Source organism: Chelmon rostratus, chromosome 3, assembly GCF_017976325.1.
Source record: "Chelmon rostratus isolate fCheRos1 chromosome 3, fCheRos1.pri, whole genome shotgun sequence".
NCBI classification, from domain to species: Eukaryota; Metazoa; Chordata; class Actinopteri; order Chaetodontiformes; family Chaetodontidae; genus Chelmon; species Chelmon rostratus.
Genome location: NC_055660.1, coordinates 27788720 through 27908004, shown reverse-complemented (window position 1 = coordinate 27908004; position 119285 = coordinate 27788720). Strand labels below are relative to the sequence as shown.

Here is a 119285-nt window from a genome sequence, read left to right as displayed (position 1 = left end):
ATCTGCTTGTTGGGCATCCAAAATCCTCAGAGGAGCCTTCAGGCATTTGGTGTGTTTCACATACACATGTCAATTAATAAGATACCTAAGGGTTTGGTTTTTGCACATATTAACATTTGTAGTCTCAGGAATAAAATTCATGAACTCTCTGTTTTTCTGCAACTAAACAAAGTTGACATTCTTGCTGTGTCAGAAACACACCTAGACAGTGATTTTCAAGACGCAGAGCTGATCATTAATGGTTATTCCATATACAGAAAGGATAGAAATAAATTTGGAGGTGGAGTAGCAATTTATACTCGATGTCACTTTCCTTGTAAAGTCAGGTATGATCTTATTAAGGATAACATTGAAGCTATATGGATTCAAATCCATCTGCCACATTAAAAACCTCTTCTAGTTGGCTGTTGTTACAGAGCTCCTAACTCTAATGTGGAATACCTCAATACTTTGTGTGAAATGATGGACCATGTTACAGAAGAAAACAGAGAAATATACTTGCTCGGAGATTTTAACATTGACTGGCATTCTGAGAATTGTTACTTGAAAAGTGAACTTAAGTCAATGGCTGACACCTGTGGATTAACACAGTTCATATCCCAAGCTACTAGAGTATCTGTGAATCTAAATGGTGTAATTTCCTCAACTTGCATAGATCACATTTACAGTAACAACTCTGAGCTGTGCTCCAGACCTGTCTCAGTGCCAGTGGGTTTCAGTGATCACAACTTTGTTGCATTCTCCAGGAAAACTAAATTGCCTAAGGAAGGTGCAAAAGTTGTTCTTACTAGAAATTTTAAACATTTTAATAAAAACGGCTTTCTTGCTGACCTTGAAAACACATCGTTGACTAATGTATGCACTATTGATGGTGCAGAGCTTTCTCTGAATACATTCATGAATTATTTTATGGCAATTGCAGACAAACACGCTCCAATGGTGAAATTTACAACAAAAGCAATTAATGCCCCTTGGATTAACAAATCATTAAAAGAATTAATGGTACAAAGAGATAAAGCTAAGAAGATCGCTAAACTATCTGGTTCCATTCATGACTGGAGGCACTACACTACTACAAGTTGAGAAACAATATCACTAAGGTAAATAGAGTTAGCTTATTATCAGAAGAGACTTGCTGATAGTGGTCAAGATAGTAAGAAATGATGGAATGTTCTGAATGAAATCATGGGTAGGAAAAAGTCTGTCAGTTCTTTTATTGAATCTGAAGGTGTTTATTTAACAAAGAATATTTTAATGATTATTTCATTAACAAGGTGTCTAGAATCAGAGTTAAAACGGGTTCTACAGGAGTCTCTGTTTCTGAGGAGCTCATCAGAAAACACATCATGAATGGTAAAAACTGCACCTTTGAATTCCAGCAGGTTGATGTTGTTACTGTTGAAAAAATGTTAAAGTCCTTATCGGAAAATAAATCAGCCGGCACTGACTTTTTGGATAGTAAATTGCTGAAGATCTCTGCTTCACACATTTCTTCAGCAATTTGTCATATCTTCAATAGATGCTTAATAAGTGGTACATGTCCCAAATTGTGGAAAATGGGCAAAATAATTCCCATGATCAAAGACACTAATTGTACATTTAGCGGTCCTAATAGTAGGCCTATTACCATCTTGCCTGTTCTAAGTAAACTTTTGGAAAAGATAGTTTATGAGCAGATCCAGAGTTACTTTTTGAACAATAATTTAATTTCAAATCACCAACATGCATACAGGGTCGGTTATTCTACCTGCACGGCACTGACACAAATGAATGATAATTGGCTAACAGCCATGGATAATTCAAAGCTTGTTGGCGCAGTATTAATTGATTTTAGTGCTGCTTTTGATCTGGTGGATTATGATCTGTTAATGAAGAAGCTTGACTACTATGGCTTTAAAGCATCCGCTCTTATGTGGGTTAGTAGTTACTTGATAAACAGATCACAAAAAGTATTTTTTAATGGCACTTTTTCAGACAGTAGACAGCTTGAATGTGGACTTCCACAAGGGAGTTGCCTTGGGCCACTCCTCTTCTCAATATTCACCAATGATCTCCCACTTGCTTTAAATAAGTGCAATTTGACGATGTATGCAGATGATTGCACCATGTATTATGCTTCACCTTCTTGTGATGAATTGAATAATACCCTATCATCAGAACTTAATGGCATCTTCAATTGGATAGAAACGAACAAACTCAAATTAAATATATCAAAGACGGTCTCTATAATATTTGGATCTAATTATTATATGGCAAAGAATCCAATTCTGAATTTACAAATAGATGGTCAACTGATTCAATATGTAAGGAAAGTAAAGCTACTGGGTCTCTGGCTTGATAACACTTTGTCTTGGTCTGAACATATAAATAAGATTGTTCTGAAGATGGGTAGAGCAGTTGCTATTGTCAGGAAATGTGCACCTTTTATTCCTTCATCACTGCTCTGTCAAACAGTTCATTCCCTGGTTTTGTGTCATCTGGATTATTGTTCAGTTATTTGGTCATCCGCGTCTAAACAGTTAATAAGAAAATTACAAGTGGCACAAAACAAGGCTGCCAGACTTATTCTCAACTGTCCTTCTTACTGTCCAACTGTCCTACAAATGATATGCATTGTAATTTGGGCTGGCTCTGTGTTGAGAAAAGAATTCTAATGAATTTATTGGTCAATTATTATAGTGTTGTGAAAAAACGATCTTGCTCAAAATATAATTTACACCAATGAAATTCATTCACATTCCACAAGAGCTGCCAGCAATGAGCATATAATTCTGCCATGCCCTAAAACCATTTTTTTTTAAAGAAATCAGTCTTGTATAGAGCCACAAGTTTATGGAATCTACTCCCAAGATATATTCACGAAGCCAGGGACAGGAATTGTTTCAAGAGAAAACTGAGAGCACACTTGACGATGATTTGAGTTAAATCATTTGTTGTAACGTTGTCATTTATTTTCTCGGTTTTTATCTTTTCTTGTTTTAATGTATTTTACTTTCAATTATGTATTCTTGTTTGTATACTTTTAGTATTATGCTGTGAGTGTGGACCCCAGGAAGACTAGCTGCTCGTTCAGGCGTCAGCTAATGTGGATCCACTAACAAATAAACAAAACAAAAACAAGCACATCTGTCCGAGGTCATCCAGTTTAGCATGTTTGTAGCTGCAATGACTCTTGATATTTGCCTTTTTCTTCACTGGAGGTCGTCCCCACAAACTAATATAGACACAGTGATTTGCCTTTTAGGTCAAAAAAAGAAATAATCGTTTATCCAATGCTCTTGGAGAGTGTGACATTCTGCATCTACTTTTGTTTTGTTGTCACCATGACACATTGACTGGATATCAACTGCTAGGTGTGTGTTGCATTCAGGGACTACTTTTTATATTATTTTCTTTATCGCTGAAAAAATTGAATGGCTTTTTTAAAAAAATTTTAAGTCACCTCACACATCAAATCAAATGGTTCAGTGGAGGACAGAGGTTCCCCACCCCTGTTCTGGGGACAGCTGTCTCTGTGCACTGTTTCCACTCACCAATCTCCCTGCAGCCAAACATTTCTGAAACAATTTCATATTAAAAGTAAGTTCAAGATTACACAACAGGAAAACAGGGATATCTTCACAATAATAAGAAGCGTCAGTGATGTTTATGGCTTCCTTCAGGAGGCAAGTGGTCCAACAGTAGCTCTGGCTGTATTAATATTTTAAGGACAAATAAAGAAAGTAAAATGTACCAAACCCTTGACTAAGAGTGTGGAATTCAGTGAAAACAGAGGGTAATTTTGCCATTTAGACTTACTCTCACACATACATGCAGTGTGAAGGTTGACTGAAAAGAAAATTCTGTTTTCTATATTCAAATCAAAGCATTAAAGGAAGTCAAAGGTGCAGCCACAGTGGTGAGTAGGACTCTCCCCACAATGCATAAAAATGCAATTTTCAGTAGCATGAATAAACCCATTACCATATTGGCTTTGATAAATCTTACAACTACATCTGCAGTCAAATCAAAGAGATCAGATAAAAAGCTTATACAAGTCCGTGAAGTATGACAGATTATAATGCAGCAAACAGAATTAGTGGAATTAAGCTCCTGTATGTTTCAGCAATTCCTATAATACTGATATTCTCTGCAAATACAAGCACCCGCCATGCAGCTTAATGTTATATCATGCAAAGTTGCTTTGAGTAAGTGTATGCAAGTAAGCACAACATTACAAAGTTGTAGAGTAACATCACATGCACAACCTCTTTTGATACACTTCCTTAAGGTAAGTTTAAGAGATGGCTCTGTGTGCTCATCTGATTTCATTGCTGAAAAAAATAATACCACCCCTCCAGCCATAAACTTGACACTGTTGGGATGACATCATCACTTGGAGCCATAGGGATTAGTGATCCTCACTGCTGATAGGCTCACAGGGAAAGGGGTTGGGATTTCATTAATAAAAGCATGAAACGCACCAAATGCCAAAGTAAAACAGTGAACAGTCTGAGAGTACAACAGCATTGCAACAGTGGAATCCTGACCAGAAGAAAATCAGGTAAGATGAACATTCTTTACCTTATCTTTAGAAATACAATAGATTATTCATTGATCAGTCAATGTATCATCAGCTTTGAACAAATATATCAACAGAACTTAATTTTTATTGGATTGCTCCTTGTTCATTTTTAACGTTCACTTAAATTGTGTTTTTTCATTATTGCAGTCTTAGTGGGGACATAAAAAGTGATGCTACAGCAGATTATGACGCTCCACATGTATGTTCTTATTCCCTAAAATGACAAATGCTGAATAACTCAAAAGTTGCATTAAAGCTCATATGCAAATCAGATTTCATGGCACACGTGGACCAAGCTGAAGCTTTGTGAAACTTGTTTTCTCAAATGAAAACAATGTTCTGAAAGAAAAATTCCAAAGCAAGAAGCTGAGATTTTTGCCTGTAGACTACTTTCCAAAATATCACGTTCAAGCTAAAAGTTTTGGCTGTTGTAGAAAAACACTAGTGTAGTCATGGTAACCACGAGTCACCTGGGTGACTCACTGAGCTCCACGCCTCGTCTAAAACACAGAGGGAGACGCAGTGTGAGCTGATCATCCCCCTTATGGCACACCCTTTGTGAACAGCTATTCATGCTGATATCAGCACTGAAGTAAGCCATTTACTCAGCCTGTGTCATTATTCAGTGAGTGGGTTTATGCAGGGATTGAGAAACATATGGGAAGGTTTGGGGTAACGTATACTGACGCACTCTAGGATGCATACTCTCTGTTGTCTTTATCAGCCACAACAACTTATAAGTTATTTATTGATGAGTGTCAGTATCCTCAAACCAACTTTTACAATGATGAACTAACCAAACGTCACTGTACACTGTACATTTGCAATATAAAATCTCTAAAAGAACATTCTTATTAGAATCTGACAGCTGCAAATTCACTGCAACTGTTGGCAAGTTATTGCTTTATTCATAGAAAACAACCTTTGAAAACTTGAGATGTAAGGTGTTTATGTATCGTGTATATCAGTGACCAAAAGGCTATGTTCTTTTCTATTAATATCAGTGTCTGGGAAAAACAGCTCATGATCTCTTTTGCAGGTGACAAAGCGAGTCTGTCATTCGACTGAAGACTGATCTCTCTCCATTGTATCTCTTTCTTTGATAGTCCCAGAACACTGTGAGCTCTCCTAACATGATGCCTACAGCTAAAGGCATGTCCCACATGTTACCCAGTCATGTTCTAAGAGTGGGTCAAACTATCCGCCTGGACTCAGCGCAGGAGACAGTCAGTCAACATCCCAGTCTCACGGGGCCCAGCAGTAACCATGGTGAACCCGATCTCGACATTTCACTGGATAAGCTGAACCAGCTCATCCTGGAACTGGATCCGACATTTGAACCCATTGAGGTCAACAAAAGTCCCTCGTGCATCAGCCCTCCTACAGGTACAGTGACACTGTGAAGCCCCTTTGTATTAAAGCTTTCTTTAGTTTCTACACAATTCAAACTGCTCTGCTACGGCTCTTTCTTACTTAAACACATCAACTAAGTGCAGCAAAGAGGTGTGTCACACTGTAAAACCATGCTCACTCTTATGAAACAAATAGTACACATAGCCTGCGGCTTTGGAAATTTACCCTCCCTGTTTGAGATGTTTGAGTTTTATTTTTTTTAATCATGGGGTAATTGCACCAGTTCAGCTGTTCTGGATTACTGCCCAGATAAGTACCACACCCTGCACATGTTAGGCTACAGACGCAGCAAAGCTCTGGGTAGTCACATGTGAGGGTGGTGCGGCAGCGTTTTTACTGACTGCTTTGATCAGAAAGTGTGCACAAGAGTCAACAAAGCATATAAATGCTTTTCCTGCTCATCTCTTCTTGAAAGGTGTTTGGTCGGATGTTTCTGAAACCAGCAATGCGTTGTGGGGACAAAGTTTAAAGGAAAGAGATCAACAGTGATGAGAAATCAGATGATACAAAGGTTAACTTCATCGCAGCGGACCAGTAAAAGAGAAAATTAATGTGCTGTGTCGATGTGTACTTCTTTTCCTATTTGTAACAACACTCATCACAGCGTCTACCTACAGCCACAGACAAATCTTCTATTTCTGTATGAACATTAGTCATTATTATGTAACTTTGGCTGCAGAAGCCACTGTCTGGCTCACGCATTGACCACAGGCTACAGTGTTCTCCTGAGGGAATAAACTCATTCAGTGCCAATCAACACGGTGAGGCAAGCACATCTTTAAGTGTACAAGAACAAGTTGGGACTCCTTTAGGGGATTCTTAATCATCGCAACAGCAGAGGGGCATAATTCAAAGAATTTAGTTTGGAAGGAACAAACTGAGCTGTGCAAGCAGGTACCTGCCTGAAATATGAATGTCTTTATCAGGTAAGTTTTCACAACTGAGTGTTTACATAACGAGGCCAAGCCCATTCTGCTGAAGAGAAAACCAAAGCATGTAGTCAGGGAAAACATGGAACACACTGCGTTTTCCACATCCTGCGTTATATCTCCAATCCTTTTTCAGGGTTTGTGCTAACACTTTTTTCTCAATCCTCAGACGACGGCTGCTCAGATGAAGATGTCTCCCGCTGCATGATTGTCCCTAGAGGTTGTTCTCCCTGCTCCTCGCCCACCGTGGTTCGATCCTTGTCGCCCAGTATACCCATCCCTACACAGAGCAGCCTCAGCTGCAGTCCCCATGGCACACTGGTGTTCTCCAGTTCCCCTACATCCTCCCTGCCTCCGCTGCCGTGTGGAAGTGCACCTAGACGAAATCCCTCACCAAAGCATGACATGGCCTTTTCCCAAGGATCCCTGCGCTTGTCACACTCCAACAGGAACAGTGCTGCCTCGCTCCTCTCCATGTCAACATGTTCAGACACCAGCTACATTCTTGGCAGGTAAAACTCGAAATTAAAGCAACACCTGCCATTAAATGCGTCTAAAATATGCATCTTGTACAGCAAGCAGCAGCTTATAAATATGCTGAAGACCCATAACCTCACTGTATGAAGGCTGACTTAGTAGACTGATACATGTTTTTCATTCTGCAATGGAACAAAGGTTTTACAGCAGTAAAAACAGTCCCAAACTAGAAAATGTAACCACATTTCCAAAAACGACTTGTTGCCATCTTTTCATGAGACAAATTAAACAATGGAAGAAAAGTCTGCTTTTCTGTGAAGTTAATGTTTACTGATACAAACTCAAGAATACAGGGTATTGATCTGCACATTTGCAATATATCCACTTTGTCCCTGCATAGCAACCTGTCCCTGACAAGTGAAGATGCTGACTCTCCAGAGTCCATCCTCACTCGCACGTCTGGCTGCTTCAGCGATGGGACCAGAACGAGGCCATCTGACAACAGGCACAGCCCAGACAAGCCCTCGCTCACAAGGCAAGGACATCTACAGGAGCTTTACAGTAAAGGAGCACAGAGCAGTCCTGCTTCACTCTCTGGGTCTTTGACTGATATTCCTGTACTGCTAGTCAACGGTGCACCACAGCTGGATCTGCACATGCAATCTCCCGGACCAGAAAATGACCTAATACAGACCATCCCTGTGTCCAACTCAAAGCCATTTTCTCCTCACAGTGAGTCCCACATGCCGTAGTAGTATATTGTGCTGCCAGCTATCACATTTAAAATTTGCGATCTCAACAATATATTTTTCTGGTTGTTTAGGTTTCCAAGCCCGTTTTAATGGCAGCCAGCCCTCAATGAAATTTGTCATGGACACTTCAAAGTATTGGTTCCGTCCACATATGAGCAGAGCAGAAGGTGAGAATCCCAAAGCACCACTTCAAAGATTACTCATTGAAGCATAATAGCTTTGCTGAAGTTACTTCATCTTGCAGGATCTTGTGGGGTTGGGTGGAGAGTGGGGTCTTATGGGATGTGGGATTCTTCTGCAGTACAGACAAAATAATAAACACCCATTTGCAACTGCCTCTAAGCATTTCCTGTGACGTTTAATTTGCTCTAGCGGAGGCCCTGGTAAAGGACAAGGAAGCTGGAACATTTGTAGTGAGAGACAGCACCTCCTACAGAGGCAGTTTTGGTCTGGCCATGAAGGTGGACCAAACTTCCACCAACTTCACTGCTACCGCCTACCCAGGTAAACACCATCACAATCACAGACTGACAATGTGACCATAGTGCAGTGCCGCTGTCATTGTGTGTCTATAGCAGCGTCCTGAAAGGCACAAGGGATCACTTACCCAACTCTGCTGATGTGAATGGGCACGTCTGACGTCATCCAGCTATCTGTGGCGAGGCAGGAGACAGTGCTGTTATGTTTTCCACCCACAGTATACACTGTATAAACACAAAAGAAAACCAGCTGTTTATGGCGCTGTAAGCAATCAAGGAGAAAAAAATGGATCTCACTCACAAAACAATTTTGAGGCTTACTTCATTTGCAGTTTTGTATTTGTTCAACTTTTTAAGGAATGCAGGACATTGAAAAGAAAGACATGCGAGCACTGTGTCAGGCACTGAGACCATTTCACCGAGCAGGCTGGGAGTATGTTGTCTGTTACAGTATTCCTCTGCTGGACCATGAATGTCACAATTATCCTTAATTGAAGGAAGTCACTATAATATTTTCTCTATCTGTCTACAATGTAATGTCTGAGGAACAATTTGCAGTGTAATTTAAATTTAGTCGTAATCTGAAATCTGAGATATCTGAAACAAGCTTTGAAATCACATTGTATTGAACGAAGATTACAACACACACACAACTATATAAAATGTACTTGTGATAAATAAAGAGAGAGCAGAGGTTCTTACATGTTTATTATGAACTACCTTATCCCCAGCAGATGTGGTAGACAGATCTAAAGGCATTCCTGAAGAGCAGCATTTCTGTTTCTTTAATGATGTCGGTGTTGTTGTGGCTGAAAATAATTTTGCAGCAAGAGTGAACTATTTGAACAAATTCAAGTTCAAGGATCCTAATTTATGTTGGCGGTCTAAGAGTAATATGTTGAGTTGGTTTTTAATTTTAGTGAGATTCATAGAAAATATGTGGCAGCCAAGAGCACCCTGTATCCGTCATAATGGGTAACAGGGCATCCTGTTATAGGACATTATTGTTATGTTAATAGTTAGCTTGTGGATCGGTACATTATAATTTGCTGTGTGAACATTTTGTTTTTTGTAGTTGTTTAGTATCTTGTAACACCATATGTGCTGGGCTTCATGTGATGCAAGACACTAAAGCTAAATAGGTTAAAATATTCAATCAATCAATCAAAAAAAGAAAAAAAAAAAAGGATCAGCCACAAGCTACATGAAACAACCGCCAGTGCGTCTTTATCACTGTTATTTCTCAATATCACATGTTGTACATTAACTCCACTGAGTGCATGTAAATCTTGTTTTTTCCTGACATTTTTCTGTGTCCTTCCATTGTAACAGAACAGAGCAATTCAGATCTTGTCAGACACTTCCTTATTGAATCATCAGCTAAGGGTGTACGCGTCAAAGGCTCGTCGCAGGAACCCTACTTCGGTAAGAAGTTAACTACAATAATACTTTCCTTTGAAATGCACGCTGATTATGTCTACCACACCAGAACTGGGTCAGCCACGTGGGGATGTGGATAGGCAGGATCTCTATTGTTTAGTATGAGTTCACAGGGTGTGCTCTCACACCCACAGAGCCATTATAGAGGTTTATTGTGGGTCTTCTCTTATCAGGGCCTGTGGGTGTGAAGGAAAAGACACGTGCACTGATATCTGCTTCCACAGAAATCTGCATTCTTTGCAGTAGGTGTGGCGGCTTTGACAAATCCCCACGTGGCAAAAAAAAATAAAAAATAAATAAAAAAAAGTATGTAATGACAAAATCTCCAGACTTGAACTGATACTGGAATGGACTGGATGGATTAAATACATTTTAAAGACAAAACTACCACCTACATCCTACATCTAAAAAATAACCTACAGAAAACACTGTACTGCACCAATGATGATAAAATCTCTTGCTCCTCATTTGTACTTTAAAATGATGTTTGAGTGAAATATTCAAATTTTTGTTCGACCTTTTGTGGTCCAAAAGAAGACGACGAACTTCTCGATCATACTTGGGCTTCAGCAAAGCTATGATTTTGTGTCGTCTTTGCAGGTAGCCTCTCTGCCCTGGTCTACCAGCACACCATCTCTGCTTATGCTTTACCCTGCAAATTACTGCTCCACTCCCAAGGTAAGGCGTAATTGCAAGACACAGGTTTTTCTTTTTTCTTATTTTCTTTTTTTTGTGTGTGTGTGTGTGTGTGTGTGTGTATGAAGGTAGACAAATGAAACCCTCACCTCTTACTTGCGTCTACAGATCTGGGCACAGCAGAAGAAAGGGCAAATGAAAAACCATCATCAGAGGACAAGAGCAATACAGGTGGGACAAAATATCAGTAAAGAATATGACTCATTTGTTACATTAGCATTTAACAGAAGATTATACATTGCAGTTACTAGCACCTATCCTCAAATAATACTTATAAAGTGCCACTTAACTAGCCAGGAGCAAAAGACAAGGAACAAAAAACAAAAAAATAGGTCAGGAATAATCGCTGTCAGTGGACAATGGGATGAAAAAAGGAACAAAATAATAAACACCACATATAAGCAACAAAAGTGGCCTGAAAATACATTAAATTAACATATATATGTTCTTAGCCTTTCTTCTTTTGTACCCATGATTATTTTGCAATCAATGCTAGCGGTAGCTTGTCCTAACAGCATGCTAGTTGAGGTTAAGTTAGCTGGTTAGCTAATTAGTTCACGCAGAAAACTAGCTTTACATCTTTAGGACTCCTCTGAAGCTTTTCAGAAAGCTCTAAAACAGACAAACAAACTACATTTTAGTTATAGAAAGTAAAAGTAAAAGTAATGTTACCTTGAAGCCAACATATTCAGGAAGTGGACTGAGGACAGCAGCTGTGCAGGTTTCCTTCTTCACCACCGTTTTTACTCCACCTTGCTAGCTTCTGGCAGAGTCAACAGAAGCCTCACGCGGGTTAACTGGCTGTTACCACAGCGAGTGTTTTCACTTATTTCACACACAGGTGTAATTACTGACGTTAATTAATGAAGGCTACGCTTAATTTAGGTGTGCCAGTACAAGGCTAATGTTGTTGTATATTGGCACTGCATTGAGAAAAGACAGTTTGAGTGTTTGCTGTAAGCAATAATTTTTAGCAAGTTTGGGCCAAATCATGTTCGAAATGATCTACATGAAAAATATGTCCATTTTGACTATGAGAATGGAAAGAAAGGATTTTATTCAACTTAATTAAATTTGAGTTTTGCTACCCTCCATGCTTAATTCCCTGTGTATGTGCAGTCAAGCTCTATTTCTAATCAAACTATCACAATGTTCGTCTTCTCCATAGCTTGCAATTTCATCTACCTAAATGCTGTCCCCACTGAGATGCTGACAGGCCCTTGTGCAGTGCACAGGGCGGTGTCCTCCACACTTGACAAGGCCGCAGGTTCCTTCACCCCAACCATAGTCAACTTGAAGGTGTCTCCGAAGGGTGTCACACTGACAGATGTCAACAGGAAGTAAGAAAAGACATCCTGTCAATCTGCTGCTGAGATTTCACTTACAGTGTAGAGCAAAATCACGGTGGGGCTTTTCTATTTCATTTGTAATAACCATAATCATTTCTGCACAGGCTCTTCTTCAGGCGCCATTACCCTGCTCACCTGCTTAGCTACAGCGGCGAAGATCCAGACAACCGACTGTGAGTATACTGAAGCATGTTTGATAAATCACCTTATTAGTACTCTGCCATATTTTTTAATTCACCACTTAAAAACACACAGCTATAACTAATAACATTGGTGTTTGCGTCATTTCATTTTGTTGTCCCCTTCAGCCTTAACAGAGAGCCAGCATGCACAGTACCGGGTTGCTGGCACTAGCACACCTAAATGGAGTGCACACGTCCTTAATGTTATTAATTACACCTGAAAAATTAGTCAGAATATCAGCAGTGAAAAAAATACCACACATTTTTTAAACAAAACTAACAGCCGACCACATCTTTTAATCTTAAACATTTCATTCTACAACAGGTGGTTGAAAGGTTCCAGTTTCGGTGCAAGGTAATTTTGAATATCAGAGTCATGTTTTGTATTTAACTGTAAATATATTGCTCATGTGAGCACCCATAGTAAGCCCTTCAGGCTTTCAGGCTCACCTGCAATTCATATCTTTTATACTTAAATTCAAAGAACACCTCTTCTTGTACTTGAACTAATTAATTCTAATCATATCTATCATTTCCTTGTCCCAACAGGATGTTTGGCTTTGTGGCAAAAGGTGCAGAGGCTGGCATGGAGAATGTTTGCCACATCTTTGCAGAATATGATGCCTTGCAGCCTTGCAACAAAGTCATTGAGGTTATTCAGGCAGCCATAGCCAAGACATAGACACATAAGGACTGAAACAATAATGATAGAGAAGTGGTCTTAAGGCCCTACCTACACTGTCTGTCTTACACTGTACTTTACTGAAGAAACCCGTCCAATATGGTGGTCATCGGAAGTGTCAATGCTTCAGCTGTTAGCCTAATCCAGTTACTGCTTCTGTTGGATTAACATTAAAATCTGAATTAGAAGTGCTTAGAACTACCCAGACCCCATGATGAATGTCCTGTTGGAAACACAGATGCAACTGTGGTTTGTGGCAAATATGAAGATTGACAAGACTGAACAGCTGTCAGGCTGAAAAAAACAGAAAAGGAACCAGCAGTATGTAACTGCAATTAAATAGCACGCTCCCACTGTATAAATAATACCTAACCAGTTTGTAGGAATGCTGAAGCAAATTCAACAAATACTTATGTAATGCTTAATATGTGAGGCTCCGAAAGAATAATTTTAATGTAAAAAGGTTAGAGACCAGCGTAATAGGGTACAACATGTAAAGCAGTTGATTTGTCTTTTTTCGTAACATTTCTCATTCCCATGTAAACTGAACTGTAAATCTGCACCAGCCGATGCTGTAAAATATAGCGATGAGGGATTTTGAAGGTTCTGTTAATAGACTGAAGAGAAACTGACGTACTGTCACGTCCTGTCATTTCAGAGCAGAAACTTGGCAGATACCATAGTTGTGTAGCTCAGAAAGTATTTATTATACTGCACTGTAAACAATTTCTTCTCTGTATATTCATGCATTTTTTAAAAACTGTTATGACGAAAAATAAACATATTGAATTGTATATGTGCAGGCTTACAACTGTTTATGTCTGAGAGAGAGAGAGCGAGAGCGAGAGAGTGCGAGTGCGGTCATGTGTGAAAAACAGAGAGACAGATTTATCTTTTCCTTTACCTCACCATCAAAACCTATAAACATAAAGGAGAGCGCTGTGGTTAATGGCTTTGTGTCTTCTAGTAAATCGCACTAAACATTTGACAGAACACACAACAGTCTGCACAGAATTCTTTTTTATTTTATACGGTAAATTGTTAGATAAAAGCATAATGCTTCACTTTGAGGTTTCAGAGCTCCCAAAATGAAGAGTGTGCTTCATGAAGCAAAGCAAAATCAAGCACAGAACTGCATAGATAATATCTTTAAATATTCTCAACATATTCTGAGGCACCCAAATGCAATGCACACTGGTCCTTTTCTTACTGGTAATGTCTTTGGTGCCAACTCAAAACTTAGCATAAAAACTTGTATTCTAAGGTCGAACAGATAGCGTGTGCTACTCAACCCGAGTTGAGCATTGACAATACACTGCAGTGTTAACTATTTACAAATACTGCCCTCCTCTGGCTAAGACAGGGAATCTGAAGTCTCTGAGACACATGTTGAAGAGCCTCACTGCCAACATCACAGTGAGCTGTTTTATTTATTTATTTGTATTTTATTTATTTATTTATTTATTTATTTATTTTTTTTTTTTTTTTGGGGGGGGGGGGGGGGGTATGCATCAGGAAGGCAAGATTTTTTTTTCTCCGCAGAGAATGAACTGCAATGGCAAGAGACCTTCAATGTTCTTCTAAGTGCTGTATGTGTCTGCAGTGCAAGCATTTAGGGACTGTACAGAAATCAGTGTGGTGGGAAGCGGGTAGAACATTATGTTTCACTCTTCAAAAAAGTGTCGCCCTCTCTGACGTTATTAATATTTTCAGTGGACCCTCCCCGTGCCGAACAGAGAAAATGCAACACCAACCCACATCATCTTACGGCAATATAACACTATGAAATTGTTGATCAATAACTAAAAGTGCACAAAGAATTGAAGATGGTGTGCTCTGATTTAAACCATAATCCGTTGATGAAACAATAGTTCTCACTAAGCCACCACATTACAGAAGTGGACCTTGCAATTGCCAAAAATATGGCAAACCTCACAAAATAATGTGTCCTGCTGTGTTTAGTGAATATTCAGTATATGTTCAGTATGTAGAAGCTGTCACTTCATGTAGCACATTTTCTTTTTCTTTCTTTTTTTTTGAACACAATTTGCACAATTACACAATTTACCTTATTGTAGTTCTGCTTTCTGTCGAGATACATGAAGTGAAGGTGAGAACTGTTATAGGATAGTGACAAACGAAGAGTTGACTGGAGAGATAACAATCAATTACTAAAAACTCACAGTCCTCCCCCCTTTCTATATCCCGCTCCCACTAATGATCTTTGTACAGTCTCTGAAAGAAAAAAAAAAGAAAAAATCCACCCTTACATATTTCACAGCAGCTCAAAGTGACCTGTGACTCCACGCCTCCATTCACCTCCACCTATCTGTGCACTCAGCCTCCTGCACCAAGTGTTAATTACAATTAAATGCTTTAGTTAAGCAGAGTCGATATAATCTCTTTTGTCCAGCGACCTCACACTGAAATAATGACAGTGTTGAGAGACACTTTTTCTTCATTTAGATAATGTAGAAGAAAGGTGGCAACATATTCAGTTGTTATCCTCTGTAATGTGGGTCTGATATATTTGATGTGGTTGTCCAGCACTATAAAAATGGCCCCATTAGATCAGCACAAAAGCCTGAAGGATAATTCTTATCCTGCCGGAGTCAATGTTTGATGAGAGAAACCTCAGTTTCGGTCATCAGTTGTGATGCAAAGTTCAATGAATGTTTGTCATTTGAAATTCATATTAAGCATGATGGTAAAGGTTGGTAATATCCCAGAAGTCAATGACACAAATGTTATAATTGTAACTTCATCATCACCAGTGTTACCACAAACAGCTGCAAACCAGTGTTGACTCTGGCGAACCAGTGACAGTTACTGTGTGATAGTTGGGATGCTGCGAGATCTCTTCATGATGAGACGCACCTCCACGTCAGGGAGGCTGTCCTGTTTAGTCTGGGCGCAGCCCTCATCTGCTGCAGCCATGTGCAGGTCGAAGCGCAGCGACACCGACTTCTTCCGCAGCTTGGGATTCCCTCTGAAGAAAGAGCCCTCCCACTGCTTGATCACCTTGTCAATCTTCTCTGTCCTGGTAGGAAAGAGGTTAGAGGTTGTGGCAGTAAAAGCTGATGATGATGACATGATGCGTCATCAGATCATTTGAACAATGCATGGATTAAAAAAAACATTTTGAATAGTTGTTTTTATCTGTTAGGGCTCTGTTCTGTTTATGTATCAAACATGTTTTCTCTTGCTCAGAGACATTTATTGTGTGTGGTGTGCAGCAGGGATTTGTCTTCCCCTTGAACGTGGAGGTCAACCACCGGAAATCTACTCATTCATTTATTGTGTTATTGTGTGTCATGTAATCCTATGTGGGATGGGTCATTTCAATGGTACTGTATGACAAAAAAGGAAAGAATGTCATTCATTCATTTCTGCATGATACACCTGGTTGCACTGTAACACCAGGGGGCAGCAAGGGAGAACACTTTACCTGCCTCAGACACCTGGGGGAGCACCTACTTTGTAATAACATGCAACCAGTCTGGCACTGCATAGACTCAGTGAGGATCAGGACCATATCAACTAAACTAGATGATGCAAGTCTCTGTCTGAAAAATAGACAGCATGCTTCTGCAGAAGAGGCATGCAAGTGTATGTCTACACAAACAGTGTAACCATTCAGACAGATTAAAACTCATATTAAGGCTAATGTTTGGCCTTGGGTAAGTGACTGTAGGAGGTGTTGGGTACGTTGGGCCTTAAAGGACAGATAATTGCTTTTTTGGCGCAACAAGCAAGAAACACTGACATATTATCACCGCATAAAGTTCACATGGTGAGTTTGTCAGCAAACATTAGGGGCACCTGGAGTCATGCTTCTGGCCACCTGATGAATGAAAGTCCAACATGTCATCTCCTTTCACCTCTGTTTTTGATGTCCAGCTAAGGGAATTATCTGTTTATTAGAAAAGCTGCCTGCTGCGACAGGAAACAAGGTTGATGAAAACAGTGAAAGTGAATCGAAGCATAAATTTGCATTTAGCTGTAAAATATAAAAACAAGTAGCTGAATTGTGTTAAAATGCTGTGTATAGCAGAGGTGAGCAGGTAATAATTCTCTGATGACTCATCGGTCCAAGCGACCCCTTTCATGTAAGAAATGGATTAGTGCAGTTTTAACAGTAATAGCTCTATCATTCTAATATAGCAAACATCACAATGCTGTTCTAGGATGAAAATATGACTTGTGTTGTTAAATTAAATGGACTGCAAAGCACTTTACAATTTGCCTCTCAGCCATGCTCACACAGGTGGCAGCGAGTTAGCGTGCAAGGTCCCGGCCTGACCATCAGACAATTGACGTCAAAGAGTACATCTACTGTCCATTGTAGCCCACCGACGCTAAAACTGGGATTCCGACCCACACTAGGGGTCACCAAAGCTTCAAGGCAAGGCCTATCAAGCCTATTAAGTTTCTTGTTAAAAATAAATGTAAAAAAAAACACATAACACGGACAGAGAATTGTATAAAAAGTTCCGCAGAAATATCAGGAAAAGTCATTTCTGGTGCAATATTCACCAGAAATAATCCAGTCAAAATTCATCCAAATTGCTTGTTTTACACAGACTTCCTGCAGATATTGCATACAGCATTTGGATTAGTTGCACAGCTTATCAGTTCTTCTGTTCTGTCGTTATTATGCATTGAATATAATATGATGATGATAGAAAAGGGCTCCCTTGGTCTAGTATCATGAAACTCATTATCACCACGGCTTTTGGTGGGACGTAAACAACATGAGGACATGTAGATCATGTATAAGCCTGTGAGGTAGTTGTGACAGCTGGTTCCATCGGTGCTGACAGACAGATGCCTCCATTGTGGCTCATTACCTAACAAAGCAGTACAGCAAGCTAATTCACTTGAAGGCAAGTGTTTTTAACAAGCTAATGCTTTCTGTCAGAAATGATTCCAGAAGAAACATACAGATGAAATAAACTCAGTATGCCGCCCTGCAAAGTCCCTTCATATCTGTAACTTCTACTGTCTGCTCAAGTAATATTATGGAAGAAGTGTGTGTGTGTGTGTGTGTGTGTGTGTGTGTGTGTGTGTGTGAGCGCGTGCGTAATGCTTTTTGGATGTGTGTATGCCGCTAACACCTGAAGCATGAACAAAGAATTCCGCCCATGTCTAGTCCAACAATAACAGGTGCCACGCCCTGAAGACTCCAGACCAGGCGGGTACCTCCACATCAAACAGAAGTCATTACAGGAGGAAAATTCCCATGCCGCGCTATGATGTACTACTCATGGGAACCTGTGCAGCCATCTAAACGTTTCATGCCTCCTAACTTGTTCGACATGTAAAGGCCTCTTAGAGTCTGTGCGTCTTGCCTGCTGGACCAGACGTCGCCGGGGTGGGGAGGACATGGATGATTGTGTCATTATAAACTAATGAGTCAATAAAAACTCCTGACAGCCTGAGAGGTGTGACGGCTTCAGGACATTAAGCAAGCAAGAAACTATGTTGTTTCATAGCCAAACAGGCATTTATCTGGATAGTGTAGAACAACACGCTCTAAAGTGATGCTGTTAGCGCTTGCTACTAGAAAATGCCTTCATTTCAGGCTGAGCCAAAGGTGCTTACTACAGGTCAATGGGGGGCTAAAAAAGATCAATACTTACTCAATGGTGCCATGACCCTCTGCACTCTCTCGCACCACGTTGCCCTGAAGAATCTCCTGAGTCTTCACAGTGGAGATTGGCAAGTCTTTATCTTGCTCTGGCTCTGTGAGAAGACATTAATGACAAATCATAACAAGATATGACTGTGAGTGTGTGTGTGTGTGTGTGTGTGTGTGTGTGTCTTACCTGTGAGTATCACAAGGCTTTGCTGTCTATGCAGTATGCTTTTCTTTAGCCCATTGTCTGCTGGGAGGAGCGAAGGAATTTCAGGCAGGGGTTCAGACTTGGGTTCATCTGGTGTCACAGCAGGGTCACTGAAGCCATTCTCGAACCCATTCTCTTTCGGCTCCTCCACGAAAGACCTCCAGGGCCGCAGACCCACTGGCTGCCCATTACGGCCCATGTACCTGCAGTCAGGAGGGGGTACAGAGTAATGACAACCAAAAAGCACGTGGATGTCTGTATGCATGGATGCATGTGTTTCGGACAAAGAGACATTTGGACATTTAAAAAAAATATGCAAGTATGAAGCTACAACCAGGGGACAGTTAACTTAGCTTAGCATGAAGACAGGAATTGGAAAAACAGCTTTTCTGCACATCTAAAGCTCACTGATTAACATGTGTTTCATGCTTAAACCAACGTGTAAAAACAAGTAGAGAAATGACAACAAGCTGTTTCATCCCTTTTCCAGCCTAAAGAATAAGCTATGTTAACCGCCTGCTGGCTGCAGCTTCATATTTTAATGGACAAACATGATTGTGGCACAGCTCTTCTTTTATCCAATTTTCCTCTGATGCCACCTTGTGGTCGATATTTGTGGTTTTCACTAAAATGTCTCAAAGAGTGGATGAATTGCCATGAAATGTGCTTCAGACATCCATGTTCCTCTCGGGATTAAATATAATAACATTGGTGAAGCTCTAACTTTTCCTCTGGTGCCATTATGAGGTCAAATCTCTATGTTTCCAATATTTTGGTGTATAACCAAGCCTGTGAAACTAATGACATTCTTATCAGTGCCAGCTGTACTTTGTGTTCAGTGCTAATTAGCAGAAGTTAGCACGCTGAAGAACAAAACTAATGTGTTGAACAAGATAAGGATTATACCTGCTGAACATCAGCATGTTTACATTGTCATTGTCAGCATGTTAGCAGATGATAACATTGAGCTCAGCACAGATTATTACCTCACATAACTACGAGCATGGCTGTAGAGTAGACTCTACGCCTTGTTATCTAATAATTTTGCTTAGGTATTAGTCAGTCTTCATTCATATAGTGCATAGGTGAGTTTCAAACACTTATACATATGAACTCTCTTTGCACTGCCTGAAAAAGACCCTATGATGATGGGATGACTAAAAGGTTATATAAAAGTGTTGTGCACTCACCAGTCAGTATGATCTTGTGCACCTTTCATTTGGTTAACCTGCAGACATATCCAGCTGTATGTGTGTATGTTACGTGTGCTGATGCATGCATAAAACCAGATTTTTTTGTCACACAGCCCTTTGAGCCTCCGCTTGCTACCCACACAATCACCACCCTTCTCAAATATGAACAAACAATACAAATGTCAGAAGCCATGTCCTGTCTCTGCTAGCATCAGTGACAGTGACATCAGTCTGTCCATAGGCTCTACAAGAGTCATAAAACCAAATTACTCTACCTTCATCAAACTATAAAGTGAGAATAACAAGGCTGATACAGTAAATGTGTGGAAAAGCAAAAGGAGCTCGATATGAGATCGCAGTCCGTGGTCCAAATCGCCTGTGAAGATAATTAAAGGCCATGCCAAAAGAATGGAATATTCCCTAGTAAAACAGCTTGAAGCTGACAGGGAATAAGTTAAAAGACCAAACAAAGACGGGTCGACTGTCTGGATTCTATCATCACGGATGATTAAAGACAGAGCTGGATTTTTAGGCTATGAATCAGATGTAGAAAGTTTGTCATCTTCCCTTATTTTATCCTTTGTGGTTTTTTGTATTTATGCAAATTTCCGATCGCTGTTCTTACATGTCACTTTATTGTTTGGCTGTGCTCTACAGCCCGAGTACGCCTCAACCCGCAATTATTGTGGATTTTCAGTGTCTGTGCATAATCCACAACAGAATAGTAGGCTTTGACCAGACTGAAAGTGCGAGCACATAAAATCATCTGTTTGACAGCTATATAAAGGAAACGATTAAGAATTCATTTTGTTGACTTTGTTCTTAATTGCTGAGAAAGAAGTTTTTGTCTTTGTCATGTCAATGAATGTGTGTGTGTATGTGTAAAGTCCTTTTTTTAGCTTTAGAATTTACAATGCTGCTATGTAAAATTGATATTTATGTGCTATTTTATTTTTCCTGAATTTGTTCTGCGCTGGTCCTTCACAGTTTATGATGATGAAGCTGTTCCATTGTTCTGGGAAAATCTTTTCAACTAAGAAGTAAACGATTCCTTTCTGCTTTCTCCAATCATTCCATTCCTGCCTCACCTGCCCTCTTCGCGCTCCAGGAGACGTCGGTAAGTAGCGATCTCCCGCTCCAGCCTCATCTTGGTGTTGAGGAGCTGGCTGTGGCGTTGTCGCTGGGTGGCCAGCCCACTCCTCACCTGCTCCAGCTCGCTCTCCAACCCGGCGATGACCTGGGAAAGGTCCTGCAGCTGGTTGGAGTACAGCTGCTGGGTGCTCTGCAGGGAGCTCTCCAGGCCTTTCTCCTGCAGAGCAAGAGGCAAGGAGCTTTTAGGACAATGACTACAGTTCTCATCATCCGTTTAAATAACTCCGTGTCAAATTTAAGGAACCATGTAGACGCTAATAATGTTACAAGCATGTATAGTGTAATAGTTGGCCTGAACCCTAGACTGAGAGGTGAACCCAGGTCCCTGCAGTGTTGAGCCATAAGGACACTGCCATGGTTTGAGGTGCACAAAGCCATGTTTGTATGTGAAATGCGGTTGAAATGCTCATAAAAATGCATTAATCTACCACTTAATATTAAAATATATCATATATATTATTCCATATTTGTATATTATACAATATTCATATTCATTTATCATAACATGTGCCATGACCTATGACATATGTCAAAATGAAATATTTCAAAAACCATTCAATGGGTTGTTATGACATTCATGTCCCCATAAGGATTAGTTGTAATAACTTCGGTGATCCTCTGACTTTTCATCTTTCACCATCAGATCAAACTTTTATTTGTCTGTGCAGAACTAATGACCTTTCCATCATTCTCAGACGTACTTCATGTGAAGTGCTAAGTGGCAAATGTCAGCATGCTGACACACTAAACAAAAATAGCGAACATGGTAAACGTTATACCTGCTAATCATTAGTATTCGCCTGATTCAATGAAGATTACAGACATCTATCAAAAGCTTTGGAAAAAGGTTGGCAGGAATATGAAATACATGAAATTTGTAGTCAATGGACTAAAACATGCAACAACACCACTTTCCCATCCCATGTGTATGGCTTTACATGTATGTAATAGTATATATTCTGTGTTACTAATACTGTATATATAAATTGAAAATAATTTGCATCTTATGTTTTTAGTTGAGTTCTGGCTCAACAAACTGTTAGGAACTTGTGTCACTCTTCAGTAATAAAATAACCTCGACCAGAGGCAGCATTGTTGCTGATGTGAACACAGATGTGCTCAGTAAACCCTGTCAAACAGATGGAACCATGGGAAAATTCACCTGTATTACATTAACTGAGCTCTGCAAGACTGTCACTGAGTCTAACTCGTCCACTTCCTGTGTTGATCCTGAACCTAAAGCATTTTTAAAGCAGGTGTTTGACAGTGTTTCAAGTCATGTCCTGAAGATTATAAATACATCTCTGCAAAAAGCATCTTCCCAGTGTGTTTAGAACTGCTGCTGTAAAACCATTAATAAAGAAACCCAACTTAGATAGTAATACACTCAGTAACTATAGGCTGATGAAAATAAGGTTCTTTTAGCATTTGATATGATTGACCATGATGTCTTAATCAGTCTTGAACAGCTGGTTTGTTTTTCTGACCGTGTGTTAAACTGGTTTAAAACAAACATCAACAGGAGAAAGTCTTCCATCAGTCTTGGAGATCATGTGTCTGAACACATGACATCTGCTGCCGGCAGCTGCCTCGGCCCGTTACTGTCCTCACTGTACATGCTGCTACTTGGTGACATCAGAGAGCACAATGTGTGTTTCCATGGTTACGCAGATGAAACACAACTGTACATCTGTGCTGAACCAAATGCTGCTGCAGCTATAGACCATCACTAACTGTTGTTTGGCAATAAATAAATGGATGAGCCATAATTTATTGAAGTTAAATGAGGACAAAACCCAAAACCTACAACTCTGCTCTAAAACAAAAAGAGAAATGCTGTTTAATAATCAGAGAAATTAACTACCTGGATTACATCTGAGGATACAAGTCTTGATGTTATCGTAGACTCAGATCTAAGATTCAAGTCCCCCCAGATCAACAAGGTGATGAAACTTTTTCCACCTTTGAAGCAGAGCTTAAGTGCGATCATTTCTAAATTCTGCATTTCTTTTAAAATGTTGTACTTTACTTACTTGTTCTATGTACTCTGTTTTTAACTTCTTTTAGTGCTTTTATTCAGAGGTTTTATTTTCTATCTTATGCATTCTGTATATTCTTATTTCAGCACCATTATCAAAAAGGTTTCAGTCTCCATCTTTTTCTACATTTATTTTCTATCCCTGTTTTTATGTTCAATGTCTTTTTTAGCATTTGGTGCATGTGATTCCCTTGTTGTAAAGCACTTTGAAAGTCGTTATACAAGTAAAGTTTACTATTATTATGATTATGATTATTATTATTGTTATTATTATTATTATTATTAGTTATCTGTTTTCTTAACTTGTCAGTCAACTCATGTAATCTGCCCCCTGCCATTGGTTATGGATGGTTAGGAGTTGGCTGTAGCGTGGTGTGATGATGTGTATTTGCTTACCAATGCATGTAGGGTCTCAATCTCCACCTGCAGGGAGTGCCACTGCTTCCTGGCCTCAGCGAGCTCGGCCCGGGCCTCCCTCAGGGCGGAGCTGCCGAGGCTCACCTGCGCCCACGCTGCCTCCTCCTGGATGAGGTGACGGGTATCAGACATTGAAAGCGGCACAAGAACCCCAACACCACCACCACTGCCACCACCTCATCTAAATGTACACACCCTACCACACACACTCATTTGACCTTCTGTTCACCAGTAAACAGAACAAACCAACCTCATGTAATTATGTGTAGGATCTGTTTTTCTTGCCCAAATAAATAAATAAATATCTGCATACTTACATAGCACATACAACCACCTAACACACGGACACACACCTTGTGGGTAACAGTTCTTTCCCATTGGCACTCAGTCAAACAGTCACAGGAGAAGCAGAGGCAGCCACAGGTGGTGCTGTTGGTAGTGTGTGTTTCAGTTTAGGTAAACAGGCAGCAGAGCAGACACCCAGGCCTGCGTGTACACACAGCTGAACAAGCTTTGTTGACACACTGTACAGCTGTTAGGCTTCACGCCCTCTGTCCTCACCCCTCTTCAAACGCAGTGAAGCGGTGAAGCTGTCTCAGCACAGTTATGACAATATTTTGACAGTAAAAGCAACAGAAGATGACTCAAGTTATGTAGGCTATTCTCTGTTTAATTTATTACTCCAATGATTCTTATTTTCAGTTTCAATACATGAAGTCTGTTTTAATTAATACAAAAATTATGTAATAAGCAAATTTTGGCAGACATTATCCTACATCCTCCTCATTACTGATAACACTGGCCAAACAAGGCCTCATCTTAGATTAAGTTGGATGTAAAAGGCAATTATTATTCCATCTGTCATCTCAGGGAGTGAGTCAGGGATACTTACTGAAACTCACTAGCGAAAAACAACCAATACTGCAATGTAAAACTACTCTGCTACAGGTTAAAAAAAGAGCAAAATTTCACTTTTGTAAAGTGTACTTGAAGTATCAAAAGCTAAAGTGCTTATTATGGAGAATGGCTCCTGTCACAGAGTTCTATCATTATATACTGCATTACTGGATTAATATGTACTGTAAACAGCATTTTATTGTTGTTAGTCTAGTCAAGGTGGAGCTAATTTAAACCACTTTATATACTGTTGGCAAGTTTGATCTATAATAATACATAACATCTTCTTTTTTTAACCATATATTTTGTATGTAAAATCTTAAAATGCAACATAACTAGTAGCTATGGCTGTCACATAATTTTAGTGGGGTGAAAAGTATGGAAATATAGAAATGGAAATACTCAAGTAAAGAAGAATTATTTTTAAATAAAGTACAGCACTGGTGGTGTTGTGCCTAGTTACTTTCCACAATTGATCTTTGGTGATAGTTCAGACATCACTGGTCTGACTTTGAGTACTGGTATCTGAACATATCGGTCCTGATTTGTAGTTTGTTATCAGCCATTACAGAGATTCTAAGGTAGCAGTGTTTGTTCAAATGATGCACATGCTAAGGGTGGGGAAAAGAAGTCGAAGAGTGAGCAAACAAATAAAGCAGAATTCAAAATATTCACAAAAACAGCTATGCAAATGTTTCGCGAGCTGGAAATACATTTAACACATTCAAGACCTCAAGGATGCAGATCAGAGTTTTGACCCCTCAGTGTAGTTTGCACTCTAACTGCCATCTCATGAAGTAAACAATGCAACTCTTCCCAGGAAGCACAGGCTTCATCTATATAATATCAGAACAATATAATATCCAGTGTCAACATGCTCAGTATTCCACCTTTTACTTAAAAAAGACTGCATTGTTTTAAATGGAAATATCACCCATGATAATGATGGACATCATGCAGGCTTTTGACTGCAGCATTGTGTAACGGCTACTTCAGTGGGACCGACAGAGAAGGTCTGATGTAAACAACAGCATTTCATAAACCTGCTCTATTTTAGCGCTGTGATATCTTAGAGCCTTTGGGATAGACACTTTATTGTTGCTGTCAGACCAAAGTCATTGTGCTGTGGCACAGAAACCCTGGGATAATAAAAGGCACCCAGACTGTGCTTTTTCCCATAATAACAAAAAAGAGGACAGTTAAAATAAGGCTGAAATAACAGTAGAAAAGCTCCTACTTCACAATAAAATGCTGCCATTACTACATAGAGGATAAAAAATCTGCAAGATACTGTAAATGAGAATGCTCAGGTTGTTATTTGGCTCATAAATATTTAATGAAGACCAGGGATCATTCATTTAGAGTAGTAGCTGATCATCTGTGGTAGCAGACTACTGCAATTGTGTGCAACAGTAAAAAGGTGACGTAAATGAAGAGACTACCATGAAAACATTCACAAACCTGCAAGAGGGCAAATACAGACACACACGTTCACAAACAACGAGTGAGAGGTATGGTGAGCCCTAAACCTGCAGCTTTTCTCCACAGTCAACGAACAGTCCAGCTGAGCAAGTACATCAGTCTGCCTTCGTTATGGGACGGCCTGGAGTTGGTGTTGAGGGTGTGTCTGGCTGGCAGTGGGCCAGGATAACATGACAGAGGCTTAGAAAAAAAAAAGATAAGTCAAGATGCAGGAGTGAATGCGTACCTCAGTGAGAGCTCCTCCGTGTGCTCGAGATGCTGCTGCTGCTGCTGCTCCAGAGAGGCTAGGCCCGACCAAGCCGGGGAGCGGATTTGACACGGCACCCAGGCCGAGGTGTCTCTCGCCCGGGCCGGGAAGTCTGCTCTGATCGCACTGCGCTCTGATTCTGTCGAGGAGCTGGGTGAGCTCCATCCCTGTGCCATCCTCCTCCTCCGGTCCTGTGGCCGTCACTAACAAAGCCTCGCAAGAGCCGGCCCGCTGCAGCTCTAGAGCCCGGGCTGCCTGCAAACAGCCAACCAGAGGGAGCAAGAGGGGGAGGGAGGGGGAGAGAGACAGAGAGAGGGAGAGAAACAGGCAGCGAAATGGTGAGAAGAGAGTGAATGATGTCAAGAGTGAGACTTACAAGAGAAGAACATGACAAAGAGGGAGCCAAAACTGATTTCACTTGTGAATGAATGGACCAATAAATACAAAGGAGAAAAGCTTGCAAGAGCAGTGTGTGTGTGTGTGTGTGTGTTTGTGTGTGTCTATGGGTGCGTGTGTGTGTGTGGGGCAGCAGACTGTGAGACAGTTCATGCAATGCAGAGGAAGAAAAATCAGTTATTGAGTCCTACATGTGTGCATCAGTGGGTTTGTGTGCCTGTGTGTGTGTGTGTGTGCATGTGCGTGTATGTGTGTGTGTGTGTGTGTGTGAGCATGTGTGTGTGTCTACGTGCAGGAAAAGACATTGGAAGTGGGGGGGGGGTATTAGTCAGCAGGAATGAGAAAACAAGAAAAGGAGGTAGGAAAGAAAGGGGAGGGGAGGGGCGGATGAGGTCAGAGTGAAGGGACGAGGAATCAGTAGATGCAGTGAAGTGTAACTCTCACAAATCAAATGCACACACACACGCACACACACACACACGCACAGACACGACACACACATAAAAGCATGAAAGGACTCTAACGTCAGGGCTGGAAGTGACAAGAGACGGCCTCTAATGGACCTATAACATGGCAACAATGATAACTAATTACATGTTTAAGTACAGTATATTATACATTGTTTATCATTTTATCTTCCGTTCTATTTCAGAACCAGCCGTCAGGGTCAGCGCCATGTAGCGTTTCAAATGTCCTTTTCCTCACAAACGGCTCCTTACTGATCTTATAAAGCTTCTGGGCAATCAATCAATCAATCAGTCAGTCATGTGTCCTATTAGAAATCACATAAAATCAACATTTTCAATTTTGTCCACAAAGCAACACTAAGAGCCTACAATCATGCAAGCAGCTCTGCAGTGGTGGAGTGTAACTATGTATGTGCACTCATGTACTGTGCTTAAGTACTCTGACTAGTATTTGACAGCTGGAGTTACTAGTTACTACTCACTCCGAAACTACCAGACCGTATAAAGAAGTACAGCTGAAACAATTAATCGATAAATGGACTGAAAATCGTCATTTTCCTTTCAAAAATGCTGAACATTTTATGCTTCCAGTTTCTCAAATGTGAGGATTTGCTGCTTGTCCATTTGATTATTTGAATTTATGTAATTTGGCGGTTTGGACTGTTGGTTAGACAAAATAAATAAATACAGTAAATCATGATGGTATTTTGTCAAGCCAATCAAACGATTATTCGTGAAAATAATCAACTGATTAAAAATGAATAATGAAAATAACTATTAGCTGCGGCCTTATAATAATAACACAGTTACAAATGACTTTTAAAAATTCCTTCTTTTACATTAATTGAGAAAAAGAGTAATGATAGCAAGATATCTCCTTTGTAGTAGCTGAAGTAGCATTTTAAATGCAGGACTTTTACTTGTAGTGGAATATTTTCACAGTGTGGTATTAGTGCTTTCACTTAAGTAAAGGATCTATGCCGTGGTGTTTTGAGTGCAATGCGAGTATCAGCATGCCAACAAGCTCAAAATGATGACGATAACATGCTTGTTACATCTCAGCATCCAGCCAACTTCATGAAGAAGCTCCACCTCCCTTTCCTTTCAACCAATTAGGGGCGTCATTCTTTTTTTTTGGCCCCTGACTTGAGACCTTTTCACCTTCCGTGATTGCCAGAAGGTTGACAGCAGTGCAACAGAAAAGCAGGCGTGCCAGTGTGCACAAAATAGCCCATACAGAGCGTGTATGAGCAGACAGTCATGAAACACCCAACAAATATCATTGTGGAATCTCAACACCCCCCCTTCTCTGAATACAAACCTTAGAAAGAAGACTCCATGTGCCAAAATGCAAATCAAAGTGCTTGAAGCTATCGTTGTTCCAGACTCCATCAAGCCTTTGGACTTAGTCTAAGTCTTAATACTTAAGTCTTGTGCAATAAAATACACAATCACTTTAGCACTTTAACTCTTATAGTCTCTTATTATTACCACCATGTTTCATGTTTCTGTGAGGTTTTTCAATGTGACACAACTCACTGTAGCACTGTGCTCAAGACAAGTTTCCCCTTGGGAACAATAAAGTTTACTCTTCCAAAAGCTTCGGCTCCTGACAACACTGAAGGACAACAAACTTCCACCAAGGCAAAGGTTCAACGGGGCTATGAAGTGCATCTTATTCATATCAGTTTTCTTCTTCTGTCTTGTCAGGAAACATGCACTCCACTGTCAGACTGTCATTGTAAAGTAAATTTTTGTTTTTAATGTCTAGCTGAATAAAGGTTCATTAAAATTTTAGGTAAGTAGTGTGAGACTGCGCATACAGAGGAAATCAGAAAGAAAAATAGACAGTGGGCAGACAGAAGGAAACAAGGCATTTGCAGTGTGCTTAGTGACCTCAAACTCCTGGTGCATCTCCTGCAGCTCAGTCATGGAGTGCCGAATGTCTGCCTGCAGTGTCACGCTGCTCTCATCTGCCTTCCTCTTTGACTGCCTGAGCAGATCCACCTGTTGCTCCAGGCACCTGGTGTTCCTCTCCTCCGTCTCACACCTATGATGTGATCAACAGCCAAGGTTATTTATTGAGGCCCATTAAGCGTTCATTGTTAATCATTTAACGATGGCATACATCTGTTACTTAAGAACCTGGGTGGAGAGCATGGGATGGCCAGAAAATGCAGTCAAGTGGAAGGTTTTTATTTTCCTGAAGCATTAAGACATTCCTCAGTCTTACCAAATACCCAGTTTTAACCTGACTTAAAAGGGGATTCCAACAATCACTAGTGACTGTCCACTAAGGGGTTGGAGAGAGTAGTTTTAAGCTGAATGAATGATTTTGGTTCATGACAGTGAAGGTGGTGTTGCAGAAATCATAACTACAAGCAAAAAGGACAAAAAAAGACCTTGACATCATTTAAGTGTGTTAGCAACAGAGCCCAGAGTCTCACAGACACACTCAGGTAGTCAGCAGCTATAAATAGAACAGGTGTATTTATTTTGAGCCGCCGCTGTCCTTCAGGGGTTAATGGCTGACAGTGGAGGGGTGGTGTGTGCGTGTGTTGATGGACGTGGGGGTGGGGAGGTGACTCGGTGTCACTCTGCATCAATACATAAGTGAAAGTGCCGACGCGGCACAAAGCCCGGTCGGGATTTGTATGCAGGTTGGCTCACAAGAGCAGGAACCGGCCTGCGTTAGATAACAGAGGACTGGAAAAGCATTGCAGCAGGATGAAAACAGGAAGTCTTTTGGAGTTATTCTATACCTACGTTTAGTATTTTGGGATGCTTATTAGGCCAGTACTAATGATCCCACATTTTCTATTAGCATGTCGATCTTATGCCTAACATACTAATCAATAAGCCCTTGTCTGTATTCATGGAGGTCGGAGAGCGATAGAGCTTTCAGGAAAACTACAGCCAAATACAGCTGACCTGGCCTGGATGGCAGCAGCTCTGGACTTCATGCTGTCAGACTGCAATGCCAGCTGGGCATTCTCCATCAGTAGTTTACCAACCTGACAGAAACAGAATACAATAGCATAAGTTAGCACATGCAGATACTGTACTTTGATTTAGTTTGAAATGAGCTCTCAAGATCTCTATTATTAGTGTGCTATATTTCAGTACAACATGTATGTTTGTTGTAAGAGCTGTAGATATAAGCCAATGGGCCTTTTTCACAAAAAAACACAGGTGATAATGATAACAGGAATTTTAATAGCTCTGTCCCAGTAAGCCATGACAAGGTGAAAGTGAGCCAGAATGCACAACAGCAGGTCCCTGAAGCTGAAGCAGCTAAATGGAATACAGCCATCATTCATTTTAGTTTTTCTACTGTGACAGGTCAAAATGTTCTAATGTCTCAGTGATGATTATGTATTGGCTTTTATACAATAGCATCTTTTGATGTTCATTTTGTCCTGAAAGAAATGAGTTGGTGACTGTTCTATTGTATAGTTCAGTACATCTGTTAAGTAATTCAAGCCTGCACATCGAATCACATGAAGACTGAATAGGAGGACCATAACAAACAAATATTTCCTACTATAGCCTCCCTGATGAATTTTAGTCATTTTGGAAAGTGGAAACCCAAATTCAGGCCTGATTGAAACCAAATACAGGTGCCAGTTAAGTATTTTAAATTATCATACCATATTTTACCAATTAAGAAAATCCTTTTTTCCATGTGCAAATAAGCTACCCCCACACCAAGACAAACGTATTATTCTTTTGTTTCTAATTCATTATTTTGTGTCCTTTGTTATTATTATGAATTGCCATGGTGTCCTTCATGCATCATGTGACTGCCAAATGAACTTTGTTGACAGGGCTATGGGAGCGCAGGGATGCCTGTATTTTGCTAAATTCATCTACTCACATAATAACTATGATTAGGTTTTGCACAAAGCGCAATTTTTTTTTTTAAATCAAGGATTCATTTGTTTTCTTGGGATGAGGCCATTGTTACAGTATTTTTGATAATCCAAGTATTATTCTGAGGGCACATCAATTTTTTGTCCATGTCACAATCATGCCTGACATGTGTCTCTGTCCATGTGCAGTCTGGTGAATATAAGCTCAAATAACAGCTTGTTCATCTTTTTTAAAACACTGAAATAATTAGGTTGAAAAAATGGACATGAGTAATTATTATTGTTGTTGCTAGCACAACAAATTGGCTGTAACAACCAAAATGACTTTTTTAATTGCTGAGGAAACTGAAATTGAAAGTGTAACAAGCACTGACTGTAAAATCAGTGTGCACAGTGTCTGTCTCTCCTCTCCTCACCTCACTGCTGGGCTCAAGAAGTCAATCAGTGCTAAAATATGTACATTCTTAACACAAACTTACTTGAACACAGCCAACCAAGTACTGTGTTAATTTGACTAGCATTAGCGAAGGCTAAATTATACAGAGGCTTGTGTAAAAATGACCTTACATGTACAATTCTTTCCATTTTCATTTCCTTCTCACTGTTTAAGATAAACGGCTGTCTGGATACAAAAAGGCGGCTCCTTGTCTTTTATCACACATATAAAAATGTTAACACACCCTTATTTTCCTTGTGTGTTCAACACTTTTAGAACAAGACACACCCATGTTAAAGGACAGCCAAAGGTAACATGGAATATTCCAGAACATTTACACCATAAACATTATAACACACTCATTCTGTGGATGTTTTAGGACACCTGCCCATTTTTAATCCCCAGTGAGATGAGTCAGTCGGTATACTGACAGGATCTTATACTTTATGTCTGTGATTGCCCATCACTCAGTCTGTGCTGTCAAATAAAACGATGATATAAAGCAGTACTTAAGAAGACAAATAGGAGAGTAATCCTATATGTTAGCATAAAATTATTCCTCGGATCAGCGAACAAAGAAGCTAACAGAGTCTGCTCGGGTGTCAGTCATAGTCATGGGAACACCAGCCAAACTTTGATGACGTGGTATGTAACGGGAAACAGAGAGTCATTAAAATGTCTGTCAGTAACACCTACTCACGCAGAAAGTGACACTAAAACTAGGGAGCAGCCATAAACCATCAAGTCTGGTCATGTGAGATCGTCATTACGGTTGGTGTAAATGGTTTACGCGAAATGGCCTTTAAATCGACAAAGACGTCTGCATTCTTTCTGTGTGTGACAGCTGGCGGCCTCCGTGGATCCGATCCAGCAGCGATGACACACAAACCTGCTCCTGATCCTCTGCAACGGGATCAGAACCCATGTGGAGTCACCGCTCACCTCATGGATTTATATACAGTTCATCTGACTCCTTTTGAAACAGCACTAAAATAAGCATTTCGCTGCTCTTGGTTCAAAACAGTGTTTAACCAGAATACCAACTTTTACATAAATGAGAAATAACTTTTCTTCACCGAATGACAAATGAGGTTCAGTGTCCAGCTGGTTTTGAAAAGGGTTTTACCTATCAAGAAGAGGTTGCTGATTCTCTCTACCAGCTGCAGTAAAGATAAAAAATGATCACTAATCAACAGCAGTTTAAGACGTTAACAGTCTTACAAAAATATTTAGGTTAATGTTAAATAGTGGTTCTAACCAATAAAGCTGCTGTTAACACAGCCAGCACTGGGGCGGCTGTCTTCAAACATGGGTGGCACCACTTTCATTAAGCCTCTTTACAAGGTCTTAAAGTGAACATGAATTTGAGGCTGTTCATATGATGTTGCATGCAGTTGTTATTAACACAAATAATAGACTGTGTCACTGTTTTGACTGCAGTCATTGCTGTTTGATTATACACAGCTGCTCCTGTTGTCTGCCAGCTAACATGGCCTTGAGCTGATGTAATGGAGTATTATCTGAGCGTGATCATAAAGCCCGAGTGGAAATACGACTGCACGCACATCTGCAGTGCCATCGTATCGTTGTCTGGCAAACAGCTGCGCAATTTCCAACATTTTAAAAAGCAGGTCCACACACAGAACAACGCAGTGAAATTTGATCTCTGCATTTAACCCGTGCCTGAGGAGCAGTGAGCAGCCACTGTGCGGCGCCTGGGGACTAACTCCAGCGCTAAGCCAGTGCCTCACTCAAGGACACTTGACAGGAGAATCAACATGTGAAAGTGATTTCAAAGGATCACATGACCTGTTCAAAACCACAACCAAACGGAGTCTGACCTGGGCACGAAGCTCATTGACAGTCTGTTCCTGCTGGGACCAGTCCCGGGAGCGTGAGGTGCTCCTAATGCCCCAGTCGGTTATCTGAGCCTCCAGCCGCTGGTTGGTCTCCTGCAGCCTGTTCACCTGCTCCAGGAAGCCCTTCAATCGGGCATTCAGACCCCACATGGTGTGACTGGAGTCCTGCAAGTCCATGTAGACCTGAGAGAGTGCACACCCAAATGTTCACAGACACGCACAACGAGCCCCTGATATTTCCATACAGTCAAATGACACGACGCAGCTGACAGTGCACAAAACGTTCAGATGTGCATGGCAGACAGACTTACTGTGTGTCTTGAACAATGCATACACAGAGATATGAAGTGACAACTTTCGCAGCAAACAGTCTGCCACCCATTCGAGATCACAAGCCGCCAGAGGCGTTCACTTGGTAAATGTTTACCCAGCAATACTCACCTGAGGCAACGTGGCCTTCCACAAATAAGGCACAGTAAGAGTAGTAGAGGCAGGGAAAGTCTCTCAGTCTGTTCGCCTGGTCACACGGAGCCGATCCACCACTCCCCACAGCTTAGCCACATTCCTCTACTGCGGGCCGGTCAACACTTTCTCCTTCCCACTGTGTCCCAGGTCATCAGCAGCAGGCCCCTGAGACAGAGCAGACAGGCTCCCATTAGCCTGTCTCACAGTATCAGAGTGTCAGTCTGTAGTCTTCAGGGTCAGCCACGACAGGGACGTTCCTCTCTGTCCCACCTCAGCCCCCCTGGCAGCACATGGGAGCAGGTAGAGCAGCGGGGTAAGCACTGGACACAGAGCTTACATCACCAGCACTCGGGGGCCCTTTGTACTCTCTGATCCAGGATTACTGAGCCGCTTTCAAAGAGGCAGCAACACAAGCTGTGGAGGGAATGTTCAGGGAGACACAGTGACAGGACCTGCGTGTGAGTGTATGTGTGGAGTTGCTTTAATAAGAGGTTACCCACACATGTGCTGTAATTAAGTTGAAGTCTGTGTCCCTAAACACTCTGCTGAAATCAAGTAAATACACACTTTGTGCAGAGTTAGCTCTTGCTCAATAACAGTCTTGGCTACTTTTAAAGAATGACTGAGTTTGTGTCCGTCTGGGCCAAAGGTTTCTGAATATTAAACCGTGGCTTCAATATTTCCTCGGTCACAATGTTTACAGATATGTCCCGACTGCAGCCCTGTGCCTCAGCAGAGACATGGCTTTAGTGCTGTGTTGTCTGACTGTGTGGCATGGTTACTGACATCAATACTGAACTGAAAATAATGAAAGTGTATGTTTGGTTATCTAGAGTTGTGTTATAAAGATTCCATCGAATGTTTAAAGGCACAAGTTGTCATATTAAAATGTAGGCAAACAAAAAAATCAGAACTCGAGGGTGTATGCTGGCATGGCTCCCCAGTTGATTGACAGGTGATTTAATTGCACATTAATTTAAATTTAATTTAATTTGCACAGAATAATTTACGGACGGTTTCTGATACTGCTAACATGAACTTGCTGTGTGGCCACCCTAGCTACAAGTGGAATCACAAGCTAAATGTAGTGACACAGAAAAAGGGACACAGCAAAGTCTATATCTGTGTGTTTTTATGAAAAAGGTGGTGCTATAAGCTTGGTGACGTAATGAATGAGAAGGGCTATTTGTTTAATCAGCTGACAACCTAACATGCTAGCTAACTGAAACTATGCTAATGCTCACCAGTCACAATAGTTCTCCTGGAGGCAAGCTAGCGCTTGTCAGTAAGCAAGCTAGCTGGAGAATAGCTATAATGACTATATTAGGCAGATAATAAGTTATTGATGCTTTCTGATAATGCTAATGTGACACTAGGTAACGTGCTGTATGGCAGCCACCATGGTTACAAGTGGAATCACAGGCTAAATGTAGCATAATGGTGCGGTCACGCCAAAAAGTGACAGCAAAGTCTATATCTGTGTGTCTTTGTGAAAAAAGTGGTGCTAGAAGCTTGTTGAGGTAATGAACCAGCAAGGCTACTTGTTTAATCAGTTGACAAACTACGTGCTAACATGCTAGCCAACTGAAACAATGCTAATGCTTGTCAGTCAGAATAGTTCTCCTCGAAGCAAGCTAGCTCTTGTCAGTTAGCAAGCTAGCTAGGTCACATTAAGTTCAAGTGTTTTATTAAAAGAGATGTATCTGTGCCACTGACCCCTGTCTCATTAGCATAAACATTTCCTCTTGTGGAGTACTTTATAATGGAACCGAGGAGGTTAGATAAAAGCAAACAGGACCACACAGCTAATAGTCTATAAAAGCTTCCTCCATTTTGAACCCCGCAGCTCTTTCTTACCTCAAGGTCCATGGGTGAGACAGTCAACAGCACAAACTTGTGGTTCATGAAAGTTGAATTAATTGCCTCAAGGCTTTCAGGTTTATAAATGCCGGTGAGACAGACGGACATTAACAGTAGAGACATTGGTTGTGAAATGTGGAGAAGTGATGGGATATCCCAGACCTGATCGAGACGTGGCTGGCGAAAGAGTTTGGTTTACCGCTATTATTTTGAACTGATTTCGGCATTCAGCATCATACATTAAAAATCTGTCTCCAGATTTGTCTCCACTAAGCAGTCTATGCTGTGTTTTTCTTGGTGATTTTTTCGTGTCTTTCGGCTTCAACCTGGTCAGTCTCTGTGTCCACTTGTGCCTTAATACCACTTCTCCTGTCGGTCCAGCTTTGTTCTTCACTTTTCTTGTCTTTTTTGCTGGGGACATGTCTTTCTCCAACCACACGTCAAGTGTTTTGTCCTCTCCAAACAAATTAAAAGTGCTCCATATTTTGCCACTCAAATCAGCTGCAGATTTGTTATTGAGCTTGGTACATTAACAGATTGCTCTTTTAGTCTGTGACTGTTAGGAGTTCCTGAGCAGGCGATCATCTATTGAGAAATAAATACCGCTGAATTTTGGCGATTGACCAATCAGAATCAAGTATTTAAGAGTGCCGTGTTCTAAGTAACAATAACCACTGTACACTGCCGGTCTTACAAGTAATACTGAAGCAGCATGAAGTGTATAAAATCTAATAACAGTGTGTTTTATTGTTAATGCTTTCAACTTTTGATGTTTGTTATTTCCTTCTTTCAAGCAGTTATATAGTCTCCCTTTTTGCTCACATCTTCTAAATTTTATTTTTTTGTGAACACAACTGAAATTTATGAAATAAAAAAAAAAACTGATTGATCCTCAATGTGACAGGCACACTTTACATCTAAATCTATTTTGATATACACTGTTTGGAGAATCCCATTTTGTCCTTATCTAATGTGTTTCTGCATAATTTGTTTTCAAGGAGCCACTTTTGCAAATGTGCAAACTCTCTGAGGATTTGCTTATCAGATGCCTCTTCTGTTGGGCAAACAAATGTGTTTTGCTGACAGGCAGGATGTGCAGATTATTAATACAGACAACTGAGCCTGCTCGTCCATCTGCTACAACCATTATACAAATATTGTCTTTGTCTCGACTTTTATTCTTTCCGCAGAGAAACGACAGAGGAGGAGTAGCCAGCTGACTTTCCCATGTGGTTTCGCTAACAGTTTGTCATGGCTGTGGTTTTCATCCACCCGTATGGTCACACAAAGAGCGACAGAGATGGCTAGATAGAGAGAAAAAGAGTGAGAGACTAAGAGAGAGTCAGGGAAAATGTCTATCATGGGACAGTAAAGAAAGGAAATGTGTGTCCAGAGTGACAAATGTTAATGGGAATTTTAATTGGCTAATTAAACATACACATACACATTCTGACTAACCCTACAGTGCCATGGTTGGGACACTTACCATCATCACACTCCCACGCCCTCTCAGCAAAGCGGCTGCCTGTTGGCTGTTGATGATGACAGCAATTAATGATGCAAGTTAAAATCCTGGAAAAGCGACACCTGTCAGGGCGTTGCAGGCTGCTCTGTTCTGACTGTCTGGGACAGATGAGTTTGGCTGTGACTACAAACAGGGAATGCCACCAAGCCTGTTTTCAGATGTTGCGCTGCTCACGCATTGATCCAAGAAATGGCCTCCGTCGCACGACATTCCCAGCGTTGAGCCAGGGGAACCACGTAGTAAGCAGGTAGTGACTTGCTAGTCAAATTTCAGGAGTAGAGGTGGAGGCTTCAGCGGTGGACACTGCCTACAAGAGAAGGAAAACAAAACAAGTCAGTCTCAGATTACAGGTTTAACACCGAACAGTCTAAAGAGCCCCCTCCTGTACCCTGACCTCTTCGACTTTGCATTCCTCTGCCCCTGTTCCCGCCACGGGTGGGCGCTTTGATGGTCTCTCATGTGATCCTGCATTTTCAGTACAAGGAGCCTTTGACTAAAGGTGATTGACAGACACAAAAAAAAGAAAAGAAAAGAAACACATCTTTTGAAAACATTGAAAGCCTGCCATTTCTTTCAGCCATCATCTAACAATTATAAAAAAGCTCAATGCCAAGAGGTTTTCGTCTGTACATGATACCATTACACAAGCCACTTGAGTGTTGGATAGGAAGGCATTGTGATTTAAATCCAAAACCACGTAAGGGATTATCTTGACATAAACTCCACCAGACTATGCTGTAGGGGTTATGTTAAGCTAAATCATGCTCCATGTACTTGCTGTGTAAAGGTGTTTGTAAGAGACAGAAACCATTCAAAGCTGCACTAATAAATATTTGACATCAAAAATGTGTCAAACCAACAGGAAGCTGTGAGCCAGCCCTGCAGGTTCTCTCAGCCGACAGACAGTTTCAGCATCTTTCATCACCTGGCTGATTGAATGTGCTGCTGCTCTCCTCCACCTACTGAACACAGTCAGTCCAGGAGGCCACACGAGAGCGCATTCATTGAGAAATGTTGGAGACTCTCTTCAAGGGAAAGGTTTCATAGGCTGACCAAACAGTTGCTAGATTTGTCAGCTATAGGGGCCTTATCGACAAATCTAGGGCAAGAGTTGTAAAGTTAGCATCACTGGACTGACTGGTGAACACGGGGCTGTTGTTGACGAATAAAGATGAGCTAAAGGGAGAGTGATACATGCCACTGTTGCTCTGTGTCTGCTGGATATGTCATCTGGCAACTGCTGTATTTGCCTTATCAACTTTAAAGGTCATATGATATCTCAGTGTTGTGTTTACAGACTGCTTCAGCCCCGGTAGTATTAGTAGTTATTGTAGATAACTGTGACGAGCAAAATCAGAACTAGTCTTTGTACTTCAGTCAGTGTTAGCTGAGTTCTGGATTTCACTTACGCTTGGTGTGTTAACCGCAGCATGAATCATATGCCATGAGAAAGTGTGGGTAAGGTCACTTGCTGTTTCAACATGAAGAAAGGGTTTTGGCAGTTTGCCGTGGAAAAACTTGACTCAAGCATCTTTAGGGATGAACTGGAATGCTGACTGACAACCAGGGCTTCTTCTGGCTGATCTCATTGGCAGTCACACATGTATCTCTGTGTGTAGTGATTAGAAATAGGACTTGAGGTGTTTGCACTCTAACTAAAGGCAGACCTCACAGACCACGCGGTGACTTCACACACACACTTTGCTCAGACAGTATCAGACCCAGAATCTGAAAACGCTCAGCCCAAACCTTTCCCATACTGATTTACTTCAAACACCCCAAACCTCCACACCTTAAACTTAAATGCTGATCATACCTGTGGGTGAGAGCTTAATTAACTCCCACACACACATCATTCCATACATTTCATAGCTTATAGTCTAGAAGACGAATGTGACATACAGATGAAAGAAACACGTTTGAAAGTCATTTAACGACACAGTGAAGGGATCGGCCTCATGTTTCTGACAGACATGTACAGGATGGACCGGGGGAGTGACTCCTCCTGACTGACTGGGGAAGCTGGTTGAAAATGATGCTGCGCAGAGAACAGATTTCATTAGATAACACTGTGTGATTAACGTCCATCATGAATGTTGCTTTGGGCCATCTCACTCCGATTCTTAGACAATAATGAGGGACCACACCAAGAAAAAGGGACAATGAAGGATAATTCACAGCTATTAGTTGATATGCCACCATGTTAGCTGGATTTCAGTTTTCTAAAAGTTTATTTACCTGCATTTATGTTTCATATGTTAAATATTTTGCATATGACAACCATTTTGATTAAAAATGAGCTTCACATTTCTCGAAGGACAGGTGTGCTCTGAGAGAGGCTGAGCAAATACAGTACACAGCTCTGGTTTTATGTAACTGCAATCCAGCTAATTTGTTCGCATATCAATTCATGCATGAATTGATTTTCTTTAGTGGTGATTTATGAGGTGTGAACTGGTCAAAGAAAGTCATTTGATCATTTGTTAATGGTGAGCAAGAGGAATTCAAGATACTCCCCGCATGAATTAATCCATTCTATCATCATGACTCATCAGTTAAGCATTATTTAAGTGTATGATGTGTAAACTTATGTGTTTTCTTAAGCTGGTTTTAAATTGAGTTTCACACTTTATGTAAAATGCTGGTTTTACACGTGTTAAAGGCTGACAACATGAAGGAACTCTAAAACAATGACATCAAAGTCAGTACCACTATTTTCTTTCTAATGAATAGAAGTACCGTGACAGGGCCTGAAAAACTATTATCCTCCTCTTTGTCTGCTTGACATTTTGCAAAGCACCTCAGGGTTACACATTATTTGCTTCTCACAAAACAATTACACTAGGAGTGCCACACTTAGCTGCCATACAGTGTTACGGAGAACAAGGATGGGCAAATATTTCAGACAGCTGAACAAGTCAGGGCTGTGTACTTGTTAGCGGCAGCTAGTGGGGCGAACTGAGGGGCTGGTGGATGGGGTGTGGGTGTGTCGGGTAAAGTGACAAGGTGATCTGAGAAGAGGCACCTCTTGTTTGATCTGACCTGCAACAGACTCTTTGCACGCAGAACTGTGTGCATCTGACACACACAGAAAAACACCAACGAATGCATGGAGAGCAGCTAAAGACTGATAGGTGACATTTAAAAGAAAGCGCTCAAACTTTGAATAATCCTTAATCCAGTCCCCTTGACAACCTCCAAACCCAAGACCAGATCGGACACTCTCTGAGCACAGCTCACCAGACACCAATCACAGCAAACATAAAAATCATAATGCTGGAACGCTGGAAAGACAAACGTAAAAGCCAAAGTAGATTGTTATCTGGAACTAAAAGAGTTTATGAATATGCAGAATCTCTTTCTACCGTCAGAGATAGAGAGCAGAGACAGGTCTAAACTTAGAACAGGCCTAGTGACACACACACACACACACATTCACACCCAAATATACAAAAAACAGAGTATGTTGTCACTGTTTGACCATTAGACCAGCCTGTCAACAAGGCGTCCTGGGACAACAGAGGTGGTGTATAGCACTATTAGCATTCCAAGGATTATCCAGGAAATCATTATTTTAATGATCTTAGTTGAGTTACTTAGCTCTGACATTACAGTACATGCCAAGCAGGGCAGGTCAGCACAATTGGGAGTTAGCTAAACTTGCCATTTTGCCAATTTTACTTAAACTTTTGCTAATTTCACCTGTAAATAAGCACTAGCAGTGGTTTATACAGTTTTCTGACTAGCCACTAGAGAGAGAATTTAACAAAACAGACAAAGCACAGAATGTGTCAGAAACTCTGCCATTAAAACTAAAGATTGAGCTTAATCTCACAGCAAGATATGGATGATCAAAAGGCCTCTTACTTATTTAGAATAGAACAGAGATATGCTCTCAGGGTTTTATTCCACAGCCTCACCTCGAATGTCTAGATTAAGCTCCAGTGTTGTTCTTACCCTTGTGTGATTATAAATGTGTTTAAAGCTTGACTGTTAATCCTGGTTTAATAACCTCTGTCAGTGTAACACTAGTTGAGAACTTATGCCCGGCCATTTTCAGTTTCAGCACTATCCGTCTAAATCTAGTTTAAATCTGTATTAACTGATTATTTTGGGGCACGTGGGGACAGCAAAACAAGCGGTAAAAGCAACATTGACAAATGAGCGTGTCATAAAGCAGATATTTTGAATGTGTTAGCACATCTGCAAGCGCAGAGCAACATTAGCATTCATTTTGAGTCATGTTTCTGGCCACCTGATGAAGGTGTGTCTGACATTTAGCTCTGTTTTGGTCTCCACAAACTCCTGTGTGAGTGTGCGTGAATGGGTGAATGTGGCATGTGCTGCAAAGTGCTTTGAGTGGTCAGCAGACTAGAAAAGAAAAAGTGCTATATAACAGCAGTCCACCTACCAGCTGACTCTAGTGAGCCTCCGTGTTGCTAGGCAAAGTTTAAATAAGACGAACGTATGTAAGGAGTTTTTTATTTGCCTTGAGGGGCATTTACATGTCAGTGCGTCTATCAGCTCTTAATAAACGCTCACACAGAAATTTGGCTCAACACTGTTATTACTTCAGAGCGAACATAGCCTCGAAGGACTGGTTTACTGGCGGTTTCCTACATTTCTCATGAACTCTGAGGAAAGTGAAAGGTAGGCAAGAAAGCCACACGTTATCATCCACACTACTGGTGACAGCAAATCATTTATCTGCATGTCTATAAATGCCTGCAGTTATGACAACAAATATGTTTCATGGGAATTGGAGGTTATTCAGTGTCAGACTGATTTAATTTAAAATAATACTGCTTGGCAGCTACTATTAAAAATAGGATACAGTCTTCATAGTTTCCTTGTTTATCCAGGAGAAGCACACTATTACTGCCAAGAGACACAGGAGACACAAATGAAAGAATTCCTAAACATTTTGAGGGTCTTGACATATGTGTCAGCACCAAAACACTGTGGTTGTCAGTTATCCATGTTGTGTGTTAACGTCCCTTGGATTAAAACATGCTGACAGACTGGTCAACACAGGCTTGCCTGGACATCATCAAACCACAACATGGCAGGAAATGATTATTATCTGAAGAAGAATTGCAGGCTTCTGGCTTTATGTGAAAGAGGAAGCACTGGGACTTTCCATGTTTTTAGTCAAATCCTTCTTCAGATTTTTGTTGTGAAGTGCACTTTAAGATGAAAAGATCATTCAAGCTCAAGTATTATAGCACAACTAAGAAATGCTGCACATTTCTCAAATATCAATAGCATTGTACAAATAGATGATCTTGAAAAATCCTGTTTGGAGTCTGTTTGTACAGCGTAAAGCACATTTCTGTCAACACACACTAAGTAACTACAGGCATATGAAAACATGGATGTGTGCACAAAGCCGCTGTATGAGAAAAGCTTGGTTTAGCTGCTCTGCAAGACATTGCACAGAATGAATGACATTAAAGATGAAGTAAAATAGGATATAATATAAAATACTCCTAATACATTTAACACAAAATAACGTTTATTGATCCACAATAAAAGTTTATCTTCTAATAACACCTGCATTTTAGCAAACTCCTCACTTCCTTTGGACCTTGTAGGAATCCATAAGCAGGAACCTAAAAAGGTCAAGTTGCTGATCCAACTTCTGACATCAAATTAGCGAAGACCAAGCTTGGCAGTACACACACACACACACACACACACACACACACACACAGGCTCACCTGCTTACACAACAGAAGCAGCAGCAGCCCGAGGCAGCAGAGCATTGGAATAAATATGTTTTCTAAGCAATTACCTATGTGTATCCAACAAGATCATATCATTTTAATTACAGCAAAGCACCAAAAGACTCCATGGCAAGACTCCAAGCACCTTGACTGGCAGCGCAGGGTCTTGTGTAAACAGTTAGAAAAGTGTGGGAGAATATCTATAGCGTGATTGAATGTATGAGCAAAGAAGAAATATGAATCCCAGTGTATATAGCTCACAAGGATCAGATCTTTACTCTTCTGAGTAGTCCTCTACTGATTGTATTGCCATTGTCTTTTGCACAGACATTCATGGCCCCCAGCGGATGAGGAAGCTGACTTAGACCATCCTCTGACTTTTCCTCCAGTGTTTTGAATGAAAGAGTTAAAATCAATGCTGACAATATGGTAAAGAATTGAGCACTAATGGACCAAAAGTTGCATGCTAATCACTAATAATTTAATACTCTGTTAATCAGTTTTCTAGTATTTAATAGTAATTACAAAAGTACAATTGTCAGACTAAGTTGACACACAGTAGTTTTGGGTCAGTTGTTGTGAGACAAATGTACGGGTGACACCATAAAATCATACTGCTGAAGTTCAGAGTAAATTAGCCACAGGCTAATGTACAGGAATTGAAATTAATATTTAAAAGAATTATTGCTGTGTGTCAGACATGCTTAATTAAAGGTGACAACTTGATTTAGGACTGTCACACACCTCTGACTGGCTTCTAATGAGCCCTGACAGCCGTTATGTACGTCCAGTAAACCTGAATACCAGGCTGCCACGCCCTGACTGCTCACCTGTGGTGGCGGCCAGCAGCATCTTTCCACCTACCTGTTCGGCCGCTCCCACCTCCGGGGAGAGGCTATAAAACCCATCCTCCGGGCCGCCTCAGCACCATCTCCTTCGCATCACTCGGGATTTGACGACTTTAAGTGACTCCGAACAGAAGTCAACATGAGCACCGTGTTCCGCTCTGGGTTATCCTCCGTGTCCCTGTCCTCCACGCCTTCACTCTCAAGCTCCAAGCGGGGCATGAGCGTCTATGGCGGCGCAGGTGGGAGGAACGTCCGGGTGTCCTACGCCTCCAACGGCATCGGCGCTGGCTTTGACCTGGCCGGGGCGCTCGCAGGTGTCGGGGGCGGCAGCGGCAGTTTCGCCGTGACGGGCAACGAGAAAGTGACCATGCAGAACCTCAATGACCGCCTGGCCAGCTACCTGGAAAAGGTGCGCTCCCTGGAGTCCGCCAATGCGCAGCTGGAGCGTCAAATCCGCGAGTGGTACGAGAAGCAGACCCCCAAAGTCAGGGACTACAGCAAGTATGAGGTGATCATCGAAGACCTGCGCAGAAAGGTGAGCTTTCCCCTAATTACTGTGTCAGAACATGCACCTTTAAGGGAATAAACTTTATTTCACTGCTGTGAAATCATGTTAAAGATGATCAGAAGAAGACACAACACAAAGATTTCCTCATTCTCTCCTGCCGTTGTTGTAATAGATGTGTTCTTTCTTTCCATTTCCCCGGTTATTCTGTTCTTTATGAATAATTAAGATCAATAAAATGGAATGTAATCAAACCATGTCATTAAACTGCGACCTAAAAACAACCACCAAAATAAAATGAACCATTTCTCACATGTCATGTTAAATCTTTCTGATATAACTTGTGAGGCACTGCACCAAGAAGGGGGGAGGAGAGAGTTTAAGGTGGGTTAGAAGAGGAGCCATCATAGAAAATCTTTTATTTCTCATTATTATGTTGTCCCATAATTTGGGGTTCAGTGTCTTGCCCTCGCAGACTGGAGGGGCCAGGAATCAAACCACCGACCTTCTGATACATGGACGAGCCTTAGTTAAAGTTAGAAAAGAGTTAGCTGTACTGGACCTAAAAACTAAAGCCTCTTGTTCTTTGTTGTTTCTCATTACAATCCATGAGCACTTCTGAGATATTAACTCTTGATGATAGTGTTTGATGCCATCCAGAGCGAAAGCAATTACAGTGGAATGCAAGTCAGGCGTAAAGCCAGCGACTCTGTCGGTCCACAAAACCCTGCCAGCCCACGTTCTACACACCAAATCACTAACATGATGTGTTGTATTATATGTGGATAAGAAGTGACAGTGACAATGCCTTTTTCTTCTTTGTTTTAGATCGGTGCTGCCACAAATGACAATGCCAGGCTGATGCTGCAGATTGACAATGCCAGGCTGGCAGCAGAGGACTTCAGAATCAAGTGAGTGGAAATGTTGCATCAGACGGTAGCATTGCTGTGTCATAATGAGAAAGTCAGCAACTTGAAAGATGCAGTACTTTGCAGCATTTTAGCATGACTGTTCTGTAGTTCCAGTCTATGTGCACATATTGTCACGGGGGTGTAACGGTCACCAGAGTGATAAAACTGGTTCAGCTGGTTTTGATGGAGGCTCTTTTTTGTTGGTGGTAACACCGTTTGAGCAGGTGCAGCAATATGACCCTCTGTGCTTTTTTACTTGACAGGTTTGAGAATGAGCTGGCGGTGCGCATGTCAGTGGAGGTGGACATCACCGGACTGCGCAAGGTTCTGGATGACCTGACCACTACCCGGTCTGACCTGGAGATGCAGGTGGAGGGCCTGAGGGAGGAGCTGGTCTACCTGAAGAAGAACCATGCAGAGGTGAGAGTTCTACTGTTAGAAATAGCATCGCACCATCTCTGTGAGCTCAGGTAGCCGGTCCTCCTCAGTATCTTCATGATCATCAGTTTCTGCACTGGAGAACAAAGCATAAATCTTGTTCTGTGGATAGATAGAAATAGTTTTTCAAGAGACAGTCAAGCATTTGTCAGATACCTCCCAAGAATGCTATCTTTTGCTTGTTCAAACAACAGGTAATGCAAAACTTGTTTGGATTGTCTGCTGAGCCTTCTAGTTGTCTACCTCAAAGAACTAGATGTTACTACCCTCCAGGGTGCTGCCACAAAACACTCAGTTGATTTTTGGTCTATTTCCTTAATGAGATCCTGCCAGAGCTCTGGTCACAGAGTAGTGTGGTGACACAACAAGCGAAGCAAATTGTTTGTGAGGCGTGATTACATACAGTCAGCGCAAAGATGGGCGACGCATGAGTCGAAAATCAGGTGCCGTCCAGCACTGTTCAGTGTTATCATGTGCTGAAATTATTATATTTGTTCATGTTGATTGCTGACTGGAGGGGAAATGAACTAGAGAGGAGAGGGGGGAAAAGAGAAGGGACAGGAGTCTCCAGTCAGAGGTTGAACTGAGCACAAACACACAAGGCACACACGCCCCAGGTGGCTGACGTCGCTCACTAGCTTACAGCTAACGCACAGGAAGGCATTCTCGCTTTGCTTTGTATGTGATCACACCAGCAGCATCAGCAAGGAAAACTCATGAAGGCACTGCAGTGAGCTAACATTGGTGTGTGCTACTGGTCTTACCAGACCACGTAAGGCTGTAGCAGCTGAACCCCTTAGTGGACTGAAGTGAGATTCAGTAAGGGCGTGTTTCATTGCTCACAAATTCAGAATTTCTTTTTTTATTAGGGAGGTCGTGTTATTTCATCTTTCAAAAGTTGCATCCCCTCGCTGTATCTTCGGTCACATTGTCTTTGTCTCAGAAACTCATTGCTGCTTTAGCTTTGCGTGTGGTTTTCACCTTTGGCCTTACCTGACCTTTGACTCTATTGTCCCGCCTGTAGGAGATTGCAGCCCTGCGTAGCCAAGTCTCTGCCAGCTCTGTGAACGTGGAGGTGGATGCCAGGCCACAGGAGAACCTGTCCATGGTCATGGAGGAAATCAGAAATCAGTATGAGGGCATTGCTGACAAGAACCGCCGTGATATGGAGGCCTGGTACAAGGTCAAGGTGAGGAGAGCGAGACGATACATTTAACCTCAAGAAACCAGAAGTCTGTCCTCTACCAATATATCAGTATCAAGTGCTTCCCAAATAGCCTGAGTAGCTCTGTGACAATTTTCATGTCCAATTTCATGTCCTCCAGTTTGATGAGCTGAATAAGCAGGTGACTTCCAGCACAGAGACCCTCCAGACCTCCCGAAGTGAGATCAGCGAGCTCAAGAGGACCCTGCAGGCACTTCAGATTGAACTGCAGTCCCAGCTCAACCTGGTAACTCAGATGCCACATACGCAGATGCACATGTTCACACTGGAGGACGCTGCTCTCATATCTCCTCCTGCTTTTTTTCATCCTGTGCAGAAAGCTGCCATGGAGGGCCAGCTGGCAGAGACGGAGTCCCGCTACAGCCTGCAGCTGAGCCAGCTCCAGGCCATGGTCAACGGCCTGGAGACCGAGCTCAGCCAGATGAGGGTGGACATCGAGAGGCAGGCCACAGAATACCAGGTGCTGCTCGACATCAAGACCAGGCTGGAGATGGAGATCGCAGAGTACAGAAGGCTGCTGGACGGAGAGGATGTGAAGTAAGGGAGTTCTTTAGTGATTTATCTGTAGCTGGACTTTTTCTGAAGTAAAAGTATATTATGCCTTCACAGTATTGTTAAAGCAGTAGTTTTTGTGCTGACAGTTAGATGAGAAGATCAATTCCACTCTTGTTTGTGTGGTAAATATGAAACTACTGCCAGGAGACAGCTAGCTTAGCTTAGCATAAAGACTAGAAAAAGGGCTCGCCTGTCACAGCACAGCCTGGCAACAGCACAGGTAAGGCTCACTAATTAACAAATTCTGAATAAACAATATATAACGTGTTAATTAGTGAGCTTTTTGGCTTCACAAGTTAAGCTAACTGGCTGCTGGGTGCAGCTTCATGTTTAGTGTACAGGTGTCAGAGTGGTGTTGACTTCTCATCAGACTCTCTGCAAGAAGGTGAATGAGGCTGTTTCCCTAAATGTCAATCTGTTCTTTTGCCATGTGTATAATCGCTTTCTTGACTGCTAAAAAATTAAGTTTTGTCTGTCTTCCAGGAAAACTGTTGTCACAATTGTCAAACGTAAGTTCACACCACCGCCGTATTTTTAGCTCTTTGCTGGTAAAAATGAAAAAGACTCCAGATTAAATTTTGTTGTGATTTCATCTGCAGCTCAACCAGTAATAACCCAGCGGAGGAAGGTGGTCATAGAGGAGATCGTCGATGGAAAAGTGGTGTCCCGCACAGAAGATGTGGACACGGAGGTCCTCAATAAGTAGACAGACTGGATCCCAACAGATCTGTGTCCAAAAAAAAAGAAAAAAAAAGAAGTTATCTTGAAGAGGCTATCTTGTATTTATTCATCTGATGTCTGCTGAAGTTTTTTACGTGTGTAAGAAGACTGTAGCATTGGAACGATTATAGATTACATGTTGAGCCTAAATTACATATTTCTTCCTTTTATATCACTCTCCCCCAAAACCCACTGAAATTATTGACAGATTGACAGTTTTACAGACCGCCCCCCAAACCTCAAAATCTCCTGAAATACCAAATGTGCACATTAGGTGGCACTGTGAGACTGGTTGGTTGGAAGGAAATGCAGCTTTGAGGCCTTTCATTCTCTGTTGGACTGACTGGATGCATGGAGTGATACAAGTATACAGGACAACAGATATTCTTGTCAAATTAAATGTTGTACTATTACAGTTGCCATAAATGAATGAGTCCATTGTTAAGATGATTGGCAGTCGGCACTGTGCTTTACTTCTCTAAATTAAGACCACATGTCGAATAGATCTTCTTGTGTCCTGTTGTGAAAGGAATCTTTGATATTTTTTTTACTGTCCAAAGAGAATAAACATCTGCCTTCCACTTGTTTCATCTCCCTTTGCACAAAAACTATAGATCGGGATGTAGAGAGGCCATTGTGTCCAGTTCACTGTTGTTTTTCTTTTACAATGTTATACATTCTTTTGTAGAAGACAATAAAAGCTTATAAGATAGTTTGCGTTGTGCTCCTGCACTTTTATTTCAACTCTCAGGGAATGTTTTATCTACTTTCCTTCATGCTCTGTTCCAATATTTCTAAGACCTGCATCTGAGAGAGTTCATTTAACCATGAGGATGTTTCTGGGAAAGACTTCCTTTACCACTCTTCAATGATCTGTTGGCTTTTCTGCAATTTTGCTCAAAGGAATATTCACATCTTAAATGAGTTGGATCAGGATAAGTCATGTTCCCAGTTGACACTTGTCAAGAAGAAATAATACATTTGTCCTCTTTCAAATGAATGATTGAATTCATAAGTCAATAAAAAACATCACTGCTATATTTGAATTCACGGGATTGCAGCCTTGGGACTGTACAAAAATTATTAGGGTGGACGTGAGGTCACAGAGGGTAGAGAGTTATCTATTTTTATCTTTTGCCAAAGGGAGGGTCTTTAATTATTCCATCTCCCAGATTTCTATTTCATCTCATGGTTTTGTTTTGAAACTCACTGTAACAAAAGATTAAACAGTTAAATCTAAGTAGTCATGTGACGGACATTCTGTGTGTAGGAACAGACCACAGTCTTTTTCCATGTCGAGGGTCCAAACCCAGCAAGTATTAATAACTTTGGGGAGGGTCTTGCTTTTTAAAAAGTCACACATAAAGTTTACCCTTAATTATTTTTATTATTTACCATTGTGCCATAATTGACACTGGTGGTAATAAAAGTTAGTTTAACATGCAGTGCTCTCATCTGTCCACTAGATGTCGGTATGTTCCTGGAGAGTCTTGGGTGTGGAGATGTCCACCAGTTTCAGGGGGAATATCTTTTTCATAATAATTTAGTTACTTTACTTCATCATCAGAAAGAAAGTAACCCAACGAGAATGATTTTCTATCCATTGCTGACTAGTTTCAATGGTGACTGACAAAAGAGTGACATTTCACATTAGCTCATCTGAGTATTGGTGACCATCTTTAAGGCAGCAGTACATCATAGAGGCAAGTTTTGTGTTGAATGTCAATTACAGTACATTTGATAACACCTCTGTTTGTACCATTACACTACTTTTGACTTAAACACTCAGTGTCTATTTCAAACTGAATAATAAAAATATCTTATTTAAGATTAGTTGACATGACTACATCAGCACTGATTTTGAAAAACATCCCGCTATTTTGTCATTTGTTTTTTTTCCTGCTGCTGCACCCTTTTAACAGGATTTTGATGTCCATTTATCAAAAGTAAGTAAATCAGCTTGAACTCCGTCTGCAGAGGATGCTGTTAACCTATTATATCATACTCTGAAAATAACGTTGTCAATACTTCTTGAACAAAAATGTCAAGTGTGATATAAACTAGGTTTTGATTGAAGGCGTCACAGCCACTGTTAACCAGCAGGGGGCTCTCTCACCTGCAGTCCCTAGCCTACACTGCCAATCCTCACTTCTTTCACGCTTATTCATTTCTTCCAGTCTTGTTTTGCAGAGTAAGGAGATTTGTTTTATTTTCTCATCATCCTAGAGAATGAGACAGCCCTCACACTGGCTGTAAAGTTTGGTCTCTGTTTTTGCTGAAGATACATAAATCTGCCTTTCTTCTTTTTTTACTCACAGGGAGGAATAAGGCCACTGCATATTTGCAGCCTTTGACAATGTTCCTGTGAAATATTTTCTACATACATCTCTCTGTAGTTCACACTCAGCTGAGAGGTGTGAGTGTTTTCATGGGCAAGTCTGACAAACCCAGTCTGGGGCCACTTTTCATTCCCTCTCCGTCCCTGACAAGACACATGGACATGTTGAAAGTTTTGAAACATGTGGTTCACTTTGGTGTAGTTCCGCCATCCCCTCAGATGCATAAAAATCACCGAAAACCTGACTGTCATAATACCTCTAATGCATTTAGCTATGTCGTTTATTATTTCACAATTGTGCATGCATCCTGTTTCCTATGTGTGTTTTCTAATTGTAATCATTACTGGAGCTTATTGAACCCGCTGTAAATGTAAAGAAAGGATCTCTGTCCTCCTGCGGACTGCACTCAGGCTGTGTTCATACTCTGAGGTCTGCACCAAAGATCCGCTCTGCTGTAGCACGACTGTGTCACTCGGGGCTGGTGGTCCCTAGTCACGACCTAAATGATGACAAAATTCTGCAGCACGGGAAGTCGACGTCACCGCGGTACAGTCACCACCTCGGTGACGTCACTCGACGGAGGGTGGGTGGCAGCAGCCGGGGTTAATGCCATCTGCTGGATGGACTCAGCCACTCACCCGGCATTACGTCATCGGGGAGAAACCGGTGCCAGCTCCGGATCGGTATAGCCTGGGAGTCTGGATCTGAATGCAAAACGAGCGGAGAGGGGGGGCTCGGTTCTATTATTGGACAGGAGCGGTTTGATCGAGCAGGGAGCTTCAACCTCTCGAAGATTAGATGACAACAGTCTAAACAATCCTCCAAAGTTTCTCTAATGCCTTACACTTTCAATGTGTTCGGCTTTACCTATGCGGCAAATTGGAATAAGTTGCAGAACTCATATAAAAAGTAATGAGATCACCCTTAAAATAAGATGATCAATATGCATTTACCCTGTAGAAATGACAGATAATTAAAAGATAACATATCACTGCGTACAGGAAGCTATTCCAGTTTTTATCATGGCACAAAACTGTCCCAGTGTTCGGCTTTAGTTTTATTGTCCTCAGGAGAAAACTGGCTGTGCATCCGGGTGAAACACAGCACACACAAACAGAGAGATAAAACATAGTAATATACATAATAAAAACGGTGTCGGGTTTAGCCAAGAGTGACAAGACACAGTTCTTTAAACTAGGCAAAATACAGAGGCAAAAAAGAAAAAAAAAAAAGCTACAGGATGAAATCATCAACATGTGTGCAACAACTGCTTGTGCTCCATGTGCGTTATAGCTGCCACTTATTGTGCCAAATAGCGGAGGGATATCTGATCAGCCGTTTTTTTGGTTAGATGCATACAAACACCACGAAGCCATGAGGCAGATACGGCTGCTTAGATACTCTCCTGGCAGAGGAAACGGAAAATAAAATGAATGTGAACACGGTGCAGCTCAGACGCGCTGCTGTCCGTGGTGCTGAAACTGATGAGCGCCTAAAACCCTGAATCATGTGAAAGCTACACGTGGTTTATGAAACACGCTTTAATGTGTGATTTATTTGAATGACTGAAAGCGGCCAAGTATCGCGAGAATCGGATATTCAAGTTGGGTATGACTGTTAAAGGCACTTCGGAACTTTGTGTGCCAAGCGTGCGCGCCTGTGTTCCCCCTGCGCGTGTTTGATGAAACACTAGGCTGCGTGTGTGTGTGCGCGCGCGCGTGTGTAGCCACAGTAACAGCCGTGATTGCATGTGATGATGGTGAGGACCCCATTCTCACATGAGTAAGCGCGCCTCCGCAAAAAAGAGGAGAGGAGGGCTGCATTCCCATTGACTGCGAGAGAGAGAGAGAGAGAGAGAGGGAGGGAGGGAGAGAGAGAGAGAGAGAGAGAGGAGCACGGACTCCGCCTATACCGCCCTAACATCCAGCTCCAGTCCGACGGCGGCGGAGGCACCACAGTCCAGCGAGTGATCCAGGGGCCCCTCAGCTCGACTCAACTCCCGGCGTGAAAAACGGAGATGGGCTCCCCTTGAATCCGGGCGGTGGAGGGGAGAGGCGGGCAGGCGGGGGGTGGGGGGGACCGACGACGAGAGCGTGGTGGGAGCAACACCCAGAGAGGACAAACAAAAGCACAACCGAGGGTGCCTGCAACCATGAGCGGCTTGCACTATTCGCCAGAGCTGCGGCTGCCGCTGCCGCTGCCGCGCTGCCCGCGGACCATGTCGTGAGGTGTGGCTCGGAAACGCTCCGGGGAACCTGTCAGCCGAAACGACTCGCCGAGGAGGAGGAGGAGGAGGAGGAGGTGGTGGTGGGGTGGTGGTGGAAAAGATGTCCGCTTCGGTGGGGCCCCAGGGTGGCCCTCGCCCACCCACCGTGCCGCCATCCATGCCGGATCTACCGGACCTCAGCCATCTCACGGAGGAGGAGAGGAAGATCATCATGGCAGTGATGGCTCGGCAAAAGGAGGAAGAGGAGAAAGAACAAGCCATGCTAAAGTAAGTGCAACATTTTTGCTTTTCCGCGGAAGTTAGAACGCGTAACGCGAAGCAATCCCCATCAGAGAGGCGTCCCCTGCACACCGAGCTGCCCACTATGACCCAGTGTAACCACCGTAGTGGTCAGCTCACACTCCCGTCACATCCAGCCACCATCAGCCGATGCAGCTCTGCTCTGCCACCATCATGCACTTGTAGGTTCGTCTCGAAAAGGTGGCGTGTTCCCGAAAATGTACCCACCAGCGTAAGGCACAGTGGAGCAGGAACAGCTCAGGATGTGTTCCTGAAAGAAGTGAGCATCACCAGAACCACGGCGGCTCGCCTGACGAGGCTTGATGCTGCTGGAATGGATCAATACGTGAAAACAATATACGGTCACAGTGAGCGGAGATGACCCGAAACAGGGTCAAACGTGTTACAGGTGTAGATAGGGCCGTGAGGATGAGGTGTGACAGTGCTGTGGTGGAGGGGGGGGGGGGGGGGGGGGGGGGGGGGGGGAGAGAGAGGGGGGGGGGCTGATGAATCATAGCATTATCCATCCTTCACCCACTCGTTTTCATCAATGGGGGCTGCACCCCATCCCTCAGTTTACACATCCAGCACCGCTCATTTTCCTTTTACGCACGCATCCAGGCTGGAGCGGCTTTGCCAGGGGAGGTTTTTGCAACCGCGGGGGGAATGTGTGTGTGTGTGTGTGAGTGAGTCAGCGTGTGTGTGCGTGAGAGAGAGAGAGACAGAGAGATCGCTTCGACATATAATGGCAACAACAATGACATTATAGCTCGTAGGCCTGGAGCGACACAAAGCGTTTTATAAGGCCGACAGACGGACGATGGTGAGGCGGTGTGTACCATCATTTGTGCTCCCCTCGGCGGAGAGAGGAAGATGGGGTGTGGTTGGGAATCTTCGCAGGCCTAAGCCGGACACGATACAGATTAGAAAAGGGACAGGTTATATTGTAGCACGTTTGAAAAACCCTTTGAATATGAATCGAATGGCAATCCACGGCCAAATCCGCAGAATCTGTGTAAGAATAGGAACAACCAGTGGGACAGTATGGAATGATGCTAGATGCTATACAGAAGCTGTAAACCACTAAAGGAGCATTATGGGAGAATGGCAGCAGTTAGCTATAGGTTACTTTACAGTCACTATGACATGTTAGAGAGGCTTTACAGTGTTTTGTCAGTAGTGCTGGCAGTGCTACAGCTGCCTCATGCAGGGCTGGTTACATTACAGTGTAATGCCTCAAGGGTTTCCACCACAAGCAATGGCAATTTGAACCACCAGAGCCAACAGCGAGCTGAATCCACACCTGCACTGAAGCATGTGAAGGCCCTGCTTCCAGCTCCGTAATGAAGAACGGCGTGCAGCATCCTCCAGCACTCTGGCTCGCTTCGATTCTAATGGCTGTTTTCATTTCCTGACTGCAGCCTAAAGGGAGGCTGGGTGAGAGCCGCGTCGGGCCCCTCGAGAGGAAGTGATGTATTTAATGTTCCATGAGGCACAGGCTCAGGTTCAGTCAATAATGGCTTCATCATCTGGCTAATCATTGATGGGACCAGCACACCACGGTCAGAGCAGGAATGGGATTTTACGGAAATATGCAAATAATGGCTATGGAGCGGTGCTGAGACGGTCTTTGACATTTACCACAGGACATTTTCCAAGTTTATTCTGCAGGATGCTGAATGGATACGAGGAGAGTTAGAGGGATGAATGGCCAGGCTTTAAGCCCCCCTGTTTGGCATTTATAAGCAGTACACAAACATTTAATAATGGGTTATAATGCACTGTAAGCAGATTTAAGGACACCTTTAAGCGTTTATTAATGTAGAGTATTTTACAGCACAGCTTTTTATTGTCATTCACTATTTGTTTATACATCAGCCCCCTCCTATAGTTGTTACAATGATGCACGCTTACATGTACAACTGCATTGTATTGTGTTATGAACCATTTGTTAAAATACACTCCTTGATAATGAATGTCAAATAGGGAAGTGATGCCATATAAATATATGGAGAAACAGGGCAGTGAGAGGAATTATGTGCTCCTGTCCACGAGGCATTCAGGAGGAACCTCCTCCTCTGTGTATTTTTGGTAATATCAAAGTTTTTTGTAAGTATCTGGTTTGGCTGAAGAGATCAACTGAAGATTTTTTTTCAATATACAGGAAGTGCCAAGAACAGGTGTGGTTCATGCATGTAGCATGCATTTCAACATAAGCTTTAGTTCCTAGGTTGCTGAAGTATGTACTTCCAACAAGTCAACTGAATGAAACAACAACAAAACAGTTTTACCAATGCAAGGTGCAGAGTTAAAATAAAATGTCAAAGGAAGTAGAGGTGCTTGAGTAGAGTTGGTGTACACAGGGTGTTAGTAACTGGCCTATAGTAAATGAGCCAGGGATACTATTAGGAATATCAACATCTTAAATCCCTCAAATGGATCTCTCTGTGCTTCCCAGGTCACAGTCAACTGAAGGAACCTGTTCTGGGATCTGGTGTCACGGCGATTAGCAATAATATCACTGAGACAGCAATGGCGCATAAGTGCCTTTATGATGATGGTAACAAGCATCCATCCTTTTTATTTACAGTGCTGGCTGTATGCAGTGTCTGTCGAGACGGATCAGATGGCACTGGGGTAAATGAGCAGCAGCATGAGCACACATGATATCTCTGTGGAGCAGATAGTTATGGACAGGGCAGGAATTCTGGCCTTCATACCCTTCTGAATATTGTATGCCCACCGGCTCCTGTGGCCTTGGTGCCCCGCTCTCTGCCTGTTTGTTTGTTTTCTTTCCGGGGTTTTCCCTGTCGATCGAACTCAAAGGAGACTGCCAACGTTATTTTTAATACCTTCATGCTGACTTTCCCATATTATTGGAAATATTTGGTCTCATGTACCACTACTATATTGGTTGCTGTGTATTTTTTTTTTAACACTAATCATTTGAATTGAAAATAATTTCAGCTTTCTCAACAGCTTCCATGCCATGTGACCCAGTGACTTATTATTACATTGGACAAATAGGACATAGTATATTGGATTTTAGTGCTTCTTCTATTTAATGTCAATAACATTCTGCATTAAGCACATTGTTTTGTGTTTCTACCATCTTTATTGCCTTTTTGCTGTCACACAAATGATCTTAGTCAACAAAGCTAAATGTGTTTCCAGACCTTTGAATCATTGGTCACAGCAATTGGTTCAGCAATGTAGGCCTGGTGTTGTGTTCAATGTCCGTTATTTCTGCCAGAATGAATAAATGAATTGAAATGAGATGTCTGACTATCAGGCTGTAGCATTGCAACAATCAAAGAATTCATCAATTTCTGTTTTAATTGTGTTGTTTTAACACAGTCTCAATTTATTTCTATGTCATTTTTAAAATTTTGCTTTTGTAAGTGATATAATTGACACCAACCTCCCTGTCTATGAAACTTATGCAACAAAATCAGCTTTATTGGTGGCAGAGGTGGACATGAATTACAGCCAACACCCAGCAGTGAAAATTCACATCCAAAAAGAACATTCTGTTCCTTACGTCAGGACTATTCACCTGGTCAGCGCTGTCCAACCTGGTTGCAGCATTGCCTGGGACCTGAGCAGCTGGCAGTGATAAGGTTATACTGATACCGGACTTTATCTGACATGAGTTTAACCTCCAGCATGAGAGCAGCTGAAGCGTCCTGGTCTGTTGCTGAGCCAGAACACCTGGTTCTGGCCTAATAATTTGCTCTGGTCAGGCTGTGAGAAGTCGGCTCCTGAGCTTTGCTTCACCGATTCACAGCGCTAACGAACGCTTTGTCCACGTCTCATACACCAAGACTTCAGGGCCGCCCTCCATTGACTTGCTAAACCCCCATTGACTTCCTAATCCAGAGGATGTCAGTGGAGGGAAGCTGTCATGCTGTGGGGAGTGAGTGAAATGCTGAACGCAGCAGTGACCAACATCTCTGATTCTGTGGTGGTAGAAATTCCTCCTGAGAGCACTGCAGCAGAAAATCTTTTCTCTGCAGCCCAACACTCCAAGTTTCCAGCCACCCATGGGAGCTTTTGAGGTTTCCAAAATGTAAATATAGAAATAATGTGTAAGATATTGATGCGCTCAGCAGAGAGGTTGTAGACATTGCAGACGGGGGTGGATGCAAAACGCAGGGCCTTAAGGTCGGATTGGTGGGTGTGGTTAATGGAGGCACCTGCTTGTGTTGGTGTTAAGGCAAAATGTATGAGTAAACACTGTTAGCAGAAGTACTTCTTGACTTTGCTGAACTCACATCTGGCTTTAGCTTTATTTGCAGTAATATTCCTCACTTTTTTGAGGTACGGCACAGTGCAAGGTGCCGATTGGCTGCAGTCTGTTGCTTGACACCAGCTGGACAGAAGAAGAAATCAGGACCTGGGGCATAGAAGGAGGGCGAGCAGGGAGGATTTAGAGGTTTTAAGGATTAGAGCAGTGGAAAGAGAGAGAAGAGGGGGAGACAGAAAGAATGGGAAGAGCTTCTGTAAGGGGTCCCACGCACACACACACACACACACACACACACACACACACACACACACACACACACAACCACACACACATACACACACACACACACCCACAACCACACACACACACACACACACACACACACTGCTAATCTCTTTACCAGGGCTCCCCAAGGCTGCAGGCTACAGGGTGCATCTAGAGGGCAGCGAAGCCCTCTTTCCTGTCTGCTGTCTGATATGGCTGCTACTGTCCACCTAGAGGTCATCTGTAGTTTTGTGTCCAAGGTCAAGAGTAGGCTTTCATCTATGGGAGAAACAGTTTGACTTTGGCTTTACTGGGCGACGGTTTGTTTTCTGGTGGATTTGATTATTTTCCTTTAAAGCTGCACTGAACAGTATTTTTGTATAAGAATAAATCAAGTGACTAATGTGAAGGGAGTTGCTCATAATAATGAACCCACAGAGAATTATCACTTGACTCTGCTGTTCCTGCCAGCTCTGTGGAGAGCTTTGGCATCTTTGAGCTCTTTGTTTTGGTTTTTAATGCTCACAGCATTACTGTTTTGATTCATTCCTACTGCTCATCAGCCTCACTTCTGGCCAAAGCAGGAAGCAGTTCTGAGTGCAAAAAAGCTCCAAAAACCCACTGGAAGCTACCTGCCCAGCACCACATGGCAGGTGGGCAAAGTTAGCGACTAGCCCGTGAACATAGTGCAGCATTTAGCAGCTAAAGAGGCCGATCACTTTCTAATGAGTTAGTGGGGAGAGCTAACAGAGAGTGAATACTGGACTTTACATTCATCAGGTAGCCAGAAACAATAAATGAATGACCCCAAATGAAGATGTTGCTCAGTGTCTAAAGACCATTATGCAAACACATTGGCTCTAACAACTTTACAAGGTGATAAAATGTTAATGTTGTGTTTTTCATTGTCACTAAGTGGCCCAAAAAGAAGTAGTGTATAGTAATTGAAGTATATATAAAGTGAGTTTAGCCTTGCTTAGCTCCATTCTTGCATGTTTGTGGCAAAGAATTAATAGCAGCTCATTTAAAGGTTGTCTAACTGCACAAAATTGCTGTGATTTTCATATGAAAGCTAATGTTTTTCTTATGACAGACAACCAGACAGACAAATGTCTAATGAGCATGTGCAACTAGTCATGACACATTTAATCTTATAGAAGGAACAGATGGGTACTACATGAAAGGATCGATGTTACTAATGTGGCAATAGAGTAGAACTAAGAATATGCATATGTTTGTGTCAGTAAATTATAAAGGTGATTTAGGTGGAATTCTACAGGTAAGAAAGATATACCTGTAAATCAACTGTAGCTTTCAGGCATGTTGCATCTCTGAACACACACTAATCAGTAATGTTAGTCAAAACTGCCTCTGTCAGTGATCAGGGTGTGGCCAGAAAGTTTTAAGGCATAAAAAGCAGTGCAGCAGCACTTTTTGCGTATTTGATTCAGAGTTGGATGCACTCTTTTAACCCAGAACCAGCTTCCTTTGGGTCTTGTTTGAGGCTGAACTGAACTGAGCTGGGCCAGAACAGGATTTGTGGGTCTGTCTCTTATGTGGACGGGTGACTTTGAGGGCGCCATTAAATATTTTTTAGTGAAGGACAATCTAGTTTGCTTTGTGAAAACAAGTAACTGTTTGAACATTTCTGGTGTGAGAGCTCTTTGTTTTACCTTCACTGCTGTGTTTCATTGATATATTTCCTGTATATAGTGATGTAGTAACATGTCGGTTGGTGATCAACACAGGGCCAACAACCAGCTGACCACACCAGTTTTAATCATATTCTCATGAATGCATTAATTACCTTTCCTTCTTTCGAAAAAGATAATAATATAACATATAAGTTTGTCTTTATGTATTGTGGTGTGCACTATAAATGTACTGCATTAAGAACCTCATTTTGCATAGAAAAAGTTGGCTAAGCTGAGTTTATGTTGTTTTAGGCAGTTTCATCATCTACAGCTAAAAGCTAGAGCAGTCATTTATTTTGTCATAGTTAAATATAAACTTCTTACAGTTGCATAATGAGAAACTATGTTCGCAAGCTCATAACATGTAGCGTTTTCCTATTTACATATCACATTGTTGAATTGTTGGAGATAGAGAGTTTAAACACATCGTTTTCTCAGACTAGATAGTATCATGGCAGAACAGTTCTTAAAAAGATCTTGACTGACGCTTCTTACTGTTGGAGCAGACATGCTTTTACCAGCCTCTAACTGTCTATTGCATCTTTTAAACTTAAACTGAAACTGCATTGGCCCTACGACAACATCATTGATTTTATATGATCCCTATGCCATTTCAAACAGATATTCTTTCTCAGAAAGTTTGATCTTATTTGCACAGCTGAAAACAGCTGGCATTATGTCAAGTTACCAAATTTTGTCTCTTGAGGAAAAAAAAAAGGATTCCCACTAAACCCAATTTGGTATCTTTCAGCTGAGATAAAGAGAAACATTTTCCCGAGCAGACTTAAGAGTTTCAAGGTTTCTGTGAGAAAATGCTAATGTTGAATTATGGATCAGGTCTGAAAATAGCACACACTTGGAAGCGGTTCCTGAAATATTCAGTTCGCTGGCTGCTGTTGATGTTCTGAACCCTTTTTTTTCTTGTTAACCTGCTTCAGTTTTGGCCCACTGTGGAGCTCCATTAATTACGCTTTGACCATGAGTGCAGATATATGTTTGTGTATGTGTGATCGTGTATTTTAATGTAAATGAGAAAGCAGTGGTCATAATATGTTAGCGAGGTGGAAACATGTACTCGTGCCCTCTAACACAAACATATACTCACACACAGTCAAACACACATTCACAAACGTCCATACAGCATGTCTGAGAGCATGTGCACTGCAGTACTTATGAGAGGCAGCGCATAAAATGCACCACAAACCCAGATGGTGTTGCTTTTTTCTCAGTCTGTGGATGAAAGCGTGCGGAAGCAAAGTACGCTCTTGAAAAGACAGAGTGTCTTTGTCACTGTACAGTTTGTCCTGTTGCTTTTCAGTCAGCCTCCACTCTTTTTCCAGACAGCTGGAGAGAGCGTGATCCATGTGCTCCATATATGTGTGTGTGTGTGTGTGTGTGTGTGTGTGTGTGTGTGTGTGTTCAGAGTGTGCTGGATTGGATCTTCACACTTTGCTCTTAATTAAAAGAACTCAAAGGCAGTCGGGTGTGTCTGCAACACCTGGAGGAATGGAAGCCGGTGGGGCGCAGGGGGATGGAAACAATGTGTGTGTGTGTGTGTGTGTGTGTATGTGTGTCTATGATTTTGGGCTTGTCTTCGTGCAACATCAGTGTGTGTATGCGTTCTTGCAGGTTTGTCTACACATCTGTTACCTCTGCTGTGTGGCTCAAAAAGCTGCATCTTGTGTTTGCTTTTCAGTGTTTCATTGTCAAATGACACCACAGAAACTTTCTGGTTATACCTCAGCATGCATGTGCTCCCATGTGTGTGAGCGTGTACACACGCATGCATGTTTACACTCTTGATTTAAATGTGATAGTTTTAGTATTCTTGATTGTAGTCATAATTCTGGTCTCTTCTGAAAGGCAACTTTTGACAGTTTACTGTCAAAAATTCAGAGTGATGCTGTAACAAATTTGCAGAGGCACAAAAATAGCACAAATCTAAGATATTTTCTTGTCTATGTTTTGATTGTACGGTTGTGTCTTGCATATAATTAAGATTTTAAAGTGGTTGACACAAATACAATCACAAGATTGTGTGCCCTAAAAACAATATAAATTTTGCAGAAGTTTAGTGAGCATTCAACTGGATGCAATTCGAAATAAGGTACCAAACCTCCATCACATTGAAGCTGCTGTTTGCTAAGGGGTAAAGGAACAACCTGTTTTTGAACCCCACATCTCTGTAATGCTTTGGTTGTTTCATGCAGCAGGACAGTGGCCACGTTATCAATGGTTTGGGCTCCTTAGTTTAAATTCAGGGAAATCTTAATGTTTCAGCTGACAGTGATGTTTTAGACACAACTAAGAGCGCTGATGTTGGACCACTGGATGAACCCTTTCAGTCACAATGTTTTTTTAAATCCAATATCAGCATTTTAAAACCTTGTAAACTCCTTCTACCATATTTGTATGGTTGTGCGCTACACACCCGCCCACCACCCTGACCTCCACACCCTTGCATTTTCTGCTTTGTTACATAAAAGACACGTTACTTCCTGCACTGACACTGTACGATGATAATCCTTTGGATGCTGGCCAGTTTAGACTGCTGGCTGGCCCCATAGAGACTTTTTAAAAAAGCAGGTGATGTTCCCAGTTTGTTGTGGATGAACCTGACTGGTCTGCTCAGAGCCCTGACATCAAGTATGACCTCATCAACCAACGTTAGCCGCAGTCAGGTTCCACAGCCTGGTGGAAAGTCTGAAACCAGAAGAGGGGAGGCTGTTAAAGAGCAGCATTTTAACTCCTGTATCACAGCACTGTGGCCACTTGTATGCATGAGGGACAGGATGACTGTCCAAATGAACAAGTGACACAATGTGTTCAGAAATGTTCGGGTGTCCGCACGCTTTTGGCCATGCAGTGAATGTGTGATAGAAATCAGCCGCACCTACAGTATTTGAAAACTGTCCCTGTGAACATGACCCTAAACCTGTGATCTATCTTTGGTCTTTTACTATCCCGTGCAATTTGGGAAACGGCCTTGTGCTTGTGTGTTGATACAGCTGGGCTGATCTGAAATCTGGTTAATCATTAGCTACAGTAGCAGAGACCTGGGGGACAGAACATGACAGAGGACCATGACGCGGCCTTTCACGCTCACAGAGGATGGGGAGAGCTGGTGGTTGGCAGTGTGTGGGCTGGGTGGGCCTCTGAGTGAGTGTGTTGAGGGAGAGTGCGAGACCTGAGTGAGCCTCTTTAGTGCTCCCAGACCTCCCCAGCATTAAAGTTTAATGAGAATGCATTCGGCTTCGGCTGACCAGGCTCTCTACATCTCTCTCCCTCTCTCCTGCCATCCCTGTCTGTGTTTGTGGTCAGAGGAAGTGATGGGATTATATCATGAGCGGCCACACACAGCATTGTATGCTACTCAAATTTGTCCTCTCTGTTAACACCAGCCACCGCTCCAAAATGTCTCTATATGCTTATTGAAATAACCATAAATCATAAATGTTAAATCATTGTGAATCGAATTGTGTGTAGGTCTTTTTGATGGAGAGAATATAGCATTAGCATCTGGACCATTAATACACATATAGTAGCTATAGTGGTAGTGTAAGATATCATAACCATGGACAACAATCATGGTACCAAGGTAACAAATTAAACACTAAAAAACAGCAAAGCATCTTAAATTCAATATATTGGTATATTCAGTATATTTAAAAAGGAAGTGAACACCAGGCTGAAAAGCTGGGATTTGCTGCACGCTCTACTTCAGTGTGGACGTAGTCTCTGTGGCATCACCCAGGTTCCCGAAGAGCCATTGTCATGCTCGCAGCTAATTCAAAAATGGACAAGATGTGGAGCGTGGGTGGAGCTGAGGCGGGCCGAACAAAGCCTTGTTGTTCCCGAAACCTTCCGGCTAGCTGTCACTCAAAGCAGCCATGCCCATGTTTAAGCATAACTTTAAAACTACAACGAGTGAGTTATATAAAAATACAGCTGGCGTAGAGTTGTCATAAACAGGGCTCACAATAGAGGCCAAAACAGTTTTTTGTCACAGGTTGTAAACATTCATTTTTGCTGTAAAGTCTTAATATGGGGGTCTATGGGGACACACTTTGGGACGCAGCCACAAGTGGCCATTCTAGGAGCTGCAGTTCTAACACTTAACACTTGCACATCAGCTTCATTTTTCAACCTGTGAGCATCACATCATCACTGATGGGTGTGGTCAAAGTTAGCTCTTCTACGCCTATAACCACACCCAACAGTGATGTCACAGTGTAGTCAGTGTAGTAACTAAAATAAAATCATCGCAGTGATGCAAAAAAAAAAAAAAGATCATCTTCCATTACTTTGTACAATCAGTGTTTCAGACAATGAGCAGGTGACACCATAGTAGCAAAGAGTAGTTTGATGGCTCAGTTTGATACTTTGCGCCTTGATGTTGCTCCTTACTTCTCTCCTGCACGAATAAAAGAGCTGTGAAACATAAATTCTGCTCGTCCGCTTCAAGCACATTTTGGACGGGAATTAACCATGATGCTAGCAACAGCGACAATCCAACAGAAGCGATATTTTTATTTGTGGCTCACTATGTGCGGAGGTTGGTGCAGCCCACAGAACATTCAGTGAAGAGGAAGAAGGAGGGGGGGGGGACAACAGAGGAGTGGGCTGCTGGCCGCGGCCGCCGGGATAGAGTCAGGGGATTAGAGGCTGTCCACAATTACTCCACAACTACTCCACCAACTCGAGTCGAGGCTTATACGTCACCCCGCTGGCTGTGAGAGGTTAGGGGCTTTATATGCTACGTGTGATTTGTGCATATGTGTCCCAGAATTTCAGAGAGAGATGCAGGGAGGGGGGCAGTGCAGAGCGAACTGTATATACAGTACACAGTGTCGTGGTTATCAGTTACTGGGCTTACACAGTGAATCCAATATACGAGTCAGGTGCAGTGTGAGTGGTAGGGAAATCAAGCAAATGGAGGAAGAGTTTAAAGGGATATAAATGGAAAAGACAGAAAAAATAAATGCATGAGGAGGAGAAAGAGTGATAGACACACACACACACATATACGCACAAACACAGTGAGGCGTCATGCCAAAAAAGCACTCTGCTTCATAAATACGGTCAAAACACTCACAACATCAATAGAGTTATCAACATCTAAGCACTGGCCATGGGAAGGGCTTCTTAGTCTGATGCTCTAGGCTGAAGGCAGGCTGAAACTGTGAGGCTAAAGCACTCAGCGTGTGCTCAGATGGAGCAGGAACAATGGCGGAACTGAACCGACACAAGTCCGAATCGTGTCTGTTCAGCCCTGCAGACTACACGAGGACTCTTTACATTCGTCATTAGAGAGACACGCAACTAGCATGACAACATGTGGGAAACAGGTGCAGTGGCAGCAAGGGAACCTTTCAAATCAAAGGGTTAACCATGACATGACGAGGAAGAGGTTCAGCCCAGCTCTGGCCCCTGTTCTTTATCTACACCTACTAGGACATGGACGATGAAACCATCTACCAGCGACTGCTGACTTGGAAAACTGCACCATACCTAAACAGGGAAACATGGAGCAATTATTACATTTTTTAAAATTTAGGTTCATCAAATGTCCAAATCTTTTGTTGCATTTGCCCTAAGCTGGCTTTACATGGCGGGTTTTGATAAAATCAGACAATAAAGAAAGACCTTATCTGGTCCTATAGTTTGTAGCAGATGCTCGTTGCTATGGAGGTGTGCATTTATTTATTTATTTTTTGTTTAGGGGAATAAGGGATTGGAATGGGGAAAAGCTTTTGGGTAGAAAAAAGGATCTTTTTTCTCCCAAAACCTCATGAAGTCTAGGTTCTTCATCGATCATTGCTCCCCTAAAGCAGCAGGTCTATGTGACTGCAGCAGTCAGCGTAGAAGTGGCTGTAACATCGTATCCTGGAAAGAATGACAGCTGGGAATCAAACCCCATCAAGCCAGGGAGGATTGACCAGATTGTTTGAGAAATTGCTGCCCTATAGATAGATACACACTTGCCATCTGCGCGCTTTATTTCTGCTAGCTTTATGACGTTAGGAGCGTTTTATAGCCTTTTGACGGCGGGGGGAGCAAGTGGAAAGTGTAAAAGTCGTCATGGATAACATCATGGCAGGCAAACAAGAAAACAAAGAAGATGTTTGCATTTGGTTAATCACCCATCTGTTGCCATTTTCTTTCCCTTCCCTTACGTCTTTCTCCTTTCATCACTTTCACACACCACACTCCAGCAGGACTAGTAAGACTTTTTAGGATCTCTTTTTACACATAACTTCATTTATTTCCAATAAATTACTAATGTTCCTGCTTTTATGAAGCGATTGACGGTGTTCCTGAGCAGATATGCCTATTCTTTTCCTTTCTCTCCTGCTCCTCTTCCTCCCCTTCCTCTTTCCATCATCCTGTCTCCATCTTCTTTCCATCATGCACTCCTCTTCTCAAGTGGTATTTATAGAGTGGCTCCGGATGCATCGGCTTCTCTCCTCCGCTGGTCTCTGGCCCACGCTTGTTTCCGTCTTGGCTCTCTTTGTTCATCCTTTGCTTTTTCACTTGTTCTCCTTCCTCCTCCTCCTCCTCCCTGTAGACAGCCGTTTGTCTATCCATCTCTTTCTGAGGTGGGAAGACTTCTAAGATTGTGTATATACACTCCTCACCTGTTCTTCCTGTTTCCTTTCATACCCCACTGTATCTTCTTCCTGTCTGTGTCTGCTCCCTTTCATTTACCTCTTCTGATCACGCCGCCTCCACCCCTGACTCCACCCTTCCTTTCCCCCTCACAGCGTGTGTCAACATGTCTGTCGTCTTCCAGGTCTCTAACACTCTCGCTGTGCTGTCATGGAGCGCTGAGACCATGCAGCATGCTTGTTTTCTTCTTTCAACTAAAAGCTACAAACCTCTGAAAAGTGCAAGCTTGCGTTGTTGCAGCCATTAGTGTCCACTGACTGCTCGCTAAACTCCGCCCCTGAACAGGGGTTCTCCAATCATAGCTCAGAAAGCTTAACTAGGCGCCACAGGTCTGTCAAGCACAGGATTTATTTACTCCGTGTGTGGAAATGATGTGTATGAGTCTCTAATAATAGCAATACTTGGTATCTCAACAGTTTGGAGGGTGTTCAAAATCCACCCTGGAACATCTTGTGTTACATGTTACGTTTGCCAGACTCGTTGGTTAGTCCTCATCCTCGAATACTGAATTGTAAAAGTGAAACGTACTGTTTGGAAATACAGATTTTAAAGCATAAATCTACTTTCTATAGTAACCATCCAAAGCATTCAAAGGCTTTGTTACACCTGATAACATTGCAATTACATTTTCATGTCATGTCTTTTTCATAGATTTGTAGCTGGTGAGGATGCTGACTTTTCTGCAGCTTTAGCCTGTATTTTAGCACGATATCATGTATGTGGCCACCGTGTGCATATCTGAGACCCATTAACGGTTCTCTTTCAGAAAAATCATTAAAAAGTCAGCTAGCAATGGACTTAGCTACAGCTGACAGAATCTGTTGGCAGCAGCCAACAAAATCCTAGACCCTCAGTTCAGAACGAGAAACCTTTTGTTCCTGTTCTTCACTGCTGGGCGAAATCAAAGATGCACTGTTTCAAAAATTGTGACCTGGCACTGGCTGCTACAGGCTAAACAACTATAGCCAAGGTGGCAGGGCTTAGTGAACGGCCCGTCAGCACTTCCTGCTGCCGTGTGCCAGGGGCCGCAACTTGCAGGCGGCTTCTTTTCATTGGATTTGTGTGTCTCCCAGTCTTCTGCAAGGCCTCACCAGGAATCAGCTGATGAGACAGAAATAGTACTGCCCTACACACACACCTACAGTACACACACACACACACACACACACTCCCCTCCCCATCCTTGGGCAATGTATTCATAGCGGTGCTAATTAACAACTCCACAACAGCGACTGGTGAAGAGAGTGGAGACACAAGAGGGAGAGATAAAGAGAAGAAGACAGAGGAAGGCAGGAGGAGGGAGGGAGTCCTCGGACATGCTGGGCTGAATATGCGAGGCCCCAGGCGAAGGCAGGCCCATAGATGCGTATATGTGGGTTTTCTGTCTGTGTCATCCTTTATGTTTGCCTGTGTGTGTTTGAGTGGATGTAGCTGTGTGCATGTGTGCTCATTTGCACACTTGTTTTGACAGGGCCAAAGCTGGGCTAACCCACATCTGGCTCTCTGGCTGTCCCTGCTGGCCCGTGGTGCTGACCTAGAGAGAGGAGGCAGCCACAGTTCAGCCGGTTCACACCACTCGGACCCCCCCGGTCACTGCCTGCCTGGGCCAAATGCTAACGGTGTCACATAGTAACACATTACAGTAGTGTGAATAGGTTACTTTTTCAGTAATGAGTAGCTAGTGTGCTGTAATGGACATCATGTTTTAAATGTTTAGTAGAAACGCTGGCCCTGGTGCTGCAGGTGATGAGAACACCTTTTTTAGCATTTAGCTTTTTTTTTTTTTGCGTGTCTTCTTAGCGATCTAGCTCGCAACTGGAGCATCCACAAATCACGTGAAGCTAGCTTAGCAGTTAGCTTCAGTAAGAGGCTGCTAGCTAGTGCAGACTGGCTGCTAATTCGGCCACACTGTCTTGTTTTGTATGTTATGATGTGCTAAATACAGATGATGCGAATCAAGGGTGTCAAGAATTTAGCATCTTTTAGAGGAAAGGTATTATAATTGAAAGTAAGGAGTAATGTAACTAGTTACTGCTAATGTTGAGTAGTTAAGGAATGTATTGGTGTTTTTAATGAACATTAGAAGCCATTTGACTTGTCAGGTGTGATCAAAGCTGCATTAACTCATTCTTGGTGACAGCAGTACAGTTTCATATTTACACATCCAGCAGACATGGAGGAACATCAGCATTGATTGGAGTTCTGGTGTTTCGGTCCACTTATGTACTGTAAGTCTAACATTCACTCTCCTTTTAGCTCTGTTTTAGTCTCCACCAATTCCTGAGAGAAATATCTGTCTCTTCAGCTGATAAATGCTCCAGTGTGTTCATCAGCTATTCACCAGTGATGTCTATGTGGTGTTTGGTGCTGAGCAGGTGGCCTACATAGGGCTGATCAGAAAACAGCTGGCTGAGAAGTTAAGGACAGCTGAGTTGTGGACTCTGAACCCAATACAGTGAGCTAAAAGAGGCTTAAAGGGTTGGCATATACAATGTGGGCTTGTCACTATGAGCTACCCCGTTCACATTACACACAGTCATTTGATACAAAAACAATTGATTAGTGTTTTAAAAGCATTAGCAGCAGCTTTTGCATGGTAACTCCAACAATCTGTCGCTGACGATGGGATGAAGAAAGAGTCTGTCTGCTCCGCTTGTTCTTCTCCACCTGTGATCGCAGGCGTGGCGGCTGACTCCTGGGGAGGCAGCAGGCTCAGGCCAGTAATCCATGAACACACAGTAGAGTGAGCACATCCGTTCCTGGGAGGCCGCATTTTCCTGTGTCTTCACACAGTGATTACGTTTTCATCCATACGGTTGGGGTCACTCATGTATCTCCTTCTGACTCAGGGTTAAGATTAACACAGAGGCAGTGTTCATGCTGTGCACTGAGGTAGAAATTACGATGTGTATGGGAACTGTGTGCAGCATGGACCTGGATCGTCACATTGCCTGTGTGGATTTTAGATTGATGATTGAGCTTCACATGTAGCAATAAAATCTATAATTTGTATGGGCCTTTACACAGTCAATTGCTTTTCAGTTGAGGGCAAAATTCACTGTCGCTGAATATTGTGTCAGTGTGCCACTTCCTCTTTGTGGGAGCATGCTCCTGTCACACAGTCACTGTGCAGCTCTGTGAGTGGAGCTGTAGCATTTATCTGAAATAAGAAGGACAGATGCACATGAAATCATTCTAAATTAAAGCTGAATTAATCCATACTTTTATATCACACCTCATAGTGATTTGTCCACAGAGAATTGTGACCAACTTGTGCTGCCTGCAGGTGAGCAGCAGGTCGATTAACGCAGACATCATGTAAGTATCTTAACATAAAGGTATATGAGAAAATAACAATAATGATGATAAAGAGATGTTTTTGTGCTTTATCATTTCCTGGGGATGGAAAATTGTCCGGACCTGAATTTTCCGCAGCTAAATCTCGAGGTTTTCGGTCAAAGCTGAGACTCTTGTCACTGCTGCGGAGCTCCTTTGTGATTCAAACGGAGAACACAGATGTATCTCCTATTAAAAAGTCGCCTCGTGCAGCTTTAGCAGTGCATGTCTGCTGAATGCGTGGAAGAGGTAGAAAAGACTCTGCTCTAAGAACAGGAACAGCTGGTGCACTGACACCCACTGACACCCAGCATTTGACGCCACCGCGTTACCATGACAACCGGCTGTGCACCCTCTGTTTCTGACAGCTGTTCCCATGGTGCCTGGGCTTGGCTCAGCCCCTGGACTCCCATTGGCAGGATAGATAGCTTCTCAGGGTCAGAGGACACGCTTATGACGTTGCTGCTGTGGCAGTGTCATGTTGTTTTTCCATTTGAATTACGTACGGGTCAGTTTAGCAGAGGTTTGTGTCAACTCCAGTGTCCATTCATCATTATTTATGACTATTAGCACAATCAAACATGCATGTGCAATTCAAATTCATACATCCTGTGAGCATCTGAATGTGCAAACTCTTTCCACTTGAAACGTTTGTCTCTGTCTGTCTGGAGGACTACAGTTACAGGATTCCACTGGATGCTTTATCAAAGTATCTTGTTCAAAGCATCGCCCAGTCTTCCTCAGTCAGGCACAGCCAAACTGATGACATACAAAGAGACCAGAGTGGGAGTAATGGTATAAAACATAGATGTCACAGAGATGATCTTCATTATGTTCACTTATTTGAGTGAACTTTAAAGTGCCCTAGCTCTGCATTATAGATGGCACAGATACTTTGATGTTGAGCCCCTAGGTTATTACTGCTAGCTATGAAGTCATCTTAAAGCCTTACAAAACTTCAGCATTTGGACATATACATAACCTACCAAATATTAGGGAAAATGCATTTAAGACTTGATAATATTCATAATTTCAGCCTAAAGGTTCCTGTGTTACACGATATTTCGTTTTCTAACTTTAACAGCATTTTTATATTCCTCACGCTAACATTTCATTCAACATTCCACGTCACAAAATCACTGTCCCCGTTCCAGCCAACTCCTGTGTCAGCTGATTGGCCGAATGTGTCCCAGTCCGCCGGTCACCTCCCTGTTCCAGCTCTGTGTGGTGGCAGTCTGCTGTCTCTGCTCGAGCACGAGCCAGAGACAGCGTAGAGAGGCTCAAGAGAAGAGGGACGTGCGAGTGGCTTCAGTCAGCTCCTCTCCTGGAAGTTTCTATTTGGCAACGTCTGAAATATTTTTTCAGGGAGACAGTATACTTTGTGGGAATCGCGTAACTCTTTGTTTAGACTGCTTGTTTTTTCTGTAAACCTTCTTCCAACTCACACGTATTCTGTGAAGACACAGCATCGACCCTGGACTGTGGATGGGTCATGGTGGAGGACTGTTATCTGTTTGATTTTTTCTACCACAAAAAGCTGCTGACAACAGGTCAGGTGTTATGTTCTCTACCTGTTTCCTCCTCAGCAGCTGAGCACTACAAACAGGAGGACATGGCTGCTTTCAATAGACCCAGGTGATCTAGTTTGGCATCAGTGTTGATTGACTGTTTTCTGAACTGTTAGCATTTGAATGTCACGTTGGGATCTCGGAACGTGTGATAGGCAATTGTTTGAAAGTGAATCAACTGATCTTATATTTTAGGAATATGGATAATTTTCTCAGTCTGAACCTCTAATCAGTGAGCAGGAGGCGTTCAGTGTCCTGCTTCTACTTCCACACAACTTTTTCTCAGGGGTTAACAGATTTACTGTGAATTTCTCATTTTTACCTCAGCGAATGTGCAAGAGTGTGAAAGTGCTTTGCATTGTCTCAATGCATTTCTTTTGACAAAGAACTCACAGACACGACTGTAAAGTCAGTGTGCTGCCAGAGACTTAACTAAAGTTTGTCTGCTTCCACAAATAGGCAAATTGGCTGCAAACTGTGAATGAAGCCATCTCCTTCCTCTCTATCTCCCTCACTCAGCGAGGTAATTAAAGTGCCTGTCTGGGTCCCCTATATGAGAGCCATGGTATGCTAATGCAGTATTCCTTTGACAGTTCTGTTGAGACAACATTTCGTGTGCTTTCACATGGTCTGATTTGCAATTCACACTTGGGTCATTTCCATCATAGGCATCCTGGGAAGCAGGGAGTGGAAGGGCTGTGAGCCACAGAGAGCAAAACTGAGTTTCATTTAATTGCATCTATGATTTTTTTTGAAAGGCACCTTTCAAGTGGAGCTCTAATCGCTAGTTATTTTGCTGGAACTGAAATGTTGTTCCCAAACATGCAACATCGCTATTGTTCCTGTTGTATTTATTTATTTTGGAAATTATTCAGTTATTCAGAAATTCTCCTGTTTTTGTTTTTATGAATGAAAGGATATTTAGACAGGAAGATCTGTCTGAACAGTGCTGAATGGTAAAGTTTGTCAACCACAAAAATGAATGAATGCAAGCTGTACCACTAATGGCCACTCTTCATCTTTTCTCTCTCCTCAGAACACTGCACCAGCAGTTTGAGAGCTACAAACAGGAGGTGCGTCGCATCGGGGCAGAGACGCGGCGCCAACAGACCCAGCTGAAGGATGATGCGCCCACCTGCGGGATCTGCCGCAAGACTAAGTTTGCCGACGGCTGCGGCCACCTCTGCTCCTACTGCCAGACCAAATTCTGCGCTCGCTGTGGGGGCCGGGTCTCTCTGCGCTCCAACAATGTGAGGAACCTGAGCTCTCACCTCCCCCGTTCCCCTCCTCCCTCTCACCTCCCCTGTTCCCCTCCTCCCTCTCACACTCACCTCATCCCTGCCGTAGCTGATGTTCAGTTGGGCGTTCTGCTTCTGTGTTTGTTGCCGTCTGCTTTGTCGCTTCCTGGTCACATTTTGGTTGGACCAAAGTGTATTGGAAGAATGGCTTTGCCCCAGTCATGGACCCTTCAAAGCTCATTTCAAGTCCGAGGCTGCAGTGTTGTGGAATGGTTAGAAATCAAAGCACTTTAGCTCACTTGGATGTGAAAGCACACCAGTAACAGCATCTGTGTTGTCCTGTGTCTCCTGTGACTTGACTGCAGATCATGAAGAAAGCATGTCCGACAATGACCTTCTCAGGAAACATGCCTAAACAAGACCAGAACCAGTGAGAACAAGAGCGGAAAAGAGGCTAACACGATTCAGAAAGGGTTTTTAAAGGAATACTGAGAACCTTACCCTCGTCTCACCATCCTGTAAGCAGTGAGGAAGGGCAGCAGCTTGTAGTTAGCTTGCACTGAATTTGAAACAGTCACAATGGATTCCAATGGCAATCCAGTTTATGTATACAGATAATGTTTACAGTGTTAACACGCTTATTATTTTAACATGCTAGCATGCTATAATTTAATTAGCACCAAACACAAATTACAGCCACAGCTGGTGATAAGGTCATTTGTATTTTGATTTCTGATCAGCCCATGGTGAACGTGGATGTCCAAAATTCATCCATTTTGCTGATATTGACATATCTCAGTTTAAGTCAAATTTTTGACCTGCTGGCACGAGATCAAAAGTCAGAGGATCAAATTAAATTAAGCAGGCTTCCTTCTCTGCAGAAAATATGATGGCTAAGCAGAAAACAAGCTAATAAAAAAAATCCCTTAAAGCTACAGTCCACTGAAAAAACTGAGCGACAGGCTGTGGAGGCACTGGTATAAAACACCGTATCACCAAATTCTAACCATGAATGTGATCCATGTCGGATCCATGTGACATCCATCCACAAACCCAACATGCCTGCACTATTTTAAGACCCGGCTCTCTTCCATTCAAGCACTCTCTCGGCTCTCCTCCAGCCCAAGAGCGAGGACCTCCTCCTGGGTATCTTACCTGACTATGGGCCCTCCACCCTTGGCCTGCTGGTCCTCAATCTGTTCAGGATCCGCACAGCCCAGCTGGCCCTGAACTCACACTGGCATCACACATACGCAGAACTCAAAGGCCAGTGAGAATAGGGGATAAAGATAGCATCCCTATTGGTAAATCCTTTAAAATTACTTTCACAGCAGACAGGCGTTTACATGGAAATAAAGCGATGAGACGAGCATGATGGAAATGCAATCTATAAATAAAACAAATGAAGCAAAGGATTTATATCAAGGTAAACTGTGCTCAAAATAAAACGATATGGCGTTTTTTTGATTATTGAATATTTTAATATGGGATTTCCTTGAGATGATACTTCGCACCATTTAAGTGAAATTTCAGTCAGTTGACATAATTTTAAGGAGATCCATTGCAGATAATTGTTTCAATGTACCCTTTTATTGGATTTTTTCTTCATGTGTTTATGCTAGCGCATGTTTTTGCTTCTGTGAGTCTGCACAAGAGTCACTTTAACATAATGAATCGATGAACCAAAGAGTATGTTTGTGTCTTGTCAAGTTAACTGGGATTAGAAAACATCAGATACAGAGTACCTGGTTCCTCTACATTACATAATTCCACCGTTACTCACTTAACACATGGGGACATAACTGAATAGAGAAATTCTTTTCTCACATTACATTCTAAGATCATTTTTGAAACATATGGTACGTTTAGTGTGAGCACCTATCCCAACATTTCCAGGATTTCTGATAATGCAACAACGTTCCACATAAGATTTGTTGCATCACTTCACCAAAACAGACCTGAGTTTCTATTCTCACTGAGTAATTCATAATTCCTTACAAGGGATGACAGAACGCAACGTGTAAACTATCTGCTATTTCCTGTCTGTGTGTATACGTTTGTGAAAGGTTGTGTGTGTGTGTATGATGTTTGGGGGGTGTGTGTCGGAAGTGACGCTCCTTGGCAATGATTGCCTCAGTACTGGGTTGTCCGTGCTCGCCAGGGTTAGGAAAGTGCGAGCTTTGATTTATTATATACAAACCTTCTCCTGCTTACAGTGTGCTCATTTATCCCACAGCAGCAGCACACAGTAGTTGTGTGCTGCTAGTGTAGTTAGCAGGATGTACAACAGCTTCATTAGATGCATCCATACTGTATGAACAGGCTTCAGCGCACACAGCTGGTAAAGAGGACAGACATAAATACAAAAGCTTTTACTGTAGAACATTAGAATACCTTGTTGTTGTTTTTACTTTAAAGGGTAAAGGTCATCCAAATGACATTACAAAACAACATATTTTCACAGAAAGTACAAAATGCCATTTTGAAAATGAATCTCAAAATCTTGTATCAAAATATTAACACAAGATAATGGTTACTTTGAAATGATTTCTAGATTATCCTACTATCATTTCACAACCTGACTGATGCTTATTTGAACCTAACAGACTGAACTTCAATGAAAGCCTTTTGAAAGCAAATCAATTTTGAAATACACAATAATTTCAATTATCAGATGCCACCAATCACTATAGACATAGCACCATAGGGGCTGTGTGAAACTGCAAAACTATTGGCTAGAAATATTAGGCTATAAACTCTTTTTTTGTTGTCAAGCTTACTGTAATAATTCATCTACTCCCGATGTCAGCTGTGTAGTGCTCCCTGTGGCCTGCAGAAGGCATCACAGCAACATGCTGCGCAAACGCCATCCAAACACTGATTAGGCCTCAAAGCTTCAGCCCTGCCTCACGTTCTAATGGACATGCTGTATTATTAAAGAGGGATTAGCAATAATAGATTTATTAATTCGGTATCTACATTTATTTACAGCATTCATTTGGCTGTTTATATAAAAAAAATATGTAAAAAACGTCTTTGAAATAATTATCCTAAGGTCAAAGCATGGATGGTCAGATATCATAACTTAATGCTAATTTTTCCGTGCGTGTATAGACAGAGGGTTAGTAAAGGTAAGGGTTGTGGAAGAATGTGCTCCATGTTGCTTTTGGTGTCCCGGTTTCCTCTTTGTGCTGAGGAACTGTGACACATCCTGATGTTGTCACAGGTCATGAGTCACACCAAGGTCATGCCAAGCTGGGTCCTGCATGTCGCTGCCGCCAACATGTCAGTGGTCACATGCCGTACATTCACATAGTCCTGTCCCCACCGCCTCGCTCTCTGTCGCTGAATATGAACTATCTGTATCAATTCTGCACAATGTAATTAACAAATGTTTGCACCACATCCTCTTTCCCTTTCCTGCTTTGTTTTTTCTCGTCTTTTCCCACAATCTGTCCAATATCCCACAAATTCATCCTCTCTGCCTCTCTATTTTTTTGTATCTTTTCTGTTCTTTCTTTTCTTTCTCTCCTTTCCTTGCTCCACTTCCACCCTCACTTTTCTCACTGCTACCTGGACTGCATGCCACAAAGGAGGACAAAGTGGTTAGCATCTTTTTTGTGTTCTCTCTGTGCTGTGAATGTGATGTCTGTGCCACCCGAAGGTAAAGACGCTGGCTGTGTTCAAATCTGCAGCTGAGATTTCTCTTGTCAGCATGTTGACGTCTACCCTGGGAAGGTGATGTAAAATATTTCTAAGTTTAGTTTCTTCCATGTTGGCCAGAGCTCTAATTTCTCAGCTAAAAGAAAACGGGTTGAAAAACCAACAACTGCAGATGCAAGAGAGTGAGCTATCGGATTGGAACGGAGCCAGTGTGTGTACAAATCCATTTATGGATTACTGACTTAACTGAGCAGAGGGAGTCCCTGATAGTTTTTTGTTAACTTTGATTTCTCTGAGCGTTTACTGTACTGTGTGGGGTGGAGCCACCTGGAGCTATTGTGTCCTCAGAAGATTTCCTCTCCAGTATAAACCCTGACTAACTGTGTCCATTGTCTGTCTCCTCCTCTTGCAAAGTGTCTCATAGTGAAGGACAGGGTAAGGCTTGCTGGGTGATGGATTTTGCTGCATGGGTCACTACTATTGTCTCCCCTTCACACTCGGGTCTGTTCTCATTCACAGTATCAGAACGGGAATTCAGCCTCACGATGAGCTTGGGCCTCACATGTCATTGTGGTTAAGCGGTCCCAGGGCAGCTGGCTGTGATCCTGCATTAGTACTCTAATTCTGGGAATGAACGCAGACCCTGAAAATCTACTGGCGGCCAGAGCGAGCATGAACCATAATATAGGCTGTCGGCAGGGGCGTCTGACCCTTCTGACCCATCCTGACCCCTCTTCCTATGGCTGAAGGCATGGCTGTGCTGAAAGGGGGCAAATGGATCCTGGAATAAATCCTTGACAAAAATGGGGATGGGAGATTGGGATTTCAGCTGGCATGCACCAAAGAAAGCACTCTACCCTGCTGACCATTTATCTGAATGCACAACGAATGCACACTCATGCCTGTGCATGCTTTCCCTGCCTGTGTGTTTGAGACCAGACCAGCCTTGCCATGGGGAGACGGGAGGGGCCCAGGTATATGTTCCACTTTGTCAATTACCACTTTCCCGTAATGCTTGGTCACTGCAACATGTCGCCAAAGTGTTGTTACTGCTGCGCCCCGTCACAGTCACTAATGGTGAAGTGAATTTTAGTTTGGGATGTTGCTGAGTCCTTGAAGAGCCAGAAAGATGATTCGTCGTTTGGCTGTGCTTATGCCTCCAGGTAAAACAGCCAATAAGTCAGTGTAGACTTATACTCCCTTGGGTGCTGCTGATGATATACACCTGACACATACACAATGACACAGTCTTAACTAAGATATGACAAACAGATTGAAGTGATTGCCCAGTCGTAGCTTAGCAACTGTAACTAGGCATGGCAGGCCGTGTGAAGCTTTGGGTTTCTCCACATGTTGAAGGTGTGCACATGGGCCTTTAACAGGAGTGACACTCTGCAGATGGAGAAGGAAAAACTTTGACTGTTTCTTTTAGAATATATCTATTAAACCTGAGCAACACGTTTCACTTTTTACTGAGTGGGAAAAGAAAGAAAGGCTGGATGAGAGACTGTGTTGAGTTACAGAAGCTGTTGGAGCAGCAGCTTGCATGATGACAACTGATTAAACACAGTTTATCTGCTCCAAGTTGCAATCAACTAACTAGCTTACTACCACCTACAGTAGCAACCAAGCGTTACTTCAAGGCAAATAATTAGCATATCATTATCTGACTGCATGTTATTGTTCATTAGCAGCATATCAACACAAAAATAAGTATTTTGAGTATTGAATCATCCACTGTTACTGTGTATGTGCTATGTGCTTCCAAAACAGGGCATATCTCTCTTTTTTTTGGCCTTAATATGAGTAATTTGCAACAAAATAGGCTGACTTAATGTAGTTAGTTAACGTTTCTTATAATTGAAGTTAATGAATGGAGTCATGTTAATTGTCAGTGTTGGGAACAAAGGTCGCTCATTGGGCTGCTCTGTAAACAGAACACATCATTAAATGCTAACAGTTTTAAGTTTAAATCAGTTTCAGTATGTGACAGAAAGGCTAGCTCTGGAGTGTGTGAAGAAGCTTGTGTGTATTTCAGAGTCCTCTCTGTCAGGCCGCCCTGCTATTGCTGGCGCTATAGCTTGTTAATGGCAGTGTGTTTGTTTATGTGTGTTTAATGTCAGCTCCAGATGGCTTCCAGAGACTGAACAAACCGCTGACAATCTGTCTCCTTTGTAGAGGAGTACTGCCTCCCAGTGGAGAGCAGGCAGGCGCTAGCACGCACACACGCACACACACGCACACACACACACACACACACACATACACAAAGTCATGTTTCCATCACTATTGGGACATTACATTGACTTGGATTAATTTTCCCAGAGACTAATCATAACCTTACACTAACTTAACTTACACCCAATCTTACCCTTACTTTAGCCCAAGTCTTCACCCTTAATTTTAATAATTTACATTATAGGAGTGTTTTGTCCCCATAAGGAAGGCAAGTCCCCACAATGTGATTAATGTACACACACACACACACACACACACACACACTTATGGTATAAATCGATTCCTGGTGTTGATAAACCTGGTGTGAGCAACCACAAGACCCTGATTTCATGCCAAAAATCTGGGGAGAGGAGATGCTTTGACTCTGCTGGCGGTGCTTACACTGAAACCTTGATTCACTGTAAAAATATCTAGTATTTGAAAAAATGATTTAAAAATCAGTATCACTTCAGATCACATATTAAACCCCTGAACCCCTTTTATAGTTTTCACAGTGTGACAAAAATACAGTATACATACATACAGTACTGTATATTAATATTTTTCATACAGGCACATTTAACACATTTCTTTTGAGTGTTCAGTTGTCTGGTTGCAGCCGTATAGCCAGTGTTTGGTACCTTGTGTGGTGTGAATTTGGTTATGGCCTACCAGCTGCCACTGACACACATGCTCAGATTCACACTGATACAGCCACAGAGAGTCTCGCTCGCTCTCTGCATCGAGCTGACGCTGCAAATTTTACCGGAAGGGAGGATGCACTGCATAATCTCAATCATGTTTCTCAGTACTAGAAGGCTAACCCGCTGCTTTCTCCTCCTCCTCACACTCCGCTCCTCTCTCCTCATCCACCACTGTATCTCTGTAGTAGCCTCTGGAACGCTCTTTCTTCCCTTCTTCTGTCACTCTGAAGCGTCTCCATTTAACTCTCGTCCCCCTCTTTCACTGTCTGTCTCTATGTCTGTCTTCTCTCTCTGCCTTTACATCCACCCCCACACCACCATGCAGCTGCACACATTTTCCTGGGCTAGAAGAATATGTGCTTATGAGGCTGACAGACATTACAAGCCTGGTTTTGGAGCTGACAATATCACTTCACAGTAATAGGACCTCCTTGACTGGTTCTGGCAAAAGCCAATAACAACAGCTCTCGTTGTTATCACTCTCACTGAAAGTGAAATGTGAAATCTCACAATTAGAAGCCCATGAGTTTTTTGGACATATGTGTGCTAAAAGATAATTACATGAATAGGCTATTCACCGCCTGAAATGGCCTGTGTTGCATTCATGCATTGTCACGTAAAACAGTAAACCCAAGCATTGAGCAGGATGTAGCCCAGCACGGACAGCATCTCCTTGATTTTTATTTATTTACTTTGTATTTTTACAAAAGGTACTTCAAAGCACTGTGTCAATCAGGCGAAGCCAGTCAGCGTGACTGAACCTGACCCAAACCAGAACCTGGCTCGACTCATCAGAGACCAGTTGGTCCTGTTGGGCTCTGCTATCCACCCTTTTACTTCTTATCAGTAAAAATAACATTGCAATGAGTAAGGTAGTTGCTGAGACCTGGGAAAGCTGCAGCAGCACTGAACAGAAACCTGATGAAGCAAAAAAGCACCTGGTTAGCTTAATTTACAGGAGGTCTTGATGTGACCATTATGCAAGCTGCTGTTCTCCTGGCTTCTGTGTTTCAACACAGCGTCTCATCCAGCCATTCTTTCATTTGTCTCTGAAAAGCTGCTCAGGTTTAAAATCCATATTCTAAATAAATGGCCAACTGTGAGAGCACTTTCCATTTGAGGTTAAAACTTTCGCAATTTTAAGTTAAATACTTTGTTAGCATACAAAAAAACCTGTTCTCATGAATTTACTAGTGCACCAGTGTGTAAAATGATGTCATGGGAACTTGGGATTCAGACAAGTGATGTCGTCCAGCTCACATCTGGAAGTACATTATTTGTGTTGTTTTGAAGGGCCGTTGTACGTGGCGTACGGAAGGTATTTTATTGTTTAATTTGGAGGACTTGTTGGGTAATATAGAGCATTAAGAGCAGTGAGAGTCTTCTCTGATCAGAAATGTAAAACCTGTGTGGATTTACAGTCTCAACAGCTCTGCTTTGCTTTCAGTCTTCCTCACCACTGAATGCATTTGGCCCGCTTGCAGGGCTGATCTACTACCTTATTAGAGGAAATGGAGCATTATGTCTTTTGCGGTCGTCTTTCTTACCACCATTCAGGATTTACCATTCCCTGAACGATGGCAGTTTACACCCAGCGCTGCCTCATATGTCATTCTGTCGAGGTGTGTGTGTATGTGTGTGTTTTTGTTGATGGCAGGGTCACTGCACACGCTCACTGAAAGCCAACCACACCCTCACCACTGCCCGCCACCCCCAAGGCTCCCATCTATTCTGCCCATTTAAGGAAAAGCTGATGTTCACACAATTCTGGCCTAAATGAATGCTGTTCTCGCCGGGAGCTGCTGTTGAATGCTGCTGCTGTTGGCAGAGCGGCGGCAGCGACGCACGTCTTCACCATTTTGTCAGCAGATAGAGAGAGCGGCGCTGGGGGCGGAAGATAAAGGGAAGGGGGTCTGGTAGAGAGAAGTATGAGTGACGGGTGTGTGGTGTCTTCATTTGTCAAGTCAGCCAGGTGTGTCAGCTGAGCTGGAGGGTGAGGAGAGATGAAACGAAATAAAAAAGGAAATGAAAAAAGGAGAGTGAAGGACAGGAAGGAAAGGATGAAAGTAAAAAAGGGAAAGAGAAGAAAATAAAGGCCATGGAAAGGAAAACAGGATGGGAGGAAAGGAAAAGAAATAGACAAAGGAGAGGAAAGGAAAGGAAGGAAGAAAGCAGATGAGAGGAAAGATAAGAAAATGAAGTAAATGGAAAGAAAATGGGTGGAGAGAAAAGGAAAGCAGTGGAGGAGTGGAAGGGAAGCAAAATAGAGGAGGGACAAAAGAAGAGGAGAGGAAAGGAAATGAAAGCAGAATAGAGATAAAAGGAGATAAAATGAAAGGGAATGAAAATACAGGAAATAAATGACAAGGAAAGGAAAGAAGTGAAAAGGAAATAAGTAGCGTAAAGGAAAGGGAAGGAGAGGAAATCCATGTTCAGGCTCGTATCAGATAGCAAATGTTCTGGTAACTCAAGGCAGTCTAAATGGCATTTGTTTTTTTCTGCTGTCATTGTCCTTCAGTACTGACACGCACACACACACACACAGACTGTTTCTCTCTTCCTCAGTTTCACAGGCACACACACACTTTCCATCACTTTTGGGGACACGACATGGGCTTACATTCATTTCCTGTAGACTTAACTACTTTATGGGGTTTGCTGTTTTATCCCCATAAGGAAGGAGAGTCCCCACAATGTAACTGTGTAAACAGATTTATGTCCCCACAACATGAGTAATACAAGTCCACACACAGACACACACACACACACACACACACACACACACACACACACGCACGCACACACACACACACACGCATGCACACACACATTCACACAACACACCGCTTTGTCCCCTTTTCTCTCACTAGCTCTTCTCTGTGGTTTGGTTACCATGGAGAAGCACATTTTTAGGCAGAAGGAGGTTGACATTATTACATGAGAGAGATGGCACTGCTTATTCTCTACACACATATCTCGCCCACAGGCGCTCACCCACGCCACACTCTTCTAGGCAAGAAGGTTTCAGAAATGTCCCACATATACATACTGCACACATATGTGCACACACACCGTCACATTCTCACAGCACACTGTGCTCGACAGAGGCAGCAAGATGAACTCGAATGGACACGGGGGGGGATCTGATTGGTCGGCTTAGCTGAGGGTTTGACATCATGCTCTGGCTGGTCCGGCGGCAAGCACTCCTGCAAATACATGTGTCCCACACACTATAGGGTGGAGCTTTTGCATAAACACACACACAAACACACACACATACACAGACATTGCCACACACACTCTCAGTTCACACACAATTAATTCCCCCTACAATATCTTTCAGGCCATCCAGGAACACAGAGCACAATCGCTCCAGTAAAGGATTACATGTATTATATCCTTTGTGTGTGTAGGTGTGTGTGTGTGTCTGTGTGTGTGTGTTTGTGTGTGTGTGCCCCTATGTTCTATAACTTCTTTATTGTTTACTACACTCCCACCCATCTGCAGTGTCTGCTTTAAAGCACGTAACAAACACATGGAGGCGTGCCATTAGAAAATAAGATCTGTTTTCTTTGAATGTCTCTCTTTTGGTTGGAGAACACACTGGGCCTCGTCCACAGTCACCCCACAGCGCATTCTTCTATATGATGCTCTCATTCAAGGATCAACCTTGTGGATTATTTGCTCCTGTTTGTTGCAAGTGACTTGCAGGGCAACCTATAGATACTCACATTCTGATCGACCCTCAGTACTAGGGATGTATAAACTTGTTTTTCTAAAAAGGCCCTTTTTATTTCACTAAATAAGTCAAATTCAAATTAGAATAATTTTGAAAATAAATACATAAATTTGCCCTTTGCATGATACTTATACTTGTACAAATAATTGTAAAATTCCTAAATATCTGCTCGTTTTGAGATATCACACTGTAGTATGCAGTTTTTTCTGTGATAGTGAAATGGTATGGAACTGATCTGGAGCCAGCGTGTTTATTGATTGGTCAGTGTCCACTGTATGTCAATGATTTAGAACGGAAAACAGTAACAATATTCGTTTGCCATGGTTTGATTGGCAAACTGTTTCATGTGGCATTGCTAGCCTCGCTTCAAGTTTTGGCTTTAATTATGGTACAAACACCCTGTACCTGTATTCATACATACTTGGACGCATACTGTGTCTTTTAGCCTGCCCATTACAAACACTGGCCTGTATTCAGAGTCCATTGCATTAAACTTGGTGAGACTTTGGGTGTGCCACAGTCTGGAATTTAATGTACAATAATTTGTCATGAAATATGACAAATCTGGAGTCTTTGTGCTTTTATTTGTTTTTCAGCACCGTGGGAATGTAGCCAAGCCTAAATGTTAACTGTTATTTAAAGACATGTAGCTCTACAAGAACTTTACGTCAAGAAAAATGTCTAAAATTTGCAAAATCAGAATCTGTCTATACTCCCAGATATTGAAAATTGTCAAAATATCAAAGGTTTGAATTAAATTTCAAAAAGAGTTTGTAGAAAAACATGTTTAAACACATCAAAGCAAAGTACAGAAAAAAGCATCATATTGACACCAGTATGAATGTGGTGAATGAATAGCCCGAGTTGTTAAAGAGTTAAAACTGGCTTCAGCAGCTAAAGTTTAACATGGATCCAGATGTGAAGAATGATTTGTGAGTTTCCACTTGACTGAAACGTGAAGGTTGTGATTGGCACATTTGTTTCAGTGAATTTTACTGTACATTAAGTAGTTTATATCCCATCATGCCCTGGGTAAGAAGGCAGAAGGGGGTTGGGGCATCTGAGCTTAATCTCCAACCTGTGTAGCTGTGCCTGAGGGGGATGATGGAGGAGGGTGGGCTATAGGTTGGAAGTTGTGATTTGTGAGCTGGTATTGTCGGCTGATGATGAGTTGAATAATGGTGAGGAGCTGAAAGGATTACTGGCCACTGCTAATCTGTGGCCCCTCGGCTGAGGTAAAGAGGTGGGGAAAGACAGGGAGGGAAAGAGACTGTAGTGTGTGGCTTGGCGGCTGCCCGACAGCTGTGGGCCGTGCGGGCATCTGATTTACTCTAGATTAGTTTGGACATGCGCCAACTAGGATTCAATCAGGCCATGATGAATGTGCTTTGGCGCGCTGACGGCTAAACGCTAACTGCTAAACTGACTGCTAACAGTCCATCCCACTGGCCATCAAGGAGTAACATTTTGGGGGTTACAGGTCCCGGAGGTGTTTTGTTTTCAACTTGTGCCAAGGTTTTTGACGTGGAATACAAGAGACGACTGTTTCCTGTTTGCTTTGGATTTATTCTCTGAAAAATAAACCGCTGGGATTATAAATACGGAGGGAGATAAATCCTGTTTTTGTGCCGTCGGAGTGAGGTGGTATTCAGTAGCCATGGCTACATGTGAGTATTCGATGTTGTCTGAGGGTTTGATTTAGAGGAAGATTTTTATCATGGGTACTGTACATGGCTGTGGTCATCAATCTCACTTTGTGATGATGTAGTTCATAGAGTTTTAGAAGCTAAATCACAGAAAATCATTGCCTGCATGTGCAAAGATGATGCACTGACAGCTGTTAGCTTTATTCATTCTCCTTTTGGATGAAAACAATACGTTAGTATACAGTACAATACAATTTAGAGTTCATCTTTCCTCTCTCTTCTTCTACTACAGTATTACAGAATTGTTTGTAGCTGTTGAAAGTTAGATCTTTTTATTATACTGTATCACCAACATGAGCATCATTGATCGATCTACAAGATCATTCATTTGATTAATGGGTTGCATGTCAATAAGAATTATAAACATTCACAGCAATAGACTGACAGGGCAGGTGAGACGTGACCTCTTTAGGGGGTTCTGCAGTTTTTCTAAATTTACAGAATTTATGAAAGCATTCACCAAGCTGTGCTTACGGGTAATGTTGATGTTGATGGAAATGTTAATACACAGTCTGTCATATCTGAATGCTATATATATATATGACTGGCTGTGCAAAGGAAGGAGGGGAAAGCATGGGGGAAATCAAGATATTGTAATCTTTAAGATGAGCTACCACCTTACAGTATATATGTGTATATGTGTGAGTTGAAAGACATTGCAAAAGGTGGTAAGTTATAATATCTAGAATTAATTGTACCTGCTCCCATAAAGTTAGCAGCCTGTTTAGCGACAGGCTGTATGTTCAATAAAATTAATTTGTGTTTGTGTACATGTTGACAGTCGTGCAGATTTTTGTGTCTTAAGCATGTCTAACCACTTTTTTTTGTTAGGTATTCAATTTATTTAATCCTTCTGAATCCAGCTTGCAAACACCTTTGTCCTTTCAACCCCTGTAGGTAATGTGGGTATGCAACCTGTGCCGTAAACAGCAGGAGATTCTCACCAAATCAGGAGAATGGTTTTCGGGGTCAGGGGTGCGGCCTGGGAGCCTGGGCACCTCCTTGAACAACCCAGTCACGGGAGGTGAGGCCCAAAGGGACAGGAAGCTACTCCGCTCCAGGTCCCAAGCCCCACCGAGCACCAACACCAACGCAGGTCCGCCTGACGGGATACAGCCGCCTGCCGGTGTCACTGCTGCCAAGGGTGCAGACACCATGCCCGGCTCCCGCTCCCAAAGTGAACCACCTAGAGAAAAGTAAGGCCTCAAGATACACAAACTGAACACAGCCCCGGCTTCATCTTTATGCTGCAGTAGCTGCATAGAGGATGCTTTACATGTACTGTTGGTGCCTTTTTTCATTAACATGGTAGGAACTGCAAAATTGGAGAATGGAAACCATATTTTTCAAAACTGAGAAATGTAGCACTGCTTACTGGCTAAAGCTCCTGTTGTTTTTTAATCCCTGGGGCAAAAAGGGTTTTAGTCTTGAGAGATCTTTGATTGAATCCCTTTACTTTCATTCAGTGGGTGAGTTAGGTAAGAATTCATCACGTCCCATGTTGAATTTAATCTGTTTGTATGAAAGTCATCAAGGTTTTTGCAAATATAGAAAGGAAAGTTCTTAGCGCAGGATATTTGTGTACCCTCGTCTTGTCATTTTTTTCATGTTGCAAATGTCAATTTTGCTCACCTGTTGTAATGGAAAAGATGCACCTGTGTCAGCAGACTATATGGCACATTGCTATAATTAATATATTGTTTTCATATAGGAAAAGACCAGTTTCCCTCCATGAACAAAATGGTAAGGGAGGCATGGGGCGTGGTAGTGGCCGAAGACCTGCTGGGAAGTTGCCGTCTCAGTCATCCCTGGATGAACGAGTGGTGGCTGGAGAAAGAGGAGAGAGACGGTTAGGAGATGGACGGAGGCTGGAGAAGATCCATTCTCAGGACTATGAGGATGAGCAGGATAACTTGGGTCATTCAGAAACACACCGGAGACGGCCAGAGGATGAGGAGCAGAGGGAGCGCCAGCGCCGTGAGGAGGAGTTCCAGAATCGTTATCGTAGTGATCCCAACTTGGCACGATACCCAGTGAAACCACAGAAGGAGGAGCAGGAGATGCGCATGCATGCTAAGGTGTCCAAAGTCCGCCATGAACGACGACACAGTGATCTGGCGATCAACGAGGTCGGCCTGGGACCTGGTGAAGGAGGAGGTAGTGCAGGGGAGGTGCCTGAAAACCGCCTGGCCAGGAGGAGTGGAGGCGGGGAGGGAGACCGCAAAGCCGTCTTGGAGAACCACCGAGCCTACTCTGTGGATAGGACCGTGGGGGTAGGAGGGGGAGCTCCACCTGCTGGAGGTGGAGTGAGATCAGGACCCCAACCTGGGGGACCTGTGCCTCCAGATTGGGGCCCAAACAAAGGCCGCTTAGAGCCTGGTACAACACGGACACCAAGGGACAAGGGTGGGGATAACCTGCTGAGGAAGGACTCTCAGAGCTCGGACCAGTCGGAGTCTTTGCGGCCGCCCCCTCCACGGTCATACAAGAGCAAGCGCGGAGTCAACAAGAGGCAGATGTCCATCAGCAGCTCAGAGGAGGAGGGCGGTTCCACGCCCGAGTACACCAGCTGTGAGGACGTGGACATGGAAAGCGTCAGCGAGAAAGGTCAGTCAGACAGATGTGCTCACTCCACTAGCTTACTAAGCTAAACATATCCGAACTTGCATACCTTGCACTGTTTGCTGTCATCTATTTCCTTATATTAGACATGGTCCCTTACAGTCATTTGCTTAATCTAGCTCTAAAGACCTTTTCTACTCACCAACACTTGCTAATGAGCTGCTGCAGGTAATGTGCTGCCTCAGTCTGCACACATGATCCTCGTTCTGTCAAAGTACCTTCATTTCTCTGCATTTGTTGTATTCTCATCATTGTCATTATGAAGAGCACTTTCAGACTTTGTTTGTGTCACCTGCTGTATACCCAGTGTAGTGTGGGCAGGATTAGAATTACAGCAGTAATAGGTTTGTTGGCTAATTGACATGCAGATAATACTCAGAGATACAAAGATCAGGACTGAATGATTGGACAAGTGATGTGCCACATTTTTCTTAACCTGGAAAAGAATTGTTGTACAGATAAAAGTTGACAGTTGTAAAGATTCAATGACCTTAAAACATTTGAGCAAAATATCAGTGCCATAACAAAGATCAATAACAAGCACAACATTTTTCCTCTTTCCACACTTCATGGCCATATTTTCCAAGCCCTAGCATCTAAAATAGCCCTGATAAGTGGAATTACAGCAATGTGCAACAAAAGCAAAGAGATGTTTTGGCTCATAAGATTATTACCATCTCATTCTAATTTTGGACTGTAAAACTATACGATAAGTGATGAATGAAAAACCCACCCAAGCACACATTGCATTACAATCGCTGTGTGTCAACTACACCTCTGTGCTGTGGCTAAACCCTGCTGCTCTCAGGACAGCTCTCATTTATTTGGAGAGTCCCTGTGATTTAGGCCAGCAGATTTGTGGAATTAGGCCAGTGGCTCGCATGCTACGTAATACTTCGCAAACTGCCAGCTGTACCAGCCAACCATAGACGACCAAGATAAAATCAAGCCTGGCTGTGGTTGCATGCTGAATGGTTACCGCTGGCTTCTTAGTACCTATGTATTATGCAGCTAGTGTTGGAGAAGCAATGCTAGCCTGTGCTATAAGCCACGGGAGAGCGTCTAAGTTCAGGAGTCACTAGGTGGAGTTAGCTGTGCTCTATCAGCTTATCTCTCACCGGTCACAGAAGGGGCCTATTCCAGATGTTTTAATCCAGATTACTATAACTCGGGGACTGGTAATGGGTAGATGATGTGGATTGAGATTATTAGCTGTTTTAAACACTCTTTAGCTAGCTGGGCCTCAAAACAGGATGTCTCCTTTTACTCTCATTTGTGGCATGAAGCAAGTTTTGTAGGATAATGAGCGGTATGTTTCCCTGTGTAGATGCATTAGGTTAAGTGAGATGGTAACATGGGGTCAGTTCTTCATATGGAGGTGTTTTCTTGGCAAATCCATGTCCAACAGTCAGCCTCTTTAAGCTCTGTTTTGATCTCTACGAACTCCTGAGGGAAATATCTGGCTCTTTAGCCTCTAAAAGCTCCAGTCTGTTTGTCAGCTAGTTGCTAACATTGTCTGTTTCCTGTTTGGTGCTGAGCAGGTAGTGTACATTGGGTTTGAAAACAGCCACCTGACAACTGAACAATGATCTGAAACTCACTAACGCTCTGTAAAGCCAACAGGAGATGCAGATTCAGGCCATAATTCTCTCTGGAGTTCTGCACAGGTCAAGTTTTGCAAACTCGCTCGCACCTGCAAAGTTTAGTATTAAAACTGGCCTGTTACCTACAAATATCTCTGAGTCAAATTTTGACCCACCCGACCTGTTAATACAGTCTGTCAACCGACACCTAATTACATGTACAGGTTACACAGTCACTGACTTTAAAGTACTTTATTTTTACTGGTGCATGTAGAAACATGAATTCAAATCAGAATTAAACTGTAGCCCATGTTGCTGCTCACTATGCTGACATTGAATTGCCCTTGAGGTTGTTGTGCAAAAGAGGGCTACCATCCACAGTCCCTGGTATAAGACGTCTCCGTCTTTCATTTCAAATGAGCTGTACATAAATTTTACCGCTTATGGCCTCCTTGTCCTCCCGTTTTGAGGGAAAACTTGGAAAAGTATCTGTCAATTGGTGCAGCAACGTGTTTCCTCTGTCACAATGAGCCTATTTTGCAGCTATCAAAATACCTTTTACATGCAGCAAAGCCACTGACAACGTTGTTCTCACACTCTCTAACCACACCAAATTCCTCCCAAACATCCAGCTTGGCCTTTCGATGATGTATTGTCCACAATTTAGTAGTCAACACTGGTTGTTTCTGCCTTTATTTCACCTATTTTAACACACTAGCTAGTAGCTACCCTACATCGCTGTCGGATCAATGATGTCCATTATTTGGCGGATGTGAATTTAGGGATCAAAGGCCCTTCCACATTTAGCTCATTTTTACCGATCCTCATACCTGTGAATTTAAATAAATCTACTTTTTACCTGTTACACAATTTTTTTGCGGGTTAACCACCGAGTTCCTGTGAGTACTCAGTGGTGTAGGACTGTATACTATAAGCAACCTCTTCCACGTTGTATGTCATTCATACAATAAATAAAAAATAAAGAAATATTGAGCCACTTTAAGTAAGATTTTAAATATCATATATAGAGACAGATGACTGTCTGTGTCGTGAAAAGGTAGTTAGTACTATTCAAAGAACATCAAAAACAATGCAGACTAAACTGTTAACCTCACCATTTTTTTAAAGGTATGTTTTTGAAGGCCCCATTGGACTGTAGTGAAGCCCACTGGGAAACTGCTGCATAACCGGGTTGAAATACAGGGAACTTGACAACTGACGTTCAGTGGACCACAAACAAAACATTATCTAGACAGTCAAATAAGATAGAAAAAGTTTTACGCAATGCTGTATATACTGTAGTAACTGCTGGTAAGGGTGAGTATAATTTAGTTTTATAAAGTTAGTAAATGATCCATATTGGTTGATTAGTTGTAGGTTCTTCTCCCCAGCTTAATTAGTTTTGAAATAGAAATCAGGTAGACTGCAAATAATCATTGATTTAGTGGTTAACGTCAAAAACCTCCAGTGATCATCATAAGGTAATTACATAAGAATACAGTCCAGCACCATATTGAAGTACTGAATTATTCATCTATGTTTTCTGCAATACAACCTCTTCGTAACATGTCATTTTTATGAATTACCTAACATAATGACGATTCTGAATGTATCTATACCCTTGAAACATTCTGTCAACTACACCGGGCAAGTAAAAAAGCTGTAAAGTCTGGATTTAATGCAGATCGCAAGCATTGACGCAATGTGTGCACATAGCACAGATTACAAGCTTGGATTTTTTTCACAACAGATATTATGTATAAGAGGAAGTTATGTAATTTTCATGTAGAAATAGTTGATTATATGTTGCAAGAATCCTCTTAGCAGGATTATTGTAAACTGTGTTTATATTGTGGTTTGCCTGTCTGTCCAATAAACTGCATCCCACTGGACATACAGTACAAGTGTATCTCCCGGATTGAGGCTCTAATGACGCAGCAGCTCTGACTTTGAAGTCAAATTGAAGCAGGGAGTGATTTGATGTGGATGGGTTACTTCTTTGGTGTGAAGAAGACACCAAGGTGATAATGGTGTTGAGGAAATGAAAGGGGAAGTCTGCTGCTGGAATTATACTGTGTCCCACTGCACTGCACTTTAGCCACTATTGTGTGTGTGTGTGTGTGCGCGCGCGCGTGTGTGTGTGTGTGTGTGTGTGTGTGTGTGTGTGTGTGTGTGTGAAAGATGTATTCCTACATTTACTATGATTATTTCAGGAGTTCCCAGAGCATGAGCATGAGTATGAACGTGTTGTCCTTTACTGTAATGTACTGTCACTGCAGAGAGCATAAGCAGTAGTGTGGATTTTCTTTTACAACTGAGAAAACTGAGTGACTGCTCAATCCTAAGGCGTTATGTCCTAATGGTTAATAAACTGTAATATGACTTATTGACTTACTGGAGAATTTGTTGACTTTTCAACGATGTAGAACATCAGTGCCTATTGATTCCACCATATACACACAAATGAAACAAGAAACATTCTGTTTCTTTATAAATGTATGTAATGTCTTTTGGTACCATGATGGCACACAGTTACACTTGCATAAATGGTTAGTTAAACAGCAAAATTATGGGAAAATGATGCAACACACAAACATATTACTGAGTGACTGTAAATACATTTGAAATATTGCGTCATCTTGTGCAGTCAGACCTACTGATTGGTGTACAGGCTGGGATCTGCAAGCTCTTGTTGTGGCCGTCGAATGTGTTTTGTAGTAATTAAGTGTTTTCTCAAAATAAAACCAATCCGATATGCTTTCCTCAAAAATTTCATCAATACAAACGGCACTCCATAAATTCTTATTTTCAACCCAAGGAAAAGGCACTATAAAAAATAATCTTTTCCTCTCTGTTCATTTCTACCACATCTTCACCCAACTCTCTCTGAGGTGACATCCAGTGTGATGAGCTGTAAAATGTGCTGCGACAAGAGAATATGTCAGTGACAGAGAAGAGAGGCTGCGATATCCCTGGGTGATAGATACTGAAACTAGAAACGCTCTCGGCCCCCGGCTGACCAGTCAGCTGGTCCAAGTCATCGTCCTACAGGCCATTTGACACTGGTACAGATCCTTGTTGTTCCACTGTCACATACAGTGCATTCCTTAGTCATATAGTCAGGGTAAAGCCATAATTTGTTCAACCATAGGCCTGGTCCTGGACTTGTGCTTTTAGGCCACAAATCTACTGATCAGAGTGTTCAGACCTGCTGGCACCTTTTAATTGTGGCAAAACTCAAATGACTTGTGGAACATCAATTTTGAGTTTTTATCCTCACGTGTTGCGTGTGCTGGATGACGTGAACATTTTAAACATACCGATTTATTCTAGCATATTTCATAACAGACAAGTCTCGACTCATTTCTCTTTCCATAATGTTGCACACCATAATGTTGTGTGACGTCCACTTTATAAATAAAGCTTGATTGGATTTGACATTTTTGTTAGCATAGCCAGCTAGCATTATTAAGGCATAGGGTTAAGTTGCTTAAGTTGAACTGAACTCTTAAATAGAGAGAGCTGGATTTGTAATTTGGGCTAAATAACAGTAAAGAATTAGCATGCTGTTGTTTAGGCTGTTTGAGGAGATCATGTTGTGGAGGCAAATGTGAAGCAGGTTGGACTTCAAGACAATATGGAGCTGAAGAGGACAGGCTCTGTGATACACACACACACATACACACACACACACAAACACACACACACACACACACACACACACACACACACACACACACACACACACAGAGTTTTCCAAGAACAACACAACTTTAATACCTGCAAAGAGCTGATGCTTTGATGTAGCATCAGTTAGAAGAGCAGCCCAGTTTTTGTAATCTGCCCAGCGTGTTCATCCCCCAAAACCCCAAACCCTTACTCAGCAGTTTAAGCTGTGGAGTCAGCATTTATCCTCTCAAGCATCCTCGGTGGACTTTCAGATTTCAGATAAGCAGCACTGGAGTCATGTCTACTCAGACTTTTTTCAGGTTTTCTGATCTCCATCACCCTTGCTCTTATTGGCTAACCTGATTATGACTGAAAATGTTTTTGACGAGCAGCGTTGCATGTGTGCTCTCTGTTACCAGACACATCACTTAAATCATTCATCCCGCCGTATGCCAGGCATGAACATTTCACTTACCTTGAAACCAAGGTTCCTCGAAGTCTTTTAAAACCCCATCTGATGTCATCTTGCTGTTGGTTTATTCCTGTGGTGAAAAAGTGGCCACAGGCTGCTCTGGTCCGATGCTGGGCCAGTTCGTCCTTCCACTCGAGCCATCTGTCAGTGTTAATGAGAGCTGGGATACTCTGACAGTCACTGGTGTCTTTGTGCCTGGCCAGGCTCTGGCAGGGGGTTTGGACAGGCTAACTTGGAGCATGGTGAATCAGTTCGATTATGAATGAAGTTAGTTTTTTTTAGCTGTGGTTGTGAAATTTCACTTTTATTGGCTTTTCTCTGTACCACTTTTATATGTGGTTTATGTCTTTCCTTCTATTTAACATGCAATGAACATTCAACATGCTAATCTTTTTCCCAGTCTTTCTTTGAATTGAAACCATACAGAATGATTACACAGTTTCTGTACATAAAAGATGCATTTCTCCAGGGCACTGACAGACGTCTTTTTCTTTCTTTGTGCAGGTGACTGGGACTGTCATTCTCTAGATCCTACAGTGTGGCATGTAAGTTTCAGTGAAGCATGTCAGATACAGAGCGTTAATGTGCTGCGGCTGCCCTGAATACTGACAGTAACTTACATACACCTCCGTGTACTCACATGCAAACACACAAGTACAAGTAGAACCATGTCTAACAAAGCCTACTCATTAACATTATCACAACCGCCCTTCCCGCTGTCCCTTTCTCCTGTTCTCGCTCTTTCCTTCCCTCATCTCCTCTCCCCTCCATTTTTCCCCACCTTCCTTCACAATGCCTTGTAACTCCCCTCTTCTCCGTCAGCATCCGGTTACATGGCAGCCGTCCAAAGAGGGTGACCACCTGATAGGGCGCATCACGCTCAGCAAGAGGTCGGCCATGCCCCGTGAGGCCGGCTCCCTCCTCGGCCTAAAAGTAAGCAGGGAGTTCCTCCCTTTCACACCTGGACCCCTCCTAGCTTGTAAAATAATTTGTGCACGTTTATTTTAACTTTAGTTTGGTGCCTGTTCCAAACTGGGAATAGTGATGTTTTAGAAATTCGTGCAAAAGCTGTGGTGTAACAACTAGCAAACCCTGTGTGTAGAGGTCCTGCAGAGAGGTGCAAACCGCCAGCGTGAAGCCCTGCAACTATTCATTCTCCTTTCTCTCCTTGGTGTGCAGGTGGTGGGAGGGAAGATGACAGAGACAGGGAGGCTCGGGGCCTTTATCACCAAAGTCAAGAAAGGCAGCCTGGCAGACGTTGTGGGACACCTACGAGCAGGTGCCAATCAATCAAACGTGTGGCTTTTTGTTCTGGTCTATATCTGAAGATACTGCTACTGTAATTTAATTGGGGCAATATCTGTGCGAGTTTTGACAGCCGGGTCATCACGTCTAGGGATGAAGGTTATGAAGCTAACATTAGCTATCGTTGAATCGGTGGTGATGTTAGCAAGGTAGGCTAACTAGCTTCTATTTTCCAAGCCAAGCCATTTGGCCTAGTTTGCTAGCGTCCTGTTTGTGAGTGGATTACAAACATAGCAGCTTGATGAGCCCTTACAAACGTTCAGTTGATAGCCAGCACTACGTGGTCTTGCTGAGAAAGCGTCTTGCATCAACATTCGTAGGCTAAACATGTATAACAACGTAAGCTTTCAGCTGTCAGTCAACTGCTGCGAATGGAAACACCCACTCAAGCTATTCATATCCACAAATGTGTCCAAAAACAGTTTTATCCTCTTTTGGAAAAAATGCATGCAATGGAGATGAGTGCAGTTTATATTTTACATTTGAATAGAGTCCTCTGTTAGTACCTGGCTTTTTAGGCAAACGTAATGCGAGATGATCAGGCTGGATCATCATTGTGCATGTCGGCCATCTTGGTTCCAGGTGACGAGGTGCTGCAGTGGAATGGGAAGTCGTTGCCGGGAGCAACAAAGAAAGAAGTGTACAACATTATCCTTGAATCCAAGGCTGAACCTCAAGTGGAAATAGTTGTTTCAAGACCTATAGGGTAAGATTTTGGTTGTAATGAGTCATAATTGTCATACTTGTACTTTGCATTATTTTTTTTCTGACAGACACTTTTGATATGTCTCCTTCCTTTATCTAAAAGCTCTATCCACCGAATTATGTCCAAAAACTTCTTGAGAAAAGTGTATAGAGCATATCAGTAAGTAGTGTTGATTTAATGGGTGGAGCCCCTTCCCCTCATGCCTTCCCTGAAATCCTGAGATCCAAGAGAAAAATCCCATTTTCCTGTCATCCTTTTCTCCTCTACTGCCCACCATGTTTGACGTGGAGACATGTATTTGACTGACTGCTTGCTCTTCTATTACCTGTTGGTTGACTTGAGTCCTTTACTCATTCATTTTTTAAAGATGAATGCACACCACAGTCCCAACTGTTGTCTTTACGTTGCAAAATATCTTGATGTATATTCTGTATATTTGAAGTTCAGTGACTCTCTTTCACTTTTTGCAGAGACATCCCCAGAATCCCAGAGTCATCCCACCCACCTCTAGAGTCTAGTAAGTGTTTAAATGAGCAGCTTTATTGCCTTAAATTTGTTACCATTGTTAAGTGCTTATGGAAGTAGCTTCTGGAGACAGAGCCACTCATGCGTTGTTCTCCAACACCAGATACTGGACTTGATTATGCTTTTGGCTCTATGATTTATTACTTATTAACTGTTGCCTTCTTCAACAGCAGGCTCCAGTTCCTTTGAGTCACAAAAGATGGATCGTCCCTCCATATCAGTGATGTCCCCTACCAGCCCCGGGGCCCTCCGAGACCTTCCTATGGTCCTGCCTGGACAGCTCTCTGTGAGTATCTGAAAAAGGAGGGACAGAGTCATGTGCTTCATGTAAATGGATAGAGTTACGGATAGAGGCTTTCTCTCTTCACACATTTTTACAGGTGAAGCTGTGGTACGACAAAGTGGGCCATCAGTTGATCGTCAACGTCCTTCAAGCCATAGACCTGCCACCCCGACCAGACGGACGACCTCGGAACCCCTATGTCAAGATGTACTTCCTGCCTGATAGAAGGTAAGGCCATTTTGTTTTGTTTTTGTAGGTCCATCTCACAGTCATTGTCCATCAGCATCTTCCCTCTCGAGACCCTGTGTGTTCGTGCCTTGTTATAGTGATAAGAGTAAACGGCGGACCAAAACAGTGAAGAAGAGCGCCGAGCCTAAGTGGAACCAGACCTTCATATATTCCCACGTTCACCGGCGGGACTTCAGAGAACGCATGCTAGAGATCACAGTGTGGGACCAGCCCAGAGTGCAGGAGGAGGAGAGCGAATTCCTGGGAGAGGTGGGAGGCACAGGATATCCAAATACAAATATTATAGTTTACTACTAATTATCTGTGTTTCTTCATGCTGCTATCATATGGGCGATTTTCCAGATTGGACAGTAAACAGGATTATACCATCCTCTGTAATGTCTTACCTGAAACATCTCATATACTGTATATTCTGTATCATCATCTGCTTTTCGAGCACCTCACTGAAGATCTGTTACACTTACCTGCATTTTACAACAATATTCAAATCTAGGATTTTTATTTCTTTCTTTTTTTTAAGTGTATGTTTCAGCAATGGGTTGGAACACAACATAAGTTTACACTGCACCCATGAAACAAGTGCTTCCCAATCAAGTGGTCAGAAGGGTTGTGAGATGATTAATGGGACTGAAAAGAAGGAATTAGCTTTCTACTAAACGAAATAAGGTTTAAAATTTCAGTCTGTTGTCTAATCTGTGATGTTCATGGACTATTGACTAATATTAACTCCTCAGGGTTCCAAAATGATTCTAATTAAATACAAATAAGAAAGGAAAAAACACTTCCTGGTTGAACTTGTCACAGCTCATCATTTGTGACTTCTGATCAGAGGTTGCAGGTTGGAACTGCTTTATTTTGGTTATGAATTTCTGCACGTTCCACAGAAACACTGTCCCAACTGCCCAAATACCTCTGAAAACATGGCTCCTCAGTGGATCCACCTGACTGCTTCTCCTCTGCTTACTCATCTGCCTCTTCCACCCTTTCCCTTTCTGTCCTCTCTCAGATCCTGATAGAGCTGGAGACGGCTCTGCTGGACGACATTCCTCATTGGTATAAACTCCAGACACATGACGTGTCCTCCATACCTCTGCCCCAGCCCTCCCCGTACCTCCCACGCAGGCACGTCCACGGAGACAGCCCCAGCAAAAAGCTGCAGAGTATGTCTGGTTATATATGGGGTCTTTACAGGCGATGAGAAAACAAATATGTGGGTGTGTGTGTATGATTTAATCCCTGTTCAGTGTGTGTGAGTGTGTGGTTGCTAACCTTTCCTTCACTGAGCTTTCTTTTCTGTGTCGCTCAGTGTGGAAGACTGACAACAGAACCTCTTAACCTTACCCTGTCCCGTGTGTGTGTGTGTGTGTGTGTGCGTGCGTGCGCTTGTGTGTGTGTGTGTGTGTGTGTGTGTGTGTGCAGGGTCTCATCGCATCATTGATACAGAGTTTGATGATGGTTTGATGGTAGTGACTAAAGGTGGGTGGGGGGCATGGCTACTGAGCATTTCCTTGTATTAGCCTGTCGGCGTCCAGCACTGGGTGAGAGAGTGCTCTCCTTGCATCCTCCCTCCATCTGTTTCCTTCCAGCCTCCTTTTGGCTCTACTGTATGTTTTAGAACAAATTGCACCCAAATTAAAGTAATTAATCGTTGCCGTTTCAGCAAAAGGCAGCACTCCAAAGACTTTTGCAATTCATCATATTGCTGCTGGACCGCAGATGTTGAAGTGCAGCGTTGTAGTGTACAGCCTTCATAGTGCTGCTGTTTAGCAGTGTACTGTGCTCCTTCACCAAGGATGCAGTGAACAGTTTCTCCTCTTCTGCTGGGCCGTAGAAACACTGAAGCACTGAGTGCATGTTAGAGCGTAGAGCTACAGTTGTTCACTGCCATTCCACTGAGTTTCCTGCCATTCTCCTGCATGCTCCTAGTCCTGCGGAAGTTGCTGACTTCACTGAAAGGACACTGAACATGTACAATAGAAGCTGAATTTGTGTTATTTTGGTCAACAGAATCACTACCACTGCTTTCTTGTTAGACTGTTTCTGCTGTGGCTTAATCTCCTTTTGGGTGAATGTGGACCTGAATTAAATTTGACACCTTTTTATGCTTCATTTTGCTTCTAAATGCCAGATGAGTATGGTTTGCCACACTGGGAGGTTAAATGAGTGTTAGAAAGAGGACACATTCTCCCACTTATCTGAACATCACTGTCCCTGTTTTTATTTTTAATGCAAATACTGAGCTAAGATTGTGATCTTGTGCGCTAACAATGTATAATTTTGCATTTTCTGGACACATTTGTACACGTGCATAACAAAGTGATATATATATATGATACATCTAGTCCTTTAAATGCATTAATGCACAGTAAAAGTTGCAGAGTGGGAGGACCTGCTGGTGCAGGTTTTCAATGTTCCTCAGCACAGAAATATCATGATGTAACGATACTAGGTTCTGGCTATCCCTTCAACGATATTTTCCTCTCTGAGAAATCATGCTTTTCTGTTAGTTTGCCAATGCCAGTGGCTCTAAGTACTGCAACGCTTGAGCTTCGGTTGCTATGGATGAGAAGCCAGTCAGAGATGAAAATCAGAACTGTTGCAGGACAAAACATGACGCCATAGTCACTGAATCATCCACAATTGATGAAGAATCCAAAAGGGAGGTCATTTAAGATGCAGATTATATCGCCAGTTTTCTAAAAAGCATAAGCTCTACATTCTGCTTGAGGGAAGTTATAGAATTTAAAGCTTGATGAATGAATGTTTCCTAACCAAACTGCATCTTGGACGTTGTGGTTTTTGTGCACACAGGCTTGTGCCTTGTCTTTCTTTATCAGAAAACAACATATTTCATATTCGTGTTGCTCGTCTTTTATACTCAATCCAACCAGGAGAGTTTCATATGCAACAAACCCTTGGAAGCCCCCACCTGCCTGTCACTCAACTTTGTCTATGCAAAAAATGAATTGTACATTTATATCTGGAACCCTGGATGCACAAAATAATTCCTTCCACTATCATATTTTAAGCAGCATCTACGATTTACATAGACAACTAAGCAAATCCAGGTTCTGTAAATGTTATTCTCATGCATTAATTGTATTATGTGTATTGTTGGAATATATATAACCTATTCTTTGGAGCTGTAGTGGTTAAGTGTTCCTGAGGGGTTAAAAGTCTGATCTCTCATCTCATCTGGCACTCTGGGGTTCAACAAGACCTGGCAGTCTGAGTCTGATCTCAGGTCTGACAGAGACACAGCAGAAACAGTCAGCTACTCAGGCTAGCTCACATGACCAGCTAACCTGTTGGCTAGCTGCTCATTTGCCTGTAAAACATCCCCATGTGATGTTCTACAGTCTGTAAGAGAATGGCATCTGCAGTAGTAACCAGTAGCACAATGCTGACAACTGGTGCATCCTTATCAAAGGACACACAACTAATGTTTGGATGTGTGTGTGTGCGTGTGTTTCTATGTGTGTATCCACTCTTGTGTTTGTGTTGTATCTATGAACCGACAAACGTGTTTGTATGAATGTGTGTGTGTGTGTGTGTGTTTGTGTGAATTCTGCTTTTTTGCCTTGTGTGTGTGCGTGCTGGACCTGTCTGTGTGTGTGCATGTAGGTGCAGAGCGTAACTCCAGGGAGAGAGAGCGAGGCAGTACGCTGGCTGTGCCTGAGCAGCAGCGGGCCGTCCACCATCGCTCCCGTTCAGTGTCTCCCCACAGAGAGGACTCCTGCAGGGCCCGGTCACGGCCCGCACACGTGCCCATGCAGAGGTCAGCATCACCTGTCAGATTGCCTGGCGAGCTGTCAGTGGAGTGTGTGTGCGTTGTCTGTGGTGACAATAGTCCAGCATCAGCCAGTCAATACATATGCACCACTGAGATGAAATAGCCAGCCAGTTGAAATATTACAGTTAGCAAGGGTCGCCATATGCATTTAATCCAGCCAACATTTTTCTATTATCTCTTCCATTCATTTGTATCTTTTCACACACATCACACATGTTGCTTCTGCTGCATTTGAAGTATTCAGCAGAAAAGGGTGCATCATTCTAGTGATCTCCAGTTATACCTCTAAACATACACATTTATAGACTGAATTTCACATATAAGTCAACAAGCAGATGTTGTGTGCCACTACCGCGTTTTGCTGTGTCATTGCATTCTGTCCAATTAACAGACGTGCTGTCACATGCTCAGCAGTTTGCTTTCCACAGACTGAATTTGCCTACTGTGGCCAACATGGCTACTAATAAAGGCTGGGTAAAAAGCACAGAGAGGAGATGTAGGTCCCAGTACCACAATGGCGCACACTATAAATTTAGTATAATATACATCTCCATAGCAACAACAGACTCACATCACTCTGACCACTCTGGTACTCTGAGTTTCTCTTTTCAACAGAATTGCTGTTTTTATTCATCATTGTTTACAATCATTCCTCCTTTCAATTTTTTGCAATAGATGTTAAGGTACTATCATTGGAACTCAACACTTTCTGTATTTGTTTCCAATTAAAAGCTGAACTGGAAAGGGCCCTGTGAGCCACTACAATGCTTTTAATGTGAAATACCTGTGCAGGATGTTTGGAGTTTCACTGCTGGGTCCTCAATGAGTGAACGTAATTGGAAATAAGTTGTGAAAAAAACAGCATTTCTTTTACAGAAGAAAACCAGAGAACTCACATAATGAGAAATCACATAAAAAGAAATGATTTGGTGCAGAACTTTTGTCATAAATCAGTTGTTTTGTGAAGATGTGTTGCTTGTATGCCACGTAGTGCTACTAATCATCAGTTGTCATGGTGGTGTTCTCATTCTCACTGAAAAGCTCAAGTCCGTCTGCTTTGCTCTTTCTTTTGCTGAATCAAGTCAAATTGTTTGTATATTTTGTCAGATTGCTAAAGTAAAGGTGGACATCATTAGAACCAGGGACCAAGGTTCATATCACATCAAAAGAAACCTGTGAATTGACGAGATATCTTTGATTTCATCAGGAGCTTGGATGAGATCCACCAGAACCGCCACCACTCCCACTCCCCCTCCCGCTACCACGACTCCCACTTGGAGCACCAACGCTCCGGTGACTCGGACTACGAGTACTCTGAGGACAGGTAACCTGTGGGGATCGCCACAGTGTAGGGTGGGGTTATGCATATGAGCCTTGTGCTGCTCATATTTATTTATATTTTACATGGGTTGAATCTTGTTTTGTGTGTAATGTGATACTACCAGACTAATATCTACTAATACTACTAACAGTGTGAAACTAGCCATTGCAACATACTAAGTTTGTTAAATCATTCTGTGCTGCTGAATGCAGACTTAATTGAAATCTCAGAGTTATGATTTCCTGGTTGCTCTCATTCATAAATTCACTTTACCTGTCTGAGTTTCCATCCTCTTCTGTTGTGTTTTCTCGGGTTGTTTCTCATTTGTTCACCCATCGTCATGGCAATGACAGTGAGGTCCTGGAGATGCACAGGTCTATCCGCGGCGGGAGTGCCGAGTGCCTGCACACAAACAGGTAAAAAGAAAAAAAAAGAAAAAAAGGAAAACAACCACCATTCAGCTTTATTTTAAAATTTTAAAATATGCCATTTTATCATTGTTTCCATCCTCACTATACTTTAACAATTCCATCTTAACACTATATTCAATGAAAACACAGTGTGTTGATTGTCTTCAATGCACTGTAGATACCTTAAACTGTTTGTCTGCCTTGTGCAGCTGCATGAAGACAAAAATCAAAGTGCCACATCAGGTTCAAGTAGTTGCAGCATTCTCATAAATTCATGTCCGACGACTGTATATCACCACATCAATCTCATACAAACACACACCACATGCTGATCACTGTGTGAGGGGATTAGGGAGCTGCTCTGTGGCTGACCTCAAAGAAGGCAAAGCTCTTTTGATTAATAGCTTTTCTTTTTTGCATTTGATGTGTTTTACTCACAGCAGTTGTATATCTTTTCCACTTTGCTTTCTTGTCTTGCTTCACATGCATGATCTCCACTCATATAACCAGGGGCATAGGTAGATACAGCAACACACTGCCCCCCAAAATGCCCCTGTTAGTAAACGGTATCCATAAAGACATTTACAGGTAAGCGCTTAGCGTGAAAAGCAGTCTTGCGTACCCCTTTCTGTGCCTGTCCAGCTTTCCCAGACTCATTTGTGGAGGTGGTGGGTCATTCAGTTGTGGCAGTGTCTCCCACACCACTGTGCTGCTTGTGCTTGCTTCGGTTGGAGTGTGTGCCAAGTTGCTTTGTCATGATGCCGCTTTAGCTAACTGAATGCTGTGTCCCCCCCCCCCCCCCCCTCTGTTTTATACAGTCCTTAAAAAGACGACACTGGCGTTGTCGGCCATAATACAATACTAAATAGACTATAAATCACACATAGTTTACATCAACTCTGACCATTTTCCAAAGACTCCAGACAGATTTTCTACCTTTTGGGTAGCAGTTGAGGACAGGAAGTCATTGGTGCAGTCAAGGAGCTCTGCCATCTGGATTTGACAGCTGAGCCCCAAAGGGCTGTGTTCACAAGCTATGTTGTCAGATAATCCAACCTACAAGCTAAACTATACGCAGACATTGTGAATAATGAGACTTTGGTCACTTTTTTCTCACTGTAGCGGCTTAGGAAAGGCAAGGAAACATTATTGAAACACACTGATCACCACTGCATTTCAGCTGCATTTGGTCACTAGTCAGGCGAGTGGCATGGGTTCAAGTAGACCAACCACCCCTGGGTCAGTCACACTGGTCCAGACTGAAATATCCCAAATTTTTATCAATACCATGAACTGAACCATGCACTGACACTCATGATTTCCATGCTTCCTGGGGTATCAATCCTACTGACATTACTACTCGGCGTTCATGGTTTTGTGTTAAATGTCTCAACAAATGAAGAATGGACTGACAAAACATTCCAACTTTGCTTTGGGCTTAATGAAACTAATTCCCATCAGCCTCAACTGTGCGTTGTGCTTAGTCCCAATTAGCATGCTAGCATGCTGGTGATGGTGAACGCAGCAAACATTACACCTGCAAAACATCAGCATGTCAGTATTGTCATTGTTAGCATTTAGCTCAATGCAATGCTCTGCACAAGTACAGCCTCCATGAGCTACGAGCATGGCTGTAGACTCCTGGTGTCGTTTAAAAGGGCACTCCACCAGTTTCACTTGACAGCATCAGTTTGCTGGGAATGGATAGTACAAAACAGCTGTTATTTATAACAGAAAGCCTGGGTTACAAACTAGGGGCATGGAGTTAGAACATGTGTGTTTGGCATAATAATAACAATAATAATTAAATACAAACACACACAAACACACACATACATATACATATACATATACACATTTCTATATATATAGTTTAAGATATCTCAGCCTCTGCTGCACCTATGTGTCCTGAGTTTTATGGAAATTCAACACTAAGTTCCTGGAGTACTCAATAGTAATGGCTTGGAAATGGTTGGTGTAATGTAAAGAATATGTGAGTTGCAGTTAATGAGCTAAAACATGCAGAACCAGGACTTACTGTCCTTTAATGCATTGATCAGATGTTGTGTGCCAATGTGTACCAGATCACATCAGTATACTCTTTCTTTCTGTTTTTCTCTACCTCTGTAGCAGCATTAAAAGCACACAGTCATCAGCCATATTTACTGTAACACTTCATTCCTGGCCACACACAGACCTCCTCTATGAGCAGCTTCCTCCATTTCTCTGTTCTGCTCTAATCCTTTTCATGGCAGTCCTATAAATTTTGTAGATCTACTGTGGCTTGGTTTCCTCGCCACGTGCTGCTTTAGATCTATAGATTGTGTTATATAATCGGCATTACATGTAATCTCCCCATATACAGTATGTGTGTGGGGTCAATCCACCGGGAGAGCTGGAGGATCTCTCCACTCTTACATAATGAATTCCTCACTCTGAGGTCGCAGACAGGATGCAGTTCATCTCATGTGTTCATTTAGTGATTTGATGTGGTGGCACACCAGCACCACACAGCAGGCACATTTCTCACATGTAAACTGTGAACTGGAAGTTGAGTAGGGAACCATAATTTCTGTTGGCCCATCATGTCATAATGTGAATGTTGCTTCTTCATCTCCCCTGCACATTTGCAAGAAGCCTGCTTAGTTTCACGCATGTGTCTCCTCCCCCTTCACTTATTTTGCCTCCGCTTGTTTTCCGTCAGTTGCATGTCATTTTTGTTTTCCTTTGCCTTCTTTTGCACGCGGCTCTTTCCCCGCCTCTCACGGGCGGGGCTCTGGCGTACAGCTCCACCCTCCCCGCATGCCTAAAGAGCAAGCCACCCCACAGGCAAGAAGGGGGCAGCACCATGCCTCGTAGCATCCTTACACACCGTGTGCTCAGGTTCACTGATGAGGTCACTGTTAGGTAAGAACGCTTCACGAACCCTCTCCTCCCTCGTCCTCCCTCCACCCAGAACCTTTTATTTCTTCCTTTTTCAGGCGAAAGCCTATAGCAGAGGCTTATGCATGTACTGGCAGAGCATTAAACAAACACTAAACTCCTAAGCCCTTACTGCCATCCAGGCCTGAACACATTATGTGCAATGTCATGCGATGGCGCGGAGCCAACCATCTGTTGAAAGTAACTGTTGTCACAGAGCAGCATGACGTGACAAACACACAGCTGTGAGCGCGTGAACGCTGACTGCTCCTCTCCCCTTCGCTCATTCACCCCCTCACACGTACACACTCACGAGCAGTCCCCTCTCCCACTCAGACCTGGTTCCCATGGCAACTCACCAACCTTCCATCTGAGTGGTCTCACAGTGTATGGCCGCGAGGAATGGCTGGCTATGATAAATGGAGATACAGCATCAAAGCCATTACATGTTACTGCACTGTCTGATGGCTTTCCTTATTCTCTCTTTGTCTCTTTCCTTTCTGCCCCCTCTCCCCTAACTTTATCTCACATTATCCTCCCTTTTTCTCTGTACTTTCTTTTGTCTACCTCCCACTCATCATCCCTTTGTTCGCTCACATTATTCACAACCGTTTCTTCCTGACACGTCTGCTTGCGTCCTCTGTCCGTGCACATCTCGTCGCCATCTCTACTTCCTCCTCTTCTCTCTTTCTCTCTCTGCTGCCATGTTGTGGCGGTGCAGTGACCTGCAGCCGTCGTTGGACAGAGTGAGGAGTGCCAGCACCACTTGTCTGAGACCAGACACCAACTTTCACTCCCCTGACAGAGACAGGTATAAAAAGAAGATTTTGAATGCACCTCATGAGACAAGTTAATTTAATCTGCGCAAAATAGTGATCTTTTATTTTAAAGACGAATACATAAACTATGATCATAGGTAGGCTGTTGAAATTGACTTCAGTTACAGCTTTAACATCAGTTTTTCTGGACTGCATGATGGAATCATCCAAAGATTTGGGGTTAGGATGCTGCACGTCTTCACTTCATGTCATGTGTCACTTTCATACATGGGTCAATTTGCCATTGCACACTTTCATTATAAATCATCTACCTGCTGTTTGGATTTGGAGTCTTTGAAATATCTTTAATTTCAAAGACAGGAAATAAGACTGCAGTGTTTGGCACAGAATACCTAGCAGAGGAAAGAGGTTATAGAGCAACACGTCATTGTAAATCCCTGAAGTTAGCTGAGTGCAGGTTTCACACAGACATTTTGAGAAATGTGCTTTTTTTCTGAGGGGTGAGCAGACTGGAACCATCCTTATGTGTGAACATTGCATATGAAGTTATAACCAACAGCCAGTTAGCTTAGCCTAGCACAAAGCCTGGCAGTTTAAAGGTAACATACACTACAACTTGTTGGTTTTACACATTGGTTTTTGTACAGATACAAAAATAACAAGTTAATTTGTGATCTTGCGAAGTGCTGATTGGCAGATTTTGTTGCTTACAGACAGTACCAGGTCTGTTTCTCCTTTTTTATTTATTTATTTTTTTTGCTAAGCTAACCTCTTCCTGGCTACTGATCATCACATCTGACTCTGAGCCAGAGAATGATTAAGTATATTTCTTATATTTTAATGTCCAACTATTCCTTCAAATGAATCCGTTAAGTTCCAGTATATTTAGCACTTTGTTTGGTTGTGATGCTCAGATTTCTAACCTGGCTTGAATTATATGATAAATCAAGAGGAATCTTTTGACTGATTTGAGAGTTCAGTTTCAAAACCTTGACTGTCCCCTTACTCACTAACAACCTCTCCCGGTCTTCCTACCTGGGGATCCTCCTCCTCCTACCCTTCCGTCCCTCTAGGTGCTCCAACTCTTTGCCCTGCAAGACTCCCCCAAGCCCAAGGATCTTAGTAGAACATGTGCCCCCTGAGGAAGACAGGTATACCAGGCCTGCTGTCCTGCTGTCCCCTCCTCTTAAAACACCACGCTGCAGCTCTGCTTGCCTGCTTGTACCTTTGAAGCCTGTCCTGTAGCCCAGAGCTCATCCTGTGATGATAGCGTAGCACAGATCTTGTGATCAGCGCCGTTTCTTTCCCTTTTCCTGTAAATAAGACTGTGTAATCCCTCTTTTATTCTGCTGCACCTGCTCTTTCTGCTGAGCGCCTGTTTGAATTCCCCACTTCTCTGGCTTGAAAGCGCTTTCTTTACTGTAACGTTGTTGCTGGTGGGAAAAAAGCTGACGGAATGTGCAATTCTCAGCTCTGCTGCTTTTACAAACCACAAAAACCAGAGTCTCAGTTTGAGCCTTTTACATCATATCCAACACACCAGTCAATATTCAGTTCTGCCATTCTGTAGGTCATCATTCTCCATATCGTGTTTGTTTTTTCTTCCTCTCTCTGTCTGTGGTTGCTGTTTGCCGAAAACAGGCAGTGTAACAATTCATCAAGTCCAAACTGTCAAAGGGGCCGCAAAAAAAGCCTTGAGGGGGACAGGTAAGATCATTCATTCACTCACTCACTCACTCATCGTATTTATTCTCTTCTCATTGCTGTTACTTCTCTCTTGAGGGATGAGGTCTGACCATCTGTGTCTGCTTGTCAAAGCTGGGATATTGTGTGTTTTTCACAGCTCATGCAGTCTCAGCCTCAACAATCCGAAAAGCTTCCCCGTAACATGCTGCGGAAAGACACTAGCTGATTAAAATTTTTCCACTTAAAGCAACGCTTTTCCGCCCATGTTAACGGAAGTTTGACACTTTGTAGGTTTGTGATGATGTGAAACTGCAGCCAGCAGTTAGCTTAGTCCAGCATAAAGACAAGGAAATAATGTTACACTGCTAGCCTGGCTGTGTATAAATGTACAAAAACACTGCACGCCAGCACAACTCATTATGGTTTGTGGTTTGACAGGAATGAGCTCGGCTAGCTGTTTCCGGCCTTTATGCTAAGATAAGCTAACTGGCGCAGGCTGCAGTTTCATATTTACTGTACACAAATGACGGTGGTATTAATCGTCTCATCTGACCCTTTGCCACAAAGCCTTTTTCCCAAAAAGTCAAACTATTGTTTCAACAATACTGTGATGACATAGAGCTATTATACTTGAGGAAAAATCTCTCTGTATTTTTTCGTTTTTTTCGGCCAGCTGTATTTGGTCAGGATTGTTTGAGTTTAACCATAATGCTCGTTGTACACTGCCTCCACATTTTTTTTCCCTTATGGACGTCTTCACAGTGTGAACGGACTTACACCAAGTGGCAACCTGCAGGGCTGAAAAATGAAGGCAGCGTTTCCTCGAATGGCCACTTGAGGCTGGCTTTAGATGCCAGCCAATCCCCGTAGACCCCCATATTAAAATCCCTAACTTTACAGCTCAAATGAACATGTCTATGGCCCAGTGCAATGATCCACCTCTTTGTCCATTTTTGGATTAACTGGGAGTTTGCCGGAGTCAAGCGTTAGATAGCGACGGCCCGAGGAGCTGTCACTGAGTTTCACAGTGGCTAGGTGACATCACAGAGACCACACCCATGTTTTATACAGACTGTGTATTACACACAGAGCTCCGAAATGAGTAACACATGCTCTGTTATTTTCATTTGATTTAATTTTGCTGTATTTCTAAGGTTTTATATTTTCATTTCTTTTTATTTGCTGACGGCAGTCGTATCCAGCCCACCTCTATCCTGAGGGGCAGTAGGGGGAGAGGGGGCCCGCTGAGGCCCTTTGGCCAGACAGCCCTTGCTGGGTCCTGCCCAAACTCACCACGGCTAGACAGGTGCATGCCACTGCCAGCTGTATGCCTCTACTCCCCCTGTGTGCTGATGTCCACCATGTCACACTGAGTGTGGTAATACTGTATGCACAAATACCACATGTACATGCTTTGTCTCAAAATGGCAAAATAATGTTACAGCTTAATTCCAAGAGGTGAGATATCCATCTTAGCCAGGGTAAGCATGTTAATATCTTGTGCTATTCAGTAGTGATTTGTGTAGTTTGTGTACAGATTAGGAGCTCCATCAGGTGTAAAGCTGTGGATGGTAAAGTTTGTGGTATAAATATACCATCTCAACCTTATAATACACGGGGATATACAGAAATACTGTGCATACGGTCTGTGAACACACTCAGTGCCACTTTCTTTACCTCTCCTGCACCTTTAGTGGTGATTCTGATCCATTACTGTCCTAATTTGACCTTTGACCTTTTATACTGGCCGCCAGTTTATTGTCTCTGTGAGTCAGTCTTGGGCTTCACTTCACTTAGTGATGAGTACAGTTATAATCATATGTTTTTATGTCTCCTCTCCTATCTCCCTGTGTGTTCATGTTCCTGTCTGTCAGAGCACACCCTCATGCCAGCCCCTCTCCAACGGGGACTCCCTCATCAGGTCGCAGGGGCAGGCAGCTGCCTCAGCTCCCTGCAAAAAGCAGCAGCATAGAGCAAGGTATGTTGTGTGCAAGGATGTGGGTTTGGTTTCAGATGTGGGGGCTCGCAATACACAATAATAATGCTGTGTGAGTCACTGTAAATTGCATTTAGTTTCCCTGATAGAGAGCTCTGACTCAAATGAGGCTGTTACAGCTTTAAGCACGCACCTTCCCCTGAGTAGTGTCTCCTAGGCTGTGTCTATCCCGGATGAACTCCACCAATCAGAGGCAAGGCAGCCTGTAGGTCGCCTGACAGTTCTTTATTCGTGCAGTTGTGACAAACGTGCCCACAATCATATGGAGCACTCTGTCCCCAAATCCTTCCCAGCACTCCTGGGTCAAAAAGCATTTTAAAAGATTTCATCTTGCTTGTATTAGCTGATGGGTTGGGTTTAAAGTACAGAGAACAGTCAGTCTCATGTAGCTGTCAAATTAACATCCCTATTTGATTTTTTCTAATGTGGCAAACTCAGATCAGAAGCAAATTCTATTTGTTCCCAGGTTAACTGTGAGCATCTCTGTCTGACACTCATGAGGGCACTTGCTGTATGATCAGTGCACATCATGCTCCATCTAGTGTCAGGAATAACATCCTGCATCCCAAGAGCTTCCTTGTTGTCTCTGTTTCTGGGAACATGCCACTGTTTCTGATTTCTTTTTCCAGGTTTTGTCTCTTTATTGTCCATATTCTTTATCTTACTCCTTTCCTCTCTCTTTTGTCTCAGCCCTTGCAGTAGAGGAGCGAGCCCGACAGCTGCCGATGAAAGTACATTCCTACCGGCCTTCAGCCTCCCATGACCCCGAGACGGACCTCAAGACCAAACGGGAGGTCAGCTTCTGTGTTTTTCAGTCATTCTTCGCATCCCTTTCTCCTCCTCCTGCACTTGATGAATTGTTTATTTTTCTATCCTCAGTTTGATCAAAATCATCATTTCTCTCCCACCTCTTTGTCTCTGTCCATAGATGTATGCAGAACAGCGGCGTAGCAGTGACAACATGTCAGCCAGATCATCAGACAGTGAATTGAGTGATGTGTCGGCCCTCTCCCGTGCCAGCAGTGCCTCCCGTCTCAGTAGCACCAGTTACATGTCTATCCAATCAGAACGACCCGGGGGACGACTCAGGTCAGTCCTCATTGGCTATTGCTCATATGTTCTGTTTAAATTTTGAGGCCGCTGTGGATTTCAGCCAATGCATCCTATTTTAATTACGGCCGTCCATCCACATCCAGTCAGGTCACCCTGTTTGATTTGATCGTATGTTATATGCATGCTAATCTCTGTGTGTCTTTCTGTTTTATTTCTGCATGCCAACTGCTGCATGTCTCTGTCCGTCTGCATGCTCTGTCTCCTCTGTCCTCGCACACACACAAATTTACGGGTACCCAACAAACTGAACTCAGATCCAAGTCGTTAGAGGAGGAGAAGAAGGATAGGAGGATCTCATGGGGGGTGAATGGAGAGGAGGACAGGAGGAGGGCGGCAGGAAAGAGACGTTTCTCTGAGGAGTTGAAGCGCAGGAGGCACACTGTTGCTGGAGACACGAGGGAGTCCAGGTAAAGATCAATATATCCCAAATGGTGAATTCACTGACGATGGCAGACGATCCATCTTCTGGCTGTACAACCAGGTCTGGATCCTCAAGTATCCCTGAATCCTCATTTGTTTGAGACAGCAGCAACAGAAACTATTTAATGCTGGCAATTATAGACAATTCCTTATTGATCTCAGCTGGGAAGTTATTTTCTTTTTGCTTGCAACCTCCAAAGAGAGGTCAGCTCAGATTTGTGGGGATGCAGCGTCTTGCTCTTAAATAGGGTGGATATTCACTGACACAGGGTTAAAGTTGAACCTTCCAGCTGAAGGAAGTTGTCCCTGCCCATTTTTGAGTTACACTTAGCTTATTCACAAGACAAAGGGAATATCTGGTTTAATGGGATTTACATTTTGGACGCATACATCCAAACCTTCCAAAACATTATCCTTACTATTTTACCCACTGTCAAAGTCATCATATACCCACAGCAGCCTGGTACTGTAGTTTATGGTTAAAGGAGCGTTCCACTGACTTTACACACATTGGTTAATTTACTCTTCTTGAGGAATCCTCCTCAGCCTACCAAAACAGTTTTGTAATTTTTAACTGTGGCTCTTGAGGAGGTCACTCAGGTCTGACAGAATAACCCTGATGATGTCTTGGTCTTGAGGACAGCAAATTTAGAAATGAAACTGGGGTTATGGGGTGAGAAAGATGTTGGACTGTTGCATTTTGGGAAATGTAGGATCCAAGGTTTTTGGAGCTTACATCATACAAGGTTCAATTTTAACCATTCATTATTTTAGACTGTCCGACAAGAGTTCTCCAAGTTTGTGGAAGTGAAACAATAAATGTCCAAAGAAAGAAAAGTCAGGTGTTAAATAGCATTTTTGTAAACTGAAATAAAAAGGTTAAAAAGACTTAATTAAGCTGACATTAAATTTAAACTTTTTAATGAGTAATATTACTTACTTACAAACCTGAGGTCATCCCAACTTTATTTATTAAGAATTGAATGTAAAATTAAAAAAGAACATACCTTTAAACAATATTAACACTATAATTCAAAATGAAATGAAACATAAACTAAAATGAAACATTTGCGGAAAGGTATGAAATCCAGCTGAAGTACTTGATTAAAAAGTAGATAAAAATAAAATCTCAACAAAAAAAAAACAAAAACAAAAAATCCCCGCACACACACATCCCCTGCTGACCAGTGCTGACAGGGACAAACGACCCTATCACAGTGGTCCTCAGTGGGCCAGGTGGTGATCTAGTGCAGCTTATTAGCTGGCTAATGTATTGAGGTCTAGGAGGAGGGGAGAGGGGGCCCGGTTCTTTATGGCCTTACCACAGATCAATCCAAATAGAGCGTTATAAAAGCACAGCCCCAAAGCCTTTGACACACTTTCTAGAGTCGGAGGTATGTGTGTGTGTGTGTGTGTGTGTGTGTGTGTGTGTGTGTGTGTGAGAGAGAGAGAGAGAGAGAGAAGAAGAGCTTTTCTTTGTTGAACCGCTTTCAAAAAATAAGCACATCATGAACATATTGCCAAACATTAGACAACATATTATTCTATAAATAATACACTCATATATTATGAAAGTCTAATTTCAAACCAATGGAAGCTAACATGCTACTCCACTGGTCTGCTCTCTGATGTTGGAGCCTGGCTGCAGAAAATGACTCCCAGTCAGCCAAAGGAGCATTAGTGCCGTCAGCCACTGATGGTGGTCGTTAAGACCTGGCCGGTTCCAATTCACCCTTAAAGGTGTTGGATGGTTGAATGTGGTTGAGGTCAGGGCTCTGTGAAGGCCAGTCAAGTTCTTTCACACCAAAGTAGGAAAAACATCTCTTTAGGGATCTGGCTTTGTGCACATGGACACTGTCATGCATAAACAGGAAGTGGCCATCCCCTAACTGTTGCCACAAAGTCGGAGGCGGATGATTGCGTAAAATGTCAGTGTGTTTTGTAGCATAAAGGGTTGTGTTCATTGAGACCCTTGTAGATGAAAAAGCAGACCAGACATGGCTACTGGTGTCCACATGCTGGTCATATAGTGTATACTTGGGTTGAAAATGACAGAGAGAGAAAAAATCTAGAAAAAAGCTGTCCAGATATATACAAATATAGTAAAAGCAAACCTTTCCAAACTCTAGAAGGTTTTTGTAGATACATTGGCAAAATATTCAGTTGTTCATATAAGTGGGATCTTAATGCAATATGCCTGCATTAAATCACATCAAGTGGATTCAATGGCATTGTAGAAAGAGAGATATCAGGATGCAGGAGTGTGAAGTAAACAGCGTTCCTTTGGCTGCAGAGGCTGATGCCACATCAGTTCTTGGGCAGAGGCGAGCTTGTGTCTGTGTTTGAAGGCTGTGACCAGACACACACTACAAACACAAGTTTGAATTCAAAAAGGCAAACAATGGAGTCAGTGAGCATTTCTAAAAACTGGTCAGTTTTAGAAGCCCTGTAATGTAGCTTATCTACAATTCAGACATGGGGTCGGATTTAGAGAGATGGGGTGTGAATTGCTAATCTAAACATGTAGAAAGCCATCTGGCCTCAGGTCAGCTTTCACTCAAATTGAGATATTAACATCAGTATTCAGAGGGTACTTTCACGTCTGCTTCAGGCCAGTTTGATGATGGGTTATGGAGGTGACTGAGCACATTCAGAGGAAAGGAAATAGAGGTGCTGTGAGGATGCACTGACCCACTGAATCCCCCTCATGTTTTCTGATGTCTTCTTCAATCTTACCCCCCTGCTTGATATGTGTTTTATGTACGACTCCTCATCAATTTGAAATAATTCTTTGGTGATTTCCTGCCTTTCATTGCATTTGTTTGGTGTCACTTGTTTGAGAAGTTGACCTTTCAGATAAAAAACACACAAAGATAAATGTTCCTGCTGACATGCATACATATTTCAAATGAAATGGTATTGTACAGTTTCATGTGCATTAGTTAGATTACAGTCCATCTAAAACACATATCACATGGTTTCCGCCACAAGCAATATAAATATATCACACATGAATGCATATCAGTTGGCATTTTGTGGAATAATGTTTGTCATTTTTATTATATTTGTCCCTTGTTTCCTGTGCATGTGTCTGTGTCTGTGTCTGTGTCTGTGTTTGTGTTTGTGTTTGTGGGGTTTTTTTTGTTTTTTTTTGTTGCAATCCCCTTTGCATGTCTCAGATCCCTCCTTGCATGCATCCTGTGTTGTGACTGCCAGGGTCCCCTCCATCCTCCAGACCTGGACCCTCCCCTCCCATCCTCTCCTTCTGCTGCACGCCCTTCCCTAACCCCCCTGCAGGGGGTGGTGGAGAGGCCTCAAACCACCCTCCCCCTTCCCAGTCATTCCCTGAGCCACTGGACTGTGGCTGTCAGGGGCCCACTGGGAGTGGAGGCTCTGGGCGATAGGGGCAGCATAGCTGGGCTCTCCTGCAGCACTTTGACCCCCTCTGAGGGACTGGACATGCGGCGGCTCCTCCGAACCCCTCGGAGGCAGCATCGAGTGCTGGGCAGCATCTGCCCGGGTGTAGTGGCTCGTTTGAGGAGAATGAACTTAAATACATGAAATGAGTATCAGCTTTGGAATGATTGAACAGTTTATTTTAGGCTTGTTTGATTCCTTTTAACCAGAATAGTCTCTTGAGGTCTAACCCTCAAGGCCCAAATGACAATGATGTTACATAAAACACCAAACCACCTAACACTAATGTTTGACTTGTACTTAATTGGTAAGATATGTCATTTATCTGTCATCACTCCCCTTATTTGGGATCCCAAATGTTTACTCATCTGTTGTCTGATTCGCATGCTGTCTGATTAAACATTGCTTCTCAACCACAGTCAGTTTGACATATTACAATTCTCATCTTCAACCACTTCCTGTCCACCAAGCTGTTTTTGTGTTCTACTAAAATGAAGGTACGGTATAGAGGAAGTAACAGAGAGCCTAGTACATCCCTCCTCTCCATCACATCAGATCACAATGTCACTCTGGGTCTTCTCTCTCCAGTCGGCAGATACGATCGGTGGGCCGCAGCATGCTGAAGAGCTCCAGTGTGAGCGGAGAGATCTACACCCAGGAGCGCACCGACGGCAGCCAATCAGACACAGCGCTGGGCACGGTGGGTGGCGGCAGCAAGAAGAGACGCTCTAGCCTCAGCGCGCGGGTGGTGGCCATCGTTGGCAACCGTCGCAGCCGCAGCACTTCACAGATCAGCGGCCCAGGTGAGTTGCGATGGCATCCCTACGATGTTCAGTGGGGACTGTATCAAACTGGTTGTGTGTGATGTGAATGTGGCCAATTGCCTCCCAAAAACATGATGGGATTCTTATATCATTATGTGTGTATTATATATATATATAATCTACTGCAATTGAAAGTAAATGTTTATGATATGAGATGTCGGGGGCTGACCTCTGCTATTCTCAGTGACAATTTTAAAATGAATTGTTTCATTAAAGTTATATGAAGGTTTAAAGCAGGGTGTGTTTGCTTGAGCGACAGGTGTCTCAGCCCATCGCACCCAAATCAATCTTTCTCAGCCTCAAAATGTCCTCTCAGAAACCATTAGTTTATGTCACAGATGCTACATCCACATACAAGAGATTTCAAACTACGAGCCCATGGACCAGATCTGGCCAAGTTTATAAGGTTTGCCAATTCTGAGAGAGAAAAAAAAAACCATCATCAGGGTTATCTCTGTTTGGACTTGGACACTACATATTTATTACAGATTATCTGTGTCACAGTGGACTACATCGAGTTGGGGTGTTTACCAGGCAGAGACGGTCTTATTAAAGATGTCATCAGGTTGCATTATGGGAGGTGTAGGACCTTGATCCATGACAGGCCTTTGCTGCACAGATTTTGAGTATTGTGTTTTTAGTGTCTCTCAGAAGTGCAGTACCAAATCACTGTAGCACTGTAGCATCCCTGTTGAGAATACATGTGCTCATTTTCAAACTGGCAACAATGGCAGAGATTGCATGTGTTTACAGGTACTGGAGGAAAAAACTGTATTGCTTAGCACTATTATGATCAGTTTTGTTGAGGAGCAGATTGATTTCGTTCAGACCCAAAAACATGCGCCGTCTTAGAATCTGCACTGATTTCACAACATTGTGACACTGTTTCACTTGGAGGCAAAGATTTGCCCTGAGGAGTAGACCCACTGAAGCTCCACAAATTGCAAGTGTGCTTTTGTTCTGTAAAAGACATCTTCTGCTGCCCCAGTACTCTTTATCAGAGAAAAACAAACAAATAATATGTTGCGGAGAGTTTCGTCGTGGCTGAGAGCCGCTTGCAGCTCAGCTTCCAGTCGCACAACACAGTCTGGCTGGTCCAGCGTGCACTTGTACCACAGGGGGGTATAAGACTCACGATGAAAGCTGAACACTGTTACTCTCCTCTTTGTAGTGGACATAAAAAGCTATTAGAGAACACTGGGCCTAAGGGGGTCTCTCGCCCTCTCTCCCTGATGCAGAGAGGAGGGAGACGATGTAGAGATAGTACATCAACCTTAATTTGAAAAATCTTTCCAGTTCATGATGGATGAGAGTACAAACAGGTAAGGGAGACTTATGTTTGGGTTTTTACATTTTAGGATTTTACCAAGATTACAAGCTAATATTTACGTAGCATTTTATGGTAGGTTATATATGGCTCGGGCTATTTGAGTGCACCTCACCTGCTAGGTGTTAAAACTGATCTCATGCTCAGTATATACAGGGATGATGGTAGGCTCAAAAGTACAGCCACATTTTTCTCTTTGCACCATACGTGCCAGTATTATGAGTCAGAAGGTGGATGCACCCCGGGCCAAGATGCCGAACAGAGTTGTTTGGGTTGTTATTCTGCCCAACAATTTCCTGTTTACTACTGATTGCCACATTCAGCAGGACATGGGTGGGACTTTGGCTGTGCTTCAGACGGAGACATCACAGAGTCCTCAACTGGATCTGTGAGCTATCTTGAGATTTTTTTTTCACTAGTGAATTCTTTCATACCCCATTGATAAATATAATCTGGAGGTTGGTCCATTTATCTAAAATGTTTTTGTTTTTTACCCACAACATGGATTAAAGGGAATTTAATATGTGTATAGTGTGGAGATCAACATCTTAAAGAGGAACGTCATCATTTCTGGTTTAGTGCTGCTCAGCCTGTGAGAACAGTCGTATAATGTCTCCTGTGACTTTTGATTTGGACAAAATAACCCTGATGATGTCATCAGGGTGGTCTTGGTTTGGGGTTGGAGGCTACAAAATCAAACCAAAAGTCTAATTTACAATCTGAGGGTGTGAGATTTGTGGCTGTTTATCAAATTTATTGACCGACGTTCGTATTACGTTCGTCCTTTGCTACCGTCATTTTCTGGTACTGCACCCTCATACGTGCGTGTACTTTTCATGCCGAGGCAGGGAGGAAAATGTGCACTCACATGCTATCTTCTAGTGGAGTAAGGGGCCATGTTAGATGTTTTGGTGCGATCCTGAGCTGGACATGTTTGATTCCTCATTCCAGCTTGAGCCGTACTAGTGACTAAAAGCCTACTATCTTGTTTCCTAACCACAACAAGGGTTAAGATAAGAAAAGATAAAACTTTATTGATCCCCCTGTCTGTGGTTTGAAAACAGTGTGCAGGGATAACTCATTTTATCATTGTTTTTCAGAAGACTTACACGTGTGTTACATGTTCTACTGTAAACTGAATTTCTGGGTAAATAAAGGTGAGAAACAACTACAGCGATTTTCCCATCTCTCCTCTTTCTTCCAGAGGGAAAGAGTAAGAAGGAGAAGGGTGCACCCATCCAAAGGAGCACAGAGACCGGCATGGCAGTAGAGCTGACAAGAAACATGAGCCGCCAGCCCAGCAGAGAGTCCAACAATGGCAGCATGAACAGCTACAACTCTGAGGGGAAGTCAGTAAACCACACACTTCCTGTTCAGATCAGTTTCCACCAACCATCAGCTACACTCTCTACATCCTTTAGTCGATAGTCCATTCATTTCTCTACGTCTACTTTACATTTCCACCTGTGCTTTCAGGCTGCGGTGTTTACATACTTTCTTTTCCATCTGTTTCAAATGCCGAATTTTACACTGTTAGAGCTACTGTAGCTTGAAATGAACTACTGTCTCACAAAACTGAAGCAGCAGTGGAGTGGATGTGACAGTAAAGTCTGTATGCCAACATGTTCTGAGGGAGTATATCCAGGCGTACGCTGCCATTTCTGCATGTATGTGTCAGGCGACTGACAGTAAACAGAGTGTAATATAAAGAGCACACTGTAAAAAAAAAATAAATTCAACTAGGGCTCAGTGAGGCGATGATAAAACACAAACTTTGACTGCATCAAATTTAGGCCTGGTGTTTTCTGTGATGGATTATCGCGCATGGGCAGTTTTCGAGATGTTATTCATGCTGTAGATAATGACTGGCAGCAAAATAAGCCCTGATGTCTCAGATTATGCTGACTGTGTACAGACGCCACCAAGACCAGTGAAGGAGAGAGGCAACCCCTTTGGTGGGTGACACTGGTTATGTTTGTTGTAATTAATTCGTGTTTCTGTATTTTCAGTGTTAGTGTGATCTTCTCCGGAGTGAATCTGGGTGCCAGCAGTCAGTTCAGTGGCTTCCTGGATGGCCTTGGACCAGCTCAGCTAGTGGGAAGGCAAACACTGGCTACTCCTGCTATAGGTAAGATACTGGTGATAACTCTTCTCTTCTCTTCTCTTCTCTCCTCTCCTCTCCTCTTCTCTTCTCTTCTCTTCTCTTCTCTTCTCTTCTCTTCTCTTCTCTTCTCTTCTCCTCTCTTCTCTTCTCTCAGTTGCACCTGAGAGTGAAACTTGGTGCTCTGATCAGTGTTAATAAAATATCCCATAACATATATATTTTATGGGCTGACTGTGCAGGCACCACCTCCAGCTCTGCAGTTCACTATGTCATTGATCTCTTCCTGTTATATTAAACCAATCACATGTTCACTCTGTGTTTCCCAGGTGACATCCAGATCGGTATGATGGAGAAAAAGGGTCAGCTGGAGGTGGAAGTCATCAGAGCTCGAGGACTCGTACAAAAGCCGGGATCAAAATCCCTCCCTGGTGAGAGCCTGACCAACCTTGAGACACCAAAGATCAACTTATCCCTCCCAACTTCTCAAGACATCAGTCACACACTCTTCACAGTATTACATGATATACACTCTCCATCCAGGGAAACCCAGTAGATAGACTGGGCTGAAAGTTGCTCTGTGCTTTTCTTTCCCATAAAGACATAACCAGCTGTGAGATCTGCTCTGGATTATATTAGCGAGCCCCTGTGTTCCTCACTAATGGCTTTTTTATTGTTTTGTTTCTGCCTTCAGCTCCATATGTCAAGGTCTATCTGCTGAATAATGGAGCGTACGTAGCCAAAAAGAAAACCAAGATTGCACGGAAAACACTTGACCCACTGTACCAGCAAGCACTATTATTTGAGGAGAGCCCACAGGGTAAAGTATTACAGGTGAGCCGAAGATATATTTCTCCTCATCACAAAGTTAAATACTTTTTTTTTCTAAATTCATACCGATGAAATATGTTTCAGTAGGAGGAACCAAACTGCTGTATAATTTGACAGAAAATGATTTTCCTTCAGGTGATTGTATGGGGAGACTATGGTCGCATGGACCATAAAAGCTTCATGGGAGTTGCACAAATCCTATTGGAGGAACTGGACTTATCAAGCACAGTCATTGGTTGGTACAAGCTGTTCCCACCATCCTCCTTGGTGGACCCGACACTTGCCTCCCTCACGAGGCAGGCTTCCCAGTCGTCGCTCGACAGTTCCTCCGGACCTCCTGGGGTCCGATCCTAGTGGACCAACAGCTCTACGCCACTCATGGAAGTACTGTAGAGAGAAACAAACAAAACAAGATGGCGGAAATGTACAACAACAACAATCAGAAACAGTCACAATGAGAAAGCTTTGTTGAGATCTGACAATCACTACTGTCGCGGTTAATTTTGTCTGTTGTAGGGAGCGCCACATTTCAGTGTTTCATATCCATTCAAAGAAAAATCTCATAGTTTTTCTCTGTGTATGCTGAAGACGCGGGGCTGCCGACAGACGACAAGCAGTAAGTCTCAAGACGGGAGACGATAAAGTGTCAGAGATTCATATGAAGCAGGGTGGTTTTTAACTGAATCAATAATAGCAAAGAAATGTATGTAAGCATCGGAATGTATGGACTCGAGACAGAGGTAATCACCCTCCACACCTGCAGGTGGCGCAGTCCTCTCTGTAGTGGCCTCCTCCGGAACCTCAACAGACTGCCGGCGCTCCTGCCCCCAGGCAGGGTGCTCCCGCTTGGATATTCAGTCTGGAAGTACAGGGCCTTCTTCTGGTGCCTAGACCTTGGAGCCGCATCACTGGTCCCTCTCTCTCTCGCAAAATCCTCTTTTCAATATGTTTACCATGGCTGCTCTGAAGCCACACTGTTTCAGCGTGTTTGCTTTG

The 119285-nt window shown here is 42.6% G+C and overlaps 4 protein-coding genes across 5 annotated transcripts; 3 read left to right on the top strand and 1 right to left on the bottom strand.

Moving 5' to 3' along the window:
* Positions 1-4483: 4483 nt before the first annotated feature.
* LOC121627803 (tensin-4-like) lies at positions 4484-13751 on the top strand. Its single transcript, XM_041966872.1, has 13 exons — positions 4484-4543; positions 5671-5950; positions 7076-7418; positions 7784-8115; positions 8207-8302; positions 8508-8639; positions 9947-10039; positions 10655-10732; positions 10859-10921; positions 11919-12090; positions 12204-12272; positions 12607-12636; positions 12831-13751. Exons 2-13 carry the CDS (start codon positions 5698-5700, stop codon positions 12961-12963), a joined length of 1794 nt encoding a protein of 597 aa, XP_041822806.1. The 5' UTR covers positions 4484-4543; positions 5671-5697; the 3' UTR covers positions 12964-13751.
* A 708-nt stretch (positions 13752-14459) lies between these two features.
* On the bottom strand, positions 14460-37286 carry krt222 (keratin 222). Of its 2 annotated transcripts, XM_041966876.1 has the most exons (11): positions 37077-37286; positions 33707-33895; positions 33248-33448; positions 30030-30112; positions 28995-29148; positions 26215-26490; positions 23589-23714; positions 21091-21311; positions 18792-19012; positions 18606-18708; positions 14460-16003 (listed from the first exon to the last, which is right to left on the bottom strand). In XM_041966876.1, exons 3-11 carry the CDS (start codon positions 33440-33442, stop codon positions 15790-15792), a joined length of 1593 nt encoding a protein of 530 aa, XP_041822810.1. In that variant the 5' UTR covers positions 33443-33448; positions 33707-33895; positions 37077-37286; the 3' UTR covers positions 14460-15789. The 2 variants fall into 2 exon arrangements, with proteins under 2 accessions (XP_041822810.1, XP_041822811.1); XM_041966877.1 differs by lacking the exons at positions 33707-33895; positions 37077-37286 and adding an exon at positions 33577-33582.
* Positions 37287-43760: 6474 nt separating this feature from the next.
* On the top strand, positions 43761-48755 carry krt97 (keratin 97). Its single transcript, XM_041964265.1, has 8 exons — positions 43761-44224; positions 45023-45105; positions 45369-45525; positions 46568-46732; positions 46869-46994; positions 47085-47305; positions 47807-47832; positions 47923-48755. The coding sequence occupies exons 1-8, from the start codon at positions 43829-43831 to the stop codon at positions 48027-48029; spliced, it is 1281 nt and encodes a 426-aa protein (XP_041820199.1). The 5' UTR covers positions 43761-43828; the 3' UTR covers positions 48030-48755.
* A 3954-nt stretch (positions 48756-52709) lies between these two features.
* On the top strand, positions 52710-118643 carry rims1b (regulating synaptic membrane exocytosis 1b). The gene is made up of 33 exons (XM_041966740.1): positions 52710-52876; positions 71705-71918; positions 75500-75511; positions 75984-76004; positions 84833-85131; positions 85647-86542; positions 92786-92826; positions 93104-93214; positions 93461-93560; positions 94169-94292; positions 94763-94809; positions 94988-95103; positions 95198-95328; positions 95427-95598; positions 96356-96509; positions 96769-96825; positions 98974-99127; positions 100350-100466; positions 100817-100879; positions 103661-103780; positions 104517-104606; positions 105648-105725; positions 106216-106281; positions 107453-107566; positions 108135-108238; positions 108947-109050; positions 109185-109345; positions 113795-114009; positions 116562-116706; positions 117373-117485; positions 117788-117889; positions 118153-118292; positions 118425-118643. The coding sequence occupies exons 1-33, from the start codon at positions 52710-52712 to the stop codon at positions 118641-118643; spliced, it is 4767 nt and encodes a 1588-aa protein (XP_041822674.1).
* Positions 118644-119285: the final 642 nt, after the last annotated feature.

Excerpts from the sequence above, each read along its gene's own strand:
- LOC121627803 (XM_041966872.1), top strand. The coding sequence starts at position 5,698 with ATGATGCCTACAGCTAAAGGCATGTCCCACATGTTACCCAGTCATGTT. Across the intron at positions 8,116-8,206 it reads AAAGCCATTTTCTCCTCACA|GTTTCCAAGCCCGTTTTAAT; the intron begins GTGAGTCCCACA and ends CTGGTTGTTTAG. Across the intron at positions 10,040-10,654 it reads GTCGCAGGAACCCTACTTCG|GTAGCCTCTCTGCCCTGGTC; the intron begins GTAAGAAGTTAA and ends TCGTCTTTGCAG.
- krt222 (XM_041966876.1), bottom strand. The coding sequence starts at position 33,442 with ATGGACTTGCAGGACTCCAGTCACACCATGTGGGGTCTGAATGCCCGA. Across the intron at positions 26,491-28,994 it reads AGATGCACCAGGAGTTTGAG|GCAGCCCGGGCTCTAGAGCT; the intron begins GTCACTAAGCAC and ends GGCTGTTTGCAG. Across the intron at positions 18,709-18,791 it reads AAGCCTTGTGATACTCACAG|AGCCAGAGCAAGATAAAGAC; the intron begins GTAAGACACACA and ends GTCTTCTCACAG.
- krt97 (XM_041964265.1), top strand. The coding sequence starts at position 43,829 with ATGAGCACCGTGTTCCGCTCTGGGTTATCCTCCGTGTCCCTGTCCTCC. Across the intron at positions 46,733-46,868 it reads AGGCCTGGTACAAGGTCAAG|TTTGATGAGCTGAATAAGCA; the intron begins GTGAGGAGAGCG and ends CATGTCCTCCAG. Across the intron at positions 47,306-47,806 it reads CTGGACGGAGAGGATGTGAA|GAAAACTGTTGTCACAATTG; the intron begins GTAAGGGAGTTC and ends TCTGTCTTCCAG.
- rims1b (XM_041966740.1), top strand. The coding sequence starts at position 52,710 with ATGTCCGCTTCGGTGGGGCCCCAGGGTGGCCCTCGCCCACCCACCGTG. Across the intron at positions 95,104-95,197 it reads TCCTGCCTGGACAGCTCTCT|GTGAAGCTGTGGTACGACAA; the intron begins GTGAGTATCTGA and ends ACATTTTTACAG. Across the intron at positions 105,726-106,215 it reads GTGCCCCCTGAGGAAGACAG|GCAGTGTAACAATTCATCAA; the intron begins GTATACCAGGCC and ends TGCCGAAAACAG.